The following is a 137,233-nucleotide window of genomic DNA, read 5'->3' as shown; positions in this document are numbered from 1 at the left end:
GGGGTTCGGGGGGGGGGTCCTCTGCCCCTCCCCCACCCCCCATTTATTTTGCTGTTTTGACTTTCGGGGTTGTTGTGGGGGGAGGGGAAGAGAATTTTGGGGGATTTCAGATTTTGGGGGCAGTTAATAAAAGTTTTATTGATTTTCACCCGTGACTTTTTTTTGGGGGGAGAGAGGAGACCCCAAAATTCCTCATTTGGGGCCACCTGGACACACCTGGGCACCTGTGGGGGGGCCCTGAGGGACTTGAGGGGGACGTGGAGGAACATCACGGTGGGTATGGCTGGGTCCTGGAGGAACATCACGGCTGGGTCGTGGTGGCCACGGTTGGGTTGTGGTGGCTGTGGTTGGGTCATGGTTGAGTCATGGTGGCCATGATTGGGTCATGGTGGCCGTGGTGGCTGTGGTTGGCTGATGGTGACCATGGTTGGGTCATGGTTGGGTTGTGGTGGCTGTGGTTGGGTCATGGTGGCCATGGTTGGGTCATGGTTGGGTTGTGGTGGCCATGGTGGCCGTGGGTGGGTGATGGTGGCCATGGTTGGGTCATGGTGGTCATAGTTGGGTTGTGGTGGCTGTGGTTGGGTCATGGTGGCCGTGGTTGGGTCATGGTTGGGTCAAGGTCGCCATGGTTGGGTCCCAGCTGCCCCAGGACCCTTTTGGTGTCATTTTTGGGGTCCTGGGACCCTTTTGGTGTCTTTTTTGGGGGTCCCAGGACATTTTAGGGGTTGGTTCTGGAGGTCCCAGCTCCCCCAGGACCGTTTCGGGGTCGGTTTTGGGGGTCCCAGGTACCCCTGGGCCCTTTTGGGGTCGGTTTTGGGCTCCCGGGACCCTTTTGGGGTCGTTTTTTGGGGTCCCCAAATCGCGGGCGTCCCTTTTGGCGGGAAAAGCCGAGGCCCCGCCCACAGAGGGAGGCGCCAATCCGACCCGCGCCTTTCCCATATATGGCGATGTGGGCGTGGCCCGGAGGGGGCGTGGCCCGGAGGGGCGTGGCCCGGAGGGGCGTGTCCCGGAGGGGGCGTGGCCTCGACTGTCATGGCGGCGCCCGTGGCGGACGGTGCGCGCGGGGGCGCGCGGGAGGATTTTGGGGTTTTTTTGGGGAGGATTTTGGGGTTTTTTTGGGGAGGATTTTGGGGTTTTTTTGGGGAGGATTTGGGGTTTTTTGGGTGGATTTTGGGTTTTCTTGGGGAGGATTTTGGGGTTTTTTTGGGGGAGGATTTTGGGGTTTTTTTGGAGGAGGATTTTGGGTTTTTTTTGGGAGGATTTTGGGGTTTTTTTGGGGGGATTTTGGGGTTTTTTGGGGGGGATTTTGGGTTTTTTTTTGGGAGGATTTTGGGTTTTTTTGGGGGGGATTTTGGGGTTTTTTTGGGGGGATTTTGGGGTTTTTTTGGGGAGGATTTTGGGGTTTTCTGGGGGGGATTTTGGGTCTTTTTGGGGAGAATTTTGGGGTTTTTTTGGGGAGGATTTTGGGGTTTTTTTGGAGGAGGATTTTGGGGTTTTTTTGGGAGGATTTTGGGGTTTTTTTTTGGGGAGGATTTGGGGTTTTTTTGGGGAGAATTTTGGGGTTTATTTGGGGGGGATTTTGGGTTTTCTTGGGGAGGATTTTGGGGTTTTTTTGGGGGGATTTTGGGTTTTTTTTGGGGAGGATTTTGGGGGTTTTTGGGTGGGGATTTTGGGGTTTTTTTGGGGGGATTTTGGGTTTTTTTTGGGGGGATTTTGGGTTTTTTTGAGGAAGAATTTTGGGTTTTTTTTTGGGGAGGATTTTGGGGTTTTTTTGGGGGAGGATTTTGGGGTTTTTTTGGGGGGATTTTGGGGTTTTTTTGGGGAGTATTTTGGGGTTTTTTTGGGGAGGATTTTGGGGTTTTTTTGGGGGGATTTTGGGGTCTTTTTGGGGGGGATTTTGGGCTTTTTTTGGGGAGGATTTTGGGGTTTTTTGAGGAAGAATTTTGGGGTTTTTTTTGGGGAGGATTTTGGGGTTTTTTGGGGAGGATTTTGGGTATTTTTGGGGAGGATTTTGGGGTTTTTTTTGAGGAGGGTTTGGGGTTTTTTTGGGGAGGATTTTGGGGTTTTTTGAGGAAGAATTTTGGGGTTTTTTTGGGGAGGATTTTGGGGTTTTTTGAGGAAGAATTTTGGGGTTTTTTTTGAGGAGGATTTTGGGGTTTTTTTGGGGAGGATTTTGGGGCTTTTTGGGTGGGGATTTTGGGGTTTTTTTGGGGGGATTTTGGGGTTTTTTTGGGGGGATTTTGGGTTTTTTTGGGGGAGGATTTTGGGTTTTTTTTGGGGAGGATTTTGGGGTTTTTTGGGGGAGGATTTTGGGGTTTTTTTGGGGAGGATTTTGGGGTCTTTTTGGGGGGGATTTTGGGGTTTATTTGGGGAGGATTTTGGGGTTTTTTTTGAGGAGGGTTTGGGGTTTTTTTGGGGAGGATTTTGGGGTTTTTTGAGGAAGAATTTTGGGGTTTTTTTTGGGGAGGATTTTGGGGTTTTTTTGGGGAGGATTTTGGGGGTTTTTTGGGGAGGATTTTGGGGGTTTGTTTGGGGAGGATTTTGGGGGTTTTTTTGAGGAGGCTTTGGGGTATTTTGGGTGGGATTTTGGGGTCTTTTTGGGGGGGATTTTGGGGTTTTTTTGGGGAGGATTTTGGGGTTCTTTTGGGTGGATTTTGGGTTTTCTCGGGGAGGATTTTGGGGTTTTTTTGGGGGAGGATTTTGGGGTTTTTTTGGAGGAGGATTTTGGGTTTTTTTGGGGGAGGATTTTGGGGTTTTTTGGGTGGGGATTTTGGGGTTTTTTTGGGGGGATTTTGGGTTTTTTTTGGGGGGATTTTGGGTTTTTTTGAGGAAGAATTTTGGGGGTTTTTTTGGGGAGGATTTTGGGGTTTTTTTGGGGGAGGATTTTGGGGTTTTTTTGGGGAGGATTTTGGGTTTTTTTTGGGGTGGTTTTGGGGGTTTTTTTGGGGAGGATTTTGGGGATTTTTGGGTGGTTTTGGGGGTTTTTGGTTGTTTTTGGGGGGGTCGGGGCTCTGAGCTCTCCCCTCCCCCGCAGCCCCTCAGGGCGGCCCCGCCCCCCCCGGGACCCCTCCGGACGCGGCCCCGGCGGAGCCCGAGGAGCTCGAGTGAGTTTTTTGGGGGGTTTCGGCTTTTTGGGGTGGGGGTCTCGGACTCGCCGAGGGGTTTTGGGGTCCCCGACCCCCCCCCCCCCAACCTCGGCTCTCCCCAGTTTCCCCCAGTACGAACTGGGCCGCCCCCCCCGCCCGGTTTGGGGGGCGCGGGAGGAATTCGCGCGGCGCCCCGAGAATTTCCTGCGCGGCTGCAAATGGTGAGAGACCCCAAAACCCCCCAAAACACCCCGCAATCACCCCGAAATCACCCCAAAACTCCCCAAAACCCCCAAAATCACCCCGGAATCACCCCAAAACCCCCAAAACCACCCCGAAATCACCCCGAAATCACCCCAAAATCACCCCAAAATCACCCCGAAATCACCCCAAAACCCCCCGAAATCACCCCAAAACTCCCCAGAACCCCCAAAATCACCCCGACACCACCGCAAAATCACCCCGAAATCACCCCAAAACTCCCCAGAACCCCCAAAATCACCTCAAAATCCCCCAAAACTCCACAGAACCCCCAAAATCACCCCAAAGTCACCCGAAAACCCCCCAAAACACCATCAAAATCACCCCAAAATCACCTCAAAATCACCCCAAAAGCCCCCAAACTCCCCCAAAATCCCCCAAACCCCTCGGGGGGAGATCTGGGGTCCCCTGGGGGTTCCTTGGGGGGTTTGGGGGTCCCCGGGGTTCCTGGGGAGGCGTTTGGGGGTCCCCAACTCCCGGGGGTTCCTGTGGGTTATTTTGGGGTCGCCTTGGGGTTATTTTGGGGTGACAAGGGGGGTTGTTTTGGGGTTATTTTGGGGTCCTTGGGGATTATTTTGGGGTCCCTTAGGGGCTTTTATTTTGGGGTCCCTGGGGGCTGTTTTGGGGTTGTTTTCGGGCTGTTTTGGGGTCTCTTGGGGCCGTTTTGGGGTGACCCGGGGGTCCCTTAGGGGGTTTTATTTTGGGGTTCCTGGGGGCTGTTTTGGGGTCCCTGGGGGCTGTTTTGGGTTTGTTTTGGGTTTGTTTTGGGGTTGTTTTGGGGTCTCTTGGAGCAGTTTTGGGGTCACAATGGGGGTCCCTTAGGGGGTTTTATTTTGGGGTTCCTGGGAGCTATTTTGAGGTCCCTGGGGGCTGTTTTGGGGTTGTTTTGGGGTCTCTTGGGGCTGTTTTGGGGTGACCCGGGGGTCCCTTAGGGGGTTTTATTTTGGGGTTGTTTTGGGGTCTCCTGGAGCAGTTTTGGGGTGACACGGGGGGTCCCTTAGGGGGTTTTATTTTGGGGTCCCTGGGGGCTGTTTTGGGGCTGTTTTGGGGCTGTTTTGGGGTGACACGGGGGTCCCCCCAGGGCCCCCGACGGCTCCTGCGTCCTCACCTGCAGCAACGACAACGCCCTGAGGATCTTCGACCTCCCCCTCCCCCCGCGGCCCCCCCCGGGGGCGCCCCTCCCCCAGCTGGTGGGGGAGGGCTCGGGGGGGGCTGGGGGTGTCGCTTTTGGGGGGCTGGGGGGGTCCTGGGGGGGTTCGGGGTCACTTTGGGGGGGATTTGGGGTCACTGGGAGGGTCCTGAGGGGGATTTAGGGTCACTTTGGGGGGTTTGGGGGTTACTGGGGGGGTTTGGGGTCACTTTGGGAGGTTTGGGGTCATTGGGGGGTTTGGGGTCACTCTGGGGGGGGGTTGGGGTCACTTTGGAGGGGTTTGGGGTCACTGGGAGGGTCCTGGGGGGGATTTGAGGTCACTTTGGGGGGTTTGGGGGTTACTGGGGGGGTTTGGGGTCACTCTGGGGGGATTTGGGGTCACTGGGGGGGTTGGGGAGGATTTGGGGGGTCTGGGGGTCACTCAGTGGTCACTCAGGGATCAGGGGTCACTCGGGGTCACTCAGGGGTCACTCAGGGTCACTCAGGGGTCACTCAGGGGTCAGGGGTCACTCGGGGTTGCTCGGGCCGCAGGTGCCGGCCGTGCAGGTGGCCGAAGGTGACACCATCTACGACTTCACCTGGTACCCCCTGATGGACTCCAGCGACCCCCCCAGCTGCCTGTGAGCACTGGGGGCACTGGGAGGGACTGGGGGGGACTGGGGGGGACTGGGAGGGAACTGGGAGGGACTGGGAATGGACTGGGAGGGACTGGGGGGGACTGGGGGGGACTGGGAGGGAACTGGGGGGGACTGGGGGGGAACTGGGAGGGACTGGGAGGGAACTGGGGGGGAACTGGGAGGGACTGGGAGGGAACTGGGAGGGACTGGAGGGAACTGGGATGGCGCTGGTTGTTACTGGGACGATTTGGGGGGGCTGTACTGGGAGCAGGGGCGGTTCCTGGGAGGTCACTGCTGGCCTGTACTGGTCCATACTGGTCCATACTGATCCATACTGATCCATACTGGTCTATACTGGGCAGGGTGGCCGCCAGCAGCCGGGACAGCCCCGTGCACCTCTGGGACGCCTTCGACGGGAGCCTGCGGGGGTCGTTCCGGGCCCACAACCACCTGGTGGGACTGGGGGAACTGGGAGGGACTGGGAGGGACTGGGAGGGACTGGGAGGGAACTGGGAGGGACTGGGAGGGAACTGGGAGGGACTGGGAAGAACTGGGAGGGACTGGGAAGGACTGGGAGGGAACTGGGGGGGACTGGGGGGGACTGGGAGGGGACTGGGAGGGAACTGGAAGGGAACTGGAAGGGAACTGGGAGGGACTGGGAAGAACTGGGAGGGACTGGGAAGGACTGGGAGGGAACTGGGGGGGACTGGGGGGCACTGGGAGGGGACTGGGAGGGAACTGGAAGGGAACTGGAAGGGAACTGGGAGGGACTGGGAAGAACTGGGAGGGACTGGGAAGGACTGGGAGGGAACTGGGGGGGACTGGGGGGACTGGGAGGGACTGGGAGGGAACTGGGTTTGGGGACCCTGCAGGATGTCCGGGTGACTTTTGGGGACCCCCAGATCTGTCCTGGGTGGGTTTTGGGGTGTCCCAGGTGGGTCTTGGGGTCTCCCTGATACCTGGGTGGGTTTTGGGGTCCTCCAGAGCTCTCCTGGGTGGGTTTTGGGGTTCCCTGAGATGTCCCAGGTGGGTTTTGGTGTGTCCCCGATACCAGGGTGGGTTTTGGGGTTCCCTGGAATGTCTCAGGTGGGTTTTGGGGACCCCCGGAGCTGTCCTGTCTGGTTTTTGGGCTGTCCCCAATCCCTGTCTGGTTTTTGGGCTGTCCCCAATCCCCGGCTGGTTTTTGGGCTGTCCCCAATCCCTCTCTGGTTTTCGGGGTGCCCCAATCCCCGGCTGGTTTTCGGGGTGTCCCCGATCCCCGGCTGGTTTTCGGGGTGCCCCGCCTGACCGGGGGTCCCCAGGACGAGCCGGTGGCCCCCCACTCGCTGGCCTTCTCCCCCGACGGCTCGCGGCTCCTGGGGGGCTTTGAGGGCGCCGTGCGCGAGTTCCCGACCCAGCGGCCCGGCCGGAACGGCCTGGAGAGGAGCCTGCGGCGTGAGGGGCGGGGCTTAAAGGGGCGGGGTCCCGGGGGGCGGGGCTTAAAGGGGCGGGGCTTACAGGGGCGGGGTCCTGGTGTGGGGCTTACAGGGGGTGAGGTCCCGGGGTGGGGCTGGGGTGAGTCCCAGCCTTTTTTTGGGGTCAAAATGGGGTTTGGAGGGGGAAGTGAGGGGTTAAAAGGGGCGGGGTGTGGCAAAAGGGGGCGTGGTCTAAAGGAAAGGGGGCGTGGCCTAAATGGGTGGGGTCCAGGGGTGGGGCCGGGGTGATTCCCAGCCTTCGTTTGGGGTCAAAATGGGGTTTGGGAGGGAAAGTCAGGGGTTAAAAGGGGCGGGGTGTGTCAAAAGGGGGCGTGGTCTAAAGGAAAGGGGGCGTGGTCTATGGAGGCGGGGTCTGGGGTGGGACACGGGCCAGTCCCACCCTTAGTTTGGGGTGAAAATGGAGTTTTAGAGGGAAAGTCAGGGGTTAAAAGGGACGGGGTGTGGCTGAAATGGGCGTGGTCTAAAGGGAAATGGGCGTGGCCTAAAGGGGTGGAGTCCATGGGTGGGGCCGGGGCGATTCCCAGCCTTCGTTTGGGGTGAAAATGGGGATTAGGAGGGAAAGTCAGGGGTTAAAAGGGGCGGGGTGTGGGGAAAAGGGGCGTGGCTTAAATGGGTGGGGCTTGGCTGGGGGAAGGGGAGGTTTTCCCTTATTTATTTGGGGGAGAGAAGTGGTGCTAAAAAGGGGCGTGGCCTAAACGCAAAGGGGCGGGGCTTAAAAGAGTGGGGCCTGGGAGTGGGTGGGGCTTAAATGGGTGTGGCCTTGGGGGCGGGGCCCGAACTGGTAAAGGGGTGGGGCTTAAAAGGGAGTGGCAGCCAAAATGCAAATGAGTGGGGTGTGGGGGCGTGGCTTTGGCAGGCATGGTCCAATGAAAGCAGAGTTTGAGTGGGTGGGGCCCCATGGGGGCGTGGCCTCACGGATGTGGGCGTGGCCTAACCTTTGTCTCCGCCCCCTCCAGGGGGCAGGCAGGGCCAGCGAGGCCTGATTGGCTGCCTGGCCTTCAGCCCCAGCCAATCGCTGTTCGCGTGCGGCTCCTACGGGCGGAGCCTGGGGCTGTACCCGCTGGAGGGGGGCGGGGCCGTGGCGCTCTGGCCCCGCCTCCCGGCCGCGCCCACCCACCTGCGCTTCAGCGCCTGCGGGACGCGCCTGTTCGCCGGCGGCAGGAAGGTGGGCGGGGCTTTGGACGTGGGCGTGGCCCCATCGCTGGGGGCGTGGCCTCGTGTGGGTGGGGCTTTGTGAATGTGGGCGTGGCCTCGGTGTTGGGGCGTGGCCTCGTGTGTGTGGGGCTTTGTGAATGTGGGGGTGGCGATGGGTGGGCGGGGCCTCTTGTGGGAGGATGTGGGGGCCTGTCCGAACGGTGGGCGGGGCCTTTGGGTGGTTGTGGGGCGTGGCCTCGTGTGGGCGTGGCTTTGTGAATGTGGGCGTGGCCTCGGTGCTGGGGCGTGGCCATGTGGGGGCGTGGCCGAATGGTGGGCGGGGCCTGTGGGTGGTTGTGGGAGTGTGGTCTCGCGGTAGGCGGGGCTTTGTGGATATGGGCGTGGCCTGAGTGATGGGGGCGTGGCCTCGTGTAGGCGGGGCTTTGAGAATGGGCGTGGCCTCTTGTGGGTGGGGCTTTGAATGTGAGCGTGGCCACGTGTGGGTGTGGCAATGGGCAGGCGAGGCCTCTTGTGGGTGGGTGTTGGGGCGTGGCCTAAAAGTGGGCGGGGCTTTGTGAATGTGGGCGTGGCCTCATGTAAATGCTTGGTTTGTAAATGTGGGCGTGGCCTCAGTGCTGGGCCGTGGCCTCGTGGTAGGCAGAGGTTTGTAAATGTGGGCGTGGCCATGCGATGGGCGGGGCTTTGTGAATGGGGGTGTGGCCTCAGTGCTGGGGGTGTGGTCTGTTGTGGGCAGGGCTTTGTGAAGGGGGCGTGGCCTCATGTGGGCGGGGTTTTGTGAAATGGGCGTGGCCTAAGCACTGGGGCGTGGCCTCATGTAGGCAAGGCTTTATTATTGTGGGTGTGTTTTCCGTGCTGGGAGCGTGGCCTCGTGTGGGCGGGGCTTTGTTAATGTGGGCGTGGCCCTGTGTGGGTGTGGCACTGCGTGGGCGGGGCCTGTGGGTGGTTGTGGGGGCGTGGCCTTGTGGACGGGGATTTGTGAATGTGGGCGTGCCCCACGGTGGGCAGGGCTTCGTGAACATGGGCGTGGCCTCAGCATTGGGGGCGTGGCAAAGGTGGGCGTGGCCTCAGCGCTGGGTCCGTGGCATCGAGGTGGGCGGGGCTCTGTGGATGTGGGCGTGGCCTCCGGGCCTGGCACAATCTGGGCGTGGCTTTCGGGGTGTGGTTTGTGGTTTGATTGACGCCTCCCAGCGCGGTGGGCGGGGCTTTGTGGGCTGGGAGGGGTTTTGAGCCCTGGGGGCGTGGCTTCAGGCCTGATGGGCGTGTCCCGGGCTGGCCCCGCCCCCAGGACAGCCACATCCTGTGCTGGGACCTCCGTGTCCCCGAGCGTCCCCTCCTGGCGCTGCCGCGGCGCGTGGCCACCAACCAGCGCGTGACCTTTGACCTCGACCCGTGAGTGACCCCCGAAAAGCTGCGGCACCTTTTGGGGGGGATTTTGGGCAACTGAGTCACCTGGGGGGGGGTTTGTACACCTGAGTCACTTTTTGGAGACCTCCTGGACACCTGGGTCACTTTTCGGAGGAATTCTGGGCAGTCCTGGACACCTGGGTTGAATTTTTGGGGGTGTCCTGAAAACCTGGGTGACATTTTGGGAAGATTTTGGGATGTGCTTAACACTGGGAGCATCTTTAGAGGGGATTTTTGGTGGTCCTGGACCCCTGGATCACCTTTTGGGGGGATTTTTGGGGGGGTCCTGAAGACTTGGGTCACCTTTTTGGGCACCCTGAACACCTGGGTCAACTTTTGGGGGATTTTTGGGGGGCTCTGGACACCTGGATCACCTTTTAGGGATGTCCTGAATATCTGGGTCACCATTTGGGGGGAATTTGGGGGGTCCTGAACATCTGGGTCACATTTTGGGGGGATTTTTGGGTGTCCTGAACAACCGGGCTGAAATTTTGGGAGGTCCTGGACACCTGGGTCACCTTTTGGGGGGGTCCTGGACACCCAGATCACTTTTTGGGGGGAATTTGGGGGGTCCTGGACACCTGGGGCACCTTTTGGGAGGATTTTTGGGGGGTCTTGAACACCTGGGTCACTTTTTGGAGGGAACTTGAGGGGGCCCTGAACACCTGGATCACCTTTTCCATCATCCTGGACACCTGGGTCATCTTTTGGGGGGTCCTGAAGACCTGGGTCAAATTTTTGGGGGCGTCCTTGACACCTGGATCACCTTTTGGGGGGAACTTGGGGGGTCCTGAACACCTGGATGAAATTTTGGGTGGGGGGTCCAGGGGATTTTTGGCCCCTCCACCCCCTCTGGGGGTCCCCATTTTCGGGGGTTTTTCGGGGAGGGGTCTCACGCCGCCCGTGCCCCCCAGGTCGGGGCGGTTCCTGGTCAGCGGTGACACCGACGGCTTTGTCACCGTCTGGGACACGCTGGCGCCCCCCGGGCCCGGGGACCCCCCCGAGCTGCCCCCCCTGCTTCGCTTCCGCGCCCTCCGCGACTGCGTCAACGGCACCAGGTACCCCCAAATAATGGGGAACCCCCAAAAATAATGGGGAACCCACCAAAAATAATGGGGAACCCTCCCAGAAATAATGGGGAACCCCCCCAAAAGTAATGGGGGATCCCCCCCCCAGAAATAATGAGGAACCCCCCCAAAAATAATGGGGATAACCCCAGAAATAATGGGGAACTCCCCCAAAAATAATGGGGAACCCCCCCAAAAATAATGGGGAACCGCCCCCCAGAAATAATGGGGAACCCACCAAAAATAATGGGGAACCCCCCCAAAAATAATGGGGAACCCCCAGAAAATAATGGGGAACTCCCCCAAATAATGGGGAACTCCCCAAAATAATGGGGAACCCCCCCAAAAATAATGGGGAACCCCCCCAGAAATAATGGGGAACCCCCCCAGAAATAATGGGGAACCCCCAACTTCCACCATTTCCACCCTAAATCCCCAAATTTTCAGTTGAATTCCCCACATTTCTACCCCAGACTCCCCAAATTTTCACCCCAAATCCCCCAAACTTCTACCCCAAACTCCCCCAAATTTTCACCCCAAATCCCCCAAATTTCCACCCCAAACTCCCCCAAATTTCCACCCCAAACTTCCACCTCAAATCCAAATTTTCACCCGAATTTCCACCCCAAACCCCCTCAATTCTCACCCCAAACCTCAGATTTTCACCGAATCCCCCCAAATCCCCCAAATTTCCACCCCAAACTCCCCCAAATTTCCACCCCAAACCCCCAAATTTCCACCGACCCCGCAGCCTGCACCCCGGGCTGCCCCTGCTGGCCACGGCCTCGGGCCAGCGCCTGTTCCCGGCGCCCTGGGGCAGCGACGGTGACAGCGACGGTGACAGTGACGGTGACGGCGAGGGGACAGCGCCAGGAGGGGACATCCGCCTGCAGTTCTGGTGGTGGGGACCCGAGGGCGCCGGGGACAGCGGCTGGGACACCCCCGGGGACACCGGGGACACCAACTGGGACACCCCCGGAGACACTGGGGACACCAGGGGCATCGGTGACACCAACTGGGATACCCCCAGGGACACTGGGGACAGCGGCTTGGACCCCCCTGGTGACACTGGGGACACCGGGGACAGCGGTGACACCAGCTGGGACACCCCCGGCGACAGCAGGAGTGGTGATTGTCACCCCTCTGGGAACACCGGGACTGGCCATTGTCACCTCCCTGGGGACACCGATTGTCACCCCTCTGGGGACACCGGGACTGGCCATTGTCACCTCCCTGGGGACACCGATTGTCACCCCTCTGCGGACACTGGCAGTGGTGATTGTCACCTCCCTATGGACACTGATTGTCATCCCTCTGGGGACACCGGCAGTGGCGATTGTCACCTCCCTGGGGACAGCCACATTGCAGATTGTCACCTCCCCATGGACACTGATTGTCACCCCTCTGGGGACACTGGCCGTGGCCATTGTCACCTCCCTGGGACACCGTGACTGGAGACTTTCACCCCCTTGGGGACGCTGTGACCGCTGCCTGTCACCTCCCTGGTGACACCAATTGTCACCTCCCCGGGGACACCAGGACTGGCGATTGTCACCTCCCTGGGCACACCGAGTGTCACCCCCTGGGGACAACCGCCAGGACACCACGACCATGGACAGAGTGTCACCCTCCTGGTGGCACCAATTGTCACCCCCTGGGGACACCAAGGGCCACCCCACGTCTGGGGACGCCGACTGTCACCCACCCCAGGGACAGCGACTGTCACCTTTGGGACCCCGGCTGTCGCCCCGGGGACCCCTGGAGGGTCACAGCCCCCCTGGGGACCCCGGCTGTCACCCCCAGGCCTCGGTGGCACTAAAGGCGTTGTGACTGTCACCCTCTGTCACCCCTGTGGGCTGTCATGGCTGGAGGTGTGGCCCCGCCCCCGCCCCCCAAAACCTCCCCCGGGACCCCAAAATCGTGCCCAGCCCCCAAGCCCGGCGTTGCCCCTTTAAGAGACCCCTCCCCAAAGGGGCGGGGCCTGTTCCTCAGCAGCTTCACCGTCACCATGGAAATAGTGGGGAACTTCCGGCCACGCCCCCTCGAGGCCACGCCCACCCGTGCGGCCACACCCACCAGGTCAGGTCTGTGGGCGTGGCCACGTTACCTGTTGGGCACGCCCCTTTGCAATGACCACGCCCCCTTTTCCTACCTGCCCGTGCTAATTGCCAACGGGACACGCCCCCAGAGCCACACCCACTCCAGACCACGCCCCCTTGTCCAAAGCCACGCCCACCCCCCCACGCCCCGCCCCTCTGGCTGTCACAAACCACGCCCCGCGGCCACACCCATAAAGCCACGCCCCTTTAACTCCGAGACCACGCCCCTTTCCGGAGCCACGCCCCCTGTGTGGCCACGCCCCGCCCCGCAGCCGGCGCGGGCGCAGCCGGGGCGGCCCCGCGGGGACGCGGGTTCGAGTCCGGCCGGGCCGGGGGTCGGGGCGGGGGTCCCGGGGCCGGGCCGGGCTCTGCGGCCCCGGCGGGGCGGGCGGCGATGGCGGGGCGGGCGGCGGCGCTGCTGCTGGCCCTGCTGGGCGCGGGGGCCGCGGGGCTGAGCCTGGAGCCGGTGGTCTGGCACACGGGGAACCGGCGGTGAGAGCGGGGGGCACCGGGGGGGGGCACCGGGGGGGTTTGGGGCACCGGGGGTGTTTGGGGCACCGGGGGGGTTTGGGGGCACCGGGGGGTTTGGGGGCACCGGGGGGTTTGGGGGCACCGTGGGGTTTGGGGCACTGGGGGGCTCCAGGATTGGGGGCACCGAGGGGATTTTGGGAGTACCGGGAGGGATCGAGGGGTTTGAGGGGCACCGGGGGGGGATTGAGGGGTTTGGGGGGTCCGCAGGGTTGGGGGTCACTGGGGGGTTCACGGGGTTGGGGGGCGCTGGGGGGGTCTTGGGGGACCGAGGCTCTGTGGGATTGGGGGGTCTTGAGGGTCTGGGGAGGTCTGGGGGGTCTGGGGGACCGGGGTTCTCAGGATTTGGGATTTTGGGGGGTCCAGGGGGTGTTGATGGATGTGGGGGGGTTGGGAGGATTGGGGGGTCTCGGGGGTGTCTTGGGGGCCTGAACAGTCGGGGGACAGAGGGGAGGGGGAGGGGGAGTCCCGAGAGACTCGGGGGGGTCTGGGGGTGGTGGGAAGATGTGGGGGGGCTTTGGGGGTCTTGTCACCCCCTCCGGATGACCCCAAGAGATGGAGATGGGGACATGGGGGGTGACACCGGGTGTGTGACACTGCGGGGGTGACACAGCGGGGCTGTGGGTGACATCGTCTGAGTGACACCGTGAGTGACACCTGATGCTGTAACCGGGTGTGACACCGTGTGACACTGTGACTGAGTGTGACACTGTGATTGTGACGCCGTGGCACCGTGGCTGTCACCCTGAACGCGTCTGTGTGACACGGACACCGTGACGAGGACGATGTGTGTCACCGCGCCCGTCACACCCCACGCGGCTGTGACGCTGTCCCGGGGCGGTGACACCGGGTGACACCGTCCGTGTGACACGGTGACAGCCGCGCGGGGACAGCCCTGCCCCGCTGTCACCCCCTCGGGTGCCCCCGGCCCCGGGTCCCCCCTGCTGTGTCCCCTCCCCCCCCCGGCCCCCCACGGAGCGGGTGGGGGAGGGGCAGCGGCGCCGTTGCCACGGTGACAACAATGGCTGCCCAACCCCCCGGTCCTGCGGGGCGCCTGACGGGGCTGTCACCGTGTCCACACGGCCGGCGGTGTCATCCCCACGGTGTCACCGTCACTGTGGCAGTGTCACACCTGTCATGGTGTCACCCCCACGGTGTCACTGTCACAATGGCAATGTCACAGCTGTCACAGTGTCACCCCCATGGTGTCACCATCACTGTGGCAGTGTCACAGCTGTCAGTGTGTCACCCCCATGGTGGCAGTGTCACTGTGATAATGCCACACCTGTCACCAACCCTGTGTCACCCCCATGGTGTCACCCCCACAGTGTCACTCCCATGATGGCACCGTCACAGTGGCAGTGTCACAGCTGTCACAGTGTCACCCCCACAGTGTCACTGTCACGGTGTCACCATCACTGTGGCAAGTGTCAGAGCTGTCATGGTGTCACTGTCACGGTGGCAGTGTCACATCTGTCATGGTGTCACCCCCACGGTGTCACTGTCACAATGGCAATGTCACAGCTGTCACGGTGTCACCCCCACGGTGTCACTGTCACTGTGGCAGTGTCACACCTGTCATGGTGTCACCCCCATGGTGTCACTGTCACAATGGCAATGTCACAGCTGTCACAGTGTCACCCCCATGGTGTCACCGTCACAGTGGCAGTGTCAGAGCTGTCGTGGTGTCACTGTCATGGTGGCAGTGTCACATCTGTCACAGTGTCACACGTACACTGTGTCACCTCCATTGTGTCACCCTGACCATGATGGTGTCACACACACAATGTCACACACAGTGTCACAGAATAATGTCACACAGTGTCACACACAGTGTCAGTGTCACACACAATGTTAATGTTGCAGTGTTACAGTGTCACACACAGTGTCAGAGAAAAATGTCACACACGATGTCACAGTGTCACACACAGTGTCAGTGTCGTAGTGTCACAGTGTCACACACACAGTGTCACACACACAATGTCACTGTCACACACACAGTGTCACACACACACACAGTGTCACACACACACAGTGTCACACACAATGTCACACACACACTGTAACAATGTCACGGTGTCACACACTGGTACGCTGTCCCCACAGGTTCTTGGAGGCGGGCGGCTACGCACTGTACCCGCAGTGTCACACACACACAGTGTCATACACATAGTGTCACAGTGTCACACAATGTCACAATGTCACAGTGCAACACACACTATGTCACACACACAATGTCACAGTGTCACACACCGTCCCACAGGTTCCTGGAGGAGGGCGGCTACGTGCTGTACCCTCAGTGTCACACACACAATGTCACACTGTCACACACAGTCACACAGTGTCACACACACTGTCACACCGTCCCACAGGTTCCTGGAGGCGGGTGGCTACGTGCTGTACCCGCAGTGTCACACACACACAGTGTCTCACACACACAGTGTCACACACACACAGTGTCACACACAAAGTGTCACACACACAGTGTCACACACACACAGTGTCACACACACCGTCACACTGTCCCACAGGTTCCTGGAGGCGGGCGGCTACGTGCTGTACCCTCAGATCGGCGACCGCCTGGACCTGGTGTGTCCGGGCGGCGCGGGGTACGAGTACTACAAGCTGTACCTGGTGGGGGGGGCGCAGGCGCGGCGCTGCCAGGTGCCCCCCGCGCCCACCCTGCTGCTGACCTGCGACCGCCCCCAGCGCGACGTGCGCTTCACCATCAAGTTCCAGGAGTTCAGCCCCAACCTCTGGGGCCACGAGTTCCGCCGCCAGCACGACTATTACATCATCAGTGAGCCGGGACGCCATGGCGGGGCGGCCGTGACGTCATCAGGGGGTGGTGATGTCATTGGGGGTGGTGATGTCATTGGGAGATGGGGATGTCATCGGAGGGGGTGGTGATGTCATTGGGGTGGTGACATCATGGGTGTGATGATGTCATTGGAGGGGTGGTGATGTCATCGGAGGGGTGGTGATGTCATTGGGGTGGTGACATCATGGGCGTGATGATGTCATTGGAGGGGTGGTGATGTCATCGGAGGGGTGGTGATGTCATTGGGGTGGTGATGTCATTGGGAGATGGGGATGTCATTGATGGGGCGGTGATGTCATTGGGGCAGCGATGTCATTGGGGTGGTGACATCATGGGAGTGATGATGTCATTGGAGGGGTGGTGATGTCATCGGAGGGGTGGTGATGTCATTGGGAGATGGGGATGTCATTGATGGGGCGGTGATGTCATTGGGGCAGTGATGTCATTGGGGTGGTGATGTCATTGGAGGGGTGGTGATGTCATCGAAGGGGCAGTGATGTCATTGGGGTGGTGACATCATGGGTGTGATGATGTCATTGGAGGGGTACTGATGTCATTGGGGCAGTGATGCCATTGGGAGATGGTGATGTCATCAGGGGGGGTGATGTCATTGGAGGGGTGGTGATGTCATCAGAGGAGGTGGTGATGTCATTATTGCACGATGCTGTGATGTCACTGGGGTTGCCGATGACCTCACAGCGCGTGACAGCGAATCCAAGGGAAGGGGGGGGTGTGACCAGTCTGTGACGTCACGGAGGTGCTGTGATGCCTGATATGACGTCACCAATGACGTCACGATGTCCCCTCCCCCCACAGCCACCTCGGACGGGACCCCCGAGGGGCTGGAGAACCGGCAGGGCGGGGCCTGCCTGACCCGGGCCATGCGGGTCACCCTGCGCGTGGGGCAGCGTGAGTCAGCCCTCCCCCCCGGCCCTCCCCCACCATCCCCTCCCCCCCGGCCCTCCCCCCCGGCCCTCCCCCACCGCCCCATCCCCTCTCACCCTCCCCCTCTAACCTCCCCTCCCCGTCTCACCCGCTCCTCCCCTCCTCCTCCCCCTCCCCTCCCCCACCTTCCCCTCCCCCTCTCACCCTGCCCCTCTCACCTCCCCTCCCCCACCCTCCCCTCCCCCTCTCACCCTCCCCCTCTCACCTTCCCTCTCACCCTCCCCACTCTAACCGTCTCCTCCCCCTCTACCCTCCCCTCCCCTCACCCTCCCCCACCCTCCCCTCACCCTCCCCTCCCCTCCCCTCCCCCTCTCACCTCCCCTCCCCCCCAGGCCCCGGGGCGGAGCCTCCGCCGGACCAGGACGGGACAGGTAAAGGTTGGGGCGGGGGGGCGGGGCTCAGCCCGGCGGAGGCCCCGCCCCTGACTCCTCCCCTCCCGCCAGGTTCAGCCAATCAGACGAGCCGGCCGGGGCCGGCCCCGCCCCCCGCGCGGGGGTGGGCGGGGCTCTGGGGCGCGGGGGGCGGGGCGGCGCTGCTGGCGCTGGGGGGGGCGGGGGGGGCGCTCTGGTGGCGCCGCCGCCCCCGGAGACCCCCGAGGAGCCCGCGGGGGGGCGGAGGGGCGGGGCCGGCGAGGCCACGCCCCCTCGGGCCCGGCCCCGCCCACCCCCTGCGCGAGCTGCCCCTCCCCCCCCCGGCCGCCCCTCCCCCCGCCTACTACAAGGGGTGAGGGGTGGGGGAGGGGCGGGACCCCCCCCAACAGGGCGTGGCCACGCCCACCAAGGGAAGGACACGCCCCTCCCTGGAGCTCCGCCCCCTCGGGGCAAAGGGGAGCGAAGGACCCAAAAAGGGAAGAATTTGCCCCAATTTGACACACACACCCCCCCCCCGGTGTGGGTGGGCGGGGCTTAACCGGGAGGCGTGGCCTGAAGTGGGCGGAGTCAGGCGGTGCTGCCCAGGGGCGTGGCCACCCCAAAATGGGCGTGGCCACCCCAAAATGGGCGTGGCTTTGGCTGGGGGAGGCGGAGCTTGAGCGGCTTTGAGGCGTCACCCCCGGAAAGGGGCGGGGCTCGCTCATGGCGCCCTCCCATTGGTCGCGACGAAAGCCCCGCCCACTCAATGGGAAGGGGTCCCTTCGGCCACGCCCCCCGCGGCAGAGGGGGCGGGGCTTTCCCCGCGCAGCAACACGGATGAACCGGAAGTGACGTCACAGCGACGGAGAGGCGGGGCTTCCTGTGTGACGTGCCTGGGGGCGGGGCCAGCGCGCGCGGCCGCCGCTGATTGGACAGCTTTGTGCCGTTGGCTCCGCCCCCTTCCTGTCAATCAGCGGGGTGGGCGGGGCTTGGACGGAGGGGCGGGGCCAGCGCGGGGGGCGTGTCCCGCCCGGCCGGGCTCACCCGAGGCCCCAAATCTGCATTTTTCCCCCCAAAAGCCCAAATTTCCCCTTTCCAGCCTCGCGGTTTTGGGGCCAAACTGTCGATTTTGGGCGGGAAAAGCCGATTTTTGTCCAAGCCCCGACTTCAACCCAAATCCGCGTTTTTAGGGCCCCGAACCTTTTTTTTTGTGTGGAAAAAAAAGATCCGTTCTAGTGAGAAAAATGTTTATTTTAATGACTTAAGGCTTCATGTTAAACCCTAATCCCTCATTTTATGCCCAAAACGTAAATTCAAAAAGTTAAAGCCTCGTTCTGGACATAAATCCCCAATTCCTGCATCCAAAACACCCCTAAAAGTCCAAATTTCCTTTCTACATTTCAAAGATTTTTTATTGTTTGGCTCAAATTGTCAAATTTTAAGGTAAAGTCTGTATTTTCAGTGTTCAAAACCTCATTTTGGGCTCCAAACCCACATTTCTAGGGTCAAAATCATTAATTTGGGCTCCAAATCTTCATTTTCCCTGATTTTGGAGGCCAAAATCCACTTTAAATGAGAAAAACCTCCAGTTTTAGGGTTCAAACCCCCCTTTTGGGCGCAAAAAATAGAATTTTTGGGGTCTCGAGCATCACTTTTAGGGCCAAAACCTCGTTTTAGAGTGTAAATTATTTTATAGGATCCAAAATTCCACTTTCAGGTGCAAAGACTCACTTTTAGGTCACAAATCCACAGTTTTAAGGTTCAAACGCAAGTTTTGGGGCCAAGCGCTTCATTTTTAGGATTTTTAGGGGGTTTAAAGTTTTTTAGGGTAGAAAAATCGGATTTTTCGTGTCTCAAACCCCATTTTTTGTGCCAAAGCCTCAGTTCAGCGTCTAACCCCTCACTATTGGGTCCAAATTCTCAACTTTAGGATCCAACGCCTTTCTTAAAGTTAAAAACCTCAATTTTTAGACCCTTTTTAAAGGATAAACCCCCCGTTTTTCACCCCAAAGCTCAAATCCTCATTTAAATGTCCATTCCTGCTTTTTGGGGCGAAAACCCCTCATTTTCAGTGCCCAATCACTCATTTTTTTTTACCAAACACCTCTTTTGGGGCCAAATACCTCTTTTTTGGGGGGACAAAATGATTAATTTTAAGGTCACACTTCCTGCTTTTGGCACAAAAAAAAAATCACATTTTGGGGGGTTCAAAATTTAATTTATAGGCCAAAAACTTTGTATTTACGGCCAAATCCCTCAATTTTAAGTACAAAATCTTCAACTTTGGGCCCAAATTCAGCTTTTTTGGAGCCCTCGGCCGTCCCCAAGCCGAGTTTTTGGGTGATTTTAATCAATTTTTGGGTCCAAATTCCCCTTTCCGAGGCCTTCCCCCCCCCCCCCCCCGGCGTTGCCATGGCAACGGGCCCGGCGCGCCCTGCCGTGACGTCACGGCGGCGCCGGCCAATCAGAGCGCGGCTCGGCCGTTGTTGCTGGGGGAGGGTCACGTGGGAGGGGAGGGGGGCGCGGGGGGTCACGTGACCCCGTGACAGGCGCCCCCCCCGCGGGGGTCCGCGTGCAAGGGGTCACGTGACCCCGCGTGCAAATCCCAAATTTCCCCATTTAAATCCCAAATTTTCTCATCCAAATCCCGAATTTCTCCACAAAAATCCCAAATTTCCCCGTCCAAATCCCGAATTCCCCGCGCAAATCCCGAATTTCTCCACAAAAATCCCAAATTCCCTGTCCAAATCCCAAATTTCCCCGTTTAAACCCCAAATTCCCTCATCCAAATCCCAATTCCCTCGTCCAAATCCCAGATTTCCCCACACAAATCCCAAATTTCTCCACACAAATCCCAAATTCCCTCATCCAAATCCCAGTTTCCCCACACAAATCCCAAATTTCCCCACACAAATCCCAAATTCCCTCATCCAAATCCCAGTTTCCCCCTTTAAATCTCAAATTCCCTTTCCAAATCCCAAATTTCCCCATTTAAACCCCAAATTTCCTCATCCAAACCTCAAATGTCCTCATGCACATCCCAGATTTCCCTGTCCAAACCCCAAATTTCCCTGTCCAAATCCCAGTTTTCCCTGTGCAAATCCCGAATTTCCCTGTTTAACCCCCAAATTTCCTCACACAAATCCACATTTCCTCATCCAAACCCCAAATTTCCACATCCAAATCCCAAATTTCCCCATTTAAATCCCAAATTTTCTCATCTAAATCCCGAATTCCCGACACAAATCCCAAATTTCCCCACACAAACCCCAAATTTCCCCCCACAAATCCCAGATTTCCCCCTTTAAACCACAAATTTCCTCGTTTAAACCCCAAATTCCCTCATCCAAATCCCTGTCCAAATCCCAAATTTCCCTGTTTAAACCCCAAATTTCCCCTGTTGAAATCTCAAATCTCCCCACACAAATCCCAAATTCTCTGTCCAAATCCAAATTTCCTCTCACAAAAACCAAATTTCCCCATATAAGCCCTGACTTTCCCCCCACAAATCCCAAATTCCCCCATTTAAACCCCAAATTCCCTTTCCAAATCCCAAATTTCCCCCCAGAAACCCCAAATTCCCCCGTTTAAACCCCAAATTCCCCCATTTAAACCCCAAATTTCCCTGTTTAAACCCCAAATTCCCCCGTTTAAACCCCAAATTTCCCCATTTAAACCCCAAATTACCCCATTTAAATCCCAAATTCCCCAAATTAAATCCCAAATTTCCCCATTTAAACCCCAAATTCCCCCATTTAAACCCCAAATTCCCCCGTTTACACCCCAAATTCCCTTTCCAAATCCCAAATTTCTCCATTTAAATCCCAAATTTCCGCGTACAAGGACCGGGCAGGATGGTGGGGGTGGGGGAGGGTCTGCGGATCCCCCTCCCCCCCGGTGCGAGGAGCCCCTCCCCCACAAGCCCCGCCCCCGGAGCCCCTCCCCCACAATCCCCGCCCCCCGGAGCCCCTCCCCCCGGCACAGGCCGCCCCTCCCCCTCCCCTCCGGGCACCGCGGGGTTAAACGCGGCCCCTCCCCCCCCGCGCCCCTCCCCCCCCGCCGGAGCCGCCGGGGGGCGGGGCCAGGCCGGGAGGGGGCGGGGCCAGGCCGGGAGGGGGCGGGGCCAGGCCAGGAGGGGGCGGGGCCGCGCCAGCCCAGGCCACGCCCCCCGCCGGGCACGTGCGGTCCCGCGCGCTGCCCGAGGGGAGGGGGAGCGGGGGGGCGGGGCTTGGCGGAGGTGCCGCGCGCCGATTGGCCGGCGCTGGGACGGGGCTCCTGCCATTGGCTGGGGCGCGGTGTCCCCAGGGTGGCCCCGCCCCCGGCGGTGCCGGCGCGCCCCCTGCTGGGCGCGGTGCTGCTCTGCAATGGTTAAACCAGTATGCGCTTAAACTGGTCCCAGTATGGGCTTAAACTGGTCCCAGTATTGGGTTAAACTGGTCCCAGTAGGGGCTTAAACTGGTCCCAGTATGGGCTGAAACTGGTCCCAGTACGGGCTTAAACTGGTCCCAGTACGGCCTTAAACTGGTCCCAGTAGGGGTTTAAACTGGTCCCAGTATCGGGTTAAACTGGTCCCAGTAGGGGTTTAAACTGGTCCCAGTGCCGGGTTAAACTAGTCCCAGTATGGGCTTAAACTGGTCCCAGTATCGGGTTAAACTAGTCCCAGTGTCGGGTTAAACTGGTCCCAGTAGGGGTTTAAACTGGTCCCAGTACGGGCTTAAACTGGTCCCAATATGGGTTTAAACTGGTCCCAGTATGGGCTTAAACTGGTCCCAGTAGGGGTTTAAACTGGTCCCAGTATGGGTTTAAACTGGTCCCAGTGTCGGGTTAAACTGGTCCCAGTACGGGCTTAAACTGGTCCCAATATGGGTTTAAACTGGTCCCAGTATGGGCTTAAACTGGTCCCAGTAGGGGTTTAAAATGGTCCCAGTACGGGCTTAAACTGGTCCCAGTATGGGCTTAAACTGGTCCCAGTACGGGTTTAAACTGGTCCCAATATGGGTTTAAACTGGTCCCAGTACGGGCTTAAACTGGTCCCAATGTCGGGTTAAACTGGTCCCAGTGCCGGCTTAAACTGGTCCCAATATGGGTTTAAACTGGTCCCAGTACGGGCTTAAACTGGTCCCAATGTCGGGTTAAACTGGTCCCAGTGCCGGCTTAAACTGGTCCCAATATGGGTTTAAACTGGTCCCAGTATGGGCTTAAAATGGTCCCAGTACTGCCTTCTACTGGTCCCAGTGCCTCCCAGTCCCTGTGTCACCCTGCACTGGTCCCAGTGCCGATTTGTACTGGTCCCAGTACAGCTTCTACTGGTCCCAGTGCCTCCCAGTCCCCGTGTCACCCTGTACTGGTTGTACTACCAGCTCATACTGGTCCAGGCTCTCCCAGTACTGGACTGTACTGGTCCCAGTGCATCCAGTGCCACCCAGTCCCAGTCCCTGTGTCACCCTAGGCTGGGCCCAGTACTTCCCAGTATGGTTCTATACTGGTCCCAGTGCCATTCACTGGTACCTCATCCTATTCCAGTCCATCCCAGTCCACCCCAACCTGTCCCAGTCCTTCCCAGTTACCCTCAGTCCAACCCAGTCCCCCCCATCCCTCCCAGTCCCTCGCAGTCCCTCCCAATCCCCCCCCAGTCCCCCCCAGTCCCTCCCAGTTACCCCAGTCCCAGTTCTCTCAGTCACTCGCAGTTCCCCCAGTCCCTCCCAGTTCCATCCCAGTCCCTCGCAGTCTCTCCCAATCCCCCCGTCCCTCCCAGTCCCTCCCAGTTCCCCCAGTCCCAGTTCTCCCAGTCACTCCCAGTTCCCCCAGTCCCTCCCAGTCTATCCCAGTTCCATCCCAGTCCCCCCCCATCCCTCCCAGTTCTCCCAGTCCCCCCCAGTCCCTGCCAGTTCGCCCAGTCCCAGTTCTCCCAGTCCCTCCCAGTTCCCCCAGTCCCAGTTCTCCCAGTCCCTCCCAGTTCCCCCAGTCCCAGTTCTCCCAGTCCCTCCCAGTCCCCCCCATCCCTCCCAGTTCCTCCCATTCCCTCCCAGTCCCCCCCAGTCCCCCCCAGTTCCCTCCCAGTGCCCCGCAGTCTCTCCCAGTTCCTCCCAGTCTCTCCCAGTTCCCTCCCAGTCCCCCCCAGTCCCCCCCAGTCCCCCCCAGTCCCCCCCAGTTCCCCCAGTCCCAGTCTATCCCAGTCCCCCCCCGCAGTCCCTCCCTCCCGCCGCCGCGGTGGGCGTGGCCTCGCTGCCGGGTGGGCGTGGCCTCTCCATATATGGTCACACCCCTCCCCGCTCGGTGGGCGTGGCCCGGCGCCCGAGGGGGCGTGGCCTGACTCGGGGGCGTGTCCTTGCCGGGCTCGGGGGGCGTGGCCAGGCCGGGGGCGTGTCCGCGCCTCACCAATGGGCGTGTCGGTGGGCGTGTCGGTGGGCGGGGCCGGGCGGGCCCGCGCGGGCGGGGCGCGCGGCTCTCGGGTCCTTTGTTTGAGCGAGGCCGGAGCCGCGGAGCCGCCGCAGCGCCGGGGCCGGGCCGGGACCCCCGGGACCCCCGGGAGCCCCGCACCCGGCAGCCCCCGGCACCGCACCGGCACCGCACCGGCACCGCCGCACCGGCACCGCCAGCGCCGCAGGTACCGCGCGGCCGAGACAGCGGCGGGGGCAGCGCGGCCGGGCCGCGGCCTGGGGGGAGGAGGAGGAGGAGGAGGAGGAGGAGGAGGAGGAGGAGGAGGAGGAGGAGGAGGAAGGGGGTGAGGGGTTTGTGTGGGGAGGGGGTGTCAGCTGAGGGGGGAATGGGGGTTTGGGGGGGGAGGGTGAGGGGAATTGGGGGGGTGGGCTGAGGGAATGGGGGGGCTGGGGTGGGCTGGGGGGGTCAGGGGGGAATTTGGGGGGTGGGCTGAGGGGAGGGGCTGGGCTGGGGGTGAAGGATTTGGGGTGGGGGGGGTCAGGGGTGAGGGGAGTGTGGGGGGGGTGAGTTGCGTGAGGGGGAAACTGAGGCACAGTTGGGGGTGCGGGTGGGGGGGGCTGGGGGTGGGGGGGATTTGGGGGGTCCGGCCTTGTTGGGGTGAATGGAGGGGGGTCAGGGTTGGGGTGAATGGAGGGGGTTTTGGGGAGGGGGCGTCAAAGCTGAGGGGGATTTGGGGGGGTCAGGGCTGAGGGGAATTTGGGGGGGTCAGAGCTGAGGGGAATTTGGGGGGGTCAGGGTTGGGGTGAATTGAGGGGATTTTGGGGGGGGTCGAGCCTGAGGGGAATTTTTTGGGGGGGTTCAAAGCTGAGGGGAATTTAGGGGGGATCAGGGCTGAGGTGGATTTGGGGGAGTCCAGCCTTGTTGGGGTGAATTGAGGGGATTTTGGGGAGGGGGCGTCAAAGCTGAGGGGGATTTGGGGGGGTCAGGTTTGGGGGGATTTTGGGGAGGGGGTGTCCAAGCTGAGGGGGATTTGGGGGGGTCAGGGCTGAGGGGAATTTGGGGGGATTTTGGGGAGGGGGCGTCAAAGCTGAGGGGAATTTGGGGGGGGGGGTCAGAGCTGAGGGGAATTTGGGGGGGGTCAGGGTTGAGGTGGATTTTTGGGGGTCTGGCCTTGTTGGGGTGAATTGAGGGGATTTTGGGGAGGGGGCGTCAAACCTGGGGGGAATTTGGGGGGGGGTCCAGCCTTGTTGGGGTGAATTGGAGAGATTTTGAGGAGGGGGTGTCAAACCTGAGGGGAATTTTGGGGGGGTCAGGGTTGAGGTGGATTTTTGGGGGTCCAGCCTTGTTGGGGTGAATTGGGGGAATTTTGGGGAGGGGGTGTCAAAGCTGAGGGGGATTTTGGGGGGATCAGGGCTGAGGAGGATTGGGGGGGGCAAAGTGGGGGGGTTTTGAGGTGGGGGAGTAAAATTTGGGGTGAAATTGAGGGAATTTGGGTTTGGGTTTGGGAAATCGAGGTGGAATTGGGGGGGTCAGAGCTGAGGTAAAATGGGGGGGGCTCAAATTTGAGGTGAAATTGGGGGGGCTGATTAAAATTTGGGGTTCTGGGTGGGGGGGTCAGAGCTGAGGTGAAATTGGGGGGGGTCTGGTCCTGTTTTGGGTGATTTTGGGGGGGTTCTGTTAAAATTGAGGTGCAGTGGGGGGGGTTGGGCTGGGGGGGTCAGATATGAGGTGAAATTGGGGTTTTTTGGGGGTTTGGGAGAAATTTGAGGTGAAGTGGGGGGGTCTCACCGGGAGGGGGTCGTGGTGAGGGGAATTTGGGGGGGTCTGGCTTTTTTGGGGTGATTTGGGGGGGGTCTCACCTGGAGTGGGTCAGGGCTGAGGGGAATTTGGGGGGGCTCCATTAAGATTTGGGGGTTTGGGCTCGGGGGGGGTCAAACCTGAGGTGAAATTGGGGGGGGGGGGCAAAGCTGAGATAATTGGGGGGGGTCGGGCTGGGGGGATAAATTGGGGGGGGTCAGGGCTGGGGGAAATTTGGGGGGCGCTGATGTGGGATAAGGGGGGGTCAAATGTGAGTTAAAATTTGTGTGTTTGGATTTTGGGGGGGGGGTCTTCCTCTCCCCCTCCCCAAAAGTGATTTGGGGGTGTCTGGGCTGAGCTAAACTGGGGGGGGGCTCTGACCCCCCTGGAGTGGATTTTGGGGGGGTCATTTGGGGTGAATTTGGGGGGGGGGGAAATCTGGGTCTTAAAGGGCCAGCGCAACTTTGGGGGGGCACCTTTGGTGACCCCCAACCCCTCTGTGCCTCAGTTTCCCTTTCTTAGGGGGTGTTTGTTGTATTTTTCTTTGGGGGGGGCACAGGGGGGTTTTGGGGGTCACGGGGGGGGTCTTGTAGGGATTTTGGGGGGGCTCTGGGAGGTTTGAGGTGTGGGGGGGTATTTGGGGGTGTCAGGAAGGGGCCGGGTGGAATTTGGGGGGTCTGGGGGGGTTTTGGGGTTTCAAGAGTGGATTTGGGGGTGTCGGGGGGTCTGGGAGGATTTGGGGGGGCTTTGGGGGGGCTCAGGGAGGGATTTGGGGGTGTCGGGGGGCTGAGAGTTTTTTAGGGGGGGGTCTGGGGGGTTTTGGGGTGTCTGGGGGGGGGTCAGGCCCTGCAGCCATGTTGGGGTGTAGCCTCCTCCTGACCCCCCAAAATGCACCTGGAACCCCCCAAACATGTCTGGGACCCCCCAAAACACACCTGGGACCCCCTAAAACGCACCTGGGACCCCCCAAAACACACCTGGGACCCCCCAAAATGCACCTGGGACCCCCCAAAACACACCTGGGACCCCCCAAACATGTCTGGGACCCCCCCAAACACACCTGGGACCCCCTAAAATGCACCTGGAACCCCCAAACACAGCTGGGACCCCCCAAACACAGCTGGGACCCCCCAAAATGCAGCTGGGACCCCCCAAACACACCTGGGACCCCCTAAAATGCACCTGGGACCCCCCAAACCACACCTGGCCCCCCCCTGCCCCCCCGCCAGGGCGCCCCGGGCCGGGCTGGGTGCGGCTCCTGATAAGGCGGGTGTGGGAGCACTGGGAGGGACTGGGAGCACTGGGAGGGACTGGGAGCACTGGGAGCCGGGGGCAAGGGTGAAGGCTGCACTGGGAGCGGGGTAAGGGCTGTACTGGGAGCACTGGGAGCACTGGGAGCGGGGTAAGGGCTGTACTGGGAGCACTGGGAGTGGGGTAAGGACTGTACTGGGAGCACTGGGAGCGGGGTAAGGACTGTACTGGGAGCACTGGGAGCGGGGTAAGGGCTATACTGGGAGCACTGGGAGCAGGGTAAGGGCTGTACTGGGAGCACTGGGAGCACTGGGAGCAGGGTAAGGGCTGTACTGGGAGCACTGGGAACAGGGTAAGGGCTGTACTGGGAGCACTGGGAGCAGGGTAAGGGCTGTACTGGGAGCACTGGGAGCACTGGGAGCAGGGTAAGGGCTGTACTGGGAGCACTGGGAACAGGGTAAGGGCTGTACTGGGAGCACTGGGAGCACTGGGAACAGGGTAACGGCTGTACTGGGAGCACTGGGAGTGGGGTAAGGGCTGTACTGGGAGCAATGGGAACGGGGTAAGGGCTGTACTGGGAGCACTGGGAGCACTGGGAGTGGGGTAAGGCCTGTACTGGGGGCACTGGGAGTGGGCTAAGGGCTGTACTGGGAGCACTGGGAGCACTGGGAGTGGGGTAAGGGCTGTACTGGGAGCACTGGGAGTGGAGTAAGGGCTGTACTGGGAGCACTGGGAACACTGGGAGTGGGGTAAGGGCTGTACTGGGAGCACTGGGAGCAGGGTAAGGGCTGTACTGGGAACACTGGGAACAGGGTAAGGGCTGTACTGGGAGCACTGGGAATGGGGTAAGGGCTGTACTGGGAGCAGAAGGTGTTTGTGTACTGGGAGCACTGTGTGAATCTATACTGGGAGCACTGGGAGCTGGGAGTGAGGATTACTGGTGTTACTGGGAGTGATGGCTACTGGTGTTACTGGGAGGTGGGAGTGACAGTTACTGGTGTTACTGGGAGCCGGGAACGGCTGCTACTGGTTTTACTGGGAACACTGGGAGCTGGGTATGGTGGGCGAGGGCGTTACTGGAGCCAAGCGTGTGAGATACTGGGAGCACTGGGAGTACTGGGGCCTTGGAATGGTGGACAAGGGTCCTACTGGGAGTTACTGGGGATACTGGTCATACTGGGAGCAGCGGTACTGGTCATACTGGGAGCACTGGGAGCAATGGTACTGGTCATACTGGGAGCACTGGGAGTGGAGATGGCCATACTGGGAGCTACTGGGGGTACTGGGAACAGTGGCACTGGTGATACTGGGAGCACTGGGAGCAGCGGTACTGGTGATACTGGGAGCAACAGTACTGGTGATACTGGGAGCACTGGGAGTAGTGGTACTGGTCATACTGGGAGCAACGGTACTGGTGATACTGGGAGCACTGGGAGAGGCCATACTGGTCATACTGGGAGCAGCAGTACTGGTCATACTGGGAGCACTGGGAATGGAGATGGCCATACTGGGAGCTACTGGGGGTACTGGGAGCAGCAGTACTGGTCATACTGGGATCACTGGGAGCAGTGGTAGTGGTCATACTGGTCATACTGGGAGCACTGGGACCAGCGGTACTGGTCATACTGGGAGCAGTGGTAGTGGTCATACTGGTCATACTGGGAGCAGTGGTACTGGTCATACTGGTCATACTGGGAGCAGTGGTAGTGGCCATACTGGTCATACTGGGAGCAGCCCCCTGGGCCTTACTGGTCCCAGTAGGGCACTGGGAGAGGGGGAGGGGCCTCCCAGTGCTCCCAGTGCTCCCAGTAAGGCTCCGTGTCCCCCCCAGTCCCAGGCCATGGCTGGCGCGTAGCCCCTCCCCCGCCGGACCGGACCCTCGGACACGTGAGTGCCCCTCCCCCCGGCCAGGTGTGACAGTGTCACCTGGCCAGGTGTGACAGTGTCACCTGTCCAGGTGTGACAGTGTCACCTGTGCAGGTGTGACAGTGTCACCCCCAGGTGTGTGTGTGACACCTCCAGGTGTGTGTGTGTGACACCTCCAGGTGTGTGTGTGTGACACCCCCAGGTGTGACAGTGTCACTTGTCCAGGTGTGTGTGTGTGACATCCCCAGGTGTGACAGTGTCACCTGTCCAGGTGTGACAGTGTCACCTGTGCAGGTGTGACAGTGTCACTCACCTGTCCAGGTGTGACAGTGTCACCTGCACAGGTTTGACAGTGTCACTTGTCCAGGTGTGTGTGTGACACCCCCAGGTGTGACAGTGACACCTGTCCAGGTGTGACAGTGTCACCTGTGCAGGTGTGTGTGACACCCCCAGATGTGACAGTGTCACCTGTCCAGGTGTGACAGTGTCACCTGCGCAGGTGTGACAGTGTCACCTGGCCAGGTGTGTGTGTGACACCTCCAGGTGTGTGTGTGTGACATCCCCAGATGTGACAGTGTCACCTGCCCAGGTGTGTGTGTGTGACACCAGGTGTGACAGGGTTGCACACCTGTGTTGTACCGACAGGACAGTGTCACCCCCGTGTCACCTCTGTAGGACAGTGTCACACCTGTGTCACCTCTGTAGGACACTGTCACACACGCATTGCACACCTGTGTCACCTGTCTAGGACACTGTCACACCCGTGTCACCCCCACAGGACACTGTTACCCCCGTGTCACACACCAAGGACCCTCCCCCGCTGTCCCCCCCACACCCCAATGTCACAGGGGCACCCCGGGGCCACCCCAGGCAGGGGACAGCGGTGACACGGGTGTCACAGGCGCGTGTCCGGGTCACGAGAGGCCGCGCGGGGTCACACGCGTGTGCCAGGTGTGTCACTGTCCCCAGGTGTCCCCTGTCCTCACCTCACCCTGGCTGTCCCCGTGTCACCCCGTGGCTGCTGCCCCCGTGTCACCCCACGTGTCCCCAGATGTCCCCAGGTGTCCTCCCCGTGTCCCCAGGTGTGTCCGTGCCCTCCCCGTGTCCCCAGTTGTCCCCACGTCTGTCCCTGTGTCCTCACATGTCCCCAGGTGTGTCCTCACATGTCCCCACGTCTGTCCCTGTGTGTCCCCAGGTGTGTCCCTGTGTGTCCCCAGGTGTCCCCAGGTGTGTCCCTGTGTGTCCTCAGGTGCCCTCCCCGTGTCACCACGTGTGTGTCCTCCGTGTCCCCCCCATCCCCCCGTGTCCTCTGTGTCCCCCAGTGTCCCCCTGTGACCTCCAGTGTCCCCCCCATTGTCTCCCCTCATGTCCCCCCCGTGTCCCCCCCGTGTCCCCCCATTGTCCCCAATGTCCCCCATCCACTGTCCCCAATGTCCCCCCAATGTCCCCGTGTCCTCTGTGTCCCACCGTGTCCCCCTGTATCCCCCCCATTGTCCCCCATCGTCCCCCCATCCCCTGTCCCCAATGTCCCCCCCATTGTCCCCCCGTGTTCCCCCCACTGTCCCCTATTATCCCCCCATTGTCCCCCCAATGTCCCCCCCATTGTCCCTTCATTGTCCCCCCCGTGTCCCCCTATTGTCCCCCCGTGTCCCCCCAGTGTCCCCCCAATATCCCCCCCATTGTCCCCCCATTGTCCCTCCATCCCGTATCCCCAATGTCCCCCCCCATTGTCCCCCCGTGTCCCCCCCCGTGTCCCCCCCGTGTCCCCCCGTGTCCCCCCGTGTCCCCCATTGTCCCCCTGTATCCCCCCCATTGTCCCCCCGTGTCCCCCCGTGTCCCCCATTGTCCCCCTGTATCCCCCCCATTGTCCCCCCGTGTCCCCCCGTGTCCCCCATTGTCCCCCCGTGTCCCCCAATGTCCCCCCGTGTCCCCCCGTGTCCCCCATTGTCCCCCTGTATCCCCCCCATTGTCCCCCCGTGTCCCCCCGTGTCCCCCATTGTCCCCCCGTGTCCCCCAATGTCCCCCCGTGTCCCCCCGTGTCCCCCATTGTCCCCCAATGTCCCCCCGTGTCCCCCCGTGTCCCCCATTGTCCCCCCGTGTCCCCCCGTGTCCCCCCGTGTCCCCCCGTGTCCCTCCCCCACGCCGGGATTCCCCCTCCCCCCCCGCCCGTCGCGTGCATCCGGCTGACGTCACGGGGGGGAGGGGGGAGGGGAGGGGACACCCACGCGGGCCGTGACTCACGGGGTGTCACCCGGACACCGGGACGGTGTCACCACGCGGGACAGGGACACCCGGACACCGGGCACACGGCACGGGTGAGGGACGGCGTGGGGCGGTCACTCGTGGTGTGGGGCGGTCACGTGTGGGGCGGTCACTGGGGCGTGGGGCGGTCACTCGTGGCGTGGGGCGGTCACTCGTGGCGTGGGGCGGTCACGTGTGGGGCGGTCACTGGGGCGTGGGGCGGTCACTCGTGGTGTGGGGCGGTCACGTGTGGGGCGGTCACTGTGGCGTGGGGTGGTCACTCGTGGCGTGGGGCAGTCACGTGTGGGGCGGTCACTCGTGGTGTGGGGCGGTCACGTGTGGGGCGGTCACTGGGGCGTGGGGCGGTCACTCGTGGTGTGGGGCGGTCACGTGTGGGGCGGTCACTGGGGCGTGGGGCGGTCACTCGTGGTGTGGGGCGGTCACGTGTGGGGCGGTCACTGGGGCGTGGGGCGGTCACTGGGGCGTGGGGCAGTCACGTGTGGTGTGGGGCGGTCACTCGTGGCGTGGGGCAGTCACTGGGGTGTGGGGCGGTCACTCGTGGCGTGGGGCGGTCACTCGTGGCGTGGGGCGGTCACTCGTGGCGTGGGGGGGGGTCAGCAGAGTGGGGGGGTGTGGCTGGGCAGGGGGCACGCACGTGTGTGGCCGTGGGGCAGCCCGGCCGTGGGTCAGTGTGGTCACTCTGGCCGTGGGTCAGTGTGGTCACTCTGGTTATCGGTCACTCTGGCTGTGGGTCACTCTGGCTGTGGGTCACTGGTGACTGTGGGTCCCTCTGGCCGTGGGTCACTCTGGTTATTGGTCACTCTGGCTGTGGGTCACTGGTGACCGTGGGTCACTCTGGCCGTGGGTCAGTGTGGTTATTGATCAGTCTGGTTATTGATCACTCTGACCATTGGTCACTCTGGTTATTGGTCGCTGGTGGCTGTGGGGTCACAGGTGTGTGACCGTGGGTCAGCCTGGCTGTGGGTCAGTGTGGTCACTCTGGTTATTGGTCACCCTGGCCGTGGGTCACTGGTGACCGTGGGTCACTCTGGCTGTGGGTCACTGGTGACCGTGGGTCACTCTGGCTGTGAGTCACTGGTGGCTGTGGGTCACTCTGGCCGTGGGCCACTGGTGACCATGGGTGACTCTGGCTGTGGGTCAGCCTGGCTGTTGGTCACTCTGTTTATTGGTCAGTCTGGCCGTGGGTCACTGGTGACCGTGGGTGACTCTGGCTGTGGGTCAGCCTGGCTGTTGGTCACTCTGTTTATTGGTCAGTCTGGTTGTTGGTCACTCATGGCTGTTGGTCACTCATATGTGTGTGACCGTGGGTCAGCCTGGCCGTGGGTCAGTGTGGCTGTGGGTCACTCCGGCCGTGGGTCAGTGTGGCTGTGGGTCACTCCGGCCGTGGGTCACTCTGGTTATTGGTCACTCATGGCTGTGGGTCACTCGTGTCTGTGGGTCAGTGTGGCTGTTGGTCACTCTGGCTGTGGGTCAGTGTGTCTGTGGGTCACTCCGGCCATGGGTCACTCTGTTTATTGGTCACTCATGACCGTGGGTCACTCTGGCCGTGGTCACCGTGTTTGGGGTCACTCTGCTCCAGTGTCCCATGTGTGCCTCACGTGGTGCTGTGTCCCGAGTGTCCCCAAATGTCCCTCTGTCCCCAGTGTCCCCCTGTCCGGGTGTGTCCCCCTGTCCCCAAGTGTCCCCCTGTCCCCAGTGTCCCCCTGTCCCCGCGTGTCCCCCTGTCCCCAATTGTCGCCGTCCCCTTCCCGCTCCCCGTGGGCGTCGCGGGGTCCCCTTGGCCACGCCCCTGCCCGTGACGTCACGGGAAACCCCGAATTTCTCCCCAGCCGTGCCCGTGACGTCACAGCTGGGGGCGGGGGAAGGCCCCGCCCCCTCCAGCGTCCCCAAATGTCCCCAAATGTCCCCAAATGTCCCCAAATGTCCCCAAATGTCCCCAAGCCCCGCCCCCAGCGTCTCCCCATTCAGCCCCACGGGGGGCGGAGCCCCGCCTTGCCCCGCCCTCCCCTCTGCTCATTGGCCAGCACCAGCCTGAGCCCTCTCCCCATTGGTCGCCCCCAGGCTGAGCCAGCGCCGGAAGGGAGCGATGATTGGCTGCCAGGCGAGAGGCGCGCTGTGATTGGCCGGTTCCTGGAGAGAGTCGCGTCATCGGTGAGGGGGCGGGGCGTGGGTGAGGGGGGCGGGGCCTGCGGTGTGAGAGGCACCGCCCACTTCCGCACCACGTGATCGCGGAACTGCCCCAAAACTGCCCCAAAATTGATCCAAAACTGCCCCAGAACTGTCCCTGAAACTGCCCCAGAACTGCCCCAAAATTGATCCAAAACTGCCTCAGAACTGCCCCAAAAGTGCCCCAGAACTGCCCCTGAAACTGCCCCAAAATTGATCCAAAGCTGCCCCAAAATCGATCCAAAACTGCCCCAGAATTGATCCAAAACTGCTCCAGAATTGCCCCAAAACTGCCCCAGAACTGCCCCTAAAAGTGCCCCAAAATTGCCCTAAATGTGCCGCAAAATTGTTCCAGAACTGCCCCAAAATTGATCCAAAACTGCCCCAGAACTGCCCCTGAAACTGCCCCAAAACTGCCCCAAAACTGCCCCAAAATCGATCCAAAACTGCCCCAGAATTGATCCAAAACTGCTCCAGAATTGCCCCTAGTGCCCCAGAACTGCCCCTGAAAGTGCCCCAAAATTGCCCTAAAAGTGCCCCAAAATTGATCCAAAACTGCCCCAAAAGTGCCCCAAAACTGCCCCAGAATTGATCCGAAACTGCCCCAAAATTGTCCCAGAATTGTCCCTAAAAGTGCCCCCCAGCTGCCCCCCAGCTGCCCCCCAAGTCCCCCTCAAGTGCCCCCAAATGCCCCCCAGGTGCCTCTGGCTGCCCCTAAGTGCCCCCTGGTGCCCCCCAAGTGCCCCCGGCTGCCCCCCAGCTGCCCCCAAGTGCCCCCAGGTTTCCCCAGCTGTCCCCCAAATGCCCCCCAAATGCCCCCTGGTGCCCCCCAAGTGCCCCCGGCTGCCCCCCAGGTGCCTCCAGCTGTCCCCCCAGCTGCCCCCCAATTACCCCCAGGGGCCCCCCAAGTGCCCCCAGGTTTCCCCAGCTGCCCCCAAGTGCCCCCCAGGTGCCCCCCAGGTGCCCCCCGAGTGCCCAAGTGCCCCCAACGTGCCCCCCAAGTGCCCCTGGTGCCCCCCAGGTGCCCCCAGCTGTCCCCCAACTGCCCCCCAGCTGCCCCCCAATTACCCCCACGTGCCCCCAAGTGCCCCCCAGGTGCCCCGGTGCCCCTGAGTGCCCCCCAGGTGCTCCCCAGGTGCCCCCCAAGTGCCCCAGTGCCCCCCACGTGCCCCCCTGGTGCCCCCCAAGTGCCCCCAAATGCCCCCCAGCTGCCCCTCAAGTGCCCCCAGGTTTCCCCAGCTGCCCCCACGTGCCCCCAACGTGCCCCCCAAGTGCCCCTGGTGCCCCCCAGGTGCCCCCAGCTGTTCCCCAGCTGCCCCCCAGCTGCCCCTAAGTGCCCCCCAACTGCCCCCCAGCTGCCCCCCAATTACCCCCACGTGCCCCCCAAGTGCCCCCAGGTTTCCCCAGCTGCCCCCCAATTACCCCCACGTGCCCCCCAGGTGCCCCCAGCTGTCCCCCAACTGCCCCCCAATTACCCCCAGGTTTCCCCCAGGTGCCCCCCGGTGCCCCAGGTGCCCCTGAGTGCCGTCCCCCCCCCAGGTGCCCCCAGGTGCCCCCCGGTGCCCCCCAGGTGCCCCCCAATTACCCCCAGGTGCCCCCTGAGTGCCCAGGTACCCCCCGGTGCCCCCCGGTACCCCCGGTGCCCCCCAGGTGCCCCCTGAGTGCCGTCCCCCCCCCAGGTGCCCCCAAGTACCCCCAGGTGCCCCCCAGGTGCCCCCCGGTGCCCCCCAGGTGCCCCCAGGTGCCCCCCAGGTGCCCCCAGGTGCCCCCAGGTGCCCCCCAGGTGCCCCTGAGTGCCGTCCCCCCCCAGGTGCATGTGGCAGTGAGGGAGGGGCCGCCCCCGCCCAGCAGCCGCCCCCTCCCCCCCCCCACGGGGGGGCCGCGGGGGGACCCAGCCCTGCCCCGCCCCACAAGTGGTGAGTGGGGGGCTCGGGGGGTCGTGGGGGGTCTGGGGGGCCGTTTAGGGGGTCACAGGGGTGGTTTGGGGGATCTGTGAGGCTGTTTATGGGGTCGTGGGGGGGTTTTGGGGGTCTATGGGGCTGGTTTGGGGGTCATGGGGGGTTTTGGGGGGTCTGTGGGGCTGTTTATGGAGTCATGGGGGGCTTTGGGGGTCTGTGGGGCTGGTTTGGGGGTCATGGGGGGGTTTTGGGGGTCTTTGGGGCCGTTTATGGGGTCACGGGGGGCTTTGGGGGTCTGTGGGGCTGGTTTGGGGGTCATGGGGGGGTTTTGGGGGTTATGGGGCTGTTTATGGGGTCATGGGGGGTTTTGGGGGTCATGGGGGGTCTGGGGAGCTGTTTATGGGGTCACGGGGGGCTTTGGGGGTCTATGGGGCTGGTTTGGGGTAACAGGGGTGGTTTTGGGGGGGTCTGTGGGGGACTCTATGGGGCTGTTTATGGGGTCATGGGGGGTTTTGGGGGTCTGTGGGGCTGTTTATGGGGTCACGGGGGGCTTTGGGGGTCTATGGGGCTGGTTTGGGGGTCACAGGGCTGGTTTGGGGGTTATGGGGCTGTTTATGGGGTCATGGGGGGTTTTGGGGGTCATGGGGGGTCTGTGGGGCTGTTTATGGGGTCATGGGGGGTTTTGGGGGTCTGTGGGGCTGTTTATGGGGTCGTGGGGGTGGTTTTGGGGGTCTGTGGGGCTGGTTTGGGGGTCTGTGGGGCTGGTTTGGGGGTCACAGGGCTGGTTTGGGGGTTATGGGGCTGTTTATGGGGTCGTGGGGGGCTTTGGGGGGTCTGTGGGGCTGGTTTGGGGGTCTGTGGGGGGGGTTGGGGGAGTTCTGGGGTATCCATGGGGTGGGCCGGTGGGTCTGTGGGGTGGATCTGTGGGGCAGGGGTGGATCTGTGGGGCAGGGCGGGTCTGTGGGGTGGATCTATGGGGTGGATCTATGGGTCGGGGCGGATCTATGGGGTGGATCTATGGGGCGGATCTATGGGGTGGATCTATGGGTTGGTGTGGATCTATGGGTCGGGGCGGATCTATGGGTCGGGGTGGATCTATGGGGCGGGTCTGTGGGTCAGGGGTGGATCTATGGGTCCGGGTGGATCTATGGGGTGTATCTATGGGTCGGGGCAGATCTATGGGTCGGGGCGGATCTATGGGGTGGATCTATGGGTCGGGGCGGATCTATGGGGTGGATCTATGGGTCGGGGCGGATCTATGGGGTGGATCTATGGGTCAGGGTGGATCTATGGGTCGGGGCGGATCTATGGGGCGGCTCCGTGGGTCCGCGTGTCCGTGGGTCGGGCGCAGAGCCGCTGTGCCCCCCAGGCCGATGCATCGCGCCGTGGAGCCCCTGGGGGGCCGGGCCGGACGCGACCCCTTCGCCGTGGGGAGCCTGGGCTGGGCCGGCTGCCCCCCACGGGCCTGGCTGCCGCCCCCCAGGTGGGACCCACAGCTGACCCCTGACCCACAGCTGACCCATAACTGACCCATAACTGACCCCTCTGACCCATAACTGACCCAACTGACCCATAACTGACACCCCTGACCCATAACTGACCCCTCACTGACCCATAACTGACCCATAACTGACCCACAGCTGACCCATAACTGACCCATAACTGACCCATAACTGACCTACAGCTGACCCATAACTGACCCATAACTGACCCATAACTGACCCATAACTGACCCATAACTGACCCACAGCTGACCCATAACTGACCCATAACTGACCCATAACTGACCCATAACTGACCCACAGCTGACCCATAACTGACCCATAACTGACCCACAGCTGACCCACAACTGACCCATAACTGACCCATAACTGACCCACAACTGACCCCTCTGACCCACAACTGACCCATAACTGACCCATAACTGACACCCCTGACCCACAGCTGACCCATAACTGACCCCTCTGACCCCTAACTGACCCCTCTGACCCACAACTGACCCATAACTGACCCCTCTGATCCATAACTGACCCATAACTGACCCCTCTGACCCACAACTGACCCATAACTGACCCATAACTGACCCCTCTGATCCATAACTGACCCATAACTGACCCCTCTGATCCATAACTGACCCCCCTGACCTATAACTGACCCATAACTGACCCCTCTGACCCACAACTGACCCACAACTGACCCCTAAGTGACCCCTCTGACCCCCAAGTGACCCCTAACTGACCCCAAGGATCCCCATTTTGGGGGTCTCTCCCCAATTTTGGGGGTCTCTCCTCCATTTTGGGGGTCTCTCCCCAATTTTGGGGGTCTCTCCCCAATTTTGGGGGTCTCTCCTCCATTTTGGGGGTCTCCCCCATTTTGGGGGTCTCCCCCATTTTTGGCCCCCCCTCACTGCCCTGCCCCCCAGGTGCTCCCCCAGCCTCGGCCCGGCGCCGCTGCCCCCCACCTGGCGCCCCCCCCCAGCGGAAATGGGGGGCCGCCCCTCCCCCACAAGGCCTTCTACCCCCCGGGGTAAGTGCTGACCCCCCCCAAAATCCGTCACCCCAAAATGTGCCCCCCAAAATGTGTCACCTGTACCCCAAAATGTGTCATTTATACCCCAAAATGTGCCACTTATACCCCAAAATGTGCCACTTATACCCCAAAATATGTCATTTATACCCTAAAATGTGTCTGCCCCATCCGAAAATTGGTCCTGGTGGGGTCCCTATGGGGCTGAGCCCCCCCAGATGTCCCCGTGTCCCCCCCGGGCCCCCCTGGACCCCCTCCAGGGCTGTGTTTGGGGGTCCCTATGGGGCAGAGCCCCTCCAGATCCCCATTTTGGGGGGTCCCTATGGGGCAGAGCGCCCCCAGATCCCCATTTTGGGGGGTCCCTATGGGGCAGAACCCCCCCCGATCCCCATTTTGGGGGGTCCCCGGGGGTCCCTATGGGGCAGAGCCCCCCCAAATCTCCATTCTGGGGGGGTCCCTATGGGGCAGAACCCCCCGATCCCCATTCTGGGGGGTCCCTGTGGGGCTGAGCCCCCCCCGATCCCCATTCTGGGGGTCCCCGGGGGTCCCGGTGGCCCCCACCCCACAGATGTCCCCCCTGTCCCCCCAGAGCCCCCCGGGCCCCCCTGGAGCCCCTCCCGGGCTGCGTCCGGGCGCTGCAGCCCTGGGACCCCCCCGGCCCCGAGGCCACCCCCGAGCTGGAGGAGCCCCCGAGCTGCCACCACGGGCGGCACCGGGGCCACCGGCCCGGGGACATCGGCCACCGGCCTGGGGACATTGGCCACCGGCCCGGGGACAGCGGTCATCGCCCTGGGGACATCGGCCACCGGCCCGGGGACGTCGGCCACCGGCCCGGGGACATCGGCCACCGGCCCGGGGACAGCGGTCATCGCCCCGGGGACATCGGCCACCGGCCTGGGGACATCGGCCACCGGCCCGGGGACATCGGCCACCGGCCTGGGGACATCGGTCATCGCCCTGGGGACATCGGCCACCGGCCCGGGGACGTCGGCCACCGGCCCGGGGACAGCGGTCATCGCCTTGGGGACATCGGTCATCGCCCCGGGGACATCGGTCATCGCCCTGGGGACATCGGCCACCGGCCTGGGGACGTTGGCCACCGCCTTGGGGACATCAGCCAACGCCACGGGGACATTGGCCACCGGCCCGGGGACAGCGGTCATCGCCCCGGGGACATCGGTCATCGCCCCGGGGACGTCGGCCACCGGCCTGGGGACATCGGTCATCGCCCTGGGGACATCGGTCATCGCCCTGGGGACGTCGGCCACCGGCCCGGAGACGTCGGCCACCGGCCCGGGGATGTCGGCCACCGGCCTGGGGACATCGGTCATCGCCCCGGGGACATCGGTCATCGCCCTGGGGACATCGGTCATCGCCCTGGGGACGTCGGCCACCGGCCTGGGGACATCGGTCAACGCCATGGGGACATCGGCCAACGCCATGGGGACGTCGGCCACCGCCTTGGGGATGTTGGCCACCGCCACGGGGACGTCGGCCACCGCCTTGGGGACATCGGCCACCGTCTTGGGGACATCGGTCATCGGCCCGGGGACATCGGTCACCGTCTTGGGGACATCGGCCACCGGCCCGGGGACGTCGGCCACCGGCACGGAGATGTTGGCCACCGCCTTGGGGACATCGGCCACCGGCACGGGGACATCGGCCACCGGCACGGCGGGGACGGCGGCCACCGCGGGGACGTCGTCGGTGGCCACCGAGGGGACATCGCCGCCCGCATCGGGCGCCTGCAGCAGGTGGGGACAGCGAGGGGACAGCGGGGGGACAGGGAGGGGACAGGGAGGGGACAGGGAGGGGACAGCGAGGGGACAGGGAGGGGACACGGAGGGGACAGGGAGGGGACAATGAGGGGACAGTGAGGGGACAGGGAGGGGACAGGGAGGGGACAGGGAGGGGACAGGGAGGGGACAGGGAGGGGACAATGAGGGGACAGCGAGGGGACAGGGAGGGGACAGGGAGGGGACAGTGAGGGGACAGGGAGGGGACAGGGAGGGGACAGGGAGGGGACAGGGAGGGGACAATGAGGGGACAGTGAGGGGACAGCGAGGGGACAGGGAGGGGACAGGGAGGGGACAATGAGGGGACAGCGAGGGGACAGCGAGGAGACAGGGAGGGGACAATGAGGGGACAGCGAGGGGACAGGGAGGGGACACGGAGGGGACACTGAGGGGACAGCAAGGGGACAATGGACACTGGGGGAACATTGTGGGGACAGTTGGGAGGACATTGAGGAGACACTGAGGGGACATTGAGGGGACATTTGAGGGGACCTTGTGGGGACATTGAGGAAACATTGAGAGAACTTTGAGGGGACATTGAGGGGACACTGTGGGGACATTGTGGGGACATTGGGGGATATCAAGGGGACATTGAGAGAACTTTGAGGGGACATTGAGGGGACACTGTGGGGACATTGGGGTGATATTGTGGGGACACTGGGGGGACACTGAGGGGACATTGGGGGAAATCAAGGGGACATTGAGAGAACTTTGAGAGGACATTGAGAGGACATTGAGGTGACACTGAGGGGACACTTAGGGGATGTTATGAGGACATTGTGGGGACACTGAGAGAACTTTGAAGGGACACTGAGGGGCCATGGTGGGGACATTGAGGGGACAGTGGCGGGACACTGAGAGGACATTGAGGGGACAGTTGGGAGGACATTGAGGAGACACTGAGGGGACATTGAGGGGACACTGTGGGGACATTGAGGAAACATTGAGAGAACTTTGAGGGGACATTGAGGGACATCCCTGGGGGCTGTCCCCTAGCTCTCCCCATGTCCCTGGGGGTGTCCCCGAGGTGTCCCCCTGTCCCCGAGGTGTCCCCCTGTCCCTGAGGTGTCCCCCTGTCCCTGGGGGTGTCCCCGAGGTGTCCCCCTGTCCCTGAGGTGTCCCCGAGGTGTCCCTGGGGGTGTCCCCGAGGTTTCCCCCTGTCCCTGAGGTGTCCCCGAGGTGTCCCCATGTCCCTGGGGGTGTCCCTGAGGTGTCCCCCTGTCCCCGAGGTGTCCCCGAGGTGTCCCCGAGGTGTCCCCCTGTCCCTGGGCGTGTCCCCAAGGTGTCCCTGAGGTGTCCCCAAGGTGTCCCCCTGTCCCCGAGGTGTCCCTGAGGTGTCCCCAGAGTGTCCCTGAGGTGTCCCCCTGTCCCCGGGGTGTCCCCCTGTCCCCGAGGTGTCCCCATGTCCCTGGGGGTGTCCCTGAGGTGTCCCCAGGGTGTCCCTGAGGTGTCCCCAAGGTGTCCCCATGTCCCTGGGGGTGTCCCTGAGGTGTCCCTGAGGTGTCCCCGAGGTGTCCCCCTGTCCCCGAGGTGTCCCCCTGTCCCTGAGGTGTCCCCGAGGTGTCCCCGAGGTGTCCCTGAGGTGTCCCCCTGTCCCTGAGGTGTCCCCGAGGTGTCCCCGAGGTGTCCCTGAGGTGTCCCCCTGTCCCCGAGGTGTCCCCCTGTCCCTGAGGTGTCCCCCTGTCCCTGAGGTGTCCCCGAGGTGTCCCCGAGGTGTCCCCGAGGTGTCCCCCTGTCCCCGAGGTGTCCCCCTGTCCCCGAGGTGTCCCCGAGGTGTCCCTGAGGTGTCCCCCTGTCCCTGAGGTGTCCCCGAGGTGTCCCCGAGGTGTCCCCCTGTCCCTGAGGTGTCCCCCTGTCCCCAGGCCCAGCTCTGGAGTTTCCCCCCCGGCCCCGTGTCCCCTCCCCGGGCCCGGGCCCTGCCCCCCCTCCAGCAGGTCTGGAGCCTGCTGCACCCCGAGGTGAGGGGGTTTGGGGGGATTTGGGGGGCTGGGGGGGATTTGGGGGGTTAGAGGGGGATTTGGGGGGCTGGGAAGGGGTTTGGGGGGCTGGGAATGGGATTTGGGGGGGTTAGAGGGGGATTGGGGGGTTAGAGGGGATTTGGGGGGCTGGGGAGGGGGTTTGGGGGGCTGAGGAAGGGACTTGGGGGGCTGCGGGTGATTTGGGGGGGGTTAGAGGGGGATTGGGGGGGGTGGGGAGGGGATTTGGAAAGTTCTGGGGGAGATTTGGGGGAGATAAAGGGGCTGGGGAGGGGATTTGGGGGTGTTTGGGGGGTTAGAGGGCAATTGGGGTCTGGGGAGTGATTTTGGGGGTGTTTGGGGGGATTTTGGGGGTGTTTGGGGGGATTTTGGGGGTGTTTGGGAGGATTTTGGGGGTTTTTGGGGGGATTTTGGGGGTGTTTGAGGGGATTTGGGGGTGTTTGAGGGGATTTGGGGGTGTTTGGGAGGATTTTGGGGGTGTTTGGGAGGATTTTGGGGGTTTTTGGGGGGATTTTGGGGGTGTTTGGGGGATTTTGGGGGTGTTTGGGAGGATTTTGGGGGTGTTTGAGGGGATTTGGGGGTGTTTGGGGGGATTTTGGGGGTTAAAGGGTCTGGGGGAGATTTTGGGGGATTTTGGGGAGAACTGGGGGAGGGGCTCAGAGGATCGCGGGGGGGGTATTTTGGGGGGGGGGGGGGCACTGGGAATGGGACCAGGCCTTACTGGGAGCACTGGGAATGGGGGAGGGGGGGGTGGGGGTGACGCCGCCCCTCCCCCCCCACCCCCCAACCCCCCCCTTACCCCAGCTCCCCTCCCCCCCCCCAGAAAAGAACCTTCCCGGCCAAAAGGGGGGGGGCGCAGCTGAAGAGGGGGGCGGCCCCCCCCGACCCCCCCCCCGCGGGGCAGCCCCTCCCCCCCGCCCCGCCCCCCCCGCCCCCCCCGAGGAGCCGCCCACCCCCCTCAAACGGCGCCGCAGCGGCAGCCCCCAGGTGGGGGAGGGGCCGGAATTTGGGGGGGGGGAGGAGGGGCTGGGGGGGGGCACCGAGGGGTTCGGGGGGGTTAAAGATTGGGGGAAAGGGGGTAAAATGAGGGGGGGGGTTTGGGGGCTGAAATGGGTCTGGGGGGTTTAAAGGGGTCTGGGGGTGCTTTAAAGGGGTTTGGGGGGCTGAAATGGGTCTGGGGGGTTTTAAAAGGGATTTGGGGGGGCACTGAGGGGTCTGGGGGGGTGAAATGGGTCTGGGGGCTGAAATGGGTCTGGGGGGTTTAAAGGAATCTGGGGGGATGAAATGGGTCTGGGGGTGCTTTAAAGGGGTCTGAGGGGGCCCTGAGGGGTCTGGGGGGCTTAAATGGGTCTGGGGGTGTTTTAAAGGGGATTTAGGTGGGCAAAATGGGTCTGGGGGGGACAGTAAAGGTGTCTTGGGGAGGTGAAATGGGTCTGGGGGGTTTAAAGGGATTTGGGGGGGCACTGAGGGGTCTGGGGGGCTGAAATGGGTCTGGGGGGGCATTGAAGGGGTGTTGGGGGTGTAAAATGGGTCTGGGGGCAGTGAAGGGGGTGTTTGTGGGGGAGTTGGGGGGGCTAAAATGGATCTGGGGGGGCACTGGGGGGGCACTGGGGGGTCCGGGGGGGCACAGGGGGGTTTGGGGGGGCACTGGGGGGTTTGGGGGGGCACTGGGAGGGCACTGGGGGGTCCGGGGGTCACAGGGGGGTTTGGGGGGGCACTAAGGGGGGCACTGGGGGGGCATTGAAGGGTCTGGGGGAGCACAGGGGGGTTTGGGGGGCACTGGGGGGCCCGGGGAGCACAGGGGGGTTTGGGGGGCACTAAGGGGGGCACTGGGGGGGCACTGGGGGGGAACTAAGGGGTCCTGGGGGGCACAGGGGGGTTTGGGGGGGCACTGGGGGGTCCGGGGGGGCACTGGTGGGTCCGGGGGTCACAGGGGGGTTTGGGGGGCACTAAGGGGGGCACTGGGGGGGCATTGAAGGGTCTGGGGGGTCACAGGGGGGTCTGGGGGAGCACAGGGGGGTTTGGGGGGCACTAAGGGGGGCACTGGGGGGCACTGGTGGGTCCGGGGGTCACAGGGGGGTTTGGGGGGCACTAAGGGGGGCACTGGGGGGGTTTGGGGGGCACTGGGGGGCACTGGTGGGTCCGGGGGTCACAGGGGGGTTTGGGGGGCACTAAGGGGGGCACTGGGGGGGCATTGAAGGGTCTGGGGGGTCACAGGGGGGTTTGGGGGGCACTAAGGGGGGCACTGGGGGGGCACTGGTGGGTCCAGGGGTCACAGGGGGGTTTGGGGGGCACTAAGGGGGGCACTGGGGTCCCCCCGTGCCCGCCCTGACCCCGCTGTCCCCAGGGGGGCTGTGGGGCGCTGCCCCCCCCCGGGCCCCCCCCTCCGTTCCCGCTGCCCCCGGGGCTGTGGAGCCCCCTGCCCCCCGCCGAGGCCTGGGCCCTCCCCCGGCGCCACCCGGACAGACAGGTGGGGACCCCCCGGTGTCACCCACCCGTGTCACCCACCCCGTGTCACCCCCGTGTCACCAACACCGTGTCACCCCCCCCGTGTCACCCCCCTGTGTCACCCCCCTGTCTCACCAACACCGTGTCACCCCCCCGTGTCACCCCCCTGTGTCACCCCCGTGTCACCCCCCTATGTCACCGAGCGCGTGTCACCCCCCCATGTCCCCCCATGTCCCCATGTCCCCCCATGTCCTCCATTTCCCCCCCTGTCCCCCCCATGTCCCCATCCCCCCATGCCCCCCATGCCCCCCCTGTCCCCCTGTCCCCCCGTCCCCCTGTCCCCCGTCCCCCTGATCCCGCTGTGCCCCCCATGTCCCCCCCATGTCCCCCTGTCCCCAATGTCCCCCATGACCCCATGTCCCCCTGTCCCCCCGTCCCCGTGTCCCCCGTCCCCATGTCCCCATGCCCCCCCTGTCCCCATGTCCCCCTGTCCCCATGTCCCCCTGTCCCCGTGTCCCCCTGTCCCCCTGTCCCCGTCCCCAATGTCCCCCATCCCCCCCATGCCCCCCATGCCCCCCATGTCCCCCATGTCCCCCTGTCCCCCCGTCCCCCCGTCCCCCGTCCCCCTGACCCCGCTGTGCCCCCCATGTCCCCCTGTCCCCGTGTCCCCCGTCCCCCTGACCCCATGTCCCCATGCCCCCCATGCCCCCCATGCCCCCCATGCCCCCCATGTCCCCCATGTCCCCCTGTCCCCCCGTCCCCGTGTCCCCTGTCCCCCTGATCCCGCTGTGCCCCCCATGTCCCCCCCATGCCCCCCCTGTCCCCCTGTCCCCGTGTCCCCCGTCCCCCTGACCCCATGTCCCCATGCCCCCCATGCCCCCCATGTCCCCCATGTCCCCCTGTCCCCCTGTCCCCGTGTCCCCCGTCCCCCTGACCCCGCTGTGCCCCCCATGTCCCCCTGTCCCCAATGTCCCCCATGACCCCATGCCCCCCATGTCCCCCCCTGTCCCCATCCCCCCCATCCCCCCATGCCCCCCATGTCCCCATGTCCCCCTGTCCCCCCGTCCCCCCGTCCCCCCGTCCCCGTGTCCCCCGTCCCCCTGCCCCCCTGTCCCCCTGCCCCCCTGTCCCCATGTCCCCCTGTCCCCATGTCCCCCTGTCCCCAATGTCCCCCATGACCCCATGCCCCCCATGTCCCCCCCTGTCCCCATCCCCCCCATCCCCCCCATGTCCCCATGTCCCCCCGTCCCCCTGCCCCCCTGTCCCCCCGTCCCCCCGTCCCCCTGTCCCCTGTCCCCATGTCCCCCTGTCCCCCTGTCCCCCTGCCCCCCTGTCCCCCCGTCCCCCCGTCCCCCTGTCCCCTGTCCCCATGTCCCCCTGTCCCCCTGTCCCCCTGTCCCCTGTCCCCCGTCCCCCTGACCCCGCTGTGCCCCCCCTGTCCCCGTGTCCCCCTGTCCCCCCGTCCCCCTGTCCCCCCGTCCCCCCGTCCCCCTGTCCCCAATGTCCCCCATGACCCCATGCCCCCCATGTTCCCCCCTGTCCCCATCCCCCCCATCCCCCCCATGTCACCCCTGTCCCCGTCCCCCCCATCCCCCCCATGTCCCCATGTCCCCCTGCCCCCCTGTCCCCCTGTCCCCCTGCCCCCCTGTCCCCCATGTCCCCCATGTCCCCCTGTCCCCCCGTCCCTGTGTCCCCCGTCCCCCTGACCCCGCTGTGCCCGCAGGAGCCGCGGCTGGTGCCCGCCCCGCCGGCGCCGCCCCCCCGGCCGTGCCCGAGCGCCCCCCCGGGGCCCCTCCCAAGTGACCTTAGGGCCGGCGGGGCCGGGGGGGCGCCGCCCGCCGCCCCCAGCCGCCCACCAGCAGCACCCACCGCCTGCGTGCCTTGTGCCCCCCCACGGGCACCCCCCCGCCAGCCCGCCACCAGCACCCCCCGCCCCGTGAGTCACCGGCCACGGGACACCGGGACACGGGGGGACACGGGACACGGGGGGACACGGGGACATGGGGGTACATGGGGACATCATGGGGACAGGGGACACGGGGACATGGGGGTACATGGGGACACGGGGGGACACGGGGGGACATGGGGTACATGGGGACATGGGGAAACACGGGGACACGGGGGGACACGGGGGTACATGGGGACACGGGGGGACACGGGGACTTGGGGGTCACGGGGACACGGGACACCGGGACACGGGGGGACACGGGACACGGGACACCGGGACACGGGGGGACACGGGACACGGGGACACCGGGACACGGGACACCGGGACACCGGGACACGGGGGGACACGGGACACGGGGACACCGGGACACGGGGACACCGGGACACGGGACACCGGGACACGGGGGGACACGGGGGGACATGGGGACATCATGGGGACAGGGGACACGGGGACATCGGGGTACATGGGGACACGGGGGGACACGGGGGGACACGGGGACATGGGGGTACACGGGGACATGGGGGGACACGGGGACATCGGGGTACATGGGGACACGGGGGGACACAGGGGGACACGGGGACATGGGGGTACACGGGGACATGGGGGGACACGGGGACATGGGGGTACATGGGGACACGGGGGGACACGGGGGGACGCGGGGACATGGGGGGACACGGGGGGACACGGGGACACTGGGACACGGGGGGACATCGTGGAGACATGGGACACGGGGACACAGGGGGACACGGGGGGACACGGGCACATGGGGGTACATGGGGACATGGGGGGACATGGGGACACGGGGGGATACAGGGACACCGGGACACGGGGACACGGGGATATGGGGACACGGGGGGACATGGGGAGACACGGGGACACCGGGATATGGGGACACGGGGGGACACCGGGACACGGGGGGACACAGGGGGACACAGGGACACTGGGACATCATGGGGACATGGGGACATGGGGGAGACACAGGGACACGGGGACATCATGGGGACACCAGGACACGAGGGGACACGGGGACATTGTGGGGACACGGGGACATCATGGGGACACGGGGGACATGGGGACACGGGGACATCATGGGGACACGGGCGTGGGGACATCATGGAGGGGATATGGGGACACTGGGGGGACACAGGGATGTTATGGAGGGACAGGGGGACATGGGGGGGACACGGGGGGACACAGGGACACCAGGACACGGGGACACGGGGATATGGGGACACGGGGGGACACGGGGATATGGGGACACGGGGGGACACGGGGGGACACGGGGGTGGGGACACGGATTGGATGGATGGGGGACACGGGGACAGCAGGGATGGGGACAGGGGGTCACGGGGATGGGGGGACAGAGGGGAGGAAAGGGGGGCACAGGGATATGGGGCACAGGGATATGGGGGGCACAGGGATATGGGGCACAGGGATATGGGGCACAGGGATATGGGGGGCACAGGGATATGGGGCATAGGGATATGGGGGGCACAGGGATATGGGGGCACAGGGATATGGGGGGGGCACAGGGATATGGGGGGCACAGGGATATGGGGGCACAGGGATATGGGGCACAGGGATATGGGGCACAGGGATATGGGGGGCACAGGGATATGGGGCACAGGGATATGGGGGGCACAGGGATATGGGGCACAGGGATATGGGGCACAGGGATATGGGGGGCACAGGGATATGGGGCACAGGGATATGGGGGGGCACAGGGATATGGGGCACAGGGATATGGGGGGCACAGGGATATGGGGCACAGGGATATGGGGCACAGGGATATGGGGGTACAGGGATATGGGGTACAGGGATATGGGGGGGTACGGGGATATGGGGCACAGGGATATGGGGGGCACAGGGATATGGGGTACAGGGATATGGGGGGCACAGGGATATGGGGCACAGGGATATGGGGCACAGGGATATGGGGGGCACAGGGATATGGGGCACAGGGATATGGGGGGCACAGGGATATGGGGCACAGGGATATGGGGGGGCACAGGGATATGGGGCACAGGGATATGGGGGGCACAGGGATATGGGGCACAGGGATATGGGGCACAGGGATATGGGGGGGCACAGGGATATGGGGCACAGGGATATGGGGGGCACAGGGATATGGGGTACAGGGATATGGGGGGCACAGGGATATGGGGCACAGGGATATGGGGCACAGGGATATGGGGCACAGGGATATGGGGGGCACAGGGATATGGGGCACAGGGATATGGGGCACAGGGATATGGGGGGGCACAGGGATATGGGGCACAGGGATATGGGGGGCACAGGGATATGGGGGGCACAGGGATATGGGGGGCACAGGGATATGGGGGGGCACAGGGATATGGGGGGCACAGGGATATGGGGCACAGGGATATGGGGCACAGGGATATGGGGGGCACAGGGATATGGGGGGCACAGGGATATGGGGGGGCACAGGGATATGGGGCACAGGGATATGGGGCACAGGGATATGGGGCACAGGGATATGGGGGGCACAGGGATATGGGGCACAGGGATATGGGGCACAGGGATATGGGGGGCACATGAGGGTCCCCCCCCCGTTCCGGGTCTCACTCAGGGTTCCCCCCGTCCCCCCCTTGTCCCCAAATGTCCCCCCAGGCTCCCGAGCACCGCTACCAACCTCCGGAGCCGCCGGGGCCGGGGGGGGCCGGCGGGGGGGTCCCCGCCCCCCACCTGCCCCCCGCCCCTCCCCCCTGCTGCGCCCCCCCCGAGCCGCTCCCCGCCCCCCCCCTGCCCTGGCTGAAGGACCCGGGCGGGGGCGACCCCCTGGACGAGATCCTTTTCGGGGGACCCCCGCCCCAGGGGGGCGCGGGGGGGGCCGATCCCCCTTTGGGGGGGTCCCCGGGATCTTTCCCGGACCCCAGCACCACCAGCACGGGGGGGGGCGGCGCCCCCCGGACCCCCCCTTTCCCTTACCCGGACAAGGAGGAAGAGGAGGAGGAGGAGGAGCCCCCCCCCCACCACCACCAACCCCCCCCCGGCGATTTTTGGCTGGGGACCCCCCCCCACGCCCCGCCGCCCCCCCTCTCCGAGGGCCCCCCCGATGCCTCAGGAACCTCCCCCGCGCCCCCCCCCGCCCCCAGCCCCCCCATTTCCTCGGGGGTCCCCTTTCCAAAGAGCACCCCCGCCCCTCCCCCCACCCCCCCGCACCCCGAGCCCCCTCCCCCGCCCTTACCCCCCCCTCCCCCGCCCTCCTCCGACCCCCCCGGGGTCCCCCCCCGCCTCTTCGATTTCGGGGCCCCCCCTTGGACGACCAATTCGAGGAGCCCCCCGAGTTTGCCAAAATCCTGCCCGACGGGCTGGCCAACATCATGAAGATGCTGGACGAGTCCATCCGGCAGGAGGAGGACGAGGGGGGGGTCTCCCCTCCCCCACCGCCCCCCCCGCCCCCCCCGCCCCCCCCGCCCGCCCCCCCCCTCCTGGCCCGCCCCAAAGCCCCTCCTTTCGGAGCCCCCCCGGGCCACGGCGACCCCCCGGACCCTCCCCGCCTTTACCCCTTCGGCAAACGGGACGACCACCCCAAAACCTCCCCGTTTTACCCCAAACCTCCTCCTGCCGCCCCCGCTGAGAAACCCTCGGCGGGGGCGGGCGGCGGCAGCCCCCCCAAACCCAGCCCCGCTTCCCCGCGGCCCCCCACGCCCCCCCAAGTCGCTACCTCACCGCCGGGCTGGGGTCCCCCCGCGGGCCGCAGCGAGTCCGAGGCGCTGGAGGAGATCAGCCGCGCCTGCGAGACCCTGGCCGAGCAGGCCGGCCGGCCCGGCCCCCCCTCCCCGGACACCCCCCCAAAAACCGGCCCGGGGGGCGGCCGCCGCCACCGCCGCCCCTCCTCGCGCCACCGGGACCCCCGGCGGGGACCCCCGGCCCGGCGCCGGCACCCCCGGAAAGAGCGGCGGGAGCAGCGGGAGCGCCCGGTGCTGGCCACGCTGGACCTGCAGAGCCCCGGCGTGCAGGAGAAAGGGGGACCCCCCCCCAGGCTGGAGACGAAAGGCGGGGGTCCCCCCAACGGCCCCCCGGCCCCGGCCGCCCCCGCGGGACCCCCGGCCGCCCTGGTCAGCTCGGCCGACCTGCTGAAGCTGCGCTCGCTGGGCGAGGGGCCGCCCAAGGAGCTCAAGATCCGCCTGATCAAGGTGGAGAGCGGCGCCGGGGGGCCCGGGGGCATCGCCGGGCTCGGGGGGGGCCCCGGCGGCGACGCCCTGGGGGGCTCGGAGCCGGCCGAGCCCCGGGGGCCGCCCCTGGCCCAGCTGACCATCCGGCACAGCGCCGCCGAGGTGGTGCGCGCCAGCAAGTGAGTCTGGGGGGGGGGCTGGGGGTCCCGCTGAGGTTTGGGGGTCTTTGGGGGGTTCCATTGAGGTTTGGGGGGTCTTTGGGGGGGTCCCGCTGAGGTTGTGGGGGTCTTTGGGGGGTTCCCACTGAGGTTTGGGGGTGTTTTTTAGGGGTCCCGCTGAGGTTTGGGGGTGTTTTCTGGGGGTCCCGCTGAGGTTTGGGGCGTCTTTGGGGGGTCCCATTGAGGTTTGGGGGTCTTTGGGGGGTTCCCACTGAGGTTTGGGGGTGTTTTCTGGGGGTCCCGCTGAGGTTTGGGGGTTCCCACTGAGGTTTGGGGGTGTTTTCTGGGGGTCCCGCTGAGGTTTGGGGGGTCTTTGGGGGGGTCCCACTGAGGTTTGGGGGGTCTTTGGGGGGGTCCCACTGAGGTTTGGGGGTCTTTGGGGGTCCCAATGAGGTTTGGGGGGTCTTTGGGGGGTCCCATTGAGGTTTGGGGGTGTTTTCTGGGGGTCCCGTTGAGGTTTGGGGGTCTTTGGGGGTCCCACTGAGGTTTGGGGGTCTTTGGGGGTCCCATTGAGGTTTGGGGGGTCTTTGGGGGGGTCCCACTGAGGTTTGGGGGGTCCCACTGAGGTTTGGGGGTGATTTTTGGGGGTCCCACTGAGGTTTGGGGGTGTTTTCTGGGGGTCCCGCTGAGGTTTGGGGGGTCTTTAGGTGGGTTTTGGGGGTGTTTTTTGGGGGTCCCGCTGAGGTTTGGGGGTCTTTGGGTGGGTTTTGGGGATCCCACTGAGGTTTTGGGGTGATTTTTGGGGGTCCCACTGAGGTTTGGGGGTCTTTGGGGGGTCCCATTGAGGTTTGAGTGGTCTTTGGGGGGGTTTTGGGGGTGATTTTTGGGGGTCCCACTGAGGTTTGGGGGTGTTTTCTGGGGGTCCCACTGAGGTTTGGGGGGGATCTTTGGGGAGGTTTGGGGGGTCCCACTGAGGTTTGGGGGTCTTTGGGGGGTCCCATTGAGGTTTGGGGGTCTTTGGGGGGTCCCACTGAGGTTTGGGGGTCTTTGGGGGGGTTCCACTGAGGTTTGGGGGGTCCCACTGAGGTTTGGGGGTGATTTTTGGGGGTCCCACTGATGTTTGGGGGGTCTTTGGGGGGTCCCATTGAGGTTTGGGGGTGATTTTTGGGGGTCCCACTGAGCTTTGGGGGGGATCTTTGGGGAGGTTTGGGGGGTCCCACTGAGGTTTGGGGGGGTCTTTGGGGGCCCACTGAGGTTTGGGGGATTTTGAGGTGAATTTTGGAGTGATTCTGGAATGAATTTTGGGGCAATTTTGGGGTGATTTTGGGGGGATTTTGAGGTGAATTTTGGAGTGATTCTGGGAAGAATTTTGGGAAATTCTGAAGGGATTTTGGGGTGAATTTTGGGGCGGTTCTGGGGGAATTTTGGGCGGGATTTTAGGGTGATTCTGGGTGTATTTTAAGGTGATTTTGGGGGGATTCTGGGATGAATTTTGGGGTGAATTTTGGGGCGTCTCTGGCTGAATTCTGGGGCGGCTCTGGGTGAATCCTGGGGCAGTTCTGGGATGAATTTTGGGTGAATTCTGGGGGGATTTTGGGTGAATTCTGGGGCAGTTCTGGGATGAATTTTGGGGTGAATCCTGGGGCGGCTCCGGGGGATTTTGGGGCGGTTCTGGGGTGATTCTGAGATGAATTCTGGGGCAGGTCTGGGATGAATTTTGGGGTGAATTTTGGGGCGGCTCTGGGTGAATTTTGGGTGAATTCTGGGGGGATTTTGGGTGAATTCTGGGGCAGGTCTGGGATGAATTTTGGGGTGAATTTTGGGGCGGCTCTGGGAGAATTTTGGGTGAATTCTGGGGGGATTTTGGGTGAATTCTGGGGCAGTTCTGGGATGAATTTTGGGGTGAATCCTGGCGCGGCTCCGGGGGATTTTGGGGCGGTTCTGGGGTGATTCTGGGATGAATCCTGGCGCGGCTCCGGGGGCGCCGGGCCGTTCCGGGGTCCCACCGGCGCCGCCCCGCAGGCAGGCGCGGCTGAAGGGGCCGTTCCGCGAGTCCTACCTGTGCCCCGCGCAGTCGGTGAAGCCGCGCATCGACGCGCGGGAGCAGCTCCCGCGGGACAAGCTCAACCCGCCCACGCCCAGCATCTACGTGAGTCCCCATTGGCTGCCGCCGCCGCCCCCGCCCGCTGATTGGCTCCCACAATGGGTCCCCTGGCTGCTGATTGGCTCCCTTAATGGGTCACCTGGCTGCTGATTGGCTCCCCCCATGGGTCCCCTGGCTGCTGATTGGTTCCCACAATGGGTCCCCTGGCTGCTAATTGGCTCCCTGGCTGTGTTCCTTGGTTGCTGATTGGCTCCCTGTGGAAGGTCCCAGGGTGTCCTCTCTGCTCATTGGCTGGTGGGAAGGGTCCTCCTTCCTGGTTGGCTCTTTGGCAGGGTGCCCTGACTGCTGATTGGCTCCCTGCCGGGGATCCCAGGGTGTCCCCTCTCCTGATTGGCTGGTGGGCATCCTTGCTGCTGATTGGCTTCCTGGCAGATTCCCTCTTTCTGCCGATTGGCCCCTGGCTGGATCCCTCCCATCCTGATTGGCCCATCATGGGCAGCTCTTTGTTGATTGGCTGTCATGAGGGGATGGATCTGCCAGAGCATCCTTGATTGGCCAACGGGAGTGGAGCCTCTCCTGATTGGCTGCTGGGTGGGGCCTCCCTCCTGCGGATTGGCCAGTGGGTGGGGGCAGAGTTTCCCAGCGAATCTTGCTGCTGATTGGCCGTCAGCTCATAGCCTTTCAATCCTGATTGGCTGGTGATGAGCCAAACAAGCAAAGTCCTGATTGGTTGGTTGGGCTACCTGAATCCTTATTGGCTGGTGAATGGTGAACCAGGCCATCTCCATTCTGATTGGCTGATGCCTTAAACCATCTCCATTCTGATTGGCTGATGCCTTAAACCATCTCCATCCTGATTGGCCGCTGACCTGGTCGTTGGGTGGGTCATGGCATGCTGTGATTGGGCCCTGCGCTGTGATTGGTCCTTGCTTTGGGTGCGGGGTGCTGATTGGTCCGTGCCCGAGGGTGGCGGGCTGTGATTGGTCCGTGTGTCGGATGCCGGTCTCTGATTGGCCGCCGCTCTTCCCGCCCAGCTGGAGAGCAAACGCGACGCCTTCTCGCCGGTGCTGCTGCAGTTCTGCACCGACCCCAAGAACCCCATCACCGTCATCCGGGGGCTGGCGGGGTCCCTGCGCCTCAGTGAGCCAAAAACCCCCAAAACCGCCCCAAAAATCACCCCAAAAATCCCCAAAAACCCCAAAATCACCAAAACACACTCCAAAACCACCCCAAAAATCACCCCAATCCCCCCATCACCGTCATCCGGGGGCTGGCGGGGTCCCTGCGCCTCAGTGAGCCAAAAACCCCCAAAACCACCCCAAAAATCACCCCAAAAATCCCGCAAAACCCCCAAAATCACCAAAACCCCAAAAATCACCCCAAAAATCCCCAAAACCCCCCAAAACCCCAAAAACCACCCCAAAACCACCCCAAAAATCACCCCAATCCCCCCATCACGGTCATCCGGGGGCTGGCGGGGTCCCTGCGCCTCAGTGAGCCCCAAAAATAACCCAAATCACCCCAAAACCCCCAAAATTAACCAAAGCCCCCCTAAAATAACCCAAAAATAACCCAAACCCCAGAATGATCCAAACCCTGAAATGCCCCAAACCCCCCAAAACACCCCAAATCCCCCAAAACGCCCCAAACCTCAAAACACCCCAAACCCCCCAAAACACCCCAAACCCCCCAAAACACCCCAAACCCCCCGAAATGCCCCAAACCCCCCAAAACGCCCCAAACCCCCCGAAATGCCCCAAACCCCCCAAAACGCCCCAAACCCCCCGAAACGCCCCAAACCCCCCAAAACACCCCAAACCCCCCAAAACGCCCCAAACCCCCCAAAACACCCCAAACCCCCAAAACGCCCCAAACCCCCCAAAACGCCCCAAACCCCGCCGTTTCTGCAGACCTGGGGCTGTTCAGCACCAAGACCCTGGTGGAGATTCCCTGTCCCTGTCCCTGTTCCCCTGCTGACCCCAAAACACCCCAAACCCCCCAAAACGCTCCAAACCCCCCAAAACGCCCCAAACCCCCCAAAACGCCCCAAACCCCAAAACACCCCAAACCCCCCAAAACGCCCCAAACCCCGCCGTTTCTGCAGACCTGGGGCTGTTCAGCACCAAGACCCTGGTGGAGGCCAGCGGCGAGCACGCGGTCGAGGTGCGCACGCAGGTGCAGCAGCCCTCGGACCAGAACTGGGACCTGTCGGGCACGCGGCAGGTGTGGCCCTGCGAGAGCAGCCGCTCGCACACCACCATCGCCAAGTACGCCCAGTACCAGGCCAGCTCCTTCCAGGAGTCCCTGCAGGTGAGGGACGGGGTCAGGGGACACCTGGGGACACCTGGGGACACCTGGGGACACTGACAGGACATGGGGACACACCTTGGGGCCAGGGGACACTCCAGGTGTGGCCCTGCGAGAGCAGCCGCTCGCACACCACCATCGCCAAGTACGCCCAGTACCAGGCCAGCTCCTTCCAGGAGTCCCTGCAGGTGAGGGATGGGGTCAGGGACACCTGGGGACACCTGGGGACACACCTTGGGGACAAGGGACACACCCCAGGACATGGGGACACACCCTGGGGACACAGCAGGACCCCACACCACCATCGCCAAGTACGCCCAGTACCAGGCCAGCTCCTTCCAGGAGTCCCTGCAGGTGAGGGATGGGGACAGGGACACCTGGGGACACCTGGGGACACACCTTGGGGACAAGGGACACACCCCAGGACATGGGGACACACCCTGGGGACACAGCAGGAACCCCACACCAGCATCTCCCAGTACACCCAGTACAGGTGAGCTCCTGCCAGGAGTCCCTGCAGGTGACAGGGGAGGGGACACCTGGGGACACGTGGGGGACACGTGGGGACAGCACGGGGGACAGTGGGCTCAGGGGGACATGGGGGATGCAGGGGACTCGTGTCCCCAGGTGTCCCCTGGTGTCCCCAAGTGTCCCCAGGAGTCCTCAGGGTGTCCCCAAGTGTCCCACGGTGTCCCCAAGGAGCCCCAAGTGTCCCCTGGTGGCTCTGAGGTGTCCCCAGGATGTCCCCAAGTGTCCCCTGGTGTCGCCAAGGAGCCCCAAGAGTCCCCAGGTGTCCCCTGGTGTCCCTGAGGTGTTCCCAGGTGTCCCACAGTGTCCCCAAGTGTCCCCAGGAGTCCTCAGGGTGTCTCCAAGTGTCCCAAGGTGTCCCACGGTGTCCCCAAGTGTCCCCAGGAGTCCTCAGGGTGTCTCCAAGTGTCCCAAGGTGTCCCACGGTGTCCCCAAGTGTCCCCAGGAGTCCTCAGGGTGTCTCCAAGTGTCCCAAGGTGTCCTCTGGTGTCCCTGAGGTGTCCCCAGGAGTCCTCAGGGTGTCTCCAAGTGTCCCCTGGTGTCCCTGAGGTGTCCCCAAGTGTCCCCAGGAGTCCTCAGGGTGTCCCCAGGTGTCCCCTGGTGTCCCTGGGTGTCCCTTGCTGGGCTGGGGGTGTGTCCTGGAGCCCCCTGGATGTCCCCAAGTGTCCCCTGGAATGCCTGGAGTGTCCCCAAGTGTCCCCCAGTGTCCTGAGCTGGCACCTGGGGGCTGAGGTGGCACTGGGTTGACACTGAGGCGGCACTGGGTGGCACAGGGTGGCACGGGTGGCACTGAGGTGACACTGGGGTGGCACAGGTGGCACTGGGTGACACTGAGGTGACACTGAGGTAGCACTGGGTGGCACTGGGTGGCACGGGGTGGCACGGGTGGCACTGAGGTGACTGAGGTGGCACTGGGTGGCACTGGGTGGCACGGGTGGCATGGGTGGCACTGAGGTGACAGTGAGGTGGCACTGGGTGGCACGGGTGGCACTGTCCCCGCAGGAGGACAAGGACAGCGAGGACGAGGAGGCCGAGGAGCCCGACAGCACCACCGAGACCCCGCCCAGGTGGGGCCACCCCCTGTCCCCTCCTGGGGACAACGTGTCACCCCTGTCCCCCTGGGGAGGGTCCCGGTGTCCCCAGGGGGACCCCAGGGTGTCACTGGGGGGGGGGGTCCCAATGTCCCCAAGGGGTCTGGGTGTCCTCTGGGGGGGTCCCAATGTCCCCAGGGGGGTCCCAATGTCCCTGAAGGGTCCCCAGGGTGTCCCCGGGGGGTCCCCAGGGTGTCCCCAGGGTGTCCCCAGGGTGTCCCCATGTCCCCAGGGTGTCCCCAGCGTGTCCCCGGGGTGTCCCCGTGTCCCCAGCGTGTCCCCGGGGTGTCCCCGGGGTGTCCCCAGTGTGTCCCTGTGTCCCCAGGTGTCCCCAGGGTGTCCCCATGTCCCCAGGGTGTCCCCAGGGTGTCCCCATGTCCCCAGGTGTCCCCAGGGTGTCCCCGTGTCCCCAGGGTGTCCCCAGGGTGTCCCCAGGGTGTCCCCACGCCCACGGGGGTGGCACGTCCCCCTCGGGGGCCCCGTCCCCGCCCCCCGTGACCCCGTGTCCCCCCCAGCCCCCCCGACCAGAAATCCCACCAGATCATCAAGTTCGGGACCAACATCGACCTCTCGGACGCCAAGAGGTGACACCGGGGACAGGGGGGTGGCACTGGGGACAGGAGGGGACAGGGGGGACAGGAGGGGACAGGAGGGGACAGCGGGGTGGCACTGGGGACAGCGGGGACAGAGGGGACAGCGGGATGGCACTGGGGTGGCACTGGGGACAGCGGGGACAGAGGGGACAGCGGGGTGGCACTGGGGTGGCACTGGGGACAGCGGGGACAGAGGGGACAGCGGGGTGGCACTGGGGATAGAGGGGACAGCGGGGACAGGAGGGGACAGTGGGGACACTGGGGACAGCGGGGTGGCACTGGGGACAGGAGGGGACAGCGGGGTGACAGCAGGGACACGGGGGTGACACTGGGGTGGCACTGGGGACACTGGGGTGGGGGGGGACAGCTGGGGGACAGAGGGTGGGGGTGGGGGACAGTGGGGACACTTGGGTGAGAATGTGGGGGTGGGGACACTTGGGTGACGATGGGGGGGGGGTCAGGGTTACCCGTGGGTGCTGCAGGGACACCTGTGGGTGAATTTGGGGGCTCAGTGGGTGACAGTGCTGTCCCCTGTCTCTGTCCTGTCCCTGTCCCTGTCCCCATCCCTGTCTCTGTCCCCTCCCCGTCCCTGTCCCCTCCGTCCCTGTCGCCATCCCTGTCCCTGTCCCTGTTCCTCTGTCCCATTCCTGTCCCCTCCCTGTCCCCCGTCCCTGTCCCTGTCCCCATCCCTGTCCCCTCCCTGTGTCCCTGTCCCCTCCCTGTCCCCATCCCTGTCCCTGTCCCCATCCCTGTCCTCTCCCTGTCCCCTCCGTGTCCCCATCCCTGTCCCGGTCCCTGTCCCCTGTCCCCTGTCCCTGTCCCTGTCCCCTCCGTCCCTGTCCCTGTCCCTGTCCCCATCCCTGTCCCTGTTCCTCTGTCCCATTCCTGTCCCTGTCCCCTCCCTGTCCCCTCCCTGTCCCCATCCCCGTCCCCTCCCCGTCCCCTTCCTGTCCCTGTCCCCATCCCTGTCCCTGTCCCTGTCCCTGTCCCTGTCCCCTCCCTGTCCCTGTCCCCTCCCTGTCCCCTCCCTGTCCCCATCCCCGTCCCCGTCCCCATCCCTGTCCCCTCCGTGTCCCTGTCCCCTCCCCGTCCCCTCTGTGTCCCGTCCCCGTCCCCGTTGCGCAGGTGGAAGCCGCAGCTGCAGGAGCTGCTGAAGCTGCCGGCCTTCATGCGTGTCTCCTCCACGGGGAACATGCTGAGCCACGTGGGCCACACCATCCTGGGCATGAACACCGTGCAGCTCTACATGAAAGTGCCCGGCAGCCGCACGCCGGGTCAGCGCCGCGCACCGGGGGCACCTGGGCACACCTGGGGATACACCTGGGGACATGTGGGGACACACCTGGCACACCTGGGGAACACCTGGGCACACCTGGGGACGTGGGGACACACCTGGGGCACCTGGGGAACACCTGGGGACACCTGGGGACAGGTGGGGACACACCTGGGACACCTGGGGAACACCTGGGCACACCTGAGGACATGTGGGGACACACCTGGGGCACCTGGGGACACCTGGGCACAGCTGGGGACACGTGGGGACACACCTGGGGCACCTGGGGAACACCTGGGGACACCTGGGGACAGGTGGGGACACACCTGCGGGCACCAGGGGATACACCTGGGGGCACCTGGGGACACCGGGGATACCTGGGGACACCTGGGGGCACCTGCGGGCACACCTGGGGACACCTGGGGATACCTGGGGACATATGGGGACACACCTGTGGGCACCTAGGGGCATGTGGGGACACCTGGGGACACACCTGGGGGCGCCTGGGATACCTGGGCATACACCTGGGGATACCTGCGGGCACCTGGGGGCATCTGGGCACACACCTGCGAGCACCTGGGGATGCCCAGGGAACACCTGGGGAACCTGGGGACACCTGGGGACACCCGGGATACACCTGGAGACACCTGGGGGCACCCAGGGATACACCTGGGGGCACCTGGGGACATGTGGGGACACACCTGGGCATGCCTGGGCACACCTGGGATACCTGGGGACACACCTGGGCGCACCTGGGGTTACCTGGGGATGCCCAGGGAACACCTGGGGATACCTGGGGACACACCTGGTCACACCTGGGGGCACTTGGCACACCTGGGCACAACTGGGGGCACCTGGGCACACCTGGGGATACCTGGGGACACACCTTGACACACCTAGGTACACTTGGGGAACACCTGGACACACCTGGGGGATTTTTTGGCTTTTTTTAGCTTTTTTAGGATTTTTCCTGCCGTTTCTTTTGAGATGTTTTTTGGGGAGGATTTTTCTGAGGAACTTTGCTGGGAATTTTTTTGTTTTGTTTTGGGGGTTTTTTGGAGGGTTTTTTTGGGGTTTTTTTTGGTTTTCTTGGTTTTTTTGGGGTTTTTTGGTTTTTTGTGGGATTCTTTTCTCGTGGGAGGCAACAAAAACCGACAGCGGTGGGGGGACAGCGGGCAGAGCCCCCCAGTCTCGGTGTCCCGGGGGGTGGCACGAGGTGGCGGTGACGGTGGCGGTGACAGTGACGGTGACGGTGACAGCGTCCCCCGCAGGCCACCAGGAGAACAACAACTTCTGCTCGGTGAACATCAACATCGGCCCCGGCGACTGCGAGTGGTTCGCCGTGCACGAGCACTACTGGGAGACCATCTCCGCCTTCTGCGACAGGTGGGCGGGGCCTGCGTAAATTAGGGCGTGGTCTGCATAAATTAGGGTGTGATTTGCATAAATTAGTGTGTGGCCAGTGAAAGGGGCGGGGTTACTTGGGCAGCACTAGTGGGAGACCATGGGTAGGGTCTATGGAAAAGGAGGTGTGGGTTGCATAAATTAGGGTGTGTTTGCCTAAATTAGGGCGTGGTCTGCATAAATTAGGGGGTGATTTGCATAAAACGGGGGTGGTTTGCATAAAGGATGTGGCCAAAGGGGCGGGGTTACTTGGGCAGCACTACTGGGAGACTATGGGTGGGGTGTATTGAAAAGGAGGTGTGGGTTGCATAAATTAGGGCGTGGTCTGCATAAATTATGGTGTATGCATAAATTAGGGGGTGGTCTGCATAAAAGTGGGGTTGGTTTGCATAAAGGGCGTGGCCAGTGAAAGGGGCGGGGTTACCTGGGCAGCACTACTGGGAGACCATGGGTGGGGTCTATGGAAAAGGAGGTGCGGGTTGCATAAATTAGGGTGTGTCTGCATAAATTATGGCGTGGTCTGCATAAATTAGAGGTGATTTGCATAAAACTGGGGTGGTTTGCATAAAGGGCGTGGCCAGTAAAAGGCAGGGTTACCTGGGCAGCACTGCTATCGCCACCTTCTGTGATGGAGGGTGGGGTCTGTAAAAGGTGGTTTGCATGAATTAGTATGGATCTGCATAAATTAGGGTGTGGCATGCATAAATTAAGGCATTGTATGAATAAAAGTGGGGGTGGTCCGTAGAAAGAGGGTGTGGCCAAAGGGGCGGGGCTACTGCGGGCGCATTACCATCAACGCTGTGACGGGTGGGTGGGGTCTGTAAAAGGAGGCGTGGCTTGCATAAATTAGGTTGGGTCTGCATAAATTAGGGTGTGGGCTGCATAAATTAGGGTGTGGTCTGCATAAACGGGGTAGTTTGCTTAAAGGGTGTGGCCAGTGAAAGGGGCGGGGTTACTTGGGCAGCACTAGTGGGAGACCATGGGTGGGGTCTATGGAAAAGGAGGTGCGGGTCGCATAAATTAGGGTGTCATCTGCGTAAATTAGGGTGTGGTCTGCATAAAATAGGGTGTCATCTGCATAAATTAGGGTGTGGTCTGCATAATTATGTTTTACATGAAAGTGGGCGTGGTTTAAAGGGGGTGTGGTTATTGGGGCAGCATTCACACGAGAACATCTGCGGCGGGTGGGCGTGGCCTGGGTGGAGCCAGTGGGTGTGGATCCACGTGGGGCGTGGCCAAGAGCAGTGGGCGTGGCCAAGAGCAGTGGGCGTGGCCAAGAGCAATGGGCGTGGCCAAGAGCAGTGGGCGTGGCCAAGAGCAGTGGGCGTGGCCAAGAGCAGTGGGCGTGGCCAAGAGCAGTGGGCGTGGCCAGCCCGCCCAGCCCCAGGGAGGGATTTGGGGAGGGGATGGGCGTGGCTCAGATGGGCGTGTCTCAGGGCGTGTCTCAGGTGGGGCGTGGCTCAGGTGGGCGTGAATCGGTGGGCGTGGATCAGGTGGGCGTGGCTCAGGTGGGCGTGAATCGGTGGGCGTGGATCAGGTGGGCGTGTCTCAGGTGGGCGTGGATCGGTGGGCGTGTCTCAGGTGGGCGTGTCTCAGGTGGGCGTATCTCAGGTGGGCGTGTCTCAGGTGGGCGTGTCTCAGGTGGGGCGTGTCTCAGGTGGGGCGTGGCTGGGGGCGTGTCTCAGGTGGGGCGTGGCTGGGGGCGTGTCTCAGGTGGGGCGTGTCTCAGGTGGGGCATGTCTCAGGTGGGCGTGTCTCAGGTGGGCGTGTCTCAGGTGGGCGTGTCTCAGGTGGGCGTGTCCCAGGTGGGCGTGGCTGGGGGCGTGTCTCAGGGCGTGTCTCAGGTGGGCGTGTCTCAGGTGGGCGTGTCTCAGGTGGGCATGTCTCAGGTGGGCGTGTCTCAGGGCGTGTCTCAGGTGGGCGTGTCTCAGGTGGGCGTGTCTCAGGTGGGTGTGTCTCAGGGCGTGTCTCAGGTGGGCGTGTCTCAGGTGGGTGTGTCTCAGGGCGTGTCTCAGGTGGGCGTGTCTCAGGTGGGCGTGTCTCAGGTGGGTGTGTCTCAGGGCGTGTCTCGGGTGGGCGTGTCTCAGGTGGGTGTGTCTCAGGTGGGGGTGTCTCGGGTGGGCGTGTCTCGGGTGGGCGTGGCTGGGGGCGTGTCCCAGGCGGGCGGGGCCGTCGCTGACCACGCCCCCGGCGCAGGCACGGCGTGGATTACCTGACGGGCTCGTGGTGGCCCATCCTGGAGGACCTGTACCGCTCCAACATCCCGGTGTACCGGTTCGTGCAGCGCCCCGGGGACCTGGTGTGGATCAACGCCGGCACCGTGCACTGGGTGCAGGCCACGGGCTGGTGCAACAACATCGCCTGGAACGTGGGGCCGCTGACCGGTGAGGGGCGGGGGGACACCGGGGGGATTGCGGACATTGGGGGACACAGGGGACATTGGGGGGACTGGGGACACCGGGGGGATTGGGGACATTGGGGGACACGGGGGACACTGGGATCATTGGGGACATCGTGGGGAGACAACAACATCGCCTGGAACGTGGGGCCGCTGACCGGTGAGGGGCGCGGGGACACCGGGGACACGGGGGACACTGGGGGGACTGGGGGGGACTGGGGACATGGGGGATACAGGGACACCGGGGACACTGGGGGGGACTGGGGGGGACTGGGGACACTGGGGACATCGTGAGGGGACATCGCCTGGAACATGGGGCCGCTGACCGGTGAGGGGTGCGGGGACACCGGGGACACTGGGGACACTGGGGGGACATTGGGGACACTGGGAACACACTGGGGGGACACTGAGGACATTGGGGGGACACTGCTGGGGACACTGGGGACATTGGGGACACACTGGTGGGACACTGGGGACACTTGGGACACACTGGGGACACTGGGGGGACACTGGGGACATAGGGGACACCGGGGACACTGGGAACACACTGGGGACACTGGGGACACACTGGGGACACTGGGGACACTGGGGACACTGGGGACATAGGGGACACCGGGGACACTGGGAACACACTGGGGACACTGGGGACACACTGGGGACACTGGGGACACTGGGGACATTGGGGACATTGGGGGACACTGGGAACACACTGGGGGGACAGTAGGGACACCGGGGGGACACTGGGGACACTGTGGGGACTGGGGACATTGAGGACACTGGTGACACTGGAGACATTGAGACACTTGGGACACACCGGGGACACTGGGGGTACACCGGGGACACCGGGGGGACACTGGGGACACTGCGGGAACTGGGGACATTGGGGACACTGAGGACACTGGGAACACACTGGGGACACACTGAGGACACTGGGAACACACCGGGGACACTGGGGACACACCAGAGACACTGGGGGACACTGAGGACATTGGGGACATTGGAGGGACACTGGGAACACACTGGGGACACCGGGGGGACACCAAGGACACTGGGGACACACTGGGGACATTGGGGACACTGGGAACACACTGGGGACACTGGGGACACACCGGGGACACCGGGGGGACACTGGGGACACCGCCGGTGGCCGCCACGTGCCGCTGTCCCTGTCCCCAGCGTACCAGTACCAGCTGGCCCTGGAGCGCTATGAGTGGAACGAGGTGAAGAACGTCAAGTCCATCGTGCCCATGATCCACGTCTCCTGGAACGTGGCCAGGACCGTCAAGATCAGCGACCCCGACCTCTACAAGATGATCAAGTGAGGGGGGACACCTGGGGACACGCGGGGACACCTGGGGACACCTCAGACAGCTGGGGACACCTGGGGACACCTTGGGGACAGGTGGGGACAGGTGGGGACACCTGAGGACACATGGGGACAGGTGGGGACACCTGGGGACAGGTGGGGACACCTGAGGACACACGTGAACACCGGGGGACATGCAGGGACATAGCAGGACAGGGGGACTTGGTGTCACCCAGGTGTCCCCATGGGCACTGGCACAGGTGCTCAGGTGTCCTGTGGGTGCTGGCACAGGTGGCACAGTGACCCAGGTGTGCTGTGGCTGGCACGGGTGACTCAGATGGCACAGAGATGTCCCGTGGGCAGGGGCACAGCTCACCCAGGTGTCCCATGGGTGCTGGCACGGGTGGCACAGTGACCCAGGTGTGCCACAGCTGGCACAGCTCACCCCGGTGTCCCGTGGGTGGTTGCACGGCTGGCACAGTGACCCCGGTGTCCTGTGGCTGGCACAGTGACCCAGGTGTGCCGTGGGTGCTGGCACGCTGACCCAGCTGTCCCCCGGCTGGCACAGCTCACCCAGGTGTGCCGCAGCTGGCATGGCTGGCACGGTGACCCAGGTGTCCCGTGGGTGGTGGCACGGTGACCCAGCTGTCCCGTGGGTGCTGGCACGGTGACCCAGCTGTCCCGTGGGTGCTGGCACGGCTGGCACGGCCGGCACGGTGGCCCAGCTGTCCCGTGGGTGCTGGCACGGTGGCCCAGCTGTCCCGTGGGTGCTGGCACGGTGACCCAGGTGTCCCGTGGGTGCTGGCACAGTGACCCAGCTGTCCCGTGGGTGGTGGCACAGTGACCCAGCTGTCCCGTGGGTGGTGGCACGGTGGCCCAGCTGTCCCATGGGTGCTGGCACACTGAGCGCGGCACGGCGGCCCGGGCGTGGCACGGCGGCACGCTGAGCGCGGTGCCCGCAGGTACTGCCTGCTGCAGTCCATCAAGCACTGCCAGGTGCAGCGCGAGAGCCTGGTGCGCGCCGGGAAGAAGATCGCCTACCAGGGCCGCGTCAAGGACGAGCCGGCCTACTACTGCAACGAGTGCGACGTGAGTGCCCGGGGCACGGGGTGGCACTGGGGTGGCACTGGGGTGGCATTGGGGTGGCATTGGGGTGGCATTGGGGTGGCACTGGGGTGGCATTGGGGTGGCATTGGGGTGGCATTGGGGTGGCATTGGGGTGGCACTGGGGTGGCATTGGGGTGGCATTGGGGTGGCATTGGGGTGGCATTGGGGTGGCACTGGGGTGACATTGGGGTGGCATTGGGGTGGCACTGGGGTGGCATTGGGGTGACATTGGGGTGGCATTGGGGTGGCACTGGGGTGGCATTGGGGTGGCATTGGGGTGGCATTGGGGTGACATTGGGGTGGCATTGGGGTGGCACTGGGGTGGCATTGGGGTGACATTGGGGTGGCACTGGGGTGGCATTGGGGTGACATTGGGGTGGCACTGGGGTGGCACTGGGGTGGCATTGGGGTGGCATTGGGGTGGCATTGGGGTGACACTGGGGTGGCATTGGGGTGGCATTGGGGTGGCACTGGGGTGGCCTTGGGGTGGTCTTGGGTTGACATTGGCCTTGTCCATGGGGTGAACTTTTCCTTGGCCATGGGGTGGCTTTGGCCATTCCACTGACCACTGCCCTGACCATTGGGTGTCCATGGTGTGTCCGCGGTCACTCCCTGACCATTGCCATGACCGTGGTGTGTCTGTGGCGTGTCCGTGGCGTGTCCGCGGTCACTCCCTTACCATTGCCATGACCATTGCCATGACCGTGGCGTGTCCGCGGCATGTCCGCGGTCACTCCCTGACCATTGCCATGACCATTGCCATGACCATTGCCATGACTGTGGTGTGTCCGTGGCATGTCCGTGGCGTGTCCGCGGTCACTCCCTGGCCATTGCCGTGACCGTTGCCATGACCGTGGCATGTCCGTGGTGTGTTCATGGTCACTCCCTGACCATTGCCATGACCGTGGCGTGTCCGTGGCATGTCCGCGGCGTGTCCGCGGTCACTCCCTGGCCATTGCCATGACCATGGCATGTCCGGCCGCAGGTGGAGGTGTTCAACATCCTGTTCGTGACGAGCGAGACGGGCGGGCGCAACACGTACCTGGTGCACTGCGAGGGCTGCGCGCGGCGCCGCGGCGCCGGCCTGGCCGGGGTCGTCGTGCTCGAGCAGTACAAGACCGAGGAGCTGATGCAGATCTACGACGGCTTCACCCTGGTGAGGGGCGCCGGCGGCACCTGGGAGACACCTGGCACACCTGGGGGCACCTGGGGCACACCTGGGCACAGCTGGGGGCACCTGGGAGACACCTGGGAATACACCTGGGCAGACCTGGGGGCACACCTGGGGGCAGCTGGGGGCACCTGGGAGACACCTGGGAATACACCTGGACAGACCTGGGGCACACCTGGGCAGACCTGGGGGCACCTGGGGGCAGCTGGGGACACATGGGGACACCTGGGAGACACCTGGGCACACCTGGGCAGACCTGGGGCACACCTGGGCACAGCTGGGGGCACCTGGGAGACACCTGGCACACCTGGGCAGACCTGGGGCACACCTGGGCACAGCTGGGGACACCTGGGGGCAGTTGGGGACATGTGGGGACACGTGGGGGCACCTGGGGACACCTGGGGATACACCTGGGAATACACCTGGGGGCACCTGGGATACACCTGGGCACACCTGGGGGCACCTGGGGGCCACTGGGAATACACCTGGGCACACCTGGGGGCACCTGGGGGCCACTGGGATTACACGTGGGGGCACCTGGGGACACCTGGGGGCAGCTGGCACACCTGGGCACACCTGGGGACACTGGGGATACACCTGGGGATACACCTGGTGTGGGGTGACATGTGGTGTGGGGACACACTTGGCATGGGGACACACCTGGGGATGGGAAGACACACCTGGGGACACACCTGTGGACACTTGGGGACACACCTGGGGACATCTTGGCACACCTGGTGACACCTGGGCACACCTGGGCACCCCTGGTGACATCTGGGCACACCTGGACACACACCTAGGCACACCTGGGCACACCTGAGCACACACCTGGACACACCTGGGCACACCTGGGGACATCTTGGCACAGCTGGGCACACCTGGGCACACGTGGGCACACCTGGGCACAGCTGTGCCGGCGCCACCCTGGGGTGGGGACACCCCCGGACCCTCGGGGGGGGGAGGGGAGGGGAGGGGACACCTGCGGGTCCCCCCGTGACCCCTCCCCCGCCCTCCCCCCCCAGGTGACGCCGCCGACCCCCAGATGAGTCCGGCCCCCCCCAGGGCCCCCCCGGCGGGGGAGGGGCCCCCGCCCCTCCCCCCACGAACACTTTTTATTTATTGGCGGAGAAATCGCCCCAAAATCCGTCCGGTTTGGGTGGAAAACTCCGATTTTATACGAAAATCCCGATTTCTAGGAATTCCCAAAGCCCCTCCCCCGCCCGGCCCGCCAAGGGGGGGAGGGGCTTTCCCCTCCCCCACCCCCACATTTTGGGGGGGCTGAGAACTCACAGGGGGGTGGGGGGAGGGGCGCCCCTCCCCACTCATTTTGGGGGCGCTCGTGCCCCTCCCCCAACACAAGGGGGGGAGGGGCTGGAGGGGGGGAGGGGCACTTTTTTTGGGGGGGGGGTCGGACCCCTTGCCAAGATTCAACCAAAAACTCGCCCCGCCCCCAACAGCGCCCCTCCCCCCCATACGGGTCGGGGCCGGGGGGAGGGGCGCGGGGGGGGGAGGGGCAGGATTTTTTTTTGGGGGGGTGCCCCCCTCGCCCCTCCCCCCGCGCGGGGTGGGGCTCAGGTCTCTGGGGGGGGAGGGGCTCCCCCCAAACCATGGTGCAAAGGGGGGAGGGGCCTGTGCTACCCCCTCCCCCCCAAAAAAAGGGGGGGCGGCCGGAGCCCCCCCGCGGGGGGAGGGGCCTCGGGGTGCCCCTCCCCCCCTTCCCCGAGCCTCGTTTTTTGGGTTTTTTGCTTTTTTCTTTTTTTGGTTGTTTTTTTTTTTCCTCTTTTTTAATTTATACGCGGGGAGGGGGGGGGAGGGGTCGCGTTATTTATTGGGGGGGTCGGGCCGGGGGTCCCCGACTCCCAGGGGTGGGGGAGGGGTCTGGGGGAGGGAGGGGGGGGGCGGTTTTTCGGTCACCGTGACCCCGGTGACCCCTCCCCCCCCCTTGTCCCCGTCACCCGGTGACCCCTGACCTTTGTGGGGGGAGGGGAGGGTCGTCACCCCTCCCCCCCCCGCCCCTCCCCCACCCCCATCATGGTGCTGGGCCCTGCGGCCGCCCCGCCCCTCCCCCCTCCCCGGCCCCCCTTCCCCTCCCCCCGCCCGGCCCCCGGTGCTGTGGGGGTGGGGGAGGGGCGGGTGCTCCCCCTCCCCGCCCCTCCCCCCCCAGAAGCTATTTTGTACCTGAGATTAAATTAATGGCAAAGCCCGACGGCTCCGTGGGGGAGGGGCTCGGGAATTTGGGGAGGGGGGGGCTCGGGAATTTGGGGAGGGGGGCAGGAATTTGGGGAGGGGGGCAGGAATTTGGGGAGGCAGGAATTTGGGGGGGGGGCAGGAATTTGGGGGGGGCAGGAATTTGGATGGGGGGTTCAGGAATTTGGGGGGGGGGACAGGAATTTGGGTGGGGGGCTCAGGAATTTGGGTGGGGGGTTCAGGAATTTGGGGGGCTCAGGAATTTGGGTGGGGGTTCAGGAATTTGGGTGGGCTCAGGAATTTGGGTGGGCTCAGGAATTTGGGTGGGGGGCTCAGGAATTTGGGTGGGGGGACAGGAATTTGGGGGGGCTCAGGAATTTGGGTGGGGGGCTCAGGAATTTGGGGGGGCTCAGGAATTTGGGTGGGTTCAGGAATTTGGGGGGCTCAGGAATTTGGGTGGGGGGCTCAGGAATTTGGGGGGGGGGACAGGAATTGTGGGGGTTCAGGAATTTGGGTGGGGGTTCAGGAATTTGGGGGGGCTCAGGAATTTGGGGGGGGGGTTCAGGAATTTGGGGGGGGACGACAGCCACGAGCGTCACACGGGGCCAGTGTCACCGGGGGGGCTTTAATGGGGACCCCCAAACCCCCAGGGACATTTCTGGGGGGACCTCAAGGTCTGGGGGGGGTCGATCGGAGATTGGGGGGTCCCCACGTGGATTTGGGGGGTCCATCAGGTGTTTGGGGGTCCATTGGGTGGTTTTGGGGGTCCCTCAGGTGTTTTTTGGGTCCATCCAGGGGGTCCATCAGGCGTTTTTGGGGGTCCCTCAGGTGGTTTTGGGGTCCCTTGAGGTGTTTGGGAGTCCATCAGGGTTTTGGGGTCCATCCAGAAGGTCCATCAGGTGTTCTTGGGGTCTCTCAGGTGGTTTTGGGGGTCTCTCAGATGTTTTGGGGACCTTCAGGTGGTTTTGGAGTCCATCCAGGGGGTCCATCAGGTATTTTTGGGGGTCTCTCAAGTAGTTTTGGGGTCCGTCAGGGTTTTGGGGTCCATCCAGGAGGGTCCATCAGGTGTTTTTGGGGTCCCTCAAGGTGTTTTGGAGTCCACCAGGGTTTTGGGGGTCCATCCAGGGGGTCTCTCCGGTGGTTTTGGGGTCTCTCTGGTGGTTTTGGGGGGGTCTCTCCGGTGGTTCTGGGGTCTCTCAGGTGGTTTTGGGGGGGTCTCTCAGGTGGTTTTGGGGTCTCTCTGGTGGTTTTGGGCTCTCTCCGGTGGTTCTGGGCTCTATCAGGTGTTTGGGGGGTCCCTCAGGTGATTTTGGGGTCCCTCAGGGGTAGGGGGGCTCCACCTCGATGGACACGATGTGGTGCCCGGGGACCATGGCCAGCCCCAGGACTCGGGGTTCGCTGCCCGGGAACGCGTCTGCGGGGGGAGAAAGGGCTCAGAACCCCCAAAAAACCCAAAAACCCCACCAAAAAAAACCCCAAATCCTCCTAAAAAATAACCAAAAAAACCCAAAGACTCACACAAAAAAAAAACACAAAAAACCCAAACCCTTCTCCTAAAAAATAACCAGAAAAACCCAAAGACTCCCACAGAAAACCCAAACCCTTCCCCTAAAAGATAACTAAAAAAAAAACTCAAAAAACCCACAAAAATACTAAAAAACCCCACAAAAAACCCAAACCCTTCTCCTAAAAAATAACCAAAAAACCCCAAAGACTCCCACAAAAAAACCCACAAAAACCCCAAACCCTTCCCCTAGAAGATAACTAAAAAAACCAAAAAACCCACAAAAAATACTAAAAAACCACACAAAAAAACCCTAAAAAATCCCACAAAAAACCCAAACCCTTCTCCTAAAAAATAACCAAAAAAAACCCCAAAGACTCCCACAAAAAAAACCCTAAAAATCCCACAAAAAATCACTAAAAAACCCACACAAAAACCCCAAAACCTCCTAAAAAAGCCCCAGGGACCCCAAAGATCCACACAAAAACCCCAAAGGCTCCCACAAAAAAAACCCCCAAAACCCCAAAGATCTGCCAAAAAAAAACCCCAGAAACTCCCACCAAAAAACCCTAAAAAACCCCACAGAAAACCCCAAAACCTCCTAAAAAAGCCCCAGGGACCCCCCAGCCCTCAGCAGTTCCTGTGCCAAGCGCAGGATCCCGCTCTGGCAGCGGAGCAGAGGAAAATCCCGATCCCACCTCCCCCAGACCCTCAGAGTCAGCCAAAAAAACCCAAAACCCCCAAAAAATCCCCAAAAAAACCCCAAAAACCAAAAAAAAAAACCCCAAAAAACCCCAAATCCCCCAAACCTGCGGCCTTGAGGAACTCCTGCGCCGAGCCCAGGATGATGCTCTGGTGGTCAGAGCTTGGGAACGCTCCCACCCCCCTGAGACCCCCCAAACCCCCCAGAACACCCCAAAAACTCTCCCAGGACCCCCCCAAAGTGCCCCAAACCCCCCCAGAACACCCCAAAAAACTCCCCAAAAAACCCCAAATCCCCCCAAACCTGCGGCCTTGAGGAACTCCTGCACCGAGCCCAGGATGACGTTGCTCTGATGGTCAGAGCTTGGGAACGCTCCCACCCCCCTGAGACCCCCCAAACCCCCCCAGGACCCCCCCAAACCCCCCAGGACACCCCAAACCCCCCCAAATCCCCCCAGGACCCCCCAAACCTGCGGCCTTGAGGAACTCCTGCGCCGAGCCCAGGATGACGTTGCTCTGGCGGTCGGTGCACAGGAACGCTCCCACCCCCCTGAGACCCCCCAAACCCCCCCAGGACCCCCCAAACCCCCCCAGGACACCCCAAATCCCCCCAAATCCCCCCAAACCTGCGGCCTTGAGGAACTCCTGTGCCGAGCCCAGGATGACGTTGCTCTGGCGGTCGGTGCACAGGAACGCTCCCACCCCCCTCAGACCCCCCAAACCCCCCCAGGACCCCCCAAATCCCCCCAGGACCCCCCAAACCCCCCCAGGACACCCCAAACCTGCGGCCTTGAGGAACTCCTGCGCCGAGCCCAGGATGACGTTGCTCTGGCGGTCGGTGCACAGGAACGCTCCCACCAGCGTGCGCCCGTCCGACATGCGGATGCGCAGGCTGCGGTTCAGCAGCGCCTCCAGCCGCTGCCGGCCCCGGCGCGGCCCCGCGACCCCCGGGCCGGCCCGCTGGGGACGGACACAGCCTGAGACCCCCGGGATGGGGACGGACACAGCCTGAGACCCCCGGGACGGACACAGCCTGAGACCCCCGGGCCGGCCCGCTGGGGACGGACACAGCCTGAGACCCCCGGGATGGGGGAACGGGACAGAGCCTGAGACCCCCGGGATGGGACAGAGCCTGAGACCCCCGGGATGGGACACAAACTGAGACCCCCGGGATGGGACACAGCCTGAGACCCCCGGGCCGGGACAGAGCCTGAGACCCCCGGGATGGGACAGAGCCTGAGACCCCCGGGATGGGGGAACGGGACAGAGCCTGAGACCCCCGGGATGGGACAGAGCCTGAGACCCCCGGGATGGGACACAAACTGAGACCCCCGGGATGGGGCACAGCCTGAGACCCCCGGGATGGGACAGAGCCCGAGACCCCCGGGATGGGACACAGCCTGAGACCCCCGGGATGGGACACAGCCTGAGACCCCCGGGCCGGGACACAGCCTGAGACCCCCGGGATGGGACACAGACTGAGACCCCCGGGATGGGACACAGCCCGAGACCCCCGGGCCGGGGCACAGCCTGAGACCCCCGGGCCGGGGCACAGCCTGAGACCCCCGGGATGGGACAGAGCCTGAGACCCCCGGGATGGGACACAGACTGAGACCCCCGGGATGGGGCACAGACTGAGACCCCCGGGCCGGGACACAGCCTGAGACCCCCGGGATGGGGGAACGGGACAGAGCCCGAGACCCCCGGGATGGGACACAGCCTGAGACCCCCGGGATGGGGCACAGACTGAGACCCCCGGGATGGGACACAGCCTGAGACCCCCGGGCCGACCCATGGGGAACGGGGCTGGGGAAGGGCTGCGGTGACTCCGGCCCCCAAAACCCACCCTGGGTACCCGTGGACCCCAAAAACCCACCCTGTGTACCCATGGACCCCCAAAAAACATCCCCCGGCCCCAAAAAACCACCCTGGGTACCCATGGACCCCAAAAAAACCTCCCCCGGCTCCAAGAAACCACCCTGGTACCTATGGGACCCCAAAAAGCCACCCTGGGTACCTATGGACCCCCCAAAACCTTCCCCAGCCCCAAAAACCATCCCCCGTGTCCCTATGGTCCCCCAGAACCTCTGAGATCCCCCCATAAACCCCCAGACCCCCTCACACCCCCCAGGACCCGACCGAGCCCCCCTGAGACCCCCCCACAGCCCCCCCAGCCCTCAGAGCCCCCCGAGTCTCCCCTCCGGACCCCGCACCGCCCCCCGGCCTCTCAGACCCCCCAAATTTCCCCAAATCCCCCCCGACCCCACTCACAGCTGGGCCGAACCCCCCCCCCGTTCCCTCAGACCCCCCAAATTCCCCCCAAATTCCCCAAATCCCCCCCGACCGCACTCACGGCCAGGTCGCCCCCCGCCTCCTCCGGCGGATCCGCCATGATGGCGCGGCCCAGGGGGCGGAGCCACGGACTACAACTCCCGGCGGGCTCCGCGCGCCGCCCGCAGCGGGCGCCGGGCCGGCGACTCCATTTCCCAGCATGCGCCGCGCGCTAATGGAATAAACCCAAGGACTACGTTTCCCAGCGCGCCCCGCGGTTTCCGGCGGCGTTGCCATGGCGACGGGCGGCGCGGGCTCGGTGGCGACCCCGGGCCCGGCCCGAGTGGCCCCGAGGTGCGGGGGGGGGCCCGGAGGGGCTGGGGGGGCTCAGGGGGGGCTGGGGGGCGATGTGGGGGAGGGGGCTGGGTCTGGGGGTCCCCTTTTTTGGGGGGGGTCTCCCCTCCGTGACCCCCCCTGACCCAGGCGCAGCCCCGCCCCTCCTGCGGGCCGCGGGTGATGACGTCACCCCCAGAGGGGTCGGGGGTCCCCCCCCCACTTTGGGGGTCACCTGGACCTCCCAGGTTTGGGGGTCCCCCCCCACTTGGGGGTCACCAGGAGCCCCCAGGTTTGGGGGTGTCCCCCCACTTGGGGGTCACCAGGAGCCCCCAGGTTTGGGGGTGTCCCCCCCACTTGGGGGTCACCAGGAGCCCCCAGGTTTGGGGGTGTCCCCCCCACTTGGGGGTCACCAGGACCCCCCAGGTTTGGGGGTCTCCCCCTTGCCCGGGTGGGTCCCTCTTGGGGGTCCCCAGGGTTTCCCCCCCCCCATTTTGGGGCCAATTGTGACTTTTCGGAGCCCCGAATTAATCGGATTTTGTCCGAGCCTGGGGAGGGAACACGCTCAGGGACAATGGGGGGGCACCAGCTGTCCCTGTCACCTGTCCGTGTGTCCCCGTCACCTGTCCGTGTGTCCCTGTCACCTGTCCGTGTGTCCGTGTCACCTGTGTGTCCATGTCACCTGTCTGTGTGTCTGTCAGTGTCACCTGTCTGTGTGTCCCTGTCACCTGTCTGTGTGTCCCTGTCACTTGTCCGTGTGTCCCTGTCACCTGTTCGTGTGTCCGTGTCACCTGTGTCTGTGTCACCTGTCCGTGTGTCCATGTCACCTGTCCATGTGTCCATGTCACCTGTCTGTGTGTCTGTCTGTCAGTGTCACCTGTCCGTGTGTCCGTGTCACCTGTCTGTGTCTGTGTCACCTGTGTGTCCATGTCACCTGTCTGTGTGTCTGTCCATGTCACCTGTCCGTGTGTCTGTCCCTGTCACCTGTCTGTCTGTGTCACCTGTCCGTGTGTCCATGTCACCTGTCCGTGTGTCCCTGTCACCTATCTGTGTGTCCGTGTCACCTGTCCGTGTGTCTGTGCCACCTGTCTGTGTGTCCCTGTCATCTGTCCCTGTGTCCGTGTGTCTGCGCCACCTGTCTGTGTGTCCGTGTGTCCCTGTCACCTGTCTGTGTATCCCTGTCACCTGTCTGTGTGTCCGTGTCACCTGTCCATGTGTCTGTCCCTGTCACTTGTCTGTGTCACCTGTCCGTGTGTCCGTGTCACCTGTCTGTGTGTCCGTGTCACCTGTCCATGTGTCTGTGCCACCTGTGTGTCCGTGTCACCTGTCCGTGTGTCTGTGTCACCTGTCTGTGTGTCCCTGTCATCTGTCCCTGTGTCCGTGTGTCTGTGTCACCTGTCTGTGTGTCGGTGTGTCCGTGTCACCTGTCCGTGTGTCTGTCCCTGTCACTTGTCTGTGTCACCTGTCCGTGTGTTCCTGTCACCTGTCCATGTGTCTGTGCCACCTGTGTGTCCGTGCCACCTGTCCATGTGTCTGTGTCACCTGTCCATGTCCAGCTGTCCCTGTCCCATGTCCCACATTGTGTCTGTCCCTGTCCCATCCCTGTCCCTGTCCCCACATGTCCCCGATGTCCCCACAGCGCCGTTGTCACCGTTCGTTGTCACCGTTTGTTGTCACCGTTCGCTGTCACCGCTGTCACCGTCCCCACCAGGACACCGGCGGCGGTGGCAGGGGGTGACGCTGTCACCACCCGACCTGGTGCCACCCCCCTGGGGTGTGACAGTGACACCGGTGACACCTCCGGGCTGCCAGGAGCAGCAGAGCCACCGAACAGAGGCAAAAGGGGCAAAAAGGGCCAAAACGCCCCAAAATCGGCCCCGGGGAGGGCTCGGGGTGACAAAAGGCACAACCGGCCCCAAAAACGGCGTCACCTCTGCGGTGTGGGGTCCTGGGGGTGGCACACGAGGGTTGGGGAGAATTTGGGGGGATTTGTGAAAATTTGGGGTTCTTGTGGTGCTGCACAAGGGTTTGGGTGGAATTTGGGGGGATTTTGGGGTTCTGGGGGTGTAACACGGGGTTTTGGGTGGAGAATTTGGGGGGATTTGTGAGAATTTGGGGTTCTTGTGGTGTCACACGAGGGTTTGGGTGGAGAATTTGGGGGGATTTGGGGCCCTCGTGGTGTCACACAGGGCTTTTGGGGGAGAATTTTGGGGGAATTTGTAAAAATTTGGGGTTCTTGTGGTGTCACACGAGGTTTTGGGTGGAATTTGGGGGGATTTTGGGGTTCTGGGGGTGTAACACGGGATTTTGGGGGGGGAATTTGTGAAAATTTGGGATTCTTGTGGTGCCACATGAAGTTTTGGGGAGATTTTGGGGGGATTTGGGGCTTCTTGGGGTGTCACATGAGGTTTTTGGGGAGAATTTGGGGGGATTTGTGAAAATTTGGGGTTCTTGTGGTGTCACAAGAGATTTTGGGTGGAATTTGGGGGTCCTGGGGGTGTCACACGAGGTTTTGGGGGAGAATTTGTGAGGATTTGGAGTTCTTGTGGTGTCACAAAAGGTTTTGGGTGGAATTTGGGGGGATTTGGGGGTTCTGGGGGTGTCACACGAGATTTTGGGTGGAATTTGGGGGGATTTGAGGGTTCTGGGGGTGTCACACGAGATTTTGGGGAAAATTTGGGGAAAATTTGTGAGAATTTGGGGTTCTTTTGGGGGGATTTGGGGTTCTTGTGGTACCACACGATGTTTTGGGGGGATTTGGGGGTTCTGGGGGTGTCACACGAGGTTTTGGGTGGATTTTGGGGGATTTGGGTGTTCCTTGTTCTGAGTGACAACAACCAGGAACAGCTTTTGGGTTAAAAACCCAAATAGGGTAAAACCCCCAAACTTGGAGTGGTTTTTACCCCATTTCCCATCATTTTTGGGGTAAAAAGGCCCCAGAAAGGAAGGGGAAGGAAAAAAAAGGCAGCAAACTCCAGAGGTGGGGTAGGGGCAGGCACAGCCTGGGGGGTTTGGGGTGATTTTGGAGCATTTTGGGCAACTTCACCCCTAAAAACCATCACTGAGGACAAACTCCTCCATTTCACCTCTGGGTTTTTTTGGGGGGAGGATTTGGCCTGGATTTGGGGGAACTTTAAACCCTTTTTTCTCCCCTTTTTAATATTTTCTTTCTCCTTTTTCAATTTCTCCCCCTTTTTTCAATATTTGTTCTCTTTCCACCTTTTTTTCCCTCCCCTTTTCCTAATTTCCCCCTTTTCCCCCCTTTTTTTTTTAACACTTTCTTCTCTTTTTGGAATCTTTCCCCATCACTTTAACTCTTTCCAAATCTTTTCTTTTTTGATTTTTGCCCACTTTTAAAATACTTTTCCCCTTTCTAAAGTATTTTTCTGTGTTTAGTATTTGTCCCTCTTTTGAATCTTTTTCCCATTTTTTATCTCCCCCCTTTAATACTTTTCCCTTTCTTTCAGTATTTCCCCCCTTTTTTAATCCTTCTTTTCCTTTTTCAATTTTTAAATCTTTTTCAGTTTTTTACATTTTAAATTTTCTTTCATTTTCTCTGTCTTTTCATTCTTTTTCTCTTTTATTCTTCCCCTTTTCCAAACTTTTTTCCTTTTTAAATAGCTTTTCCCTTTCCATCCTTTTTTGTTCTTAAATGTTTTTCATTTTATTATTTCTCCATTTTTCAATACTTCTAGTGACTTTTGTTCCTTTTTGAATATTTTTCTCAATTTCAACATTTTAAAACTTTCATCCTTTTAAATATTTTTCTGCTTCCACCCTTTTTGAGTATTTTCTTCCTTTTTCAATTTTTCCCTTTATAATTTCTTCCCTTTCCCGTCCTTTTCCAATCTTCTTCCCTTTTGCAATGTTTTAAAAAATATTTTTTCTTTCAACCTTTTCTCTTTTCTAACCATTTGTCCCTTTCTCAACATTTTTCTTTTTGCATCTTTTAAAATCCTTTTCCCTTTCCCAATATTTTTTATTCCTTTCATTATTTTCCCTTTCCAAGCTTTTTTCCTTTTCCAATCTTTTCCCCCTTTTCAATCCTTTTTCCCTTTCTCAGTTTTTTCCCTTTTCAATTTTTCCCCTTTTTAATCTTTTTCCTTTTCCATTTTCCCCCTTTTCAATCTTTTTTATTCCTTTTCAATCTTTTCCCCCTTTCCCAACCTTTTTTAATCCCACCTCTATCTTTCCAACCCCTTCCTCAACCTTTTTTTTTTTAAACCTTATAACCCCCCCTTTTTTTTTGTTCTTCCTCCGTTGCAGCCTTAAAGAAACTCCAAAAAAAGAAAAAAAAAAAAAAAACACCCAAAAGAAAAAAAAACCCCAACAACCCCAAAACCCAACCCACCAAACCACTCCCTTCCCAAGTATTTCAAAGTCGAGGAGGGAGGGAGAAAGAACAAAAAAAATAAAAAAAAATTTGCTTTTTAATTTTTTTTTTTTTAGTGCGTGTTTAAAATCACCGAGGGAGGGGGGAGGAATGGGCAAAAAAAAAAAGGGGGGGGGAAGGGTAAAAATCCTTTAAAAAATGAAAAGGGAAGCGTGACGAGTATGGAACTAGTTAACCTTTAACAATTTATGCTGATGTCACACTGAGCATGAGTACTGATTAATCCCCCCCCGAAATATTTTTATGGGAGTGAGGGGGGGGGGGGGGGAAGAATAAGGAGAAAGAGAAGAAAAAAAAAAAAGCAGAAAAAAAAAAAAAGAAATAATTTACCGCAGCCATCTTTGTTTTATGCAGAAAAATCTCCGGCTTCGGGTCCCCCCCGGCTGGGGCCACACAAATATTTGTCCCTCGCCGAGCCGGGATCTTCGGGAGGGGGAAAAGCAAAATAATATCATTAATGAGGCCCCAAAAGCGACCAAAAATACCCTAAAATGAGCAGGATGAGGATTATTCGCCTGCTCGGGCAGTAACGGCGAAGGCTGGGGGGGGGTGGGGTGGGGGGAGCTTTGGGATTTATTATTTTTCAGGGGTTTCGTGCTTTTTGATTTTTTTTTTTTTTTGTATTTTTAAGGATTTTTCGTGGCTTTTGTTTCTAATTTTTTAATTTTTTTTTTTTTTTTTACGTCGCGCGGTTGATTTTTAAGGTTTTTTGGCGCTTTTTTTTTTTTTTGATGTTTATTTTTACCCTTTTCAGCCCTTTCTGGTTTTTGTTTATTTTTAACCTTTTTTCCATTCCCTTCCCTTTTTAAATATTAATGTTTATTTTTGACTCTCCTCTTTTGCCATATCAATTTTAAGCTCGATTGTCCCTTTTCTTCCCATTCCTTCCCCATTTTAAATTTTAATGCCGATTTTTACCCCTTTTTGCCTCTCCTTCCTGCCCCTTTCCATTTTTCCACCTCATTTTGTCATTTCACCCTCCCTTTCCCCTCCAATTTAACTCCTTTTCAATTCTCCCCTTTATTTCCTTCATTCTTTTCCCTGAACGCTTCCCTTTCCTCCTTTTTTTTTTTTTTCCCCTAAAATATTAATTTCAATTTTTTTTCCCCTTCCTTAATTCCCCTCCCCCTTTCGCGGGTTGGGTTTTATCGCTTTTTTGTGCGTTTTTGAGGCTTTTCCCCCCTCTTTTTCACCCTCTTTCCTCCCTTAAGGTGCGTGTGGGGCAACTTTAAAAAAAAACCCTCATTCGGCCATTTTGCGCTTTTTTTTTCCCTCAAGAAGAGGGGGGGGGCACCACCCCCCCATTTCCCTCATTTTTAACCCCTCCCTCCTCCATATTTTTTTACGCCTTTCCCCCCCCTTTACCGGGGTGTGTTTTTTATTATTATATATATTTTTTTCTCTTCTTTTTTTTTTTTTTTTTTTGTGTGTGTGTGTGTTGAAAGGGGGGGGGGGGTTTATTTTAAAATTACACCCGGGGCGGCCATTTTCGCTGCCGGCGCCGTCCCGCCGCCCGGCGCCTCCCGCGCCCTGAGGCGATTTTAACCGATCCGGGCGTTTTTCAACCCATCGCCGCCGCCCCCCCCGCGCCCCCCGCGCGGCCCCGCCGGGCCCGGCCCGGGGGGGGTCGCCCCGTCCCGCCCCCTCCCCACTTTCCCCTCACACCGAGCCCCCCCGGCCTCGGCGGCGGGGGCGGTTTGGGGCGGTGGGAGCGGCGCACGCCGAGGGTCCCCCCGGCCCCCCGCCCCTCAGCCGGCCATGGCGTCCCCGCTGAGGGAGGACGAGGAGGAGGAGGAGGAGATGGCGGTGTCCGAGGGGGACGAGGAGGACGACGACGAGGAGGACGACGAGGAAGAGGAGGAGGAAGACGCCGCCGCCGCCGCCGCCGCTGCCGCCGCGCTCTTGGCCGGGCACCGAGGGCCCCCCGACATCTTCGCCGGGCCGGCCCCGGCCCCGCTCCCGCCGCCGCCGCCGCCGCCCCCCGCGCCCGCCGCGCCCGGACCGCCGGAGGCGCCCGCAGGTACCGCCGGGACCCCCGAGTGACCGCCCCGAGCCCCTCGGAGATTCCCCGAGTGACCGCCGGGACCCCCAGAGTGACCACCCCGAGCCCCCCGAGGGACCGCCCCGAGCTCTCCGAGTGACCATCCCGAGCCCCTCGGAGATTCCCCGAGTGACCGCCCCGAGCCCCCCGAGTGACCACCCCGAGCCCCTCAGAGCTTAGCGGAGTGACCACCCCGAGCCCCTCAGAGTGACCACCCCGAGCCCCTCAGAGTGACCGCCCCGAGCCCCTCAGAGCTTAGCGGAGTGACCGCCCCGAGCCCCTCAGAGTGACCACCCCGAGCCCCTCGGAGTGACCACCCCGAGCCCCTCAGAGCTTCCCCGAGGTACCGCCGGGACCCCCCGAGTGACCACCCCGAACCTCTCAGACCTTCCCCGAGTGACCACCCCGAACCCCTCAGACCTTCCCCGAGTGACCACCCCGAACCCCTCAGAGATTCCCCGAGTGACCACCCCGAACCCCTCAGAGATTCCCGCAGTTACCGGGAGCCCCGAGCCCCTCAGCGCTTCCCGGGGGTACCGGAACCCCCGAGCTCGCCGCCACTCGAGCCCGGCGCTTCCCGGGGGTACCGGGACCCCCCAAGCGTCCCCCCGAGCTCGCCGCCACTCGAGCCCGGCGCTTCCCGGGGCCGCCCCCCGAGCTCCCCCTTCCCGCTCCCTCAGCGCTTCCCGGAGGCGCCCGCAGCCACCGAGCCCCCCCGGTCCTCACCCGTCCCCTCAGATCCTCCCGCAGGTACCGAGCCCCCCCGGTCCTCACCCGTCCCCTCAGATCCTCCCGCAGCCACCGAGCCCCGCTGTCCCCTCAGCTCCTCCCGGAGCTTCCCGCCGGTACCGGGACCCCCGAGACCCCCGGTCTGCCCCCACTCCCTCAGAGATTCCCGGGGCCGCCACAGCTGCCGAGGCTCCCCGAGCCCCACTGTCCCCTCAGCGCTTCCCGCCGGTACCGGGACCCCCTGAGCCCTTTGAGCTCCATTTTCCCCTCGGCGCTTCCCGCCGGTACCGGGACACCCTGAGCCCTTTGAGCCCAAATCTCCCCTCAGCGCTTCCCGCCGGTACCGGGACCCTCCTGAGCCTCAATTTCCCCTCAGTGCTTCCCGCCGGTACCCAGACCTCCTTGAGCTCCATTTTCCCCTCAGCGCTTCCCCCCGATACCGGGACCTCTTGAGCTCCATTTTCCCCTCGGCGCTTCCCGGCGGTACCGGGGGTGGGCTGCGAGGGGAGGGAGGTGTTTGTAAACAACCGCGAGTGTCACCGCGGGTGTCACCGTGCGGCCACCCGTGTGTGGGGACATCTCTGGCCGCACACCGGCCCTGAGGGGACACGGTGGTGGCGGGGGCTGGTGGTGCCCTGCCAGGACCCAAAGTGGGAGCTGAGCCCATCGTGTGGGGTGACAGGGGTTGGATGTCCCCTGACAGGACCCAAAGTGGCTCTGACCCCATCGTGTGGGGTGACGGGGGCTGGATGTCCCCTGCCAGGACCCAAAGTGGGCACTGACCCGTCATGTGGGGTGATGGGGGCTGGTGGTGCCCTGCCAGGACCCAAAGTGGGTGCTGACCCATCATGTGGGGTGATGGGGGCTGGCAGTGCCCTGCCAGGACCCAAACTGGGCTCTGACCCCATCGTGTGGGGTGACGGGGCTGGTGGTGTCCTGCCAGGACCCAAAGTGGCTCTGACCCCATCATGTGGGGTGACAGGGGCTGGTGGTGCCCTGCCAGGACCCAAACTGGGCTCTGACCCCATCATGTGGGGTGATGGGGGCTGGTGGTGCCCTGCCAGGACCCAAAGTGGCTCTGACCCCATCGTGTGGGGTGACAGGGGCTGGCAGTGCCCTGCCAGGACCCAAAGTGGCTCTGACCCCATCATGTGGGGTGACAGGGGCTGGTGGTGCCCTGCCAGGACCCAAACTGGGCTCTGACCCCATCATGTGGGGTGATGGGGGCTGGTGGTGCCCTGCCAGGACCCAAAGTGGGCACTGACCCCGTCATGTGGGGTGACAGGGGCTGGATGTCCCCTGCCAGGACCCAAAGTGGGCTCTGACCCCATCGTGTGGGGTGATGGGGCTGGCAGTGCCCTGCCAGGACCCAAAGTGGTGCTGACCCATTGTGTGCGGTGATGGGGGCTGGTGGTGTCCTGCCAGGACCCAAAGTGGGCTCTGACCCGTCATGTGGGGTGACAGGGGTTGGATGTCCCCTGCCAGGACCCAAACTGGGCGCTGACCCCATCGTGTGGGGTGATGGGGGCTGGTGGTGCCCTGGCAGGACCCAAAGTGGGAGCTGAGCCCATCGTGTGGGGTGACAGGGGTTGGATGTCCCCTGCCAGGACCCAAAGTGGGCTCTGACCTGTCATGTGAGGTGACAGGGGCTGGATGTCCCCTGCCAGGACCCAAAGTGGGCTCTGACCTGTCATGTGGGGTGACAGGGGCTGGATGTCCCCTGCCAGGACCCAAAGTGGGAGCTGACCCCATCGTGTGGGGTGAGGGGTGTTGCTGTGCATCTGCCAGGACCCAGAGTGGCTGTTTTGCGGAGTGTTGGGGGCTGTAGGTACCTGACAGGACCCAGGTCGGCTGTTGCACCCCATATTGAGGTGTTTGGTTGCTGATTCTCCCCTTCCAAGACCTGAATGGGTTGTGTTATCCTATATTGAGGTGTTTGGAGGTTGTTTTTCCCCTTCCAGGACCTGAATCACCCTGTTTTGAGGTGTTTGGGGGCTGTTTCTCCCCTTCCAGGACCCTGATTGGGTTATTTCACCCTGTTTTGAGGTGTTTGGGGGCTGTTTCTCCCCTTCCAGGACCCTGATTGGGTTATTTCACCCCGTTTTGAGGTGTTTGGGTGCCCATGGCTGCAGGTGTCACCTCTGTCCCATCCAGGACCTGTGCTGGGAGCCTCTGCCATGGGATTTTATTGTTTTATTGCATTTTATCGAATTTTATCAGGATTTCTTTTATTTACCAACCAGCACCTCTCGGTGTCGGCGACTCAGCTGAGCCTTCACCCCAAAATCCAGCCCCGGGGGGGGTTTGGTGCCTTCATCCCTTCCCCGGACAACTCCTCCTGCGGGTCGTAAATGGGGAAAAAAGAGCATTCAGCACCAAAATTCCCATTTTTCACACCCTCATTCCCAGTGTGGGGGTCCAAACGCCTTTACTGGTGGTTTTCCATCAGGTGGGACACTAAAATTGCCCATTTTTGTCTGAAATTAATGAAGGCTTTTTCCCCTTCCAAGTTAAATTTGATTTTTTTTTTTTAATTGGCCTCAAACTGGTGAGGGGAAAATGCATCTCAAAGCCCAGAGGGGTCAGTTTGGTTAAAAAAATCAGCTTTAAAGTGAAGCCACTCGCTTTGAAAAGCCTCAGAAGTGGATAAATTCAGATTTTAGAAGCTTTATTTTCCCCCAAAAGGTTAGAAATTAGTACATTTGGGGGTTACTTCCCCCTTTCCCCCTAGAAATACTTAGAAATGGGTTAAATCTGGGGTTTGGAACCTTTTCCTTGGCCCTGAAGTGCCCAGAAATTGGTAAATTTGTATTTCAGACTCCTTTTTTTTTTGCCCCCAAATGCTGAGAAATGGGTCAATGTGGATTTTGGAGCTCCCAAGAATGAGTAAATTCAGCTTTGAGAACAATTTGTGTTTCTGGAAAAGCTTAGAAATGGATAATTTTGGAATTCAATCTCCTACTTTTCCCCAGAATTGTTCAAAAATGAGTAAATTTGGGAGTTTTCCCCCACAGTGTTGAGAATTGGTACATCTGGATGACAGAGCTCACAAAAATGCTCAAAATGGGGTAAGTTTGGATTTTAACCCCCTCCAAAACGCTCAGAAATCGGCACACACTGATTTTAGAGCTCCCTCTTTTGCAGAAAAGCTCAGGAATGAATAAATTTGATTTTTATCTCCTTTTCCCCCCCCCAGACCCCTCAGAAATGGGCAAATCACCTTCTGCTGCTCCCCTGACCCTTTCCTTTGGCTTTTTCTGCACTTTTTGGCCAATTCCTGAATTATTTTTCCTCAGATATCCCATGTGGGACACACAGGCACCCCCAAACCAGCCCTAAATTCACTTTTTAAAACTTTGCCCCCACCCCAACCACCCCAAATCCACATTTTTACCCTTTTGCCTCTCCCAAAACCCCCAATCCCCATTTTTTTATCCGTTTCCCTCTCAGAACATCCGTACCCCATTTTTTTATCACTTTTTCCTCCCCCTAACCCCCAAAATCCCTATTTTTATTAACCTTTCTCCCCCTCGAGCAGAAGTTTTGCCCATTTTTAACCTTTCCCCCCCCGGATCAGCAGCAGCCTGGCCTCTCTCCCTGGATTTGAGGTGAAATAACACTTTTTCCCCATTTTCCCAGCGGGAAGCCAACTCCTCCCCCTCCTCCACAGCTGAAACTTGTTGGTTTGGGGTTTTTTTTTATCCTTTTTTCCCGATTTTTGCCGTTTTCAGCCCATCCCAGCAGAGAACAATGGCGAGGCCGCGGCAGCTCCGCAGCCGGGCTGCGGGGGGGGAGCACCCAAACCGAATTTTCCCTTAAAAAAAAACAACCCAAAAATCAAACCTAAACTTGAGATTTTCCACACTTGGCACCAAGTTCCTGAGCAAAGGCCTGGCCGGCTGCTCCAGCGCCAGGAGCAGCAGGAAAACTGGGGGGAAACACCCCAAAAAAACCCCAAAATCGGGGATTTCTGCAGCGTGGGGGAAGCGGTGCCTCACTCCCCGCTGTGCCTCTTCCCCCAGTTTTTCCCTTTTCCCCCCATTTTGGAGCTCCCCTCCCTCTTTCTTTGTTCCAACTCCTTCCTCCCCTTTGCCGGAATCACTCCCCCTTTTTTTTTTTTCTTTTTTTTATTTTTTTTTTTATTGTGGTTTTTGCTACATTTTTTCCATTTTTCCACCTATCCCCCCCCTTCCTTTCACCGTTTCATTTGCAATTTCCACCATTTTCCCCTCATTTCTCTCTCCCCTCATCCACTCAGGAGGGGGTTTCGCTTTAGGATCGCGGGGCCCCCCTTCCCCGGGTGGGGTTTTTTGGGTGTTTTTTCCGTTTTTTTCCCCTTTTTCTCGAGGTGCGGGGAGTGGGAGCGTCACGTGTGTGGAAAATTCTGGTTGATGCTTTGCCAACGCGCCCCGGCTCCCCGCGCATGTCCGATGGGGCCGGGGGGGGGTTGGATTTGGGGGGTGAAAAAGGGGGGAAAACACCCCAAAAATGGCAGGATCGGGCCCGCAGGGGCTCGGCCCCATCCCCGCCAGCGGCCGCGTGTCCCCGGCAACACCCCCAGGTGACGGTTTGGGGCGAAAAACCCGCGGAAAGGGGAATTTGGAAAGCGAGAAGCGGCGTGGGGTGTGTGTAGGGGGGGAACAGGGCGGGCTGGGCCTCGGCGCCGCCGCCATGGGAAAAAACGGGCGGAAAAAGGGAGATTTTGGGGCTCTCGGCCCCACGGGTGGTCCCGGCGCCCGGCCCGGCCGCCCGGGGCTGGCAGGCGGCCGTGCCAAGGGATTAGGCTGGAATGTGACCCCGGCGGCGCCGGGTGTTGCTTCCTGTCCCCTCGCCAACCTTGGCACCCGCTGTCACCCCCCCCCCCGTGCGCGTGTGTCCCCCTGGGGACACCCCGGCGGTGATTTACGGGTGACAGCGCGGGGGACGCGCCAGCGGCTGGCAGATGTGACGCCTCTCCGTGTGACACCTCTCCGTGTGACACCTCTCTGTGTGACACCTCTCCGTCGCCGGCGTCACCCCGGGCGGCTGCCAGAGCGGCGGGGACAGCCGGGGCCGTGACACGGATGCGGTGTCACCGCCCCGGGGACAGCGGGCGGCGGGAATGCGCGGTGGCCCCTGTCACACGGGGATGCCGGTGGCCCTCGGCCAAGGGCTTGGGAAATCCTCTGCTGGCGCTTGGTCACCGTCACCGTGACACCGGTGTCCCCGTGTGAGGGGTTGGGGAATCCTCTGCTGGCGCTTGGTCACCGTGACACCACTGGTGTCCCCGTGTGAGGGGTTGGGGAATCCTCTGCTGGCGCTTGGTCACCGTGACACCGGTGTCCCTGTGTGAGGGGTTGGGGAATCCTCTGCTGGCGCTTGGTCACCGTGACACCGGTGTCCCCGTGTGAGGGGTTGGGGAATCCTCTGCTGGTGCTTGGTCACCGTCACCGTGACACCACCGGTGTCCCCGTGTGAGGGGTTGGGGAATCCTCTGCTGGCGGCTGGTGACACCGCTGTCCCCTGAGAGCTGGGGATTGCTCTGCCATCGTTTGGTCACTGTCACGGTGTCACCAGTGCTTGGTCAGTGTCACGGTGACACCGCTGTCCCCTGAGAGCTGGGGATTGCTCTGCCATCAGTTGGTCACTGTCACGGTGTCACCAGTGCTTGGTCACTGTCACAGTGACACTGCTGTTCCCCTGAGAGCTGGGGATTGCTCTGCCATCGTTCGGTCCTTGTCACGGTGACACCGATGTTTGGTCACTGTCACGGTGACACTGCTGTCCCCTGAGAGCTGGGGATTGCTCTGCCATCAGTTGGTCACTGTCATGGTGACATCAGTGCTGTCACGGTGTCACCAGTGCTTGGTCAGTGTCACGGTGTCACTGCTGTCCCCACGTGAGGGTTGGGGAATCCTCTGCCATCAGTTGGTCACTGTCACGGTGTCACCAGTGCTTGGTCACTGTCACGGTGACACTGCTGTCCCCAGAGTGAGAGCTGGGGATTGCTCCACCATCGTTCAGTCACTGTCATGGTGACACCGATGTTTGGTCACTGTCACAGTGTCACCGCTGTCCCCTGAGAGCTGGGGATTGCTCTGCCATCATTTGGTCACTGTCATGATGACACCAGTGCTTGGTCATTGTCATGGTGACACCAGTGCTTGGTCAGTGTCACCGCTGTCCCCACACCAGGGTTGGGGAATGCACTGCCATCAGTTGGTCACTGTCACGGTGTCACCAGTGCTTGGTCACTGTCACGGTGACACCGCTGTCCCCTGAGAGCTGGGGATTGCTCTGCCATCATTTGGTCACTGTCACGGTGTCACCAGTGCTTGGTCACTGTCACGGTGACACCGCTGTCCCCTGAGAGCTGGGGATTGCTCTGCCATCAGTTGGTCACTGTCACGGTGACATCAGTGCTGTCACCGTGTCACCAGTGCTTGGTCAGTGTCACGGTGTCACCGCTGTCCCCATGTGAGGGTTGGGGAATCCTCTGCCATCAGTTGGTCACTGTCATGGTGTCACCAGTGCTTGCTCAGTGTCACGGTGACACTGCTGTCCCCTGTCCTGTCCCCGTCCTGTCCCTGTCCCCACGGCTGAAGCCACCGTGTCCCCACAGATGGTGACGAGGAGCTGCTGCGGGGCCTCGAGGGGGCCCTGGGGGTGAAGAAGAAGAAAAGGGGCCCCCGGAAACAGAAGGAAAACAAACCCGGAAAACCCCGGAAACGGAAAAAACTGGTGGGTGCTCCTGGGCTCAGGGACAGGTGACAGGGTCTGGGGATGGGTGACAGGGTCTGGGGACAATGGGTGGGCTCAGAGACAGGTGACAGGGTTTGGGGACAATGGGTGGGGTCAAGGACAGGTGACAGGGTCTGGGGACAATGGGTGGGCTCAGGGACAGGTGACAGGGTTTGGGGACAATGGGTGGGGTCAAGGACAGGTGACAGGGTCTGGGGACAATGGGTGGGCTCAGGGACAGGTGACAAGGTTTGGGGACAATGGGTGGGGTCAAGGACAGGTGACAGGGTCTGGGGACAATGGGTGGGCTCAGGGACAGGTGACAAGGTTTGGGGACAATGGGTGGGGTCGAGGACAGGTGACAGGGTCTGGGGATGGGTGACAGGGTCTGGGGACAATGGGTGGGCTCAGGGACAGGTGACAGGGTTTGGGGACAATGGGTGGGGTCAAGGACAGGTGACAGGGTCTGGGGGTGGGTGACAGGGTCTGGGGACAGGTGATGGTTCGGGGGGGCTGATGGGGGTCTCTGGGATCTCTGATGGGGTTCTGAGGGTGTCTGACAGGGTCCTGGTGTGACTGAGGGGGGATCTCAGTGCCAGGGACAGTTTTGGGGTGATTTTGGGGTGTTTTTGGGGTGCCCAGGTGAGCGAGGATGAGCTGGAGTCAGAGAGGGACGAGTACCCCCGGGAGGAATACCGGGAGTGGTTCAGGGGTCTCAGGGTGACCAAGGGATGCTCTCAGGGTCACTGACCGTTTAGGGGTGTTTTTGGGGTGGTTTTTGGGGTGCCCAGGTGAGCGAGGATGAGCTGGAGTCGGAGAGGGACGAGTACCCCCGCGAGGAGTACCGGGAGAAGTCGGAGAGCGGCGGCAGCGACTCGGGCGGGGCGGCGCGGAAGCGGCGGCGGAAGCACCGCGAGAAGAAGGAGAAGAAAACCAAGAGGCGGAAAAAGGCCGATGATGAGGGGGGGCAGAAGGTCAAGGTACGGCCTGGGGGGCACCCCAGGGTGGGGGGCACTGGGGGATTCCCCGGTCCTGCCCTGTGTGGGGAACTGGGGGTTCTGGGGAGGGGGTCTCATGGGGGTCCTGATATTTTTGGAGGGGTTATGGCACTGTGTGGGGTTCTTATGGGGGTCCCAGCACCAGTGTGGGGTTCTCCTGGGGGTCCTGATACTTGTGGAGGGGTTCTGTCACTTTGTGGGGTTCTCCTGGGGGTCCCAGCACCTGTGTGGGATCCTCATGGGGGTCCTGAGGGGTTCTATGACTGTGTGGGGTTCTCATGGGGGTCCCAGCACCTGTGTGGGGGTCTCATGGGGGTCCTGATACTTGTGGAGGGGTTATGGCACTGTGTGGGGTCCTCATGGGGGTCCCAACACCTCTTGGGGGTCCTGTCACTCTGTGGGGTTTTCATGGGGGTCCCAGCACCTTTTGGGGGTTCTGTCACTGTGTGGGGTCCTCATGGGGATCCCAGCACCTGTGGGGGGTTCTCATGGGGGTCCCAACACCTGTGGCGGGTTCTGTCACTGTGTGGGGTTCTCCTGGGGGTCCCATGACCTGAGTGGGGCCCTTATGGGGGTCCCAACACCTGTGTGGGGTTCTGTGGGGGTTCTGTCTCTGTGTGGGGTTCTCCTGTGGGTCCCATGACCTGTGTTGGGCCCTCATGGGGGTCCCATCACCTGTGTGGGGTTCTGTGGGGGTTCTGTCACTGGGTGGGGTTCTGTGGGCGTTCTCTCACTCTGTGGGGTTTTCATGGGGGTCCCAGCACCTTTTGAAGGGGTTCTGTCACTGTGTGGGGTTCTCCTGGGGGTCCCATGACCTGTGTTGGGCCCTCATGGGGGTCCCATCACCTGTGTGGGGTTCTGTGGGGGTTCTGTCACTGTGTGGGGTTCTCCTGGGGGTCCCATGACCTGTGTTGGGCCCTCATGGGGGTCCCATCACCTGTGTGGGGTTCTGTGGGGGTTCTCTCACTTTGTGGGGTTTTCATGGGTGTCCCGACACCTCTTAGGGGTTCTGTCACTTTGTGGGGTCCCAGGGTGTCCCATCACTGTGTGGGTCTCTGTGGTGGTCCCAAAACCCCTTGGGTGCCCATGGGGGGTGTCCTATCTCCCCTCTGCTCCTCGTGGGGGTCCCATCAGCCACGTGAGGTCCTTCAGAGGTCCTGACAGGTGACGTGTCTCCTTCTCCTCCTCCCTGCCCCTGCTCCTGGGGTTTCTCCCCACCCCGGTGTCCCCCGTGTCCCCCGGTGTCACCCGGTGTCCCCCCGGTGTCCCCGGTGTCACCCCGTGTCCCCGAGCAGGCCGTGGAGCAGAAATCCTCGGCGCAGCTGCTGGGGGCCTGGGGGCTGGAGGACGTGGACCATGTCTTCACCGAGGAGGATTATCACACCCTCACCAACTACAAGGCCTTCAGCCAGTTCATGAGGTGGGGCTGGGGGCACCCCGGGGGTCCTGGGGGTCCCTCTGGGTGTTTGGGGAGCACCCTGGGGGTCCCTCTGGGTGTCTGGGGGGCACCCCGGGGGTCCTGGGGGTCCCTCTGGGTGTTTGGGGAGCACCCTGGGGGTCCCTCTGGGTGTCTGGGGGGCACCTCTGGGGTCCTGGGGGTCCCTCTGGGTGTTTGGGGAGCACCCTGGGGGTCCCTCTGGGTGTCTGGGGGGCACCTCTGGGGTCCTGGGGGTCCCTCTGGGTGTTTGGGGGGCATCTCAGGGGTCCTGGGGGTCCCTCTGGGAGCCCCGGGGATCCTTCTGGGTGTTTGTGGGACACCCTGAAGGTCCCTCTGAGTGTTTGGGGTCACCCTGGGGGTCCCTCTGGGTGTTTGGGGAGCACCCCAGGGCTTCTGGGAGTTCATCTGGGTGTTTGTGGGGCACCCTGGGGGTCCGTCTGGGTGTTTGGGGACACTTACGGGTTTTGGGAGGGTCCTTTTGGGTCATTCCAGGGTCTGGGGATGCCCCTGGGGTGCTGGGAGACACTTTAGAGACCTGGAAGCAGGACACCTGATGGTCCCTGAGTGACCCTAGGGATCCTGAGTGACCCCAGGGCCACCCTGGGATCCTGAGTGACCCCAGGGCCACCCTGGGATCCTGAGTGACCCCAGGGATCCTGAGTGACCCCAGGGTTGTCCAGGGATCCTGAGTGACCCCTGGTCTGTCCTGGGATCCCGAGTGACCCCAGGGCCATCCCGGGATCCTGAGTGACCCCAGGGATCCTGAATGACCCCTGGGCCATCCTGGGATCCTGAGTGACCCCTGGTCTGTCCTGGGATCCCAAGTGACCCCAGGGCCACCCCGGGATCCCAAGTGACCCCTGGTCTGTCCTGGGATCCCAAGTGACCCCAGGGCCACCCCGGGATCCCGAGTGACCCCAGGGCTGTCCTGGGATCCCAAGTGACCCCAGGGCCACCCCGGGATCCCGAGTGACCCCAGGGCTGTCCTGGGATCCCAAGTGACCCCTGGTCCATCCCAGGATCCTGAGTGACCCCAGGGCTGTCCTGGGATCCTGAGTGACCCCAGGGCTGTCCTGGGATCCTGAGTGACCCCAGGGCCACCCCTGGATCCTGAGTGATCCTTGGGCCATCCCAGGATCCTGAGTGACCCCAGGCATCCTGAGTGACCCCAGGGCCACCCCGGGATCCCAAGTGACCCCAGGGCTGTCCTGGGATCCCAAGTGACCCCAGGGCCACCCCAGGATCCTGAGTGACCCCTGGTCTGTCCTGGGATCCCGAGTGACCCCAGGGCCACCCTGGGATCCCGAGTGACCCTGGGCCCCCCCAGGCCGCTCTGTGGCCATCAGGCCACCCCGGAAGGGCCAGAGCCCTGCCCTGCCCTCCCTGCCGACCCCCCCCCACCCCTCTGGACCCACCTGGGCGCTCGCTCCGCAGGCCCCTGATCGCCAAGAAGAACCCCAAGATCCCCATGTCCAAGATGATGACCATCCTGGGGGCCAAGTGGAGGGAGTTCAGCGCCAACAACCCCTTCAAGGGCTCGGCCGCCGCCGTGGCCGCCGCCGCCGCCGCCGCCGCCGCCGCCGTGGCCGAGCAGGTGTCGGCCGCCGTGGCCGCCGTGGCCCCCGAGGCGCCGCCCCCGCCCCTGCGCAAGGCCAAGACCAAGGAGGGCAAAGGTGGGGAGGGGTCCCCACCCCACCCTGGGCGGGGCTGGGGGTACCCCCCGGGTCTGCGGGGTCACCCTCGGGTGGGTGGGGGTTAGTGGGTTGGGGGTTTGGGGGGATACTGGAGGGGTTTGGGGGGTTACTGGGGGGTTTGGGGAGTTACTGGGGGGGTTTGGGGGGTTACTGGGGGGTTTGGGGAGTTACTGGGGGGGTTTGGGGGGTTACTGGGGGGGTTTGGGGGGTTACTGGGGGGTTTGGGGAGTTACTGGGGGGGTTTGGGGGGTTACTGGGGGGTTTGGAGAGTTACTGGGGGGGTTTGGAGAGTTACTGGGGGGGTTTGGGGGGTTAATGGGGTGATTTGGGGGGTTACCTGGGGGGTTTGGGGAGTTACTGGGGGGGTTTAGGGGTCTCTGGGGTGGTTATATGGGGGTCCCTGGTATGGTTTGGGGTCCCTGGGATGGTTTGGGGTCCCTGTGGTTGTTTGGGGGTCCCTGGGGTGGTTGAGGGGGGTCCCTGGGATGGTTTGGGGTCCCTGTGGTTGTTTAGGGGTGGTTGAGGAGGGGTCCCTGTGGTGGTTTGGAGGTCCCTGGGATGGTTTGGGGTCCCTGTGGTTGTTTGGGGGTCCCTGGGGTGGTTGAGGGGGGTCCCTGGTATGGTTTGGGGTTCCTGTGGTGGTTTGGGGGTGGTTGGGGGGGGTCCCTGTGGTGGTTTGGGGTCCCTGTGGTGGTTTGGGGGTGGTTGGGGGGGGTCCCTGGGGTGGTCTGGGGGCCCCTGACCCCCCGTGCCCCCCAGGCCCCGGGCACAAGAAGCGCAGCAAGAGCCCGCGGGTGCCCGAGCTGAAGAGGAAGATGAAGGGCAGGAAGATGGCCCCGCTCAAGATCAAACTGGGAGTACTGGGAGGCAAACGCAAGAAGAGCAGCTCGGTGAGTGCCCCTGAGGGGCACTGGGAGCACTGGGGGACACTGGGAGCACTGGGGGACAGGGCAGGGGGCACTGGGGGACAGGGCAGGGGGGGAATAGGGACACTGGGGGACAGGGCAGGGGGCACTGGGATAACTGGGGGACAGGGCAGGGGGACACTGGGGACACTGGGAGCACTGGGGGACAGGGCAGGGGACACTGGGGGACAGGGCAGGGGGCACTGGGAGCACTGGGGGACAGGGCAGGGGACACTGGGAGCACTGGGGGACAGGGCAGGGGGGGAATAGGGACACTGGGGGACAGGGCAGGGGACACTGGGAGCACTGGGGGACAGGGCAGGGGGCACTGGGAGCACTGGGGGCACTGGGGGTGGGGACACCCAGGGACAGTGACACTGAGGATGGGCACATGGGATGGGACGCTTGTTCCTGCTGTCCCCTTGTGACTCCATGTCCCCACTTGTCCCCGCTGTCCCCCAATGTCCCCTGCTGTCCCCTGCTATCCCCCCATGTCCCCTGCTGTCCCCGCTGTCCCCACTGACCCGCTGCTGTCCCCACTGACCCCCAATGTCCCTGCTGTCCCCTTGTGACCCCATGTCCCTGCTTGTCCCTGCTGTCCCCCAATGTCCCCTGCTGTCCCCGCTGTCCCCACTGATCCACTGCTGTCCACACTGTCCCCACTGACCCGCTGCTGTCCCCACTGACCCGCTGCTGTCCCCGCTGACCCGCTGCTGTCCCCGCTGTCCCCATTGACCCGCTGCTGTCCCCGCTGACCCGCTGCTGTCCCCACTGACCCGCTGCTGTCCCCACTGACCCGCTGCTGTCCCCGCTGTCCCCACTGACCCGCTGCTGTCCCCACTGACCCGCTGCTGTCCCCACTGACCCGCTGCTGTCCCCGCTGTCCCCACTGACCTGCTGCTGTCCCCGCTGTCCCCGTGCAGAGCGAGGACGCGGGCGAGGCCGAGGAGGAGTCGGACGCCGAGAGCCCCGGGGTGCTGGGGGCCACCCCCCGCCCCGACCCCACCACGCGCCTCAAGAAGCTCAAGAGGGGCCGCCCCGGGCGCAAGAAGAAGAAGGGTGAGCATCCCCGAGCGTCCCCGGGTGCCACCACCGCCACCCCTCTGGGCGATGGGGACGGCTGGGTGACGTCCCCGTGTCCCCTCCCCCGTCTCTCCTTGCAGCCCCCGGCGCCGGGCCGGGCCGGGAGCGCGGCCCCGCGGGGACGGGCGCGGCGCCCGCGCACGGTGAGACACCCCAAGTGTCCCCAGGGTGTCACCCGGGGTCCCCAAGCCCCCACGGGTGTTCCCCCACCGAGCGGGGGCCGCCGTCCTGTCTCTGTCTCCAGCCCGGTGGTGGTGGCTGGGGGGGTCCCCAGCCCCTGGTGTCCTCTCAGGGGTGTCCCCAAGGTGTCCCCAGCCCTGTTCCCATGTCCCCAGCTCTGTTCCCACCCATGTCCCCAGCCCTGTCCCCGTGTCCCCAGCCCTGTTCCCGTGTCCCCAGCCCTGTCCCCGTGTCCCCAGCCCTGTTCCCATGTCCCCAGCTCTGTTCCCACCCATGTCCCCAGCCCTGTCCCCGTGTCCCCAGCCCTGTCCCCGTGTCCCCAGCTCTGTTCCCACCCATGTCCCCAGCCCTGTTCCAGTGTCCCCAGCCCTGTCCCCATGTCCCCAGTCCTGTCCCCAGTTCCTCCTTCCTGCTGTTCTGAGTGTCCCCATGTCACCATCCCCAGTTCTCCCAGTGTCCCCATGTCCCCATCCCTGTCCCCAGTTCCCTCAATGTCCCCAGTGTCCCCATCCCTGTCCCCAGTGTCCCCATCCCCAGTGTCCCCAGTGCCCCCGTGCTTTTATCCCCAATGTCCCATGTTCCCATCCCTGTCGCCAGTTCCCCCCGTGTCCCCATCTCCCCATCCCTCTATTCCCAGTTCCTCCAGTGTCCCCATCCCTGTCCCCAGTGCCCCATTCCTCTATTTCCAGTGTCCCCATGTCCCTACTCCTGAGCCCCCTGTCCCCAGTACCCCTCAGCCCAATCCCCAGTTCCCCCAGAGTCCCCATGTCCCTATGTCCCCATCCCCAGTGTCCCCATGTCCTCATCCCTGTCCCCATCCCCAGTGTCCCCATGTCCCCATCCCCAGTTCCCCCAATGTCCCCAATGTCCCCATCCTTGTCCCCATCCCCCCCAGTGCCCCCAATGTCCCCATCCCTGTCCCCATCCCCAGTGTCGCCATGTCCCCATCCCTGTCCCCATCCCCAGTGTCCCCATGTCCCCATCCCCAGTTCCCCCAATGTCCCCATCCCTGTCCCCATCCCCAGTTCCCCCAATGTCCCCCATGTCCCCATCCCCAGTTCCCCCAATGTCCCCATCCCTGTCCCCATCCCCATGTTGTGTCCCCATGTCCCCATCCCTGTCCCCACATCCCCATCCCTGTCCCCAGTGCCCCCCACACCCCCTGAGCCCCCATGGGCCTGGTGGCCGTGGTGACAGCGGTGACAGCAGTGGCCGCGGTGGGTGACAGCCGTGCCGCCGTCCCCGCAGGGCCGGGCCCGGAGGAGGAGGGCGATGGCTACGAGACCGACCACCAGGACTACTGCGAGGTGTGCCAGCAGGGCGGGGAGATCATCCTGTGCGACACCTGCCCCCGCGCCTACCACCTGGTGTGCCTGGACCCCGAGCTGGACCGCGCCCCCGAGGGACGCTGGAGCTGCCCCCACTGCGTGAGCGCCGCCGCGGGGGCACGGGGAGGGACTGGGGGGCACTGGGAGGGACTGGGAGGGCACTGGGGGGCACTGGGAGGGACTGGGAGGGCACTGAGGGGCACTGGGAGGGACTGGGAGGGACTGGGAGGGCACTGAGGGGCACTGAGAGGGACTGGGAGGGCACTGAGGGGCACTGGGAGGGCACTGGGGGGGGACTGGGAGGGACTGGGAGGGGACTGGGGGGCACTGGGAGGGGACTGGGGGGCACTGGGAGGGCACTGGGGGGGGACTGGGAGGGACTGGGGGGCACTGGGGGGGCACTGGGAGGGACTGGGAGGGAACTGGGGGGCACTGGGAGGGCACTGGGAGGGACTGGGAGGGACTGGGAGGGACTGGGGGGCACTGGGAGGGACTGGGGGGCACTGGGAGGGCACTGAGGGGCACTGGGGGGCACTGGGAGGGCACTGAGGGGCACTGGGGGGCACTGGGGGGGGACTGGGAGGGACTGGGGGGCACTGTGGGGGCACTGGGAGGGGACTGGGGGGCACTGGGAGGGCACTGGGAGGCACTGGGGGCATCATCAGGGCACTGGGAGGGACTGGGAGGGCACTGGGGGCATCTTGAGGGGTCTGGGAGGACACTGGGGGCATCCTCAGGGCACTGGGGGGCACCTGGGGCATCCTGGGGGGTTTGAGGGCATGCTGGAGGTTTTTAAGGGGAGGTTGGAGGGCATTTGGAGGATTGGAGGTCATTTAGGGCATCCTGGGAGTACCTCAGGGCCATTCCCTGGAGGTTTGGATGTTCCTGGGGGTGTTTTGGGGTTATTCCTTGGAGGTTTGGGTGTCTCCAGGAGTTCTGGGGTCTCCAGGGGCTGTTTTGGGCCGTTCCCTGGCAGTTTGGGACCATTCCCTGGCAGTTTGGGGTGTCCAGGGGCTGTTTTGGGCCGTTCCCTGGCAGTTTGGGGTCTCCAGGGGCTGTTTTGGGCCGTTCCCTGGCAGTTTGGGGTCTCCAGGGGCTGTTTTGGGGCCGTTCCCTGGCAGTTTGGGGTGTCCAGGGGCTGTTTTGGGCCGTTCCCTGGCAGTTTGGGGTCTCCAGGGGCTGTTTTGGGCCGTTCCCTGGCAGTTTGGGGTCTCCAGGGGCTGTATTGGGGCCGTTCCCTGTCAGTTTGGGGTGTCCAGGGGCTGTTTTGGGGCCACTCCCTGGTGGTTTGGGGTGTCCCTGGCAGTTTGGGGTGTCCAGGTGTTGTTTTGAGGCCGTTCCCTGGCAGTTTGGGGTCTCCAGGGGCTGTTTGGGGCCGTTCCCTGGTAGTTTGGGGTCTCCAGGGGCTGTTTTGGAGCCATTCCCTGGCAGTTTGGGCTGTCCAGGGGCTGTTTTGGGGTCTCCAGGGGCTGTTTTGGAGCCATTCCCTGGCAGTTTGGGGTGTCCAGGGGCTGTTTTGGGGCCGTTCCCTGGCAGTTTGGGCTGTCCAGGGGCTGTTTTGGGGTGTCCAGGGGCTGTTTTGGGGTGTCCAGGGGCTGTTTTGGGGTGTCCAGGGGCTGTTTTGGGCCATTCCCTGTCAGTTTGGGGTGTCCAGGTGTTGTTTTGGGGCCGTTCCCTGGCAGTTTGGGCTGTCCAGGGGCTGTTTTGGGGTCTCCAGGGGCTGTTTGGGGCCGTTCCCTGGCAGTTTGGGGTCTCCAGGGGCTGTTTTGGGGCCGTTCCCTGGCAGTTTGGGCTGTCCAGGGGCTGTTTTGGGGTCTCCAGGTGTTGTTTTGGGGCCGTTTCCTGTCAGTTTGGGGTCTCCAGGGGCTGTTTTGGGGCCGTTCCCTGGCAGTTTGGGCTGTCCAGGGGCTGTTTTGGGGCCGTTCCCTGGCAGTTTGGGGTGTCCCTGGCAGTTTGGGGTCTCCAGGGGCTGTTTTGGGGTCTCCAGGTGTTGTTTTGGGGCCGTTCCCTGTCAGTTTGGGGTCTCCAGGGGCTGTCTGGTCCTTCCCTGCTGTTCTGTCCGTCCCTGTGGGGCTGTTTTGGGGCCGCCCCTCTGACCCCGCTCCGTCCCCAGGAGAAGGAGGGCGTGCAGTGGGAGGCCAAGGAGGAGGAGGAGGAGGAGGAAGAGGAGGAGGAGGAGGGTGAGAAGGAGGAGGAGGACGACCACATGGAGTACTGCCGCGTGTGCAAGGACGGCGGCGAGCTGCTGTGCTGCGACGCCTGCGTGTCCTCCTACCACATCCACTGCCTCAACCCGCCCCTGCCCGAGGTCCCCAACGGCGAGTGGCTCTGTCCCCGCTGCACGGTACCGGGGACACGGGGGGACACGGGGACACCGGGGCTGGGGGGGACATGGGGACACTGGGGGTGTGGGGGACATGGGGACACCGGGGGTGTGGGGGGGACATGGAGACACCGGGGCTTGGGGGGACACGGGGACACTGGGGCTGGGGGGGACACCGGGGCTTGGGGGGGACATGGGGACACCGGGGCTGTGGGGGGGACATGGGGACACCGGGGCTTGGGGGGACACGGGGACACCGGGGGTGGGGGGGACACGGGGACACCGGAGCTTGGGGGGACACGGGGACACTGGGGGTGGGGGGGACACGGGGACACCGGGGGTGGGGGGGACACGGGGACACCGGGGCTTGGGGGGACACGGGGACACTGGGGGTGGGGGGGACATGGGGACACCGGGGCTGTGGGGGGGACACGGGGACACCGGGGCTTGGGGGGACACGGGGACACTGGGGGTGGGGGGGACACGGGGACACGGGGGTGGGAGGGACACCGGGGCTGTGGGGGGGACATGGGGACACTGGGGGTGGGGGGGACACGGGGACACCGGGGCTAGGGGGGGGACATGGGGGCACTGGGGACACGGGGACACCGGGGGTGTGGGGGACACAGGGACACCGGGGGTTTGGGGGGGACACGGGGACACCGGGGCTGTTGGGGGGACACTGGAGCTGTGGGGGACATGGGGACAGCAGGGAATGTGGTGACATGGAGGGGTATGGGGGCATGGGGGACACTGGGGACATGGGGTTATGAGGACATGGGGACACTGTGGGGACATGGGGGGACATGAGGACACTGGGACGGGGACGCTGTGGGGCCATGGGGGGGATGTAGGGACACTGGGGGACGTGGGGACACTGTAGGACATGGGGACACTGTAGGACATGGGGACACTGGGGGACGTGGGGACACTGTGGGACATGGGGCCAGCGCAGGGCCCCCCCACGGGGCGCAGCCCTACACCCGCTCCCCTGGGTGTCCCCTGGATGTCACCAGCAGTGTCCCCAGGTTGTCCCCAGGGTATCCTCAGTGTCCCCAGCGTGTCCCCAGTGTCCCTAGCATGTCCCCAGTGTTCCCAGGGTGTCCCCAGCAGTGTCCCCAGTGTCCCCAGCATGTCCCCAGCAGTGTCCCCAGTGTCCCCAGGGTGTCCCCAGGGTATCCTCAGTGTCCCCAGGGTGTCCCCAGCGTGTCCCCAGTGTCCCCAGTAGTGTCCCCAGCATGTTCCCAGCGTGTCCCCAGTGTCCCCAGCAGTGTCCCCGGTGTCCCCGGTGTCCCCAGCACGTCCCTGTCCCGCAGTGCCCGGTGCTGAAGGGGCGCGTGCAGAAGATCCTGTACTGGCGCTGGGGGGAGCCCCCCGCCCCCGTGGCCCCCCCCGGCGCCCCCCAGGCCCAGGAGGGGCCCCCCCAGGCCCTGCAGGGCCGCTCCGAGCGCGAGTTCTTCGTCAAGTGGGTGGGGCTGTCCTACTGGCACTGCTCCTGGATCAAGGAGCTGCAGGTACGCCTGGGGCACCCCAAAACATCCCCCAAAGTCCTGGGGGACACCCCAAAATTATGGGGGGCGGCATTCCGAAATCCTGGGGGGACACCTCAAAGTATGGGGGAACACCTGGGAGCTGTCCTACTGGCACTGCTCCTGGATCAAGGAGCTGCAGGTACGCCTGGGGCACCCCAAAACATCCCCCAAGTCCTGGGGGGACACCCCGAAATTATGGGGGGGGGCATCCCAAAATCCTGGGGGGACACCTCAAAGTATGGGGGAACACCTCAAAGTATGGGGGAACACCTGGGCGCTGTCCTACTGGCACTGCTCCTGGATCAAGGAGCTGCAGGTACGCCTGGGCACCCCAAAATCCTGGAGGGACACTCCAAAAACCTGAGGGGACACCCCAAAATCCTGGGGGAACACCCCAAAGTATGGGGGAACACCTGGGGGCTGTCCTACTGGCACTGCTCCTGGATCAAGGAGCTGCAGGTACACCTGGGGCACCCCAAAACATCGGGAGGGACCCCAAAAACCTGGAGGAGCACCCCAAAGTATGCAGGGAACAGCTGGACAACTTGGAGGGGCTGAACCTTGAGGGGCTCCCCTCTAATTTTGGGGTGATTCCCTTTAACTTTGGGATGTTGTCTCTAATTCAGGGTGCCCCCTCTAATTCTGGGGTATTCCCCTCTAACTTTGGGCTTTTTCCCTCTGATTTTGGGGTGTTCCTCTAACTCTGGGATCCTCCCTTCTAACTTTGGGGTGTTTCCCCCCCTAACTGCGGGTTTTTCTCCTGTAACTTTGGGGTTTTCTCCTGTAACTTTGGGGTTTTCTCCTGTAACTTCGGGGTTTTTCCCTCTAACTTTGGGGTTTTCTCCTCTAACTTTGGGGTGTTCCCCCCTAACTTTGGGGTTTTTCCCCTCTAACTGGGTTTTTCTCCTGTAACTTTGGGGTTTTTCCCTCTAACTTTGGGGTTTTCAACTCTAACTTCGGGGTGTTCCTCTAACTTTGGGGTGTTTGGGGTGCCCCCCCTAACTTTGGGTTTTTCTCCTGTAACTTTGGGGGTTTTCCCTCTAACTTTGGGGTTTTCTCCTCTAACTTCGGGGTGTTCCTCTAACTTTGGGATGTTCCCCCCTAACTTTGGGGTTTTCCTCTCTAACTCTGGGATTTTCCTCTCTAACTTTGGGGTGTCCCCCCGAACTTCGGGGTTTTCTCCTCTACCTTTGGGGTGTTCCCCCCTAACTTTGGGGTGTCTCCTGTGATTTCGGGGCGCAGCTGGAGATCTTCCACCTGGTGATGTACCGGAACTACCAGCGGAAGAACGACATGGACGAGCCCCCTCCCCTGGACTACGGCTCCGGGGACGACGACCCCAAGAGCGAGAAGCGGGGGGCAGGGGGGGACCCCCTTTTCGGGGGCATGGAGGAGCGCTTCTACCGCTACGGCATCAAACCCGAGTGGATGACGGTGCACCGCATCATCAACCACAGGTGGGCACCCCAAATGTTCTCCAGGGCACCCCAAATATCCTCTGGGGCGCCCCAAATGTCCTGCAGGGTACCCCAAATGTCCTGCAGGGCACCCAAATGTCCCGTGGGGCACCCCAAATATCCTCCAGGGCGCCCCAAATGTCCTCCAGGGCACCCAAATACCCTCCATGGCACCCCAAATGTCCTCTGGGGCACCCCAAATATCCTCCAGGGCACCCCAAATATCCTCTGGGGCGCCCCAAATGTCCTGCAGGGTACCCAAAATGTCCTCCAGGGCACCCAAATGTCCCGTGGGGCACCCCAGATATCCTCTGGGGCGCCCCAAATGTCCTGCAGGGTACCTGAAATGTCCTCCAGGGCACCCCAAATATCCTCTGGGGCACCCCAAATGTCCTGCAGGGTACCCGAAATGTCCTCCAGGGCACCCAAATACCCTCCATGGCACCCCAAATATCCTCTGGGGCGCCCCAAATGTCCCGCAGGGTACCCCAAATATCCTCTGGGGCGCCCCAAATGTCCTGCAGGGTACCAGAAATGTCCTCCAGGGCACCCCAAATATCCTCTGGGGTGCCCCAAATGTCCTGCAGGGTACCTGAAATGTCCTCCAGGGCACCCCAAATGTCCCTCGGGGCACCCCAAATATCCTCCGGGGCACCCCAAATGTCCTCCAGGGCACCCCAAATACCCTCCATGGCACCCCAAATGTCCTCCAGGGCACCCCAAATGTCCTCAGGGGCACCCCAAATGTCCCGTGGGGCACCCCAAATATCCTCCAGGGCACCCCAAATGTTCTCCAGGGCACCCAAATATCCTCTGGGGCGCCCCAAATGTCCTGCAGGGTACCCGAAATGTCCTCCAGGGCACCCAAATGTCCCGTGGGGCACCCCAAATATCCTCTGGGGCGCCCCAAATGTCCTGCAGGGTACCTGAAATGTCCTCCAGGGCACCCCAAATATCCTCTGGGGCGCCCCAAATGTCCTCCAGGGTGCCCCAAATGTCCCGCGGGGCACCCCAAATATCCTCAGGGGCACCCCAAATGTCCTCTGGGGCACCCCAAATGTCCCCCAGGGCACCCCAAATACCCTCCAGTGCACCCCAAATGTCCTGCAGGGCACCCCAAATGTTCTCCAGGGCACCCAAATGTCCTCCGGGGCACCCCAAATATCCTCCAGGGCACCCCAAATATCCTCCGGGGCACCCCAGATATCCGCTGGGGCACCTCAGATATCCTCTGTGTCCTCAAGTGACCCTGGATGTCCCTGGATGACCCTGTGGTGTCCCTGCGTGTCCCCAGTGTCCCCGTGCCCCGGGTGACGCGGTGTCCCTGGTGTCCCCATGCCCGGTGTCCCCGTGCCCGGTGTCCCCGTGCCCGGTGTCCCCGTGCCCCTGGTGACGCGGTGTGCCCGGTGTCCCCGTGCCCGGTGCCCCTGTGCCAGGTGTCCCCATGCCCGGTGTCCCCATGCCCGGTGTCCCTGTGCCCCGGGTGACACTATGTCCCCGGTGTCCCCGTGCCCGGTGTCCCCGTGCCCGGTGCCCCTGTGCCAGGTGTCCCCATGCCCGGTGTCCCCGTGCCCGGTGTCCCCATGCCCGGTGTCTCTGTGCCCCGGGTGACACTATGTCCCCGGTGTCCCCGTGCCCTGGGTGACACTATGTCCCCGGTGTCCCCGTGCCCGGTGTCCCCGTGCCCGGTGTCCCCGTGCCCGGTGTCCCCGTGCCCCCGGTGACGTGGTGTCCCGGTGTCCCCGTGCCCGGTGTCCCCGTGCCCCGGTATCCCCGTGCCCTGGTGTCCCCATTCCCCAGTGACACGGTGTCCCGGTGTCCCCATGCCCGGTGTCCCCGTGCCCCGGGTGACACTATGTCCCCGGTGTCCCCGTGCCCGGTGTCCCCGTTCCCCAGTGACGCGGTGTCCCGGTGTCCCCATGCCCGGTGTCCCCGTTCCCCAGTGACGCGGTGTCCTGGCGTCCCCATGCCCGGTGTCCCCGTGCCCCGGGTGACACTATGTCCCCGGTGTCCCCGTGCCCGGTGTCCCCGTGCCCCGGGTGACACTATGTCCCCGGTGTCCCCGTGGCCGGTGTCCCCGTGCCCCGGGTGACACTATGTCCCCGGTGTCCCCGTGCCCGGTGTCCCCGTGCCCCGGGTGACACTATGTCCCCAGTGTCCCCATGCCCGGTGTCCCCGTGCCCTGGTGACACTATGTCCCCAGTGTCCCCGTGCCCGGTGTCCCCGTGCCCCGGGTGACACTATGTCCCCGGTGTCTCCGTGCCCTGGTGTCCCCACGCCCGGTGTCCCTGTGCCCCGGGTGACACTATGTCCCCGGTGTCCCCGTGCCCGGTGTCCCCGTGCCCCGGGTGACACTACGTCCCCGGTGTCCCCATGCCTGGTGTCCCCGTGCCCCGGGTGACACTACGTCCCCGGTGTCCCCGTGCCCGGTGTCCCCGTGCCCCGGGTGACACTACGTCCCCGGTGTCCCCGTGCCCGGTGTCCCCGTGCCCCGGGTGACACTACGTCCCCGGTGTCCCCGTGCCCCCGGTGACGCGGTGCCGGTGCCGCGCAGCGTGGACCGGAAGGGGCAGTACCACTACCTGGTGAAGTGGCGGGACCTGCCCTACGACCAGGCCACCTGGGAGGAGGACGAGATGCCCATCCCCGACTACGACCTGCACAAGCTGGCCTACTGGAAGCACCGGTGAGGGACACTGGGGACACTGGGGACACTGGGAGGGACACTGGGGACACTGGGAGGGACACTGGGGACACTGGGAGGGACGCTGGGGACACTGGGAGGGACGCTGGGGACACGGGGATGGACACTGGGGACACTGGGAGGGACACTGGGGACACTGGGAGGGACGCTGGGGACACTGGGAGGGACGCTGGGATGGACACTGGGGTTACTGGGGTTTCAGGGATGTGCCTACTGGAAGCACCGGTGAGGGACGCTGGGGACACTGGGGACACTGGGAGGGACACTGGGATGGACAGTGGGGACACTGGGGTTACTGGGGTTACAGGAATGTGCCTACTGGAAGCACTGGTGAGGGACGCTGGGGACACTGGGACACTGGGAGGGACGCTGGGGACACTGGGATGGACACTGGGATGGACACTGGGGACACTGGGATGGACACTGGGGTTACAGAGATGTGCCTACTGGAAGCACTGGTGAGGGACACTGGGGACACTGGGAGGGACACTGGAATGGACACTGGGGACACTGGGAGGGACACTGGGATGGACACTGGGGACACTGGGAGGGACACTGGGGTTACAGGGATGTGCCTTGTCCCCGTTCCATGTCCCTGTGATCCCCTCGTGTCCCTGTCACCGCTGTCTGTCCCTGTGTCCCCACGGCCTCGTGTCTGTGTGTCCCTTGTCACTCTTCTGTGTCCCTGTGTCCCCCCATGTCCTTGTGTCCTGCTCCTCTCCTGTCCCACTCTGGTGTCCCTCTGTGTTCCTGGTGTCCCCCGGTGTCCCGTGGTGTCCACTGATGTCCCCTCATGTCCCCCGGTGTCCCTCACATCCCCCGGTGTCCCCTGATGTCCCCTGATGTCCCGGATGTCCCCCGGTGTCCCTGATGTCCCCTCATGTCCCCTCATGTCCCCTCATGTCCCCGGTGTCCCCGGTGTCCCCGGATGTCCCCTCATGTCCCCGGATGTCCCCCGGTGTCCCTGATGTCCCCTCATGTCCCCTCATGTCCCCGGTGTCCCTGATGTCCCCTGATGTCCCCTGATGTCCCCGGTGTCCCCGGTGTCCCCGTGTCCCCAGGGAGGTGTTCATGGGGGAGGACCCGGCCCAGCCGCGCCGGTACAAGAAGAAGAAGAAGGAGACGCCGGGGGAGGGGCCCCCCGACTCGCCCACCAACGACGTGAGTGACCCCAAAAACCGGGGTACCCCAAAAACCCCGGTACCCCAAAAACCCGGGCACCCCAAAAACCCAGCACCCAAAAACCGGGGTACCCCAAAAACCCAGCACCCCAAAAACCCGGGTACCCCAAAAACACAGCACCCCAAAAACCCAGCACCCAAAAACCCGGGTACCCCAAAAACCCAGCACCCCAAAAACCCAGCACCCCAAAAACCCGGGTACCCCAAAAACCCAGGTACCCCAAACACAGCTACCCCAAAAACCCAGCACCCCAAAAACCCGGGTACCCCAAAAACCCAGGTACCCCAAACACAGCTACCCCAAAAACCCAGCACCCCAAAAACGCAGGTACCCCAAAAACCCAGCACACCAAACCCAGGTACCCCAAAAACCCGGGCACCCCAAACCCAGGTACCCCAAAAACCCGGGTACCCCAAAAACCCAGGTACCCCAAAAACCCAGCACCCCAAAAACCGGGGTGCCCCAAACACAGCTACCCCAAAAACCCAGGCATGCCAAAAACCCGGGTACCCCAAAAACCTGGCACCCCAAAAACCCGGGCACCCCAAAACCCAGGCGCCCCCAAAACCGAGCACCCCAAAAACTTGGTACTGGCAAAACTGGGCACCCTCGAACTTGGACACCCCAAAAACTGGGCACTGCAAAATCTGGGCACTCCAAACCTGGGCACCCCCAAACCTGGACATCCCCAAACCTGGACATCCCCAAACCTGGTTCTCCTGACACACCTGAGCCCTGTGACACCTCCACGTCCTCTCCAGCCCCGTGGGAGTTTTTGGGGTACCCTGAACACCTGAGTTCCCCCCCAAGCCTGGTTTCCCTGAGCCCCCTGACCCCTCCACCTCCTCCCCAGCCCCCTGGCAGTCTTTGGGGTGCCCTGAGTCCCCCGAACCTGGTTCCCCTGAGCCCTGTGACCTCTCTACCTCCTCCCCAGCCCCCTGGCAGTTTTTGGGGTGCCCTGAGTCCCCCCAGACCTGGTTCCCCTGAGCCCTGTGACCCCTCCAGCCCTCTGGCAGTTTTTGGGGTGCCCTGAGTCCCCCCAAACCTGGTTCCCCTGAGCCCCCTGACCCCTCCACATCCTCCCACCCCCCTGGCAGTTTTTGGGGTGCCCTGAGTCCCCCCAGACCTGGTTCCCCTGAGCCCTGTGACCCCTCCAGCCCTCTGGCAGTTTTTGGGGTGCCCTGAGTCCCCCCAAACCTGGTTCCCCTGAGCCCCCTGACCCCTCTACCTCCTCCCCACCCCCCTGGCAGTCTTTGGGGTGCCCTGAGTCCCCCCAAACCTGGTTCTCCTGAGCCCCGTGACCCCTCCACATCCTCCCCACCCCCCTGGCAGTTTTTGGGGTGCCCTGAGTCCCCCAGACCTGGTTCCCCTGAGCCCCCTGACCCCTCCAGTCCTCCCCAGCCCCGTGGGGGTGTCGGGGGTGCCCTGAGTCCCCCCCAAACCTGGTTCCCCTGAGCCCCCTGACCCCTCCACCCCCCTGGCAGTTTTTGGGGTGCCCTGAGTCCCCCCCAAACCTGGTTCCCCTGAGCCCCCTGACCCCTCTACCTCCTTCCCAGCCCCCTGGCAGTTTTTGGGGTGCCCTGAGTGCCCCCAGACCTGGTTCCCCTGAGCCTCCTGACCCCTCCACATCCTCCCACCCCCCTGGCAGTCTTTGGGGTGCCCTGAGTGCCCCCAGACCTGGTTCCCTGAGCCCCCTGACCCCTCCACATCCTCCCACCCCCCTGGCAGTTTTTGGGGTGCCCTGAGTCCCCCCAAACCTGGTTCCCCTGAGCCCCCTGACCCCTGCAGTCCTCCCCAGCCCCGTGGGGGTGTCGGGGGTGGCGTGTCCCCCGTGTGACAGCCGTGTCCCCGCAGCCCACGGTGAAGTACGAGACGCAGCCGCGCTTCATCACGGCCACGGGCGGCACGCTGCACCTGTACCAGCTGGAGGGGCTGAACTGGCTGCGCTTCTCGTGGGCGCAGAGCACCGACACCATCCTGGCCGACGAGATGGGGCTGGGCAAGACCATCCAGACCATCGTCTTCCTCTACTCGCTCTACAAGGAGGTGAGGGCGCCCGCGGGGTGTGGGGGCACCCATGTGGGGATGGGGGCACCTGTGGGGGCACCCATGTGGGGATGGGGGCACCTGTGGGGGCACCCACATGGGGCTGGGGGCAACTGTGGAGGCACCCACGTGGGGATGGGGGCACCCATGTGGGGATGGGGGCACCTGTGGGGGGCTGGGGGCACCCACGTGGGGCTGGGGGCACCTGTGGGGGGCTGGGGGCACCTGTGGGGGCACCCACGTGGGGCTGGGGGCAGCCACGTGGGGCTGGGGGCACCTGTGGGGGCACCCATGTGGGGCTGGGGGCATCTCTGGGGGCACCCACGTGGGGCTGGGGGCACCCCAATGGTCACTGGGGTCACCCACGTGGGGCTGGGGTCACCCCAGTGGTCACTGGGGTCACCCATGTGGGGCTGGGGGCACCTGCTGAGTGCTGGGGTCACCTGCCTGGTCCCTTGTTGTCACACACCTGTCCCCACGTTTCTCAAGGTCCTGTCCCCGTGTCCCTGTGTGACGCCGTGTCCCCAGGGCTGTCCCTGTGGTGTGACACCGTGTCCCCAGGGCTGTCCCCAGGGCTGTCCCCAGGGCTGTCCCCGTGTCCCCCGGGCTGTCCCTGTGTCCCCGTGGTGTGACACCGTGTCCCCAGGGCTGTCCCCAGGGCTGTCCCGTGGTGTGACACCGTGTCCCCAGGGCTGTCCCCAGGGCTGTCCCCAGGGCTGTCCCCGTGGTGTGACACCGTGTCCCCAGGGCTGTCCCCAGGGCTGCCCCGTGGTGTGACACCGTGTCCCCAGGGCTGTCCCCGTGTCCCCAGGGCTGTCCCCAGGGCTGTCCCCGTGGTGTGACACCGTGTCCCCAGGGCTGTCCCCAGGGCTGTCCCCGTGTCCCCAGGGCTGCCCCGTGGTGTGACACCGTGTCCCCAGGGCTGTCCCCAGGGCTGTCCCCGTGGTGTGACACCGTGTCCCCCAGGGCCACACCAAGGGCCCGTTCCTCGTCAGCGCGCCGCTCTCCACCATCATCAACTGGGAGCGCGAGTTCCAGATGTGGGCGCCGGCCTTCTACGTGGTGACCTACACTGGGGACAAGGACAGCCGCGCCATCATCCGCGAGAACGAGTTCTCCTTCGACGACACCGCCATCAAGGGCGGCAAGAAGGCCTTCAAGATGAAGGTACGGGCACGGCGGTGCCACCCGGACAGCGGGGACAGCGGGGTGGCACCCGGACAGCTGGGGTGGCACCTGGACAGCAGGGGACAGCGGGGTGGCACCCGGACAGCAGGGGACAGCGGGGTGGCACCCGGACAGCGGGGTGGCACCCGGACAGCTGGGGACAGCGGGACAGCGGGGACAGTGGGGACAGCGGGGTGGCACCGGGACAGCAGGGACAGAGGGGTGGCACCTGGACACCTGGGGACAGCGGGGTGGCACCCGGACAGCTGGGGTGGCACCGGGACAGCGGGGACAGCGGGGTGCCACCCGGACAGCGGGGACAGCGGGGTGGCACCCGGACAGCTGGGGTGGCACCTGGACACCTGGGGACAGCGGGGTGGCACCCGGACAGCGGGGACAGCGGGCTGGCACCTGGACAGTGGGGACAGTGGGGTGGCACCCGGACAGCGGGGGACAGTGGGGTGGCACCCGGACAGCAGGGGACAGCGGGGTGGCACCCGGACAGCGGGGACAGCGGGGGACAGCGGGGTGGCACCTGGACAGCAGGGGACAGCGGGGTGGCACCCGGACAGCTGGGGTGGCACCTGGACAGTGGGGACAGTGGGGTGGCACCTGGACACTTGGGTCACCTTGGGATTCTGAGTGAGGTTTTTCCAAGTTTTGGGGTTCTGGGTGAGTTCTGGGTGGGGTTTCTCCACGTTTTGGGGTTCTGGATGTGGTTTCTCCACATTTTGGGGTGCTGGGTGAGTTCTGGGCGGGGTTTTTCCACGTTTTGAGGTTCTGGGTGAGTTCTGGGTGGGGTTTCTCCACGTTTTGGGGTGCTGGGTGAGTTCTGGGTGGGGTTTCTCCACATTTTGAGGTTCTGGGTGAGTTCTGGGCGGTGTTTCTCCACATTTTTGGGTTCTGGATGTGGTTTCTCCACATTTTGGGGTGCTGGATGAGTTCTGGGTGGGGTTTCTCCACATTTTGGGGTGCTGGGTGAGTTCTGGGTGGGGTTTCTCCGTGTTTTGGGGCGCGGGGGCCCCGCTGAGCCCTGCCCGTGCCCGCAGCGCGAGGCGCAGGTGAAGTTCCACGTGCTGCTGACGTCCTACGAGCTCATCACCATCGACCAGGCGGCGCTGGGCTCCATCCGCTGGGCCTGCCTGGTGGTGGACGAGGCCCACCGCCTCAAAAACAACCAGTCCAAGGTGGGGGGCACCCCAAAACCCGGGCATGGGGCTGGGGGCACCCCAAAAGCTGGGGGTGGGAGTAGGGGGCACCTCAAAACTCAGAGATCCCTGATTTCAGGGTCTGAGGGTGACCAGGCAGGTGTCAGGGGTGTCCCTGGTGGGTTTTGGGATGTGAGAGAGGGATCAGGGATGCTCAGGTGGATTTTGGGGTGCCCCGGTGGGGATCAGGGCTGTCCCAGCTGGATTTTGGGGTCTGAGGCAGGGATCAGGGGTGTTCCCAGGTGGATTTTGGGGTCTGAGGCGGGGTCAGGGTTGTCCCAGGTGGGTTTGGGGTCTGAGTGGGGGGATCAAGGGTGCCCCAGGTGGATTTGGGGTCTGAGTGGGGGGATCAAGGGTGCCCCAGGTGGATTTGGGGTCTGAGGGGGGATCAGGGCTGTCCCAGGTGGATTTTGGGTCCCAGGTGGGGGTCAGGGCTGTCCCAGCTGGATTTTGGGTCCGAGGGGGGGGTCAGGGCTGTCCCAGCTGGATCTGGGGTCTGAGGGGGGGGATCAAGGGTGCCCCAGGTGGATTTTGGGGTCCGAGGGGGGGGTCAGGGCTGTCCCAGGTGGATTTTGGGTCCGAGGGGGGGGTCAGGGCTGTCCCAGGTGGGGGTCAGGGCTGTCCCAGGTGGATTTTGGGTCCGAGGAGGGGGGGTCAGGGCTGTCCCAGCTGGATCTGGGGTCTGAGGCCGTGTCCCCGCAGTTTTTCCGGGTGCTGAACGGGTACAAGATCGAGCACAAGCTGCTGCTCACGGGGACGCCGCTGCAGAACAACCTGGAGGAGCTCTTCCACCTGCTCAACTTCCTCACGCCCGAGCGCTTCAAGTGCGTCCTGTGTGTCACCTGTGTCACCTCCGGTGTCACCGTGTCACCTCCTGTGTCCCCTCCTGTGTCCCCTCCTGTGCCACCTCTGTCACCTCGTGTCCCACCAAATCCTGATGTCCCCACGCTCACCCCGTCCCCGTGTCCCCAGTAATCTGGAGGGGTTCCTGTGTCCCCCCATGTCCCCTCACTGACCATGTCCCCTCACTGTCCCCATGTCCCCTCACTGACCCCGTGTCCCCACGCTCACCCCGTCCCCGTGTCCCCAGTAACCTGGAGGGGTTCCTGTGTCCCCCCATGTCCCCTCACTGACCATGTCCCCTCGCTGTCCCCGTGTCCCCAGTAACCTGGAGTGGCTCCTGTGTCCCCTCATGTCCCCTCACTGACCCTGTCCCCATGTCCCCTCCATGTCCCCGTGTCCCCAGTAACCTGGAGGGGTTCCTGTGTCCCCCCATGTCCCCTCACTGACCCTGTCCCCTCACTGTCCCCGTGTCCCCTCACTGACCCCGTCCCCATGTCCCCTCGCTGTCCCCATGTCCCCTCGCTGTCCCCGTGTCCCCACGCTCACCCCGTCCCCGTGTCCCCAGTAACCTGGAGGGGTTCCTGTGTCCCCCCATGTCCCCTTGCTGTCCCCGTCCCCATGTCCCCTCACTGACCCCGTCCCCATGTCCCCTCGCTGTCCCCGTGTCCCCACGCTCACCCCATCCCCGTGTCCCCAGTAACCTGGAGGGGTTCCTATGTCCCCCCATGTCCCCATGCTCACCCCGTCCCCATGTCCCCTCGCTGTCCCCATGTCCCCTCGCTGTCCCCGTGTCCCCACGCTCACCCCGTCCCCGTGTCCCCAGTAACCTGGAGGGGTTCCTGGAGGAGTTTGCCGACATCTCCAAGGAGGACCAGATCAAGAAGCTCCACGACCTGCTGGGCCCCCACATGCTGCGGCGCCTCAAGGCCGACGTCTTCAAGAACATGCCGGCCAAGACGGAGCTGATCGTGCGCGTGGAGCTCAGCCCCATGCAGAAGTAGGCGCCATCCCCTCCCCGCGGGGCTGTCCCCAGCCCTGCCACCGCCGCCGTGTCCCCAGAATGTCCCCAGAGCGGCCGGTGGCACCGCTGTCCCCGCAGGAAGTACTACAAGTACATCCTGACGCGCAACTTCGAGGCGCTCAACTCGCGGGGCGGGGGCAACCAGGTGTCGCTGCTCAACATCATGATGGACCTCAAGAAGTGCTGCAACCACCCCTACCTGTTCCCCGTGGCTGCCATGGTGGGGACACGGGGACACCCGCGGGGCGTGGGGGGACACGGGGACACCCACGGGGTGTGGGGGGACACGGGAACATGGGGACAGACACAGGGTGAGGGACACCGGGGACACCCGGGGGTGTGGGGGGACATGGGGACACCCACGGGGTGTGGGGGGACACGGGGACATGGGGACAGCCGGGGGCGTGGGGGCACACTGGGGATGTGGGGACACGGGGACACCCGCGGGGCGTGGGGGGACACGGGGACATGGGGACAGACACAGGGTGAGGGACACCGGGGACACCCGGGGGTGTGGGGGGACACGGGGACACCCACAGGGTGTGGGGGGACATGGGGACACCCGCGGGGCGTGGGGGGACACGGGGACACCCATGGGGTGTGGGGGGACACGGGAACATGGGGACAGACACAGGGTGAGGGACACCGGGGACACCCGGGGGTGTGGGGGGACATGGGGACACCCACGGGGTGTGGGGGGACACGGGGACATGGGGACAGCCGGGGGCGTGGGGGCACACTGGGGATGTGGGGACACGGGGACACCCGCGGGGCGTGGGGGGACACGGGGACATGGGGACAGACACAGGGTGAGGGACACCGGGGACACCCGGGGGTGTGGGGGGACACGGGGACACCCACAGGGTGTGGGGGGACATGGGGACACCCGCGGGGCGTGGGGGGACACGGGGACACCCATGGGGTGTGGGGGGACATGGGGACACCCACGGGGCGTGGGGGGACACGGGGACATGGGGACAGCCGGGGGCGTGGGGGGACACTGGGGATGTGGGGACACGGGGACACCCGCGGGGCGTGGGGGGACACCGGGGACACCCAGGGGCGGCGGGGGATACCGGGGACATGGGGACAGCCAGGGGTGTGGGGGACACGGGGACACCGGGGACAGCCGGGGGCGTGAGGGGACACCGGGGACGTGGGGACAGCCACAGGGTGAGGGACACCGGGGACACCTGGGGGCGTGGGGGGACACGGGGACATCGGGGACACCCAGGGGTGTGGGGGGAGATGGGGACACCAGGGATGTGGGGACAGCCGGGGCCGTGGGGGGACACGGGGGACGTGGGGACACCCGGGGGCGTAGGGGGACACCAGGGACATGGGGACAGCCAGGGCTGTGGGGGGACATGGGGACATGGGGACAGCCAGGGGATGTGGAGGGACATGGGGACACCAGGGACATGGGGACATGGGGACAGCCAGGGCTGTGGGGGAGTTTGAGGGGTGACCTGGCGGTGTCCCCACGGGTGACCCGGTGTTGTCCCCACGGGTGACCCAGTGTTGTCCCCACGGGTGACACGGCGGTGTCCCCACGGGTGACCCGGTGTTGTCCCCACGGGTGACACAGTGCTGTCCCCACGGGTGACCCAGCGCTGTCCCCACGGGTGACCCAGTGATGTCCCCATGTCCCCACGGGTGACCCAGGGATGTCCCCACGGGTGACCCGGCGCTGTCCCTGTCCCCAGGAGTCCCCGAAGCTGCCGAGCGGCGCCTACGAGGGCGGGGCCCTGATCAAAGCCTCGGGGAAGCTGCTGCTGCTGCAGAAGATGCTGCGCAAGCTGAAGGAGCAGAACCACCGCGTGCTCATCTTCTCCCAGGTGGGACCCCAAAAACACCCCAAAATATCCCAAATTATCCCCAAAACCGCCCCCAGAACCACCGCGTGCTCATCTTCTCCCAGGTGGGACCCCAAAAACACCCCAAAATATCCCAAATTATCCCCAAAACCACCCCCAGAACCACTGCGTGCTCATCTTCTCCCAGGTGGGACCCCAAAAACACCCCAAAATATCCCAAATTATCCCCAAAACCACCCCCAGAACCACCGCGTGCTCATCTTCTCCCAGGTGGGACCCCAAAATACCCCAAATCCCCCCATTCTGACCAGTATGGGCTGCCCCAGCACCCCCAGTTCCTCCCAGTGTGCCCAGTACAGGGTCCCCAGTCCCTCCCAGTTCCTCCCAGTGTGCCCAGTACAGGGACCCCAGTCCCTTCCAGTCCCTCCCAGTCGCTCCCAGTCTCTCCCAGTCCCTCCCAGTGTGCCCAGTACAGCGTCCCCAGTCCCTCCCAGTGTGCCCAATGCAGGGTCTCCAGCCTCTCCCGCCTCTCCCAGTCCCTCCCAGTCCCTCCCAGTCCCTCCCAGCCTCTCCCAGTCTCTCCCAGTCCCACCCAGTGTGTCCAGTGAAGGGTCTCCAGCCTTTCCCAGTCCCTCCCAGTCCCTCCCAGTCCCTCCCAGTGTGCCCAGTACAGGGTCTCCAGCCTCTCCCAGTCCCTCCCAGTCCCTCCCAGTCGCTCCCAGTCCCTCCCAGTCGCTCCCAGTCTGACCAGTACGCGCAGATGACGAAGATGCTGGACCTGCTGGAGGATTTCCTGGACTACGAGGGCTACAAGTACGAGCGCATCGACGGCGGCATCACCGGGGCCCTGCGGCAGGAGGCCATCGACCGCTTCAACGGTAGGGAGGGGACGGGGACAGGGACGGGGACAGGGGACAAGGGACGGGGATGGGGACAGGGATGGGGACAGGGACAGGGACAGGGGACAAGGGACGGGGATGGGGACAGGGACAGGAACACAGGGACAGGGACAGGGGATGGACCAGGGCCCTGCGGCAGGAGGCCATCGACCGCTTCAACGGTAGGGAGGGGACGGGGACAGGGACGGGGACAGGGGACAAGGGACGGGGATGGGGACAGGGACAGGAACACAGGGACAGGGACAGGGACACAGGGACAGGGACAGGGACAGGGACAGGGACACAGGGACAGGGGACAAGGGACGGGGATGGGGACAGGGACAGGAACACAGGGACAGGGACAGGGGACAAGGGACAGGGACAGGGACACAGGGACAGGGACACAGGGACAGGGATGGGGACAGGGACAGGAGATGGACCAGGGCCCTGCGGCAGGAGGCCATCGACCACTTCAATGGTAGGGACGGGGACAAGGGACAGGGACACAGGGACAGGGACAGGGGACAAGGGACAGGGGACAAGGGACAGGGACAGGAGATGGACCAGGGCCCTGTGGCAGGAGGCCATCGACCACTTCAATGGTAGGGAGGGGGACAAGGGACAGGGACAGGGGATAGGGGACAGAGAGGGGACACAGGGATGGGGACAGGGGACAGGGGACAGGGCACAGGGATGGGGACAGGGACAGGGGATGGACCAGAGCTCTGCGGCAGGAGGCCATTGACTGCTTCAACGGTAGGGAGGGGGACAAGGGACAGGGACAGGGACAGGGGACAGGGGACAAGGGACAGGGATGGGGACAGGGACACAGGGACGGGGACAGGGACAGGGGACAGGGGAAGGGACAGGGGACAGGGGACAAGGGACGGGGACAGGGACAGGGACAGGGGATGGACCAGGGCCCTGCAGCAGGAGGCCATTGACCGCTTCAACGGTAGGGACGGGGACAAGGGACAGGGGATGGGGACAGGGACACAGGGACGGGGACAGGGCACAGGGAGGGGACAGGGACACAGGGACGGGGACAGAGGACAGGGACAGGGACAGGGACAGGGGATGGACCAGAGCTCTGCGGCAGGAAGCCATTGACCGCTTCAATGGTAGGGAGGGGACGGGGACGGGGACAAGGGATGGGGACAGGGACACAGGGACACAGGGACGGGGACAGGGGACAGGGACAGGGGACGGGGGACAGGGAAAGGGAAAGGGACAGGGGACAGGGCACAGGGAGGGGACAGGGACAAGGGACAGGGACGGAGATGGGGATGGGGACAGGGATAGGGACAGGGACAGGGGATGGGAACAGGGATGGGGACAGGGGACAGGGGGTGTGCAGGTGTCCTGGGGAATTCAGGTATTTTTGGGGTGAGTTTGGGGTGTTTTTGGGGTGAGTTTGGGGTGTTTTGGGTCCGTCACTGACGCCGGGGGGGCAGCGCCGGGGGCGCAGCAGTTCTGTTTCCTGCTGTCGACGCGGGCCGGGGGCCTCGGCATCAACCTGGCGACGGCCGACACCGTGGTCATCTTCGACTCGGACTGGAACCCCCACAACGACATCCAGGTGGGCACCGGGCACCTGTGCAGTGTCACCTGGGCAGTGTCACCTGGGCAGTGTCACCTGGACAGTGTCACCTGTGCAGTGTCACCTGGGCAGTGTCACCTGGACAGTGTCACCTGTGCAGTGCCACCCCTGGCACCTGGACAGTGTCACCTGGACAGTGTCACCTGTGCAGTGCCACCCCTGCACCTGGACAGTGTCACCTGTGCAGTGTCACCTGTGCCGTGCCATCCTCGGGCACCCTCCTGTCCCTGGTGTGTCCCTGGGATGTCCCCACCACGTCCCCATGATGCCTCTACAATGTCCCCATCCTCTCAGGCCTTCAACCTCGCTCCCCACCTCAGCCAGGGTGTCCCCCCATGTCCATAGGGTGTCCCTGGGGTGTCCCCATCCCATCTGACATGTCCCCTCATGTCCCTGGTGTGTCCCTGGGGTGTCCCCATCCCATCTGACATGTCCCCTCATGTCCCTGGTGTGTCCCCATCATGTCCCCAGGGTGTCCCTGACCTGTCCCATCCCTCCCAGGTCTTCAGCCTTGCTCTCCACCTCAGCCAAGGTGTCCCCTCATGTCCCTGGGGTGTCCCTGGTGTGTCCCCATCCCATCTGACCTGTCCCCTCATGTCCCTGGGGTGTCCCTGGGGTGTCCCCATCCCATCTGACCTGTCCCCTCATGTCCCTGGGGTGTCCCTGGGGTGTCCCCATCCCATCTGACATGTCCCCTCATGTCCCTGGGATGTCCCTGGTGTGTCCCCATCCCATCTGACATGTCCCCTCATGTCCCTGGGGTGTCCCTGGGGTGTCCCCATCCCATCTGACCTGTCCCTTCATGTCCCTGGAGTGTCCCTGGTGTGTCCCCATCCCATCTGACATGTCCCCTCATGTCCCTGGGGTGTCCCTGGTGTGTCCCCATCCCATCTGACCTGTCCCCTCATGTCCCTGGGGTGTCCCTGGTGTGTCCCCATCCCATCTGACCTGTCCCCTCATGTCCCTGGGGTGTCCCTGGTGTGTCCCCATCCCATCTGACCTGTCCCCTCATGTCCCTGGGGTGTCCCTGGTGTGTCCCCATCATGTCCCCAGGGTGTCCCTGACCTGTCCCGTCCCTCCCAGGCCTTCAGCCTCGCTCCCCACCTCAGCCAAGGTGTCCCTTCATGTCCCTGGGGTGTCCCTGGTGTGTCCCCAGGGTGTCCCCAGGATGTCCCCTCAATGTCCCGTCCCTCGCAGGCCTTCAGCCGCGCCCACCGCATCGGCCAGGCCAACAAGGTGATGATCTACCGCTTCGTGACGCGGGCCTCGGTGGAGGAGCGGATCACGCAGGTGGCCAAGCGCAAGATGATGCTGACGCACCTGGTGGTGCGCCCGGGGCTGGGCTCCAAGGCCGGCTCCATGTCCAAGCAGGAGCTCGACGACATCCTCAAGTTCGGCACCGAGGAGCTCTTCAAGGACGAGAACGAGGGTGGGCCCCGCGTGGGCCGGGCCGGGCCGGGCCGGGCTGGGCTGGGCTGGGCTGGGCTGGGTCGGGCTGGGCTGGGCTGGGCCGGGCTGGGCTGGGCTGGGCTGGGCTGGGCCGGGCCGGGCCGGGCCGGGCTGGGCTGGGCTGGGCTGGGCTGGGCTGGGCTGGGCCGGGCTGGGCTGGGCTGGGCTGGGCTGGGCCATGTTGGGTTGGACTGGGTCATGTTGGGCTGTGCTGGGCTGGGCTGGGTCATGTTGGGCCATGTTGGGTTGGACTGGGTCCTGCTGGGCCATGTTGGGTTGGATTGGGCTGTCTTGGGTTGGACTGGGTCCTGATGGGCTGTGTTGGGTTGGACTGGGCTGGGCTGGGCTGGGCTGGGCTGGGCCGGGCTGGGCCGGGCCATGTTGGGTTGGACTGGGCCATGTTGGGGTGGGCTGGGCTGGGCTGGGCCATGTTGGGCCATGTTGGGTTGGACTGGGTCATGTTGGGCCATGTCGGTTGGACTGGGCTCTCTTGGGTTGGACTGGGTCACGTTGGGCCATGTTGGGTTGGACTGGGCTGTCTTGGGTTGGACTGGGCCATGTTGGGTTGGACTGGGCCATGTTGGGCCATGTTGGTTGGACTGGGCTGTCTTGGGTTGGACTGGGCTGGGCTGGGCCATGGTGGCCAAGCCATGTCACATCGCCTTGGGGTGTGACAAATCCATGTCAGGCCATGTTGGGATGTGACAGAGCCATGTTGGGCCACGTTGGGATGTGACAAAGCCGTGTCACATCACCTTGGGACATGACAGGGCTGTGTCACATCACCTTGGGGTGTGACAAAGCCATGTTGGGACATGACAAGGCCGTGTCCCATCACCGTGGGGCGCGTCCGGCCGCGTCCCAGCGTGTCACACGCGTGGCCACGCAGGGGACAACAAGGAGGAGGACAGCAGCGTCATCCACTACGACAACGAGGCCATCGCGCGGCTGCTGGACCGCAACCAGGACGCCACCGACGACGCCGACGTGCAGAACATGAACGAGTACCTGAGCTCCTTCAAGGTGGCCCAGTACGTCGTCAGGGAGGAGGACAAGGTGTGCTGGGGACACCGGGGACACGGGGGGACGTGGGGGGACACGGGGACACCAGGGACACTGAGGACACCAGAGACACTGGGGACACTGAGGACAGTGGGGAACACTGGGGACACTGGGGATATTGGGAACACTGGGGACACTGGGGACATTGGGGGACACTGGGGACACTGGGGACATTGGAGACACTGGGATCACTGGGGGACACAGGGGACATTGGGGACACCAATGGGGACACCGGAGACATTGGGGACACTGGGGACACTGGGGACACACTGGGGACATGGGGGGACACGGGGATCACTGGGGGCGCTGGGGACATGGGGGGACACTGGGGACATTGGGGACACTGGGGACACTGGGGACACTGGGGGCACTGGGGACACTGGGGACATTAGGGACACAGGGGACATGAGAGACATGGGGGGACACGGGGGCTGTGGGAGACAGTGGGGACACGGGGACACTGGGGACATTGGGGACACTGGGGACACTGGGGACACTAACATGGCAGAGCTGGGGGCCTGGAGGGGATGGAGAGAGGAGATGTTGGGTGGGTGGAGCATGTGGGGACGTTGGAGATGGTGGAGGTGGCAGCGATGGAGACAGTGGGGTGGGGACAGTGGGGTGGGGACAATGGGATGATGGAGTTGGGAACCCTGGAGAAGATGGAGATGATGGAGACAGTGGAGATGGGGATGATGATGGGGATGGTGGAGGTGATGATGATAGAGATGATGATGGAGATGATTGAGATGATGATGGAGATGATGATGATGGTGGAGATGATGGAGATGATGATGGAGATGATTGAGATGATGATGATGATGGTGGAGATGATGGAGATGATGATGGAGATGATTGAGATGATGATGATGATGGTGGAGATGATGGAGATGATGACGATGGGAATGGTGGAGATGATGATGAAGCTGGAGATGATGATGGTAACGATGATGATGGAGTTGATGATGATGATGGTGGAGATGCTGATGCTGGAGACACCAAGGACAGGGACACCAGTGCTGGGCACGCCATCCCCAGCGCCGACCGACGCGGCGCTGACCCCGGGTGACCCCGGGTGACCCCGGGTGACCCCTGGGTGACCCCGGCTGACCCCGAGTGTCCGGCAGATCGAGGAGATCGAGCGGGAGATCATCAAGCAGGAGGAGAACGTGGACCCCGACTACTGGGAGAAGCTGCTGCGGCACCACTACGAGCAGCAGCAGGAGGACCTGGCCCGCAACCTGGGCAAGGGCAAGCGCGTGCGCAAGCAGGTCAACTACAACGACGCCGCCCAGGAGGACCAAGGTGGGCACTGGGGGGGACTGGGGGGGACTGGGAGGGACTGGGAGGGACTGGGATGGCACTGGGATGGACTGGGAGGGACTGGGATGGGACTGGGATGGACTGGGAGGGACTGGGATGGACTGGGAGGGACTGGGAGGGACTGGGATGGCACTGGGATGGATTGGGAGGGACTGGGATGGCACTGAGGGGCACTGGGAGGGACTGGGATGGACTGGGAGGGACTGGGATGGCACTGGGATGGACTGGGATGGACTGGGATGGGACTGGGATGGCACTGGGAGGGACTGGGATGGCACTGGGAGGGACTGGGATGGACTGGGAGGGACTGGGATGGGACTGGGATGGCACTGAGGGGCACTGGGAGGGACTGGGATGGACTGGGAGGGACTGGGAGGGACTGGGATGGACTGGGGTGGCACTGGCACACACTGGGTGGCACTGACACCCACCGGGGTGGCACTGGGACACACTGGGACACACTGGGTGGCACTGACACCCACCGGGGTGGCACTGGCACACACTGGGACAGACTGGGGACACACTGGGACACCCCAGGGTGACACTGTGACACACCGGGGTGGCACTGTGACACACTGGGTGGCACTGACACCCACCGGGGTGGCACTGGGACACACTGTGACACACTGGGTGGCACTGACACCCACCGGGGTGGCACCGAGTGTCCCCAACGCTGCCGTGTCCCCAGACAACCAGTCCGAGTACTCGGTGGGCTCCGAGGAGGAGGACGAGGACTTCGACGAGCGGCCCGAGGGTGGGTGGTGGCCCAGGGGGTCAGGGTGTCCCCAAGGGGGGTCAGGGTGGCCCCAAGGGGGGTCAGGGTGGCCCAGGGGGTCAGGGTGGGCCCAAAGGGGGTCAGGGTGGCCCAGGGGGTCAGGGTGTCCCCAAGGGGTCAGGGTGGCCCCAAGGGGGGTCAGGGTGCCATAGGGGGGGTCAGGGTGCCATAGGGGGGGTCAGGGTGTCCCTAAGGGGGGTCAGGGTGTCCCCGGGGGTGGTCAGGGTGCCATAGGGGGGGTCAGGGTGCCACAGGGGTGGTCAGGGTGCCATAGGGGGGGTCAGGGTGCCACAGGGGGGGTCAGGGTGCCATAGGGGGGTCAGGGTGCCATAGGGGGGGTCAGGGTGCCACAGGGGGGGTCAGGGTGCCATAGGGGGGTCAGGGTGTCCCCGGGGGGGGTCAGGGTGCCATAGGTGGGGTCAGGGTGCCATAGGGGGGTCAGGGTGTCCCCGGGGGGGGTCAGGGTGTCCCTAAGGGGGGTCAGGGTGCCATAGGGGGGGTCAGGGTGCCATAGGGGTGGTCAGGGTGTCCCCGGGGGGGAGGTCAGGGTGCCATAGGGGGGTCAGGGTGCCATAGGGGGGGTCAGGGTGCCATAGGGGGGTCAGGGTGTCCCCGGGGGGGTCAGGGTGTCCCCGGGGGGGTCAGGGTGCCGTGGGCGGGGCTGACCCCTCCGTCCCCGCCCAGGTCGGCGTCAGTCCAAGCGGCAGCTGCGGAACGAGAAGGACAAACCCCTCCCCCCACTGCTGGCCCGGGTGGGCGGCAACATCGAGGTGAGGGGACAGGGGACACCTGGGGACACCTGGGTCACCCCTGGGGACAGCCCGGGGACACCAGAATCATCCCTGGGGACACCCCGGGGACACCAGGGTCACCCCCAGGGACACCCCGGGACACCAGGGTCACCCCTGGGAACACCCCAGTGACACCCCGGGACACCAGGGTCACCTCTGGGGACACCCCGGCGACACCCCGGGACACCAGGGTCACCTCTGGGGACACCCCGGGACACCAGGGTCACCCCTGGGGACACCCCGGCGACACCCCGGGACACCAGGGTCACCTCTGGGGACACCCCGGGACACCAGGGTCACCCCTGGGGACACCCCGGGGACACCCCAGGACACCAGGGTCACCTCTGGGGACACCCCGGCGACACTCTGGGGCCACCAGAGTCACCTCTGGGGACACCCGGGGACACCAGAGTCACCTCTTGGGACACCCGGGACACCAGAGTCACTCCCGGGGGGTCAGGGCGTGCTCGGACACCTGAGGGACCCCCCAGCACCTGGGTCCCCAACTGAGGGACCCCACTGTCCCCTGCGTGGGGACAGGGCTTGGGGGGGCTCTGGACAGCCATGTCCCCAAGGTCCCCAGTGTCCCCAGGGTCCCTGATGTCCTCGATGTCCCCGATGTCCCCAATGTCCCCAAGGTCCCTGATGTCCTCGATGTCCCCGATGTCCCCTCAATGTCCCAGGAGCTGGGGTCCAACACGAGGCCTTCCTCAACACTGTCATGTGCTGGGGATTGATGGCAGGGTGTCCCCTGTCAACTGTGTCCCTCTGACCCCTGATGTCCCCAATGTCCCCGATGTCCCCTCGATGTCCCTGATGTCCCCAATGTCCCCGATGTCCCCAATGTCCCCGATGTCCCCGATGTCCCCAATGTCCCCGATGTCCCCAACGTCCCCTCGATGTCCCAGGTGCTGGGGTTCAACACGAGGCAGCGCAAGGCCTTCCTCAACGCTGTCATGCGCTGGGGGATGCCCCCCCAGGACGCCTTCACCTCCCAGTGGCTCGTGCGGGACCTGCGGGGCAAAACCGAGAAGGAGTTCAAGTAGGTGACAGCGGGGACAGCTGGGGACACCAGGGACGGGCGGTGGCACCGCGGAGGGGCGGCGGGGCCAAGGGCAGGCGGTGGCAGCAGGGATGAGTGGTGGCAGCAGGGATGAGTGGTGGCATCAAGGACAGGTGGTGGCATCAAGGACAGGTGGTGGCAGCAGGGATGAGTGGTGGCATCAAGGACAGGTGGTGGCATCAAGGACAGGTGGTGGCAGCAGGGATGAGTGGTGGCATCAGGGATGAGTGGTGGCATCAGGGACAGGTGGTGGCATCAGGGATGAGTGGTGGCATCAAGGACAGGTGGTGGCAGCAGGGATGAGTGGTGGCATCAGGGACAGGTGGTGGCATCAAGGACAGGTGGTGGCATCAAGGACAGGTGGTGGCATCGAGGACAGGTGGCAGCAGAGTAGCGAGGTGTCCGTGTGTCCCGTGTCCTTTGTCCTCGTGTGTCCCCATGTTCTCTGTGTCCGTTTGTCCCCATGTCGGTTTGTCCCCATGTCGGTTTGTCCCCATGTCCTTATTGTCCCCGTGTCCTTATTGTCCCCGTGTCCCCTCATCTTCCTGCGTGTCCCAGTGCCCTCCATTGTCCCCTGGTGTCCCCCTGGTGTCCCCCTGGTGTCCTGTGTCCCCCAATGTCCCCAGTGTCCCTGATGTCCCCAATCCCCCCAGTGTCCCCAATGTCTCCAATGTCCCTGATGTCCCCCATGTCCCCAATATCCCCGATGTCCCCGATGTCCCTGATGTCCCCAATCCCCCCAATGTCCCCGATGTCCCCAATGTCCCCCATGTCTCCAATGTCCCCCCTATGTCCCCAATCCCCCCGATGTCCCCGATGTCCCCGATGTCCCTGATGTCCCCAATCCCCCCAGTGTCCCCGATGTCTCCAATGTCTCCAATGTCCCCGATGTCCCCCATGTCCCCCATGTCTCCAATGTCCCTGATGTCCCCAATCCCCCCGATGTCCCCGATGTCCCCGTGCCACGTGATGAGCCCTTACTCAGCCGAGCGCCGCCGCTGTCGGTGTTCCTGGGGACCGGACGAGGCCGTGTCCCCCTCAGCCCGACACAAAGCCACCCCCGATGTCCCCAATGTCCCCTCGGGGGGCCGGGTGTGGCCCAGGGGACGCCAGAGCGGTGGCAGCTCCCTGCCCCGACCGGCACAGCCCCCACGGGCGCCGTGACGAGGGGACGGGCTGATGGCGCGGGGACAGCGGGGACAGCAGGGACAGTGGGGACACTGGGGACATCGGGACACTGGGGACATTGGGACACTGGGGACACTGAGGACACTGGGGACACTGGGGACACTGGGGACATCGGGGACGTTGGGGACACTGGGGACATCGGGGACGTTGGGGACACTGGGGACATTGGGACACTGGGGACATTGGGACACTGAGGACACTGGTGGCACTGGGGATACTGGGGACACTGGGGACATTGGGACACTGGGGACATCGAGGACACTGGTGGCACTGGGGATACTGGGGACACTGAGGACAGAATCAGTGGGGACAGTGACCCCGGGGCAGAGTGTGTGGGTGCAGTGGTGGCACAGGGGGTGGCGCAGACAGGGGTGGTGGCAGAGTTGGTGGCAGCAGCACAGGCAGGGTTGGTGGCACGGCAGTGGCACAGGGGGTGGGTGGCAGTGGCACAGGCAGGGTTGGTGGCACAGGGGTGGGTGGTGGCACAGAGGGTGGGTGGCAGAGGCCCTGGCAGGGTTGGTGGCACAGGGGGTGGGTGGCAGTGGCACAGGAGTGGGTGGCAGCCGCCCTGGGAGGGTTGGTGGCACAGGGGGTGGGTGGCAGTGGCACAGGGGTGGGTGGCAGTGGCACAGGCAGGGTTGGTGGCACGGCAGTGGCACAAGGGTGGGTGGCAGTGGCACAGGGGGTGGGTGGCAGCCGCCCTGGCAGGGGTGGTGGCACAGGGGTGGGTGGCAGCGGCACAGGGGTGGGTGGCAGCGGCACAGGGGTGGGTGGCAGCTGCCCTGGCACAGCGGTGGTGGCACAGGAGTGGGTGGCAGCGGCACAGGGGTGGGTGGCAGCCGCCCTGGCAGGGATGGTGGCACAGGGGTGGGTGGCAGCGGCACAGGGGTGGGTGGCAGCCACCCTGGCACGGCGGTGGTGGCACAGGAAGGGGTGGTGGCACAGGGGTGGGTGGCAGCGGCACAGGGGTGGGTGGCAGCGGCACAGGGGTGGGTGGCAGCTGCCCTGGCACGGCGGTGGTGGCACAGGGGCGGGTGGCAGCCGCCCTGGCACGGCGGTGGTGGCACAGGGGCGGGTGGCAGCCGCCCTGGCACGGCGGTGGCCCTGAGCGCTGTCCCCAGGGCCTACGTGTCCCTGTTCATGCGGCACCTGTGCGAGCCGGGTGCCGACGGCTCCGAGACCTTCGCGGACGGCGTCCCCCGGGAGGGGCTGTCCCGGCAGCAGGTGCTGACCCGCATCGGCGTCATGTCCCTCGTCAAGAAAAAGGTACGGGACAGCTGGGACAGGCTGGGGACATGGCTGGGACAGATGGGACAGGCTGGGGACACGGCTGGGACAGCTGGGACAGCTGGGACAGGCTGGGGACAGGCTGGGACAGCTGGGACAGCTGGGGACACGACTGGGGACACGGCCGGGACAGCTGGGACAGCTGGGACAGCTGGGATAGGCTGGGGACACGACTGGGGACACGGCTGGGACAGGCTGGGACAGCTGGGACAGCTGGGGACACGGCTGGTGACACGGCTGGGACAGCTGGGACAGGCTGGGGACAGGCTGGGGACACCTGGGACAGGCTCGGGACACGGCTGGGACAGCTGGGACAGCTGGGACAGGCTGGGGACAGGCTGGGACAGCTGGGACAGGCTGGGGACAGGCTGGGGACACCTGGGACAGGCTGGGGACACGGCTGGGACAGCTGGGACAGCTGGGACAGGCTGGGACAGCTGGGACAGCTGGGACAGCTGGGGACAGCTGGGGACAGGCTGGGACAGCTGGGACAGCTGGGACAGGCTGGGACAGCTGGGACAGGCTGGGGACACAGCTGGGACAGGCTGGGGACACGACTGGGACAGCTGGGACAGCTGGGGACACGGCTGGGACAGCTGGGACAGCTGGGACAGGCTGGGACAGCTGGGACAGGCTGGGGACACGGCTGGGACAGCTGGGACAGCTGGGGACAGGCTGGGACAGGCTGGGGACACGACTGGGACAGCTGGGACAGCTGGGGACAGGCTGGGACAGGCTGGGACAGGCTGGGGACACGGCTGGGACAGCTGGGACAGCTGGGACAGCCTGGGGACACGACTGGGGACAGGCTGGGACAGGCTGGGACAGCTGGGACAGGCTGGGGACAGGCTGGGGACAGGCTGGGGACACGGCTGGGACACCTGGGACAGGCTGGGGACAACTGGGACAGACTGGGGATACGGCTGGGGACATGGTTGGGACAGCTGGGACAGGCTGGGACAGACTGGGGACACACATGGTGGAGCCAGAGACAGCCTGGGGACAGCCAGGGTTTTTGGGGTGGATTTTTAGGGTTTTTGGGGTGGATTTTTAGGGATTTTGGGGTGGATTTTTAGGGATTTTGGGGTTTTTGACCCCCGTTTGTCCCCCCAGGTGCAGGAGTTCGAGCACATCAACGGCCGCTGGTCCCTGCCCGAGCTGGGCACTGGGGGTTTTGGGGTGGATTTTTAGGGTTTTTGGGGTTGTTTTTAGGGATTTTGGGGTGGATTTTTAGGGTTTTGGGATTGTTTTTAGGGATTTTGGGGTTTTTGACCCCCGTTTGTCCCCCCAGGTGCAGGAGTTCGAGCACATCAACGGCCGCTGGTCCCTGCCCGAGCTGGCCCCCGAGCCCAGCGCCGACTCCAAGCGCTCGTCCCGCGCCTCCTCCCCCGCCAAGACCGGCCCCCCCAGCCCCGAGCAGAGCGGCCCCCCCAGCCCCGCGCCCCCCACGCCCGGTACCCACCGGGGACACGGAGGGGACACGGCTGGGGACAGGGATGGGAACATGGCTGGGACACGGCTGGGACACGGGGACAGGGATGGGACATGGCTGGGACACTGGGACAGGGATGGGACATGGATGGGACACTGGGACAGGGATGGGGACAGGGGTGGGACACAGGGACAGGGATGGGGACATGGGGACATGGATGGGGACACAGCTGGGGACATGGGGACAGGCATGGGGACACAGATGGGACATGGGGACAGGGGTGGGGACATGGGGACAGGGATGGGGACATGGGGACATGGCTGGGGACAGGGGATGGGAACACAGGGACAGGGATGGGGACACGGCTGGGACATGGGGACAGGGATGGGGACATGGATGGGACATGGGGACAGGGATGGGGACAGGGATGGGACATGGGGACACGGCTGGGGACACAGGGACAGGGATGGGAACATGGCTGGGACACAGGGACAGGCATGGGGACACAGATGGGACATGGGGACAGGGGTGAGGACATGGGGACAAGGATGGGGACAGGGGTGGGGACATGACGACGGCTGGGACACGGCTGGGACACTGGGACAGGGATGGGGACACAGCTGGGGACATGGGGACAGGGATGGGAACATGGCTGGGACACAGGGACAGGGATGGGGACACTGGGACAGGGATGGGGACACAGCTGGGGACACGGGGACAGGGATGGGGACACAGCTGGGGACACGGGGACAGGGATGGAACTTGGCTGGGGACAGGGATGGGGACACGGGGACAAGGATGGAGACACAGGGACATGGGGACATGGGCGGAGGACATGGCTGGGGACAGGATGGGGACAGATGTCCTGATGTCCGATGTCCCCTGTCCCCAGCCACGCCGGCGCCCAGCGAGCGCGGGGACGGGCCAGGGCCACCCCCGGACAGGGACGAGGGTGACACCAGGGACGAGAAGGAGCCCAAAGGGCCCGAGAAGATGGAGACAGATGTGAGTGACACAACCCTGTCCCCAGCCCTGTCCCCAAACCTGTCCCCACCACGTCCTCCCTGTTCCCAGTCACGTTCTCCTTGTCCCCAGCTCTGTCCCATCCCTGTCCCCAGCGCTGTCCTCGCCCTCCTGTCCCCTCCCCACCATCCCCCCGTCGCTGTCACCCCCGGAGGGGGGTGATGTCCCCATGGGGACACGGGGGGTGACAGCCCCGCCCTGTCCCCGCAGCCCCCTGTCCCCGAGGTGCCACCGTCGCCGGGCGATGGCAGCGAGGCCGAAGGGCCCCGCAAGGGGGACGAGGAGGAGGGGCCCGGCCACAGGGACCCCGAGGCCGAAGGGGCCCCGGCCCGCGAGGAGCGGCCAGGTGAGACCCCCGGGACCCCCGAATCCCGGGGAGCCCCAAATCCCAGATACCCGAATCCCAGGGAGCCCCAAATCCCAGATACCCGAATCCCAGATACCCCGAATCCTGGGGAACCCTGAATCCCAGATACCCCAAATCCTGGGGAGCCCCAAATTCCAGATACCCGAATCCCGGGGAGCCCCAAATCCCAGATACCCCGAGTCCTGGGGAGCCCCAAATCCCAGATACCCCGAATCCCAGATACCCCGAATCCCGGGGAGCCCCAAATCCCAGATACCCGAATCCCAGGGAGGCCCAAATCCCTGATACCCCGAATCGCAGATACCCCGAATCCTGGGGAGCCCCAAATCCCAGATACCCGAATCCCAGATACCCTAAATCCCGGGGAGCCCCAAATCCCAGATACCCGAATCCTGGGGAGCCCCAAATCCCAGATACCCGAATCCTGGGGAGCCCCAAATCCCAGATACCCCAAATCCCGGGGAGCCCCAAATCCCAGATACCCCGAGTCCTGGGGAGCCCCAAATTCCAGATACCCCGAATCCCAGATACCCCGAATCCCGGGGAACCCCAAATCCCAGATACCCCGAATCCTGGGGAGCCCCAAATCCCAGATACCCTAAATCCCAAAACCTCAAATCCCAGAACCCAAAAACTCCAATCCCAAACCCCAAAAACCCCAGAACCCAGAACTCCAAACCCCAGAACCCCAAACCCCAAGAACCCCAAATCCCAAAAACCCCCAATCCCAAACCCCAAATCCCCAACCCCAAACCCCAAATCCCCAACCCCAAACCCCAAATCCCAAAAACCCCAAATCCCCAATCCCAAACCCCAAATCCCCAATCCCAAACCCCCAATCCCAAAAACCCCAAACCCCAAATCCCCAACCCCAAACCCCCAATCCCAAAAACCCCAAACCCCCAATCCCAAACCCCAAATCCCCAATCCCAAACCCCAAATCCCAAAAACCCCCAATCCCAAACCCCAAATCCCCAATCCCAAACCCCGAGCCCGCCGCCGCCCCGGCAGGGCCCGAGGCCGAGAAGGTTCCGGGGCTGGACAAGGGGGACGAGAAGACCCCGGAGGAGGAGCCCAAGGAGCGCCCGGGAGACCCCGACCCCAAAAGAGGTGCGGGGGCGGGGCTTGGAGGGGCGGGGCTTGGAGGGGGCGGGGCTTGGAGGGGGCGGGGCTTGGAGGGGGCGGGGCTTGGAGGGGCGGGGCCTCGGGTGGCGGGTGTGGTTTGGGGGTGTGGCCTAACCCACCCCTTATTTCTTATTGGCTGCTTTTCGGGGGGTCTGGGGGTGTTTTGGGGGGCCCAAAGGGGGTCAAGCCTGTCCCTGTGCCCCCAAAATGTGTCCCTGACCCCCCCAAACTGTCCCTGAACCACCCCCAGACCTGTCCCTGACCCCCCTAAATGAGTCCCTGACCCCCCAAAGTGTCCCTGTCCCCCCAAACCTGTCCCTGCTCCCCCAAACCTGTCCCCCCGAACTGTCCCTGTCCCCCCAAACTGTCCCTGCCCACCAAACCTGTCCCTGTCCCCCCAAACTGTCCCTGCCCCCCCAAACCTGTCCCCCCAAACTGTCCCTGCTCCCCCAAACTGTCCCTGTCCCCCCAAACTGTCCCTGCTCCCCCAAACTGTCCCTGTCCCCCCAAACTGTCCCTGCTCCCCCAAACCTGTCCCCCCAAACTGTCCCTGTCCCCCCAAACCCATCCCCCCAAACTGTCCGTGCCCCCAAAACCTGTCCCCCCAAACTGTCCCTGTCCCCCCAAACTGTCCCTGCCCCCCCAAACCCGTCCCCCCAAACTGTCCCTGCCCCCCAAACTGTCCCTGCCCCCCCAAACTGTCCCTGCCCCCCCAAACCCGTCCCCCCAAACTGTCCCTGCCCCCCAAACTGTCCCTGCCCCCCCAAACTGTCCATGCCCCCCAAACCCGTCCCCCCAAAGTGTCCCTGCCCGCAGAGGAGCCGAGGGCCGAGCGGGAGCCCCGGCCGGAGCCGCGGCCCAACGGCCGCCGGGAGGACAAGGCCGAGAAGCCGCGGTTCATGTTCAACATCGCCGACGGCGGCTTCACCGGTGAGTGCCGGGACACCGGGACACCGGGACACCGGGACAGCTGGGGACACTGGGACATCGGGGACACTGGGGACAGCTGGGGACAGCTGGGGACAACCGGGACACCAGGGACACCGGGGACACCGGGGACACCGGGGACACTGGGGACACCCCCAGGACACCAGGGGACACCCAGGACAGCAGGGACAGCGGGGGATACACTGGGGACACTGGGGGACACCCGGGACACCCAGGACACTGGGGACAGCTGGGGACACCGGGGGACAGCCCCGGGACAGCCAGGGGATACACCGGGGACACTGGGGGACAGCTGGGGACAGCTGGGGGACACCCAGGACAGCTGGGGACACCAAGGGACAGCTGGGGACATCCCAGGGGACAGCCTGGGGACACCCGGGACAGCTGGGGACAGCCAGGGACACCCAGGGGACAACCAGGGACACCCAAGGGACACCCGGGCGACATCCAGGGACACCCAGGGACACCCAGGGGACACCCGGGGACACCGGGGGACCCTGACCCGCTGTTCCCGGCAGAGCTGCACACGCTGTGGCAGAACGAGGAGCGCGCCGCCATCTCCTCGGGGAAGCTCAACGAGATCTGGCACCGGCGCCACGACTACTGGCTGCTGGCCGGGATCGTCCTGTATCCTTGGGGATTGGGGGTGTCACCGGGATTTGGGGTGTCACCCGGGGATTTGGGGTGTCACTGGGATTTGGGGTGTCACCGGGATTTGGGGTGTCACCCGGGGATTTGGGGTGTCACCGGGATTTGGGGTGTCACCGGGATTTGGGGTGTCCCCAGGGGATTTGGGGTGTCACCAGGGGATTTGGGGTGTCAGCAGGGCTGGGACAGTGACACTGTGGTGAGGGTGACAGCACGATGAGGGTGACAGCCAGGAGAAGATGACACGATGAGGGTGACAGTTAGGAGAGGGTGACACAGTGAGGGTGACAGCCAGCAGAGGGTGACGTCCATTCCTGGTGTGCTGTGTATAGGGGACCTTGGGGACAGCGAGATGTGACGATGCAGTGACAGGTGACATGGTGACACAGTGACACATTGACAGGGTGACACAGTGACATGATGACACGGTGACAGGTGACAGTCCTTAGCGCACAGCCACGGCTCCATGGGCTGTGTATGGGGGATGGTGGGGACAGGGTGACAGGTTGACAGGTGACACAGTGACAGGGTGACACGGTGACAGGTGACACAGTGACAGGTGACGTGGTGACACCATGACAGGTGACACGGTGACACAGTGACACAGTGACAGGTGACACAGTGACACAGTGACAGGTGACACGGTGACAGGGTGACACGGTGACACGGTGACACAGTGATATAGTGACAGGTGACACAGTGACAGGGTGACACGACACGGTGACACAGTGACATGGTGACACAGTGACACAGTGGCAGGTGACACAGTGACAGGGTGACACGACACGGTGACAGGTGACACAGTGATACAGTGACATGATGACACGGTGACACAGTGACAGGTGACACGGTGACACAGTGACAGGTGACACAGTGACACAGTGACAGGTGACACAGTGACACAGTGACAGGTGACACGGTGGCACGGTGACGGTCCTTAGCGCGCAGCCACGGCTACGCGCGCTGGACCGACATCCAGAACGACGGCGCCTTCGGGGTCATCAACGAACCCTTCAAGGGCGAGGCCTCCAAGGGCAACTTCCTGGAGATGAAGAACAAGTTCCTGGCGCGGCGCTTCAAGGTCAGCGCCGGGGACACCGGGGGGACACCGGGGGGACACCGGGGGGACACCGGGGGAGGTGACACCGGGGGGGACACCGGGGGGACACCATGGGGGTGACACCGGGGGGACACTGGGGGGACACCGGGGGGTGACACCATGGGGGTGGCACCACGAGGGGCTGGGAGGAGCGGGACGGGAGCCGAGGGTGCTCGGACACCACCGGCAGCTGGGTGGGGGCTGCGGGTGGTGGGCGAGGCCAGGGCTGGGCACCCGGACACATGGGTGCTCCAACCGGACACCTGGGTGCTCCAACCGGACACCGGGGTGCTCCAACCGGACACCTGGGTGCTCTAACCGGACACCGGGGTGCTCCAACCGGACACCTGGGTGCTCCAACCGGACACCTGGGTGCTCCAACCAGACACCGGGGTGCTCCAACCGGACACCTGGGTGCTCCAACCGGACACCTGGGTGCTCCAACCAGACACCGGGGTGCTCCAACCGGACACCTGGGTGCTCCAACCGGACACCTGGGTGCTCCAGATGTTGATGGGGTCAGGGTGGGGCCCACCAACACCTGGATCCTCCAGATGTTGGGTCTCCCCACCCCCTGGACCCCCTCCCCACCCCTGCTGACCCCTCCCCACACCCCCTGACCCTCCCTCACCCCCTCCCACCCCCTCCCCGCCCCCCCGACCCCTTCCCCACCCCCGCTGACCCCTCCCCACCCCCGCTGACCCTCACCCACCCCCCCTGACCCCTCCCCACCCCCCCTGACCCCTCCCCACCCCGCTGACCCTCACCCACCCTGCTGACCCCTCCCCACACCCCCTGACCCCCTCCCCACCCCATCCCCACCCCCGCTGACCCCCTCCCCACCCCCGCTGACCCCTCCCCACACCCCCTGACCCCCTCCCCACCCCATCCCCACCCCCGCTGACCCTCACCCACCCCGCTGACCCCTCCCCGCGCCCGCAGCTGCTGGAGCAGGCGCTGGTGATCGAGGAGCAGCTGCGGCGCGCCGCCTACCTGAACATGACGCAGGACCCCGGGCACCCCGCCATGGCGCTGAACACGCGCTTCGCCGAGGTCGAGTGCCTGGCCGAGAGCCACCAGCACTTGTCCAAGGAGTCGCTGGCGGGCAACAAGCCGGCCAACGCCGTGCTGCACAAGGGTAAGCGGCGGCCGGGCCGGCGGGCACGGCGCGCGCGGCTCTGAGCGCGGCTGTGAGCGCGGCTGTGAGTGCTGCGGCTGTGAGCGCGGCTGTGAGCACAGCGGCTGTGAGCGCTGCGGCTGTGAGTGCTGCGGCTGTGAGCACAGCGGCTGTGAGCGCGGCTGTGAGCGCAGCACGCGCGGCTGTGAGCGCAGCACGCGCGGCTGTGAGCGCTGCGGCTGTGAGCGCGGCTGTGAGCGCTGCGGCTGTGAGTGCTGCGGCTGTGAGCGCGGCTGTGAGCACAGCGGCTGTGAGTGCGGCTGTGAGCGCAGCACGCGCGGCTGTGAGCGCGGCTGTGAGCGCCGCGCCTCTGTACGCGCTGCCTGGCAGCCATTAAACTCGCCTTTGCTCCAACGCCGCCTCCCGCTGTCTCCTTGCTCCGCGGGCGCGGCCGGGCGGGCGCGACGGGCCGAGTAAGGGCGGAGTAAAGTGTTAGTGAGGGAGGAGTAAAGTGTTAGTGAGGGCGGAGTAAAGTGCTAGTGAGGAAGGAGTAATGGCGGAGTGAAGTGTTAGTGAGGGAGGAGTAACAGCGGAGTAACATGCGAGTGAGGGAGGAGTAACGGCGGAGTAAAGTACTAGTGAGGGCGGAGTGAGGTGCTAGTGAGGGCAGAGTAACGGCAGAGTAAAGTGCTAGTGAGGGCGGAGTGAGGTGCTAGTGAGGGCAGAGTAACGGCAGAGTAAAGTGCTAGTGAGGGCGGAGTGAGGGCGGAGTGAAGTGCTAGTGAGGGAGGAGTAAGGGAGGAGTAAAGTGCTAGTGAGGGTGGAGTAAGGTTGGAGTAGGGTCGGAGTAAAGTGTTAGTGAGGGCAGAGTAAAGTGCTAGTGAGGTCGGAGTGAGGTCTGAGTGAAGTCCAAGTAAGGTCGGAGTAAAGTCCTGGCAAAGTCAGAGAAAAGTCAGAGCAAAGTCAGAGTAAAGTCCCAGTAAAGTCCAAGTAAGCTGGGATTGAGATCGGAGCAAAGTCCTAGCAAAGTTGGAGTAAGGTCCAAGTAAAGTCCAGATAAGGTCTGAGTAAAGTCAGAATAAGGTAGGCGTAAAGTAGAACTAAAGTCCGACTAAAGTTCCGACTGAAGGCCTGGTAAATTCTGAGTAAGCTCGGAGTAAAGTCAGTGTAAGGAGGGCGGCGCGTGGAGGGGCTGTGGCTTGGCGCTGAGGCTCTGCTGAGTAGCTGTGGTGTAAAGCTGGAGTATGTCCCCGGTGCGTCCTGTGTGTATCTCTGGAGTAGTTTACTCCTCGGTCCCTTCTCCTTTCCCTCCCTCCCTCCCTCCCTCCTCACCCGGGGGTTTGGTGGAGTATCCCCGGAGTATCCCCGCAGTGCATGCTGCGAGTAAGGCTGGAGTAGCGCCGGTGTGAGCCCGGAGTATCCCCGGTGTAACCAGTGAGAAACCCAGAGGACTCTGGAGGGATGAGCTGAGTAAACCCAGAGTATCCCTGGTGGATTTAATGCCAGGAGTATCCCCTGAGTGACTCCAGAGCAGACCCGGAGCCGCCTCTGTGTGTCCGAGGAGTAGCCACCGAGTAGCCACTGAGTAGCCACCGAGTAGCCACCGAGTAGCCACAGAGCAGCCCGGTGTGTGCAGGCCTGCAGCAAGGCAGGAGTAACCCTGGAGTGTCTCTGGAGTACCCGAGGAGTATCCCCAGAGTGTTGAGAGTAACCCTGGAGTATCTCTGGAGTACCCGAGGAGTATCCCCAGAGTGTTGAGAGTAACCCTGGAGTGTCTCTGGAGTACCCGAGGAGTATCCCCAGAGTGTTGAGAGTAACCCTGGAGTATCACTGGAGTACCCGAGGAGTATCCCCAGAGTGTTGAGAGTAACCCTGGAGTATCTCTGGAGTACCCGAGGAGTATCCCCAGAGTGTTGAGAGTAACCCTGGAGTATCACTGGAGTACCCGAGGAGTATCCCCAGAGTGTTGAGAGTAACCCTGGAGTATCTCTGGAGTACCTTGAGGAGATACTCGGAGTAAGGAGCACACCTGGGGTATCTCCGCTGTGGGCGAGGCGTGCCCTGAGTAAGACAGGAGTACACCTTGAGTAAGTCAGGAGTACCCCCAGAGTAACTCCAGAGTACCCCCCGAGTACCCCCAGCCTACTCACACCCCTCCCCTGCACAGGTGCTACCCCCGAGTAAGCTCTGAGTACCCCCTGAGTAACTCCCAGCTCCTCCCCCTCCCTCTCCCCACCCCCGTTCTCACATGAGTATCTCCCACGCACCCCCTCCCTGTGAGTAACCCATGAGTAAGCTGTGAGCGACCCGTGACTAACCCATGAGTAAGCTGAGTGACCCCTGAGTAACCCATAAGTGACCTATGAGAGACCCATGAGTAACCCCTGAGTGACCCATGAGTAACCCCTGAGTAAGCCCTGATTAACCCTGGATAACCCCTGAGTAAGCTGTGAGTGACCCCTGAGTGACCCATGAGTAACCCATGAGTAACCCCTGATTAACCCTGGGTAACCCCTGAGTAAGCTGTGAGTGACCCATGAGTGACCCGTGAGTGACCCATGAGTAACCCCTGAGTAAGCTGTGAGTGACCAGAGTACCCCAAGTACCCCCTCAGTAACCCCCAAGTAACCTGTGAGTAACCCCCAAGTAACCGCTCAGTACCCGAGTAACCCCTGAGCACCCCCGAGGAACCTGCGAGTAACCCCTGAGTAACCCCACCAAGTACCCCTGAGTAACCCCTGAGTACCCCCCGAGTACCCCGAGTAACCCCTCAGTAAACCCCTCAGTACCCCGTGAGTACCCCCAAGTACCCCCCGAGTACCCTGTGAGTACCTCGTGAGCACCCCCCGAGTAACCCCGAGTAACCCCTCAGTACCCCGTGAGTACCCCCCGAGTACCCTGTGAGTACCCTGTGAGTACCCCGTGAGTACCTCATGAGTGAGTACCCCCCGAGTACCTCGTGAGTACCCTGTGAGTGAGTACCCCGTGAGTACCTCATGAGTGAGTACCCCCCGAGTACCTCGTGAGTACCCTGTGAGTGACTACCCCGTGAGTGAGTACCCCCCGAGTACCCCCCGAGTAGGCGGTGAGTAGGCGGTGAGTAGGCGGTGAGTAAGGGTGTCTCTCTTGGCGGGCAGTGCTGAACCAGCTGGAGGAGCTGCTGAGCGACATGAAGGCGGACGTGACGCGCCTGCCGGCCACGCTGTCGCGCATCCCGCCCATCGCCGCGCGCCTGCAGATGTCGGAGCGCAGCATCCTCAGCCGCCTGGCCAGCAAGGGCGCCGAGAGCCACCCCCCGCCCGTGAGTGACACCCTGTCACACTGTCACATTGTCACCGTGTCACCCTGACACCCTGTCACACTGTCACACTGTCACCCTGTCACACTGTCACACTGCCACCTCGGCATCCTCAGCCGCCTGGCCAGCAAGGGCGCCGAGAGCCACCCCCCGCCTGTGAGTGACACCCTGTCACACTGTCACACTGTCACCCTGTCACACTGTCACTGTGTCACACTGTCACCCTGTCACACTGTCACACTGTCACACTGTCACCCTGTCACACTGTCACTGTGTCACACTGTCACCCTGTCACACTGTCACACTGTCACACTGCCACCTCGGCATCCTCAGCCGCCTGGCCAGCAAGGGCGCCGAGAGCCACCCCCTGCCCGTGAGTGACACTGTCACCCTGTCACATTGTCACCGTGTCACCCTGACACACTGTCACCCTGTCACACTGTCACCCTGTCACACTGTCACACTGCCACCTCGGCATCCTCAGCCGCCTGGCCAGCAAGGGCGCCGAGAGCCACCCCCCGCCCGTGAGTGACACCCTGTCACACTGTCACATTGTCACCCTGTCACACTGTCACCCTGTCACACTGTCACTGTGTCACACTGTCACCCTGACACCCTGTCACACTGTCACACTGTCACACTGCCACCTCGGCATCCTCAGCCGCCTGGCCAGCAAGGGCGCCGAGAGCCACCCCCCGCCCGTGAGTGACACCCTGTGACACTGTCACCCTGTCACATTGTCACCCTGTCACATTGTCACCCTGTCACACTGTCACACTGTCACCCTGACACACTGTCACCCTGACACCCTGTCACACTGTCACACTGTCACCCTGTCACATTGTCCCCGTGTCACCCTGTCACACTGTCACCCTGACACCCTGTCACCCTGTCACCCTGTCACCCCACCGTGGGGACATTGGTATTGTCCCCCTGTCACCCAGCCCCAGGGACATTGTCCACGCCTTGGGGACAGCCCTGACCCTGGGGACAGCCTGTCCTGAGGACACCCCTGGCTGTGGGGGTGGCAGCAGGAGGTGACCCCAGGAGGTGACAGTGACGGGGTGACACCAGGAGGTGACAGGTGACCCCAGGAGGTGACAGTGACGGGGTGACCCTGGGAGGTGACAGTGGGGTGGTGGCTCTAGGAGGTGACGGGGAGGGTGACTCCATGGGGTGACCCCGGGAGGTGACAGCATGGGGGTGGCACCAGGAGGTAACACTGGGAGGTGACCCCAGGTGACCCTGGAGGTGACAGTGGGAGGTGACACCATGGGGTGACCCTGGGCAGTGACCCCAGAACTTACCCCTGTCACTGTCCCCTGTCCCTGTGTCCCTGTCACTGTCCCCTGTCCCTGTCCCCTGTCCCTCTGTCCCTGTCCCTCTGTCCCTGTCCCTCTGTCCCCGTCCCTGTGTCCCTGTCCCCTGTCCCTGTCCCCTGTCCTGTCCCTGTCCCTGTCCCTGTCCCTGTCCCTGTCCCTGTCCCTGTCCCCTGTCCCTGTCCCCTGTCCCTGTCCCCTGTCCTGTCCCCTGTCCTGTCCCTGTCCCTGTCCCTGTCCCTGTCCCTGTCCCCTGTCCCTGTCCCCTGTCACTGTCCCCTGTCCCTGTCCCTGTCCCCTGTCCCTGTCCCTGTCCCCCGTCCCTGTCCCCTGTCCTGTCCCCTGTCCTGTCCCTGTCCCCGTGCTGTCCCCAGACCTTCCCGCCGGGGCCCTACGCGACCCCCCCGAGCTACGGGGGCACCTTTGGGACCCCCCCAGCCGGAGCCCTGCCCCACCCCGGGGGGGCCAACTACAGCCAGATGCCACCGGGCTCCTTCATCTCCGGTGAGACACCGGGACACCGGGACACCGGGGACACCGGGGACACCGGGGGGGACTGGGGACAACGGGGGGACACGGGACACCGGGGGGGACTGGGGACATTGGGGACACTGGGGACACTGAGGGGGACTGGGGACAACGGGGGGACACCGGGGACACCGGGGGGGACTGGGGGGACTGGGGACACTGGGGTGGATACTGGGGGGACACCGGGGGGGACTGGGGACACTGGGGGGGACTGGGGGGACTGGGGACACTGGGTGATCCCCAAAAATGGGACACTGGGGACACTGGGGGGGACAAAATGGGACACGGGGGGGGGGTCCCTGGGGTCTCTGAGGGTGTCATTGGGTGGAGAAGGGGGTTCCCTTGGGGTCCCATGGGTGGGGGTCTCTGGGGCGGTTCCCATGGGTGGGGGTCCCATGGGTGGGGGTCCCATGGGTGGGTGTGGGGGTCTCGGGGGAGGTTCCCATGGGTGGGGGTCCCATGGGTGGGTGTGGGGGTCTCGGGGGCGGTTCCCATGGGTGGGGGTCCCATGGGTGGGGTTCCCATGGGTGGGGGTCCCATGGGTGGGTGTGGGGGTCTCGGGGGAGGTTCCCATGGGTGGGGGTCCCATGGGTGGGTGTGGGGGTCTCGGGGGAGGTTCCCATGGGTGGGGGTCCCATGGGTGGGGGTCCCATGGGTGGGGGTCCCATGGGTGAGGGTCCCTGACCCCCGTGTGTCCCCCCAGCCTCGAACGGCCCCGCGGTGCTGGTGAAGCGGGGTGGGTGTGGGGTTCCCATGGGTGGGTGTGGGGGTCTCGGGGGCGGTTCCCATGGGTGGGGGTCCCATGGGTGGGTGTGGGGGTCTCGGGGGCGGTTCCCATGGGTGGGGGTCCCATGGGTGGGGGTCCCTGACCCCCGTGTCCCCCCCAGCCTCGAACGGCCCCGCGGTGCTGGTGAAGCGCGAGGCGGAGGCGCTGGAGCGGAAGGAGCCGCCGCCGCGGGGGGGGGAGGTGATCTGCATCGACGACTGAGGGGGGGGAGGGGCCGGGGGTCCCCCCTGCCCCTCCCCCCCCCAAACCCCCACCCCGGGGCGGCCCCGAGCCCGGCGGGGGGAGGGGCGGGGGGTGGGGGAGGGGGGGAGGGGCTATAAATACGGAATTTGGAATTCTATAGGAGCGGGGTCGGGGGGAGGGGCGCTCCCCGGCCCTCCCCCCCCGCCCGGGCTCCGTTTCACCGCAGAGAATAAACCCGAGTCTGTCCCGGGATTGTCCCAGACTGGGGAATAAACCCGGGATTGTCCCAAAGGAGTGGGGAATAAACCCGGGATTGTCCCAGACTGGGGAATAAACCCGGGATTGTCCCAGACTGGGGAATAAACCCGGGATTGTCCCAAAGGACTGGGGAATAAACCCGGGATTGTCCCGGAGCTGGGGAATAAACCCGGGATTGTCCCAGACTGGGGAATAAACCCGGGATTGTCCCGGAGCCGAGGGGAATAAACCCGGGATTGTCCCAAAGGAGTGGGGAATAAACCCGGGATTGTCCCGGACTGGGGAATAAACCCGGGATTGTCCCAGACTGGGGAATAAACCCGGGATTGTCCCAAAGGAGTGGGGAATAAACCCGGGATTATCCCGGAGCAGTGGGGAATAAACCCGGGATTGTCCCGGAGCTGGGGAATAAACCCGGGATTGTCCCAGAGGAGTGGGGAATAAACCCGGGATTGTCCCAAAGGAGTGGGGAATAAACCCGGGATTGTCCCAAAGGAGTGGGGAATAAACCCGGGATTGTCCCAGACTGGGGAATAAACCCGGGATTGTCCCAAAGGAGTGGGGAATAAACCCGGGATTGTCCCAGAGGAGTGGGGAATAAACCCGGGATTGTCCCAGAGGAGTGGGGAATAAACCCGGGATTGTCCCGGAGCCGAGGGGAATAAACCCGGGATTGTCCCAAAGGACTGGGGAATAAACCCGGGATTGTCCCAGAGGAGTGGGGAATAAACCCGGGATTGTCCCGGAGCCGAGGGGAATAAACCCGGGATTGTCCCGGAGGAGTGGGGAATAAACCCGGGATTGTCCCGGAGCAGTGGGGAATAAACCCGGGATTGTCCCGGACTGGGGAATAAACCCGGGATTGTCCCAGACTGGGGAATAAACCCGGGATTGTCCCAAAGGACTGGGGAATAAACCCGGGATTGTCCCGGAGGAGTGGGGAATAAACCCGGGATTGTCCCGGAGCAGTGGGGAATAAACCCGGGATTGTCCCAAAGGTTACCATGGAGAGGTTTGTGGAGGGGAA

At 63.4% G+C, this 137,233-nt stretch overlaps 5 protein-coding genes and 1 long non-coding RNA gene across 6 annotated transcripts; 5 read left to right on the top strand and 1 right to left on the bottom strand.

Annotated features, from left to right (window-relative positions):
* The first annotated feature begins 1,028 nt into the window (after nt 1–1,028).
* Nucleotides 1,029–12,051, top strand: WRAP53 (WD repeat containing antisense to TP53). The gene is made up of 11 exons (XM_077789462.1): nt 1,029–1,054; nt 3,035–3,104; nt 3,209–3,307; nt 4,429–4,537; nt 4,954–5,117; nt 5,477–5,567; nt 6,416–6,548; nt 7,546–7,754; nt 9,030–9,133; nt 10,063–10,206; nt 10,967–12,051. Exons 1-11 carry the CDS (start codon nt 1,033–1,035, stop codon nt 11,664–11,666), a joined length of 1,845 nt encoding a protein of 614 aa, XP_077645588.1. The 5' UTR covers nt 1,029–1,032; the 3' UTR covers nt 11,667–12,051.
* A 657-nt stretch (nt 12,052–12,708) lies between these two features.
* Nucleotides 12,709–19,504, top strand: EFNB3 (ephrin B3). The gene is made up of 5 exons (XM_077789461.1): nt 12,709–12,806; nt 15,374–15,642; nt 16,480–16,572; nt 16,941–16,979; nt 19,341–19,504. The coding sequence occupies exons 1-5, from the start codon at nt 12,709–12,711 to the stop codon at nt 19,502–19,504; spliced, it is 663 nt and encodes a 220-aa protein (XP_077645587.1).
* A 6,969-nt stretch (nt 19,505–26,473) lies between these two features.
* On the top strand, nt 26,474–32,652 carry LOC144247843 (uncharacterized). The gene is made up of 3 exons (XR_013341331.1): nt 26,474–26,497; nt 28,219–28,274; nt 32,577–32,652. It is a non-coding gene; the product is annotated as an uncharacterized LOC144247843 (long non-coding RNA).
* Nucleotides 32,653–37,062: 4,410 nt separating this feature from the next.
* Nucleotides 37,063–65,898, top strand: KDM6B (lysine demethylase 6B). The gene is made up of 17 exons (XM_077789460.1): nt 37,063–37,105; nt 37,695–38,859; nt 40,764–40,859; nt 48,390–48,580; nt 48,742–49,591; nt 51,593–51,719; nt 52,709–52,814; nt 53,779–53,984; nt 55,512–55,576; nt 56,116–56,184; nt 57,319–57,467; nt 58,738–58,852; nt 61,067–61,254; nt 62,445–62,586; nt 63,537–63,663; nt 64,667–64,957; nt 65,875–65,898. Exons 1-17 carry the CDS (start codon nt 37,063–37,065, stop codon nt 65,896–65,898), a joined length of 3,954 nt encoding a protein of 1,317 aa, XP_077645586.1.
* Nucleotides 65,899–67,645: 1,747 nt separating this feature from the next.
* Nucleotides 67,646–71,655, bottom strand: NAA38 (N-alpha-acetyltransferase 38, NatC auxiliary subunit). Its single transcript, XM_077789513.1, has 3 exons — nt 71,599–71,655; nt 70,007–70,205; nt 67,646–68,465 (listed from the first exon to the last, which is right to left on the bottom strand). The coding sequence occupies exons 1-3, from the start codon at nt 71,635–71,637 to the stop codon at nt 68,359–68,361; spliced, it is 345 nt and encodes a 114-aa protein (XP_077645639.1). The 5' UTR covers nt 71,638–71,655; the 3' UTR covers nt 67,646–68,358.
* A 6,243-nt stretch (nt 71,656–77,898) lies between these two features.
* CHD3 (chromodomain helicase DNA binding protein 3) lies at nt 77,899–135,966 on the top strand. Its single transcript, XM_077789512.1, has 40 exons — nt 77,899–78,262; nt 85,614–85,732; nt 86,524–86,712; nt 88,026–88,150; nt 89,603–89,841; nt 90,622–90,752; nt 91,691–91,826; nt 93,279–93,457; nt 95,472–95,702; nt 96,998–97,195; nt 98,456–98,670; nt 101,225–101,356; nt 102,436–102,535; nt 104,411–104,602; nt 105,569–105,769; nt 106,819–106,956; nt 107,680–107,801; nt 108,644–108,817; nt 108,920–109,061; nt 110,548–110,679; nt 111,419–111,536; nt 112,991–113,115; nt 114,334–114,565; nt 115,475–115,641; nt 116,775–116,952; nt 117,659–117,724; nt 118,430–118,515; nt 119,445–119,578; nt 121,909–122,053; nt 123,366–123,528; nt 124,399–124,511; nt 124,740–124,875; nt 125,908–126,006; nt 126,838–126,951; nt 127,488–127,596; nt 128,566–128,698; nt 129,659–129,854; nt 132,971–133,134; nt 134,825–134,954; nt 135,866–135,966. The coding sequence occupies exons 1-40, from the start codon at nt 78,001–78,003 to the stop codon at nt 135,964–135,966; spliced, it is 6,066 nt and encodes a 2,021-aa protein (XP_077645638.1). The 5' UTR covers nt 77,899–78,000.
* The last annotated feature ends 1,267 nt before the right edge of the window (nt 135,967–137,233 follow it).

This window comes from Lonchura striata, chromosome 34 (genome assembly GCF_046129695.1).
Source record: "Lonchura striata isolate bLonStr1 chromosome 34, bLonStr1.mat, whole genome shotgun sequence".
Taxonomy (NCBI): domain Eukaryota; kingdom Metazoa; phylum Chordata; class Aves; order Passeriformes; family Estrildidae; genus Lonchura; species Lonchura striata.
Note: the sequence above shows the minus strand (reverse complement) of the source record. Positions and strands in the feature narration are given on the sequence as shown.

What these genes read in the sequence shown, in the direction of transcription:
- CHD3 (XM_077789512.1), top strand. Translation starts at nt 78,001, where the DNA reads ATGGCGTCCCCGCTGAGGGAGGACGAGGAGGAGGAGGAGGAGATGGCG. An exon ending in CCTGGATCAAGGAGCTGCAG is followed by an intron (nt 97,196 to 98,455) that starts GTACGCCTGGGG and finishes TTCGGGGCGCAG; the next exon opens with CTGGAGATCTTCCACCTGGT. An exon ending in CCGACTCGCCCACCAACGAC is followed by an intron (nt 102,536 to 104,410) that starts GTGAGTGACCCC and finishes GTGTCCCCGCAG; the next exon opens with CCCACGGTGAAGTACGAGAC.
- KDM6B (XM_077789460.1), top strand. Translation starts at nt 37,063, where the DNA reads ATGGGGGGCCGCCCCTCCCCCACAAGGCCTTCTACCCCCCGGG. An exon ending in GCATCGGGCGCCTGCAGCAG is followed by an intron (nt 38,860 to 40,763) that starts GTGGGGACAGCG and finishes CCCTGTCCCCAG; the next exon opens with GCCCAGCTCTGGAGTTTCCC. An exon ending in GGAGCCTGCTGCACCCCGAG is followed by an intron (nt 40,860 to 48,389) that starts GTGAGGGGGTTT and finishes CCCCGCCCCCAG; the next exon opens with CCCCCCCATTTCCTCGGGGG.
- NAA38 (XM_077789513.1), bottom strand. Translation starts at nt 71,637, where the DNA reads ATGGCGGATCCGCCGGAGGAGGCGGGGGGCGACCTGGCC. An exon ending in AGGCGGGGGGCGACCTGGCC is followed by an intron (nt 70,206 to 71,598) that starts GTGAGTGCGGTC and finishes GTCCGTCCCCAG; the next exon opens with CGGGCCGGCCCGGGGGTCGC. An exon ending in TTTGGGGTGTCCTGGGGGGG is followed by an intron (nt 68,466 to 70,006) that starts TTTGGGGGGTCC and finishes TCTGAGCCCTTT; the next exon opens with CTCCCCCCGCAGACGCGTTC.
- EFNB3 (XM_077789461.1), top strand. Translation starts at nt 12,709, where the DNA reads ATGGCGGGGCGGGCGGCGGCGCTGCTGCTGGCCCTGCTGGGCGCGGGG. An exon ending in GCACGACTATTACATCATCA is followed by an intron (nt 15,643 to 16,479) that starts GTGAGCCGGGAC and finishes CTCCCCCCACAG; the next exon opens with CCACCTCGGACGGGACCCCC. An exon ending in GCCGGACCAGGACGGGACAG is followed by an intron (nt 16,980 to 19,340) that starts GTAAAGGTTGGG and finishes CCCCTTTCCGAG; the next exon opens with GCCTTCCCCCCCCCCCCCCC.
- WRAP53 (XM_077789462.1), top strand. Translation starts at nt 1,033, where the DNA reads ATGGCGGCGCCCGTGGCGGACG. An exon ending in GGCGGCGCCCGTGGCGGACG is followed by an intron (nt 1,055 to 3,034) that starts GTGCGCGCGGGG and finishes CCTCCCCCGCAG; the next exon opens with CCCCTCAGGGCGGCCCCGCC. An exon ending in TTCCTGCGCGGCTGCAAATG is followed by an intron (nt 3,308 to 4,428) that starts GTGAGAGACCCC and finishes GGGTCCCCCCAG; the next exon opens with GGCCCCCGACGGCTCCTGCG.